Source organism: Falco punctatus, assembly GCF_963210335.1.
Source record: "Falco punctatus genome assembly, chromosome: 7".
In the NCBI taxonomy this organism is placed as follows: Eukaryota; Metazoa; Chordata; class Aves; order Falconiformes; family Falconidae; genus Falco; species Falco punctatus.
The window spans coordinates 39,443,707-39,587,885 of record NC_137587.1 but is presented as its reverse complement, the minus strand read 5'-3'; the positions used below and the strand labels follow the sequence as shown (position 1 = coordinate 39,587,885).

Here is a 144,179-nt window from a genome sequence, read left to right as displayed (position 1 = left end):
GGTGTGGGGAACTACTTACTGAAGCTAACCTGGTATGGGGTGGTAAAAGCCTTGTTGTAGCCAGTTAGTTTTGATAGTGCAGTGACAATTGGTGCCCCGTGTGAGGCTCAAACTCTGGACCTTTAGATTATGGGACTGAGTGTCATGAGCAGTGGCCAGTGGTGATGGCTGTGCCAGGGGATGGTTGAAGCTTTGAATGGTGATGGTGGTGCCCACTGTAGCAGAGACAGGCGAGGATAGCCCGAGATCTGGATCAGACACCGGGAGAGGTGAGCCATTGGGGGTAAAGAGAAGGAAGCCTGACCACTGTAACAAACTGCAACAGCGAGTCATGCAGGTGTTTGGGGCCAGAGTCACGGCAGGTCCCCTGCAATGGTGGCAGGACCTGGAGAAGATGGAGGGAGCAGCATTGCAGGCAGCAGGACTCACTGCAACCGTGACTTGTTGCCGCCATGCCTACTGCCCCTGTGCTTTTTCTCAGCTGGGGGGAGAATCAGCTTTGCTCTGGAGTGGGTTCAAGAACAAAAAGAAACCAATAATCCCTCCACGGCAGGGTACAAGTATCATAAAAGCCAGTGGCTGTAATGCTCACCTGGAGACTGGTGAGATCTGTTGGCCTGAAGGTCCCCTTTCCTCCCTGTATGTGCAGAACTGGGGACGTGCCCACAGCTGCACTTCCACTGACCAGGGGTCACCTGCACAGATGTTAGGCATGGTGTGACCAGTGAGGAGCAGGAGGAAAAAGGCATCTCTGTGCAGATGGTGGCTGGTATTTAAGGCTGGACGAGCCCCTTTTCCAGCCCTTATGCTGCTTTTCACCCCTGTCTGGGACAACCTGGTCTTTCTTTGCTTTGAAGGTCCCATTCCCCATCTCATCTCTGCCTGCACTTGTCCCACCTATTCCTCAACCATCACGTTTCTCTCTGACATGCCACCAAACCTCCCTTTCTCCCCTCCTTTTGTTGCTTTCCCCCCCTTTCTTTTTTTCTTCTTTTCTTTTTTTTTTTTTTTCCCCCTTAAAGAGCGAACAAAACAAGAAAAAGCGGTGCCAAGCCGATCCTCTTAACCCAACGTTCTTACCCTGGGGAGGGCTCCAGCAGCACCAAAGCGTGCGGCAAAAACCCCCAAGCATTTTGTCCTGTTTCTTCATAGCAACTCGAGCAAATTGAAAGCCGCGGAGGGGTGTGCCCCCAGGCACTTGGTAAATCCACTTCCTTTGTCATAACAAGAACAAATCCCACCTTTGAAGTTTTTCCTTCTTGTTACAAGGGGAATGTCTTTTGTTTAATCCATTTTAGCCTTTAATGCCTGACCTGGATCAATCCTGTTGGGTAGATTACACACTACTCACGCCGACTTTAAATTACCCTACAGGGATTTTTGTTCTCCCCCCCCCCCGCGCCACCCCACCACAGTAGTGTGAGAATCTCAGCAATAATCAGCATTATGACTTTAGACCATCACTCACTTTGAAGGAGGAGACTGTCCTCTAACAAAGGGGAGGGAGGGGGAGGACACCCTCAAATATCAAACAGATTTAATCAGCTTTGAGGTCTTTCAATCTCATATTCATACTGGATCTTTATTAGTTATGAAAATCAGTGCTGAACTTGGCTGGGCTCTGTGTCCTCCTCTTCCATTTCATGCTCTGTTCAGGACTGAATTCACTTGCCCTCTCAGCCTTCCCAGCGCTGATCTGGGGGAAAGACTGGGAAATACTTGCCTGGCACTGCTACAGACACATTGTCAAAGTGTCCATCACCCACACCACATCTGAACTGCACTGTCCTCCTCCATCCCATTGCTCACAGGAGTGGAAGAGGTTGAAAACTGCTGCCAGGAGGACTCAGATGGCCCCCCTTGATAACCCAGACACATGTGTTGCTGCACGGAGGATAAATCTATACGCAAACCCATGACCTCCATCTCATTAAACCTTACATTGAGACTTGCTGTAGAAAGAGGTGGCCCTCAGCTCTTGCCACCCTGTTATTTTACAAGAGAACCTGTAGCATGGAGTTCCTTTGCTAGTAACTACCTATAGCAGATATGTCCCTGTCCTGAGGCCTTCTCCTGCTTGCAGCATCTCTGTTCTTCTACAGCATTGAAGCATTTGCTGTGCTATAGGTCTTGTTGGCAGGTTAACTTTGGCTGTGTTGCTCTTTGTTGTGGTTTAAGGCTAATCACCAGCTTTGTTCTCGAAGGGATACAAAGCATCAGGGCTCAGGCACATGCAGGGCTGCAGGGGACCTCCAGAGGTGGTTGCAAGCAGCATTTCCCAGTCCTCCCCAGCTGTGGCACCAGGATGAAGCTAACAAGGCTCCCGTCAGCCTTGCTTTACTCCTGGTGGCCACGAAGTTGGTGCTGGGGAAAGTCTGAATGACCTAGTTCCTTCCCAGGAGCTCCCTATCCTGGAAAGCTCCAAGACAGAGGCTCCACATGTTCCCTTCATCATGTCATTGCTCTTTCAACTCACACCAGTTTTGCACCGAGTGCAGTGGTTGCTGCTTTGACCTTTCTCCAAGGAACAGGAGGGCCAACTCCTGCTCCAGCAGCAGGCTCGTAGCCCATGTCCTCTCACTGGCCATGGCCCAGGATCGGTTCTGTTCCTCCTCTCTGGAGTCTCTCCAAGTTGCTTACAATGTTTTGAAGCTCCAGTTGGGACATGGTGCTTCCCCTCATGCCTGGTAGGGTTACATGAGGCAGAACCACTCCCTGCCAGGGCTCACATGTGACTCTCTTTATAATTAATCCCCAAATTAAATTTTTCTTTCATGTCACATCAGCCTTAGGCTGCACTCAGCTCTGTTTTCACAACCCAGCCCCAATGCCACTGCTTCCCTGTCTCTTCTTCATTTCATACTCCGGTGTCAAATTTTCCCCTCGTATTGGTACCCAAAAGCCCTGGGCCTTGGGGACTTGTATCTGCTCGTTTTGGACCTTAGTTCATCAGGATCATTTTGGATTCCCGTACAAAAGCTGTGGTCCCCAAGCTTCACAGCAGGCCGGTGTACCAGCTTGATGTCTCATCTGACCAAGCACGGGAAGGCAAATGGAAGAGCTTAAATGACCCAGATATGCCAAGGACATCTTGTACTGATGCCCTTGAAACCCCCCAAACCTCTTGAACAGCTGAGACGAGGCCAAGACAGAATTTGGCACTTCCCCATGAGAGGGGATAAAAGGGAGACTTGTCTACCTGCTGGGGTCCCAGTTAAGTAATAAGTTGTAAACAGATTCTGTGTCACTAAGCAGACACCTTTTAGGAGCTGGGAAAACTGGGGACATGAGGTCATTGAGGATGTGGGACTCCTATCAGAGACCAATGAATGCCAAAACAATATTTCACCAAACTTGCGTGACTCAGGGACATCTTCCATCCTCAGCCCTCAAGCAGCTCACAGCAAGCAACCAGCCAAGGTCACCCCAAGTACTCATCCCAAGAGGTGGGAACCATCTGCTCTTACCACCCCCATGGCCTCATTTGAAGACTTTGCAAACAGGAGCCACAAAATGCCCACCAGGATGCTGCTGCATCACGCTGTGGGAAAAAACAAAGAGTAGGACCATTTTACAGCAGAAATACGCTCCCCCCCCCCCCGGCTTAGAGTGGCCATGGGTTAGGGCACAAGACTTTCCATCCCCATTTCTGACAGCATCAGCCTGGGGGATAAAGTGGCTTTTCCTTGGCTTATCGTAGGACCAACCCCCAACGATGGAGGTGGCAGAGTATTTCAGCACGTGGAGCCAACAGCCAGCTCAGGAAGGGGCCGGTTAGCCCCCCGACATCCCTCAGGACAGTCGAGTAAGGAAACATCTTTCTACTTTTTATGAGATTGATATGATTTGAAATTAGTAACCCTCCATTAGCTCTCCAAATAGCTCTGAATCATTAGGGTCAGTACATCTGCACTCCTCAAAATGAGCTTTTACCTGAATTAGCATCTCAAAAAGGCAGGACTCCCTTCCCTGGTTTGAATTCCAGCATCACGCTGCACATCAGGATGGTTTTAGTGGCCAATCCAAGCCCCGCATCCCAAATACATTCAGGGGAACCTGCTGGCTTGTTTAAAATGTTCTTTTTCTTTCCCATTCTTTACTAAACGCCTATTATATTAATGTTTAAAATCCATTTAAGTTCATCATGGGTGGCTTTGTGAAAGGACACCAGCTCCGTCATTGTAATTAGATGATTTATTGCCCTCTCGTGGTGACACACGCTAACTAGAGAAGCTGTGATTTAAATTGGATGATCCTTCCAAGAGTGTTTGAGTGAGAAATAAAGGGAGAATTATTAATACTATTAGAGAGCAGCAGCGTATACGTGCAAGGGATATACTATGCTAGGAGAGGGATTAGCCAAAACTTGCTGTTCTGCAGCTGAGCACTGCTTTCACGGGTGTCTGGCTTGATGCGGGACCGACAAGTCCCATCAGCCAGAGCTGTGAGCAGGGCAAGGTGCTGGCACAGTGATGGGCACATTGTTAAAAACCAAAGTGTTAGCCAAAATCGCTGGGTTTAGAGTGGTAAACCAAGGGGAAACCACTGCCCCAGGATCTGCTGCTCCAGCAGAGCCAGGTGTCCTGGCTCTGCCCCACAAACGGGGCCATCTCTGCTGTCCCTCCTTTTCAAAGGAGGCTGCCAGTCACAGGAATAAGTGAAGGCATTGAATATTTTTTTTTCAGTTGAAATCTTGGTTCCTCTCTTCTCCCCACTGATTAAAACACATTAAGTGCTACCTGGGTTGACAGACCTTCTCTTCGAGCATGCAACCTTCCTCATCCCCACTCTTGGAAAAGCTAGATGACTTCCAAAGTTAGCCCACCGCAAGACAATTCCTCATCAGTGTAAATGAATCTACATTGACATTTTTCACTGATTTAATTGAACTGCAATAATTTGGTATAGAAATCAAGTATAGACCTAGCCTGGAGCTGTTATTCAAATGCTTGGGTTAATACAGTGTAAACCCATGAGCACATCCTCTTACGATGGGGCTTAAATCTTTTAAGAGTGGCTTATATCAATCTAGTTTAAGTCAATTCCTCACTGAGTTAAGCTAAATTGAAAGAAGCACTCAGACCCCAAACACAGAGACCTAATCTTTTTGCACATAGCAATGGCTTCGGCCAGGTGCCTGCTGGCACGGTGGGACGGCGCAGGGTATGGGTGGCCTTGGCCAGACCCCGTGGAGCACCAGGGCAGAAATTTGATCCCTACTGCTCTTTGAAAACACAGCTACCCCCTCTCAAAGGTCTCCTTTGCTGGAGACCATGTCCTGACCATGTCCTTGCAGAGGACGGGGGTCTCCAGTTCACCATGCCTTTGCGATGAGCCGTCATCTCCAAATCATTCACATCTGCTTTTCAAGTTTTGGAGAAAACCTCTAATCTTGGGCTGATCCAAAGCAAAGGGCAAAGCTAAAAACCAGTAAGTAATGGTTTCCTGGCAGGAGGTAACGGGTACAGAAGAAGTGCCAGAGACAGTGGATGGATGTCCCTGTGACCACCAAATGCGTGTGTATGCAGATGGGGACTTCCCAGTGGTAAAAGAAAAATAAAGGAAAAAAAAACTTTCCTCCTACCTGGCCCAAAGCTTTGAGGCCAGACACCGGCTCCGTGCTCAACTGCACAAGCTTCGCCATCAAACTGGGGTCATGCTGGCTAGAAGGGGGCCCAGGAGCTCCCATCGGGAGCATCGTGACCTGTACAGAGGTAAACTTCTTTGTGGTAACTAAGTAAAATCAAACCTTGACTTTTTGGCATAGTCACTATGAAGATCCTTGGTTGGGTCCCATCAGCACATGGGCCATCAGCCCCGGATGCACTGGCACCCTTCATCTCTGCCCTCCGCACCCCCCAGGACCCCCACCCTGGTGCTGAACAGCACCTTTCCAAAAGACAGAGGCAACCCCAGATGTGGTGACCTCCAAATGCTGTGTTTATTTGTGTTCAGCCACGCAGACCTCCTGCCCTCTGTGCTTTTTACCAACCAGCAGGAAGGAAACATAAAGGCACCGCTGGTGAAATCATCAAAATCTCTTGGAAGACCCTCAAGACATTAAACAGGCACCAATTTGAGGGTCTCTTTGGGCAGGACAAGAGCTGGGGTTTAATCCATTTCACATGGATGAAATTCACACTCATTTGGGCGAGTGATAATTGGGAATATGAAGCCATATGGAAAAAAATAACCCTCTGCAGAAATGACACAGAGTAAGGAACCTGCCGCTGAGGACTTCAGTGAGTACGAAATAAATGAAAAGTCATTACAGGCAGCAACACTACTTAAATACAGAGATGAATGAACCCATCAGATCTGACTTTAAAAAACTCCTGGGTCCTTCTGCAGATTTCCCATCCAGCCCATCATCCCAGCAGTCAAAGCAAACAACTCTTCCACCTCTGGGGCAGAAAAACGCTGTGGGGCAGCAGTTTCAGGAGGACCATGGTGAGCTGGAGGGTGGTTTTCCTGCAAGTTTTGGGTGTGCTCAGCCAAAAGGACCAACCTGTAAACTAAAAAGTTTACACCCAGGTCTACCCTGCAGCCCTGCTCGGCTGCTCCCACTATTCACCGTTATCCATAAGGTTCCTTGGGCTGGCGCTTGGGAAAGGAGCATCATTTACCTGCAGAAACAATACCTCTTAAAGAAAGGGGGTTATTCTTTTTCCGTCCTAAAAAGTGTCTTATGTGTTTTGTTTTTTTTTTTTTTTTTCCCGGGTGATGCTCTGCCCTGGGCCGCAGGGTCCGGCCGTGCCGTGCCTGAGCCTCCCTGCGCCAGCCGGGCTTGGGCATTAGATGGCAGCAGCGCCCAGGGATGGAGGGCAGCCCCCGCCGCCCCTCCCCCCCCCCCCCCCAGCCGAGGGCCTGGGACCGGCTTCGGGTCAGTTCTGCAGACCAGAGGGTCTGGTTCGGGTGGTGCATCGCAGGCTGGCAGCGAATATCGGACATGGGCAGAGAAGATGAAAGTATTTCAAAAAGTAGCTTTGGGCTGTCGGCGTTACGCTGGATGCATCGCTGACCGTGGCCTCTGGAGCATCTTTGGGATTCATCCCTAAGCACTCTACCCCCATCCCAGGCTGGAAGAGAAAGGGGTCGCCAGGAGCATGGGATGGTGCTGAGCACACGGGTGGTGGGGGCAGAAAGCTGGGCACGGCTCCCACAGGTTGTATCTCCACCAAGCTGTAAAGAGATGCAAGGTCACCTCCTTGCTCCACCCAAAGAAGTCACTTGCTGGGAAAAAAAACACAGGGAAAATGTCCCTTTTTATAGGACAGATTAGGGCCAGCATTCAGTTTGGGGTGGTGGGGCACAGTGTGGGGGCATTGAGATACTCCACTGTAAGCCCAACTTTTGGAAGCAATTTGCAGGAGGAAAAGCGATGCTCCACCTCCAGACATGATTTCGGGCTAACCAGCCTGGGTCCCACAGCGTTCTGGTGTCACCAGCACTGACACAACACAAGTCCCCTCACCCCCAGATATGCCAAGGCAGCAAAACGGGTAATTCTTTTAAACCAGCTCGGGAAAGAGAGATGCTCTGCAAAGACTCTGGTGTGAGTCCAGGAGTGGTGTTCAGGAGATGCTGGGGGTCCTTTTCCCCTGAGCCAGGTGCACAGCACCAGGACGATGTGCAGCCGCTGCTCTGTCGAAGCACTGGAGCATGGCCTGGCGGCTGAGAGCCAGCAGCAAAACTGCAGTGCAGTCCTCTGCCAACCAGTGCTTCCAGCCCCATGCCTGACCCCACTGGGCAGGAGTCAGAAAGCAGCTGTTTAATGGATATTTTCATAAACAATGATGTTTTTTCAGCCCCAGCTTGCTGGGTTTGTTCCCATCAGGCATAGACCGTTACTTTGCAAAAAAATTGGAGAAGGGAAAAAGGCTTCTTGGCTGTTTCTGCAGCAAATTCCTGGATGCACGAGGGGACTTGTAAGGCACAGTATTTATTTTTTTATCTGACATACCCACTCGCTCGGTTCACATTGTCTTATCTACCATCCTGATAAGAGCCCCAGAGAAAACCCCAGCCGAGAAATTAGCAATCAAGAGCTATTTTATCAGGTCTGTGTGACAAACACAGGGACAGAGAGCAGCATGTCCTTTGGCCCCTCAGAGATAGGGGTGCCTGGAAACCAAAGGGCTTTTTACAAAACAGGTCAGAAAGATGATGTGGCTTTAGAGGTTTATATTCTGGTACCACTTCTGTAAATGCCTGGTGCATCTGTACCCACGCCCCGTGGGTTCAAGGCAGGTTCAAACCCTGGTAACTAGAGGGTGCTTGACCATGGAGTTACTATAGAAAGTCTTTGTTTCAGCAAAAAAAAGGGATTTTTTTTTGTCTGAACCCTCAGCTGGGTTTGCTCCAGAGCCCAAGAAAAGATGCTGATCCCCAACTGCCTACCATATTACCGGCTTGGCAGTACATGGGGCGACCCAGATGCTCCCCGCAGGCAGCATCACCCCAGATCTCTTCTCTGGAAATGCGAAGTCCTCATAGCAAAAAAACCCACCACAACAAACCACAGCAGACTGGACATCCTACAGAGAAAACCGCAGATGAACTAGCCATGGTCTCCAAACCTGAGAAACAGCCCTTTCTCAGGCCAGGTTGGGGTCTGGCATGATGTGCTCCCACCCAATGCTGCACCTTGCAAAGTGAAAAACCAGCAAGCTGCAGATAGGCAAGTTCACCAGATCAATATTGTTATTCAGATTTATATTTTTTAAAAAAGAAAAAGATTGCTTATAACCTTCAGCTGTAACCTTTCTCCGTCCTGCTGATGAGATTCAGCAGCCTGCCTGCCAAGAAGGAGTTGCAGGCCTTGCCAAGCGCTATTGAGCAGCGTGCCCTCATGACTCAGGGGGATTTCGTGCCTTATCACATGTGCGCTGCAGTGATTTCCACCATCAAGGAGGGGAAGCAGGAGGTCACATTCACAAATGTTGTGAAAAAATCCTTAATTACTCCCCCAAGGGCTGTTTCGGAGCTACTGGAGGGCCAAACCCGAGATTGAAAAGGTTCATTAAGGAAGTTGGCAGGCAGATGTGCCCGAATCACAGAGTCGCAGTATGGTCGCTGACCTTAAAACAGGGAACCTGACCACCGTGTAACGAAAGTGGAGGATGGAAGAGCTTTAAACCAGCCCTTCCTGTCAAGCAGCCATAGCAGGGAAGATGCTGTCTGGAAATGCGGATTTTTTTCCAGCTGCGGATTTTGCTCAGTGCAACATGCAGCAATGCCAAGAGAGGGCAGCCCAAGCCGCCACATCACCGCCTGGCTTTTCCCAGATCTGTACACCAAGCTATTAGGATGCTGTGAGCAAGCAGAAATAAAATAAATTAAAAAAAAAAAAAGGGGGGGGGGGGGGGGTGGCGGGGGGGGGGGGGGAAATAAAAGGCATTTCCAGTCCAAATCCTAGATGGATAAATTCTGGGAGAGAAAATACAGGGAGAAACCAGAAAGAGACCCCAACTTTTGAGAGATGGAGAGGCTGAAACCATAAGGTTGGAAACTGCCTGTGCGCAAGAATGTTTTAAAAGGTGCGAGGTTAGTCCATACCCCCCCTAACCAGGGACCATAAGGGGGTCCGTGCGCTGGAGGGAGGTGCCCCAATGCCACAGCTCCGTTTCACCCCCTGTGAGCGACATGAGTTGAGAGCCCAGGGGTTTGAGGTGCTCCCAGGGGTTGAGGTGATCAAATGCTTTGTTTTCCAACTGTTTTAGGAAAAAAAAAAGCATCTGGGGAAGTTTCCTACCCAGGGCATAAATCATGTTCATGTGCCCACAGGAGCAGGTCTCAGCTCTTGGAGCGGGACAGTGATTTTTCATGTGGGGGCTGGGGTTTCTGTCTCCCCCGCACCCGCAGCAGGCCCCTTCCGTGCAGAAAGAGGCAGCTTTGCACATTTCCAGAGTCTTTAATAAATAGTGACAACAAAACCTGCGGAGATAGGGTAATGGACCGTGTCAATGTGCAAACATGTCTTCAGGGCATTTCAACGCAAGGGGCTTTAGCTCAGCAGCCCTAATTGTGGGGCAGAAGCAGGTGGGGTGCATCACACTCCCCAGGCGATTCAAACTGTGGATTATTCCCAGCCCCGACCCAACACTGAGCTCCTTTCTTCCATTTCAATGCAGATTTGGGCAGTCTTAGAAATCAGACATGTGTGGCTCAAGGGAAAAGAATAACACCTCCCAGGCTATTGCTCCCAGAGGGTTTGGGGAAGGGTTTTATCCTTGTTTGTGGCACTGGATATTTTCCTTTCTGAAAGAGAACAAAACCGCAAGACTTTTTTTTTTCTCTTTTCTTTTTCTTTTTCTTTTTTTTTTTTTTCCTTTTGCAGCACCAGCTGAAGCTGGGCTACGTCCAAGTGAATGTTCGGAGATGGCTTAGGTGAAAATCCAGGACAAGATGAGGTTCTGCCCCTGAAGTATCTGAATTTTACATGGACAAAATGAATTAATCAGGAAGAAAAAGAATTACCCAGCAAATTCCCTTGATGTGTTGCACCAATTTAAAGCAATGTTAATGTTGATTTATTGATTTGGAAAGGTACTTACACTTATAAAAGCAGCAAGGGCTTGTCTATAGTGCCAATAACATAACACTGACCTGCTGGCTGTAATCCTGCGAGTCCCTTATCAGCATGTAAAATTCATCATGTGAGAAGGATGCAAAGGGAAATAAAACCAGGAAACTTTATTTTTCCCGGGGAAAAAAAAAAAAAAAAAGAAAAAAAAAAAAGGAGGCTAATTCACATTTCCAGTAAAGGCCACAGTATTGTATAATGAGCCAACTATCCCGCAAAGAGCCAAGGAGTTAACTAGGCTGGAAATCAAAGCAGCAATCGGATGGAACAGCAAGACCACTGACACATCTGAGGCTCAGGGATCAGTTACTTGAACAACACCGTAAATCCCTCAGATATCTCCAGAAGCAAAAGATGGTTCCCCCAGGGATTCAGCTGGAAACAGATAATATTCCCCAGGCATTCCCAGCAGGAAAGGTGGGAGGCAAGGAGCAATTTATAGGGGCAAGAGATGATGCTTTAGGGCTGGCTGAATAAAAGCACAGAGCATCAGTGAATAAACGTGGAACAACCTTCTTTAAATCCAGCGGTTTTATGTGTGTGTTTAATGGCACCATTTGGTTTCTGAAAAGCCCCAAGGCATTAGGTCAGAGTTGCTCAGCGAAAAGACACTTCAGTAAGAAGGCCTTTTCGAGCATGGGTTTACTCAGGGCAGCTCAGCAAAGTGTGATCAAGCGAAAAAGGGTTTCGGGAGGAAAAAGGTTGAGAGATGCTGCTTGCCAAGAGCCTGGAAGTGGCCATGGATGGACATCCCTGGGGACACCAGGGGACAGGGCTGGCCCTAGCTTTTTCCCAGGTCACCTCAGCTCCCTCTGCTTGGTGGCTTGTCCTGGAGATTCATCAATGGGGCAGAGACAGGAGGAAAATCCCCTTACATAGCAAAGGCAAACCCATAATCTGCTCCAGGCTTGCTGTTAGGAGACATGTGGGAATAAAGACATTTTTCAGAATAGAATGCAGAAAATAAATAATTTCTCATGAATCCAGCATGGCCCAGGTCAAATAAGCAGTGCAGAAAGGACTGACTTGTCCAAGAAAATCCATAGAACCTCCTCATCGTTTGCTCAAACTCCCCACCAGTTTTTCAAAGTTAAAGAAGGAATTGAGCTTCTTGCACAGATTCTGCCCCTGGGATTATTCCAGGCTGGACCAACCCAGAGAGGGTAGAAAAGCAAGAAAAAAGTCGGTTTTCTTGACCAGGACATCCCCCTTCTGTGTCCCGTGGAGCTCCTGGATGAAGCCCTCATGTCCTCCCGTGCCCAAATACATCCCTGGAGGATGGGGTACCATGTAGATAGCTGTAGGGGGAAAGAGGGCAGTTGCTCTCTCAGCAGACAAATTATCCGCAAATTGTACAAGCCACAGGGGTTGTTTCAGTAACTAAATGTTTAAAGCATCTAGTCTCTGGAGTGATGAGGATGAATATGGTTTGAAAAAATGGGATATTTGGGGAGGGGAGAGAACTTCTCCAGCATCATTCTGGGGGCTGGGCCATAGGAACCCTCCAAAAGAGCCCCAGATAAGTAAGACATCATTAATAAATCAATGACAGGGAAATGAAAATGGAAGTAGATGTATCAGCGAGCTGATCAGGTCACAGATGAAAAATAGCACATCTGCTGCCGCTTTCAGTGCATTAACAAATAAGGCCACTGGCTCAGACACACTAATGCTTGGAATAATGAAGCTTCAAGACCGATTAGAGCATAAATCACTTTTTTAAAACATAGCCAGCCCCTCCCCAACCATCGGGGGACATATTTGCTGTATCCCACATGCTTCCCGGCAGCTGCCGGCTGATGTTGCAGACAACGCTGCTGCCCTGCTCTGCTCCCGGTTTCCATAGGGTTGGCTCCCAGCAGCTGAATGCACCGAGCCAGGGCTAATCCATACATTCAATCCACACCAGTGACCGCCTGCAACCTCCACACCGACCCACTCACCAGCTGGACAGGACCCAAGCACCTTCCCCTCTTCCTTTTCCCACTTGCATTGATTTGGGTGTTTATTTGGATTGAAAAGGGCAGTGACTGCAGGCTGCAAAATAATCTGCTCACTGTTACCAGCTTGAGTTTTGGGAAGGGAGACAAAGCAACTTTCCCCTTGTTACATAAAAAAGCAGAGTGCTGGGAGTAGCCCCAGCCTGACCCCCCAGGGTTTTCCTGGGACCTTGGGTTTGGGTGCCGGGGCACGAAGGCAAAAGCGCTGCAGGTGGACCCACACCACGTATCGCACATAGCAAACTGACTCTGAACAGCCACAACTGTGTCATTCCTGCATTTTTCAGTCTTCTCCCTGTTCATGGTTCCCCGTCTCCCTGCTATCAATCACAGTGACACAGCCCAGCGCGGCACCCCAAAGGCTCTCACTCATCCATCAGCTCTGCACCAGCCGTCCCACCGAAAACCAGCCTCCAGGCACATTTCGGGGACACAAACCCGGAGGTATCAGCACCATCCAGACACCCACACCACAACCCACAGATGCAGCCAGGGGGTCTCCCATCCCCACTGCTTCCCAGTTTCTCTCTGCACATCCCCACCTCCTCTGTCCCCTTCCCTGGACACCATGGTCACTCGCACGTAAACGAGGAGATCTATAAGCTAATCAAGCTACTTCCCCTGCAGGCTTGATAGAGAGACAGATCATTATTGGTGTTTCTATTTTTAAATATACGAGAAGTGCCTGCATATTATAGCAATAGGGTCATCCGTGTCCCTGGCTTCACTGAGTCATGACCCCCATTACCAACGACCGGGGTGTGTAAAGAGAGATACAGCCTATACATGGAAATTCAGTATCCAAAATATCAATGGGAAGAAGTGGTTCTTCAGCCCCCAAGGACAAGTGGCCTGAACAACTGCTGAGGCTGTAAAAAAAATAAAGGGGGGGGTGGGGGGGGGTGGGGGAAAGAAAAAAAGAAGTCCCAGGCTCCTAGCATGGAGACTATGGCATGGACCACTAAGCTGCATTGCCCTCCATCCCATCTGGGGACATGCTGGGGCTGACCCTGGGGCTCATCCTGACACCGAGCTCCTCCGCTCAGCCCCAGAGCAACATTCCCCAAAGCGATTATTCTGCAACGGTGGCCACACTGCCTGCCTGTTAAAACCAGAGCAATCAGAGCTTGCTCTTCCAGCCTCGTTAAATCACATTTAAACGAGGGCAGTGCTCTGCTCAGGGTCGGGGGGAGCCGCGCTCTGCAGCCGCACTCCGGATTATTGTAGGACAAGATTACAGAGCCATTACGATTGTATACGCCACCGCTATCCAATTACTTAAGTACAAATGCCTCTCCCGCACGCTGAATTGCAACCCCTTGTCCTACCAGCAAATACGATTCTCCAGGCTGATTGCTGCGTGTTGAAAGCAAACTGGAATTATCAGTTTGCAGGGAAGGCTGGAAGGGCCAACGCCGCTGCCAGATGGCGATGGGAGGATGCTGGGCTGGGGGTTTGCAAGGGGATGCTTTAAGATCAGGTGGCAGTGAAGAGCTGCTGGGGAATATCAGGGAGTTTCTGATCCTCAGCAAAGAAGTCTGCTCTTGCTGGGAGATGGTCTATTTATTCTGGTGGCAGCTGCCTCCGTTTGTATTCATATTAAAAGGCAAAGGACCAGCCAGCTACATTCATTCATTAGGAAAAGCAACGCGAAGGAGCCTGCTCAGGCTGTGATTACCTGTTTGCAAGGGATATTAATCACTGAAGCAAAAACTAATTATGTGGTTCGCTAGTTTTCCCTTTCCCTTTGATGACTCTGCCATGAAACTCCCAGACCTGATGGGCAGGGAGACACACTGTGCCATCGCAATGGCACAAAACATCTCCTCCTTCCAAAAAGGAAAGGTCCAAGTAATTTAGGATGAGCCTGGAATTGCTGAGGGAGCATCGTGGGGTTTGTATGTCAAACCCAAACTTCGGCTGTGAGCGACCGGGAGATTTGCACCCAGAGCCCAACAGGGTTTGCACATCACGAGCCTCCTCCAAGTGAAGCCCCACACGTTGGTGTGAGACATGGGGGTTGTGCAAGGGGGGTTGGGAGGGGGGAAGCCCCAGCTGAGCCCTGCACCCCTTTCCCACTGCTGGCTCCCCTTAGGGGGAACCCCTGAAATGTCGATGCATTGTCTGCAGAAATCAAAGGGAGTACAGCTTACACATACCCCAAAGGCAACAGTCCTGGCAGCCCTGCAGCAGCTGGGTGCACGCTCATGTTTTCAGAGGAAAAAAAGTAAAATTAACATTTTTTTTAAAGGTCATTACACACACCCATCCCAGGGTGATGTGACCGCACTTCTGAATTTTTAAAGGATGTACTTTCATGTTGGGAAGTGTTTCAAAATTCACATTTAAACCTAAAAAGAGCACCTTGGCTGTGCTTTCAAAAAATGTCTGTCCTTTGAGTATTCAAGACCCCTCTGCTTGCTTGGTGTGGCAGGGCAGTGTGCTTATGGGGGAGCCGGGGGCTGCTGCAGGGGAGCCTCAGCGAGGAAAGGGAAAGGGAAAAAAGGGAAGAAGGAAAAAGGGAAAGGAGAAAAGGGAAAAGAGAAAAAAAGGGAAACGAGAAAGGGAGGAAAAGGAGAAAATTAAAATTAAAAGGCAAAGAAGGAAAAGAGAAAGGAAAGTTCCAAACATGTCCAAAGAGGGGCAATGCAGCTGATGAAGGTTCTAGAGAACAAGTCTGATGAGGAGCGGCTGAGGGCACTGGTGATGTTTAGCCTGGAGAAGAGGAGGCTCGGGAGGGACCTTACTGCTCTCTACAGCTGCCTAAAAGGAGGTTGTGGTAAGGTGGGTGTCAGTCTCTTGACCCAGGTAACAAGCGATAGGACACGAGGAAATGGCCTCAAGTTGCACCAGGGGAGGTTTAGATTGGATATTGGGAAAAATTTTATCATCAAAAGAGTGGTCAAGCATTGGAACAGGCTGCCCAGGGAGGTGGTGGAATCACTGTTTAAAAGCCGTGTAGATGTGGCACTTAGGGCCAGCGTTTGGTGGTGGGCCTGGCAGGTCGCCCGATGATCTCAGAGGTCTTTTCCAACCTAAACGATTCTATGATTCTATGATTTTGGAATCCTGGAAGCAAGACAAGGATGGGAGCAGCAACAGGGACCGTGGGGGCTGAGCAGGAGCAGCATACCTCAAGTCACCTCTGAGCACTCGCCAAGGAGCAAACCAAGAGTGCCACTGATTAAGTGGGTTAATTTGCATCCCTAAATGATTATTTTATTGCAGCAGCATTCCTTGGCAAGGCACAGGCCCTGCCTCCACCGACTGCTCTCCAACCCGCCCATGACAGCGACAGCCTTCCCCCAAAGAGCTCCCAATCTAGGTCAGAGCCACGTTTTAAACGTCTTTTAATATTAAACAAAACTAAGGCACTGAGAATAACTCGTTGTGGGGGTGGGGAGTGGGGGAGGACACCAGCTTTGTGGGAAAGGCAGCCTTGCAAAAAACATGGATAAAAGGCTCTAGTGCTACTGGGGTCTCAAACCTGGCAGAGCCCACAGCAATAACAATCTGCCTTGCTAATATTTGATGTACTGCTCAACCTCGTGCCGTATGATGGTGGTTTGGTGGCTGGAAAAACCCAAGAGTTTGCTTTCTGCTTGAGCTCCATGGGTTGAACAAGTGGTCTGTGTTTTCCCCAGCAAGGGAGGATGCAGAACCATCTCCCCAGGCGAAACTTAACGCCGCTCCTTTTCCATCAATAGAAGTGCTATGGGTCTGGCACTGCCAAACCTCCAGGCATTGCAGGCGGGATGAATCCCTGTGTCTCCAGAGAGCACATGGGATTTGGGGAGCATTGACCATGGGGAAAAGCAGCTGTGCCCTGCATCCACAAGAAATTGCTCTGAAATTGCCATGGAGGGGCTGCTGGTGAGCATGGTCAGGGTGCCCAAGGCTGGGGTCTCTGAGGCTGGGGTTTGTGAAGGACTTCAGCCGCCTTTGTCTCTGCGTGCCCACTCTCTTCCATTTCAGCTGCGAAAGCACCTGTCGAAAGGGGTTTCAGACCCGATAAATCCAACCTCAATTTAGTGCCTGTTACACTTGCAGGGAGAAGGACGCCCCTGTCCAGAAAAATGCACTTGCTGATTTTCATCCTTTTGATTTATAGAGCTTCTAGTTTAAGAGATGTTCCTCTCCTCTCCAAACGAAGCAGACGCCGACAGCTCCATCCATCACCCAGGCTGTCAGAAGCCCAGTGCTTTAAATAAGCTATTAAATAGAGATCTAGCTGGTTAACAGTCATAACAGACCAGAAATCAGAGAGTTTACTGACTTCAGTGCCCAATGAAATTAATTTCCTTTTAATGACCAGGGACTGAAGGGAGAGATCGCTCTGGTCTGGGAGGTGCAAAGATATTTCCGACCCTGGAGGTGGCTGGAGCATCAGCTCTAAGCACGTGGCTGTGCTTGCTCTGAAGGGGGAATCTGTCTTCGTTACTGATGGTAAAGCCTAATTAACAGCCTGAAACATCCACAGTGCTTGTCTGGCTGAAGGAGGTGGCAGCACTTTCCCTGGCAGCCCTTGGGGACCCCTCCGTGACCCATCGGGGATGTGCTAGGATGAGAAACAGGTATAAATTGAAATGAGATGTGTACAACTTACTGACTTCAAATCACTTTTGTTACGTATGAACATTACCTATTCTGCTTTTTGTCTCCCTAAAATAGATGTTCATTACTTATGAGTGTTGCAACAGATGCTAAAGATGGAAGTTTTCTTGTATAATTAACCCTTGAACTTGTTTCAGTAAGCCTTGAAATCACAGTGCTAAAACAATAAGTGCTGTTATCCAAGTTTATTGCATATGCATGACTAAAGAAAGAAACATGATCTAAGTGTTATTATCTAAAGAAAAGTCCTACAAAGACTGAAATGGAACGTAGTCACTGTAATTATCTAAAAGGAAGTCTATTACTGTATGATAAAACTGTCAAAATAATGATGGGGACTCCTACAAATCATGCAGAAGATCAATAAAGCTAATCCTGTGGTACAGCCTGAGAATTTAAAAGTTGTATTTCGACCTTAATTCACAATGGAGGCATTAAAAACATATTTAATAAATGGGTTATAGTACTTCTCCTTAATTAAAAATTAAAACTATTCCTGTTGGGCTGGGACCATGGTGGGGCCGGGTCCTGCTGCGCTCTGCCCAGCAAAGCCCATCGCATCCCAAAAGCAACCAACATCGTCGGCAATGTAACATATTCCTCAGTGTTTTGTTTTTCTCCCAGCTCCCTGCAGGAAAATCCCAGCACTTTGTCTTTTTTAGTGAGCCTGGCGTCCTTGTCATCTTTTCCCTTTTGATTTCCACCAGCCCATTTCATCCCTTCCCACCCCACCATCTGTCTTGTCCACCTTCGCTCCCTAATCCAATCTCCCTGCTCGTATCACCTTGCCTCCGCGCCGCGGCTGATTTATTTTGGAGCGGCAGGGTTCTGCGCTGGGTGGGTTGGGACACCTGGAAACTGGCTTGGATTTAATTTCCAGACCTGGGAGGGGAGCCAGGGAGATTTTCTGGTCATGTCCAGTAGGAATAGCTCCATAGGCTCCGCTGAGGCAGACCCCAAGGGGGAAATTGGGACCGCAGCCACGTCCCCATGGTTTTGCCCCTGCATAATTAATGGCCACCAATGCCTTCGGGGAAAACCTGCTCTAAACTCCCAGCTTGGCTTTAAGCTGCCCACCAAAACAGGCTGCTTTGCCTTTATGGCATTTTTTTTTCACTCAAGACTGGCCGGTAGGCTTTGGTTCCCAGCCATTAAGACACTGCATTTCAGCAGCAGAGACAGCTCGCTCGCTGCTCAGTGAATATTTCATTTCTGCAGAGCAGTAAAGCCCCACTCAGTCTGGTCCTGTTGGCCACAGCTACATGTGTATTGGGAGAGGGATGCCATCGCCCCACAGCTAAATACACAAGTGGTGCCAAGTCCCCAGCCCACCTACCCTCCCCCCCACCCCGAGGTTGGCTTTCATGGGCATAGATCCACAAAAGGTCTTTATCTCAGCAGAACAATGAGGGTCTGCAGCCTCCGTTCCCAGCCTGGCAGGAGGTGGAGGGCACATGCCGCCTCCCCCGGGGACTACATGTGTGGGAAAGCCCTCGTGTCCCTTCCCCAGGAACCTGCCATGCTGCAGCAGGGATGCAGGAGCACACCAGGCTGCAGAGGTGGTGCCAATACAAATTCATTAAGCTCAGAAGAGGCTGGTTTTGGCAACCAGCAAGGGGCTGCGTCATCTCCCAGTTGCTCCCTTGCACTGCCGTCAGGGCACGGCCACTCTCGGCCACTCCCCACCCTCATGGGGGCAAGGCCACAGTACCACAGGTGAGGCTGGTGGCTGAGCCCCTCTTCAGGAAGGATTTCTGCCTTCAGATGAATTTATGAAGTATCACTGCCGTGAGCAGACACCCTGCAGAAGGACACGGCCAAGGGACCCCTCCTGCATCCGGACCCCATGGGCAAGGTACGGTCGTGCCACAGCCAGGGACCATCTCTCGCTCTCAGAGCAGCCTCCATCCCCATCAAACCAACTGCCTTGAAAGGCTTCCAGGGCTTACACCATCACTTGCACCAAAACCAGAGCCCTGCCAGAGCTGCTTACCTCCAAGAGCTGTCCCTCCATGGAGCAGCAGCTGCTTTGTGATCAGTTTAAATGCATAAATTGTTCCTGGGGATTTTCCCACTTGTGCAGGCAGGAGCAGTCGAGGTTCCTGAAATCCCACCTGCCTGGGCAAAGCTGAACACCGTGATCCCTGCGAAAAGAAGTGGTGAAACTGAGGACCAGGAAAAATTGGGGAGGAAGGAAATTGCCAGGTCCGCAGTGGTAAACTCACCCTCCCTTTGCCCAGTGTTGGGAAACAACATTTGTTAATACGTGAATTGGCTCCCTCTCAGCATTAATTACATCGTTATCTATTGCGTGCTTCCTTGGCGGCTGGTTTTGCAGCGAGCGAGGGAAGTCATGTCCTTGCTGAAATTAAACGAGACACAAGGCCCTCGCTCGTCTTGAAATGAGTTTGCAAACAGGGATTTTGCAGGCATTTGCTCTCATCCAGGTAATGCTTCTGGGCAAAGAGTCAAGCCCAGACCTGCTGTCTCACAGCATCGTTTCAGTCCCTTTAATACCCAAAAAAGTAGTTTTTCTCCCTCTGCTCCCACCACCACTTGTTCCCCTCCTGTACACAACTGACACCATCCTGCAAACACACACAGCCAGAAGTCATGGAGTTTGTTGGGATTAAAACCAGCCTGCAAAGAAAAGAGAAGAGAGTTGGTTTAGTTTGGATGGGTTCCCGGGAAGGTTTGCAGCTGCATGAGGAGGCTGGTGATGGGCAGCGGCACAGGTCAAAGCCAGCTCTGCTGGGCTTAGGTCAAAGGAATTACAGAAATACAGCTGGATTTACCCTAGTGCTAAAGCTCACCCAAGATTAGGAAAAAAATAAGATGTGAGGATAATCCAAGTCTACCAATATTTCTCATTATAACTATGGAAATCTAATTATATAGAGCAGGAGCATCACAGGCACCTGGGCAGCATCCTGCCCTTTCCCATCTCTGTGGGACCTTCTGCCAGAGGAGACATGGAGTAAGCTGTTCTCAGGGGCTCCTCCTTGCTCTGCTGTTTGCTCCATCAAAAAAGGAAAAAAGAAAATAATAATAATAAAAAAATCAAGGTCGCAGCATGAGGGCAAATGGTTCCTTTTGGGCAAGGAGACGAGGCAAAGAGAGGGGTCATGTGCGGTGATGGGGAGCGCACCCGGCACCGAGGGAAGTTCAGCCAGACAGTGATGAATGGGCAGGACGATGAAAAGATACAGCCGTATTTATTACCACCGGTCATTTCTGACAGCAGAATGTTAATAAGAATACTAATAGTCAATATTTCTTCGGGAGAGGCTTCATCCATTTTTAGCAGCCTGCTGGAGCACAGTAGATGAGTTTCTTATGGGCCGTTTCTTGCAGCTGCCGACATGATGTGATGAAATCTGAGCTTCTCGAGCTACGGTACAGTGCAGTGGCACAACTTTATTGGGCTTTCAGAAATCCAATTTTACTGTGTCCAATATTGTGAGTTGATTAAACCTGATTTGAATCGACAAACGTCTGCGAGGGTGGGCGGTAGCTTACTGTGAAAAAAGGGAGAGAGTTTAATAAACAGGCTTGGGAGATAAAAATCTTTTATTCCAATAAAACTCCTGTGTCAGAAAGCTGATGGTAGCATGAAGAGTGAGAGAGAGTGAGAGAGAGAGAGAAAGATGTCTCCAAGCCAGTGAAGACTCAAAGATACTGAGAGTACAAGAGATTAAAATGGAAAAGCAGGCACAAAGGCAGTATCTGGGAGCAGGACTCGTGGGCAGAGTTTGGGGACGAGATGCAGAGCAGGGGGTGCTGCAGGGAAGTCCCCACCAGCACTGACTCAAGCGGCATGCCCGTGTTTCTGTGTGGTCAGGAAAGGTTGGTCCTGGGAGGGAACAGCCTCTTTTGTGCTCAGGACAAGATCAACCTTTCCTTCCACCTGCAAAATCCCCACTGGGCTCAAAAATGGGCTGCTTTTTTGGTTTAAGGTGATGCACCACAACACCCAAGGCACAGCCAATGCTGTGCCTCAGCTCCTGTTCTTCATCCTGCCTCCCTCAAGGTTTGGATGCAGCTCTCGGGGTGCTGGGCATTAAATCCCATCTCCAAAACCCAGCTCATCTCCCACCTCCTTCCCAGTGCAGCTGCGTGGTATCAGAAAATTGTGCACCTCCCCCAGACGTGCCCTCCTTGGTCCCCAGGAGAGGATGGGGTGTGCAGCCACCCCTCACCGCAGCCTCTGTACCCCTGCATCAGCCCTAAAAACCTTCGGTACTGCAGGTTAAACCACCTCAGCTGGGAAGATCCCCAGCCAGCTCCTGCCTCACATTCAAACTCCCCTTCCAATAAACCCAGAAATCCTTCATCACTCAGAGCCTTGCCTGCATATTAACCAGCAGCAGTTGGTGCACTATAAATTCCCCGCATCCCTCTCCGGTAGAGCCATTCAGCGCTGTCAGAGCTGTATATAAAACCTTCCCCCATGATTTAGATGGAGGGGGAGATTAAACACGAACTGAGCGCTCTGCAATTGAGGCTCTTTCAACAGCTGCCTGAAAACTGCGGGGTCCTGGTGAGCCCCTGCTCTGCATCACTCACACCTCGAAAACCTCCCGAGGATGGGAAATCAGGACTGTGCTGTGCCGAGCCATGGCACGGGGCTGAACCCATGAAATGCTGTACCTGGAGGCAAGGAAGGAGCAGATCAGAGCCCTAGCTCCTGCCAAAGCCTGGCAGAGGGCAGGTTTTACTGCCCTGCAAAAATATATTGTCCTGTCCTCTGCAGCCATGGGAGTCCTTATTATTCAGCCTGCGTCTGTGCCGATGGCTCTCTCCCAGGCAGCTAAAGATCACAGCCAGGGCTGCTTGAGACCGTCGCTGTGACTTTTTTCATAAAGAACATGTTGTCAAAAACCTACAGGCTTTTGCAAAAGGTTTGAAAGAATTTTACAGCTGGGGAGCGAAGATACAAGCTGTTATTCCTGATCATCTTAGAGAGACAATGGACAGATACTGACACAATCTCCAAGATGATGCTTGTGGCTGTTCGAACAAAAGCAGAGTGCAAACTTCAACCAGTGTCTCCTATCGGGCCACCAAACATTTGGCTTTCCCCAAATTTCTCTGGTTTGAACAAAGAGGCAGCATTTGGCTGTTCCCCAGGTCTCAATCTCCAGGACTGGGGCATCCCACACAAGTCCCCCTCAGTGTGTTTGCTAAGAAAGCATTTTGTGGGTGCATGGGGGTATGTGGGTGTCCCATCCCCCCAATGCCTGGCAGACAGGTGCATCTGCCCCCACCCAGTAAGCCCAGCACATCTCAGCCCAGCTGCCTGCAATCCCACCTCTGCTCAAATTATAGTTAAATGGGAACATTAAGTACTTTGCACCAACCGCAAACATCCTGGTTGTGTTGGATTTTGGTCTCTTTTGAAAAAGCACATTTTGGTCTCTTTAACACAAGCAGATAAGGCAAAGCTCAGTATTTGCTATAAAACTTGCTTCCCAAGCCGCAGGCATCCCTTGCCATGCGGCTCCCTGCCATGGCTGGCTCCCATCCAGCCCAGCAGCTGCATCTGGGCAGCTACCGAGGAACCCAGGGTAGCATCATGCTGCAGCTTCTCATTTGATAAATGTTACGTTATCACGTGCCCTCTACATAAGACACCCAGACACCCATCGCCTTTCCTTCACTGCCTCCGGCCGATGAACTTATGTGTCGTGTGAGGCACAGGGGCAGCTTTGCTCAGCATCCCTGGTCCCCTGAGCTGTTTTTCATTTGTCCTTGACAGCCAAAGCAAACTAGCACATTGTTCTGGGAGCTGGGGGTCATTTATACAGCCGTGACTCTGAGTCTGGAAAAGGTGATCAGTGCAAGCACTTTTCATCAACCCCTCCCCACCTTTCCCCTTGGCTGGGCGGGAGCAGGGCCACACACCCAAACAGGTGGACCAACCCCTAGGGAAAGAGATTATGGACGCAGGCTCCACCTCAGCCTCACACTTGTTTTATTGCCCTCGTGGCTATCATAACCTAAACATGCAAAAGGGTCAGCCTGTCCCTCCTTTTCCATCCTCCCCCACCCATTTCCCTCAACATCATATTTTCCCTCTATCACTTCCAGCTCTCTCCCCTTCTCCCACAAAATCAGGAGCATTTCCAAAGCCATCAGCCCAGGAGGTTGGCCTCAGCAGGCTTTGATATGCACAGATGCCTAGTTCATTGCAACATGCGCATCCCCTGTGAGTGCATCCACCCGTGTCGGAGCACCCACACCAACATGAAACAGCAGCAGTTACTGCCAGGACCTAAACCCCACAGCTTTGGCAGGGTTAAATGTACATGTGCAAACCCTCCCCGTCGCATTGGCACCGTGGGTGTCCGAGTTATAGCAACAGGGATAACACAGATGAACCACACAAAAATCCCACTTGGGCTTATGCTTCACTGAAGCATCTCGGGATGCAGGCAGGCAGAAGCAAGCAGCACAGGGCTGCCCTGAGCTGCCGGCTAAGGGGATCGCTCCCCCAAAACCCACACAGGTGTTTAACAGCCCCAGGTCTGTGTGTGATTTTTAAGCATTTATAGAATGAATGCATTTTATGCCAGGACAACTCAGAGCAATGACCCGTCTCCAGGGCAAACAGCTGGCAAAAGGCATTTTCAACCTGATTTCTCAAACCAGCTATGCCTTCCTCAGTGGCTGGTAGCTGAGACATAGAAATCTCAAAACTGGATACCCCCTATGCCCCACACCGCCCCCCATTTTCTATAAGATGAGGATTGAGCAAAACCTTTAATTTCTCAGAGATGAAGTTACACATTGGTATTATCATTTTGCTGATTTAAGTGTTGTGTTTCAGAGAGTCTGTACTCAAATTGCTGACAGGGAAGGGAAAATTAAATGAATCTCTAAAAATTTTTACCGCAAGTGCTCCAGGGCTCAGGTTTTTCGCCTCATCTGAGAACCAGCCCCATCCAAACACATCAGGTTTTCCTGGGAAAGCTGCATCTTTCCACACACCAGTGAGCCAGCAGCCCCAGCGCTTTGCAGCAACCCCAGATCCCTGCAGAAAACAGAGATTTTGCCTGCCAGGGAGAATAAAGAGGGAAATGACACAATTAACAGCTCTTCTGGAGAGAAGGAGCTGTCCTTATTTGAGGAACTGAAAGGCATCCCTGGCTCCAGCATGGGTGCGGGATCGTACCGTACCAGACACTGCTCGCCTGTGGCCAAAATCCCTGCCCTGAAAAGCAGCATCCCCCTTCCCTTCAACATCCCCCTCTTTGCTGAGTCCCACCCACACAAGAGGTCACTCGGTTCATTTTTTTTGGTGTTTGTTCCCTTATTCTATTTTCCTGTCCCCAGATCCCTCTGCATTTTAAAGCCAAATCAAAGCCCTGGTTTAGTTTGTGTTTTGTTGGGTCTTTTTTTTTTTTTTAATTAGTCATAATTAAGTGATTCTTGGCAGGGAAAAGCATGGAAACAGTGTTATCCCACAGACAGGAATTCAGCTAGGAATTTCCTCTTAGCCTCCTAGCCCTAAATACATCTGGAAAAATGTATAATCACTTTATTTATTACAGCAAGTATTTCCTTGCAAAATACAGCCCTCTTGCAGCACCCCAGGACCTTTATCGCAACAGCCTCCAGCAGGACCTTGAGCTGTGCCTTTGTTTCACTATTTGTTAAGTTCCACTTTTTCTCCTGCCAAAGTCACCAGGAAAAACCCTATGGATTTTTTGGGGGGAGTCTATTTTTCAGTGCATTGGCTGGTGCCAGACAGTGAGAGCATCACCTACACAGCACTAAATATTGTGGGAGCTGAACATCTGCTGAAAGCTTAGCGGTTGTGGCCACCGTCTGCATCATGCTGATGCTCCTCTGTAAGTTACAGTGTGGCCGTGACAAAGCCTGAGCAGCCCTCACTGTAAAAGCAAAGTGGCTTTGGCAAGGGCAGGAAAACAGTAAATCTCTGATGAAAATAACTAGGTGCATCTCTTCTGTCCGGACAGAAGCTAGGGATGCTCGGATGCTGCATCTGAACTTTGCTTGAGCAGTGCGATGGCTCTGGCTGAGCGATGATGCTTTGACGGCCTTGCAGCATCTCAGATGCTGTGGTGCCGCATCTGGGGCTGTCTGGGAGCCTGGTTTTTCTCTAGGTGGGTGCAATGGAATTTGGTAACGGTGTGGTGGCAGAGTACGTTGGAAAGCCACCACTAGCACGGGCTCCAGGGCACACAGCGCGCGCAGCAACCATGCAATGTAAGGGTGGTCCCCCACAGTGACTTAACCATGCTGTATCCCCGTGTCGCTCACTGAGCAGCTCAAAGCTGCCCTGGTATGAGCTTTGCAAACCAGCAGAGCTTACAGAGAGGGAAGAAGCATGAAATCACCGAGTGTCCCATGCACAAGCCAAGTCTTCATGGACTCCAACAGCCACAAGCCCTCTTGCAGCCTTACACCTACCTGTGACCCCAACATCTGGCCTCTGCAGACACTACAGTCTTCATACACTCATGTTAGTTGTTTAACCTTAAAAAGAAAAAATAAATTTTAAAGTTCACTAGCGATGCTTTTAGCTGTATCTCTACCAGCAGCTTAATTCTGACAAGAGTTTACATGACAAACACCATTTACAGGGATGATACCCACAGCTGCATCCCACACCAGCCCCAGGACATGTGTCAGACACAAAACCTGGTGATACGGAAGGAAACAAGGAAATCAGCCTGATCATCAGCAATCTCCTCTAGCCCTTCCGATTTTGTTAAGGCCTGCCTGCAATCTTGGGTCTCCAAAGCAGCAAACTCACCCTTTGAAAGCAACAGCATCCTTCCCCCATGCTCCAGAGGGGAAATAAACCCCAAGATTGCTCTTTTCTCACATCTCACAGCATTTTAGGAAGACCACCTAGGTCTCCTGGGGCAGGTAAGGATTCAGCCAAGTCTAAAACAGCCCCAGCATCCCCTTTCCAAGCTCAGGACTGTCACCCAGAAATGCTCGAAGGACTGATGGAGCAGGTTTAATAGGATGGCTGCTTCCCAAAACCCTAGTGCATCTCAGGGAAACATCACCCTCTGGCTAAACCCCCAAAACTAAAGAAACTGAGCTCATGTAACTCAAACGTCCTGCCAGGCTGAGTTGCTTTGAGCTCATCACGTTTTCAGCTTTGCACTCGAGTTTAGCTCCACTTTTCCAAATAAGCTCAAGGAAAAGTCTGTATCCAGGACTGTCAGCTCTAAATATTCATAAGTCATGAGACTGGCTTCAAAGTCGGCAGATTTTTTAGAAACTCACTCATACATTGCTATTATTCAAAATTGTCTTAATTTTTTCTTCTTTTTTTTTTTTTCTTAATGTTCTATATTTGGCTTTCTTTTGATGTATCTTCTCTTCGGGTTTGTTTCTCCCTGCAACCATATGGGTTTTAAAAAAGAAAAAGAAAAGATAGCTGCAATTCTGATACATTCACAAAGCTCCAGATGTTAATCCTTAAAACAAAGCAGATAGGGAGAGAGGGGAAAACAAAAAATCAGGATGAAACCACAATAGCTGGTGGGAAGCTCCAGGAATCTGCCTCCACACCCAAAACCCCATCTGGTACCCTTCCCGCCTTGGAGGTCCATGCCCTATGCTCAAGAGCAGTGGTAGGAACAGAGATGGGGTGTGTGTCAGGTACCTTATTGCTTCGCTAGATGTGGATTTGCTAGAAAAGCAGATGGCCATAAATTTGCAGATAAAAACCTAGAAAAAGCTGGTTTAGGTGACTGGGATGTCTGTTCAACGAGTTGGTGCTGTTCCCAGGAGCTAGGGATGGGGCAAATCCTCCTTTCCCGCAGCTCCACCCTATACCCAGGACTAGGCAGAAGGAAAAAGCCACTCTGATTCCTTCTCCTGCTGAGGCAATTAAAGGAAAACCCCATGCAGCAACCCAGAGAGTGCACCAGTGCCCCCCCAGCCCAGCACCCAGCCCTGCCCATGGGCTTCTCCATCCCCAACCAGCACTTTGCAGAGCTCCCCAAATCTGAGCAACGACAGAAATAATCCCAGCCGCCATACCAGGTGTCTGCCTCATCCTGCCATTGCACAGCAAAATGCTTTGCATAATCCGATTAAATAAAATTGATGTGTTGCTTGGTGTGGCGTGGGGCCGGTGGGAGCACCCAGCTAATCACCGGGGAATAAAAGCTACCAGGACTTTGATCACTGCTGTAGTGTTCTTTGAGGAGCAGTTTTACCTTGTAAATCCTGAAATACTGGAGTACGTAGTTTGATGTTATCACTGGTGGGGAGAAAAGAGAAAAATAGGGAAGTAAAAAGCAAATGCCTGGGTGCAGAGTGCTTGGGCGTTAACAGACTGGGTGAAGGAGGACATTTCTTACTGGTACTAATGGAAGCAGTGGTCAGTCAGCCCTGCATGCTGCTGCTCCACTCCTGTAGAAAACAGAGGTGAGAATCTCTCCAGAGCCAAGCAGCAGCTGACACAGTGCTGCCAATAGTATCTAATTAATTGTGGACAGTAAAGAAATTCTAGATAAATAGAAAGATGCTTTAGGGTGGATCCAGGATCAAATAAAGCAAGGGGGATAACCTGAGCTGTTTCCCACCAGATGTCAGTTCCAGGTGGAAAACCGCATGTATTTGTGCAGGATTCAGCTCAGACAACAAAGAAATGCAAAAACAACTGGTTGTGTAGGAAATAAGCATCAGACACACGTGCTCTCGTTCTTAATGAGCTAATGCTCAGGTTTGCTAACAGCCCAGCACGCTGTAGGGATTGCAGAGAGACTTCCAGGAGGCTTTTGACTTTGAACACCCTGACATTTGAAAGCAGGACTGCAAAATATCAATAAACATAGGCTAAGTGGTTTACAGAGTGGTCAATACCAGACTCTGGCTTGGGGGAGCTCCCCGGGGCACAGTGGGGATCAGCGCTGAGCCACTGCCTGGGGACTTTGCTGTTAACGAGCTGGAAATCCATCTGAACATCTCTGCTGAGTGCAGAGTGTCAAGTAACAAGGAGAGCAGGACGGTTATTAGAGCAATCGGGCTTGTCGGGCAGGCTGAGCATAGCCCCGGGAAGGGTAGGGGGCCGCAGCCTGGGGATCCCCCATCCCACCTGCTTTAGCTCAACAAAAGCAGCAGCCCCCATTACTTACCAGCTGCCTGGAGCCTGCAGGTATGAACAGGGTGGTTGCAAAAATGGGATATGATCTGAGAATCATGGAATTGCTCAGATTGGAAAAGACCTTTGAGAACATCAAGCCCAACCGTTAACCCAGCACCACCAAGCCCACCGCTAAACCCTGTCCCCAAGCACCACATCTACGAGTCTTTTAAACACCTCCAGGGATAGTGATTCCACCGCCTCCCTGGGCAGCCTGTGCCAGTGCTTGGCCACCCTTTCAGTGAAGAAATTTTTCCCAATATCCAATCTAAACCTGCCCTCGTGCAACTTGAGGCCGTTTCCTCCTGTCCTGCCACTAGCGATCTGGGAGCAGAGACCGACCCCCACCTCGCTACGCCCTCCTTTCAGGCAGCTGTAGGGAGCAATAAGGTCCCCCCTGAGCCCCTTCCCTCCAGGCTGACCCCCCCAGCTCCCTCAGCCGCCCCCCATCAGCCTTGTGCCCCAGCCCCTGCCCGGCTCTGGACACGCTCCAGCCCCTCGGGGTCTGTCTGGTGCTGAGGGGCCCAACGCTGAGCCCAGGGCTCGAGGTGCAGCCCCCCCAGTGCCCAGGGCAGGGGGACGGTCACTGCCCCGGCCCCGCTGGCCACACAGTTTGTGACACAAGCCAGGACGCCGTTGGCCTCCTTGGTCACCCGGGCACGGTGCTGGCTCATGCCCAGCCGGCCGTCCCAGCCCCCCAGGCCCTTTCCCCCCAGGCCTCTCCCAGCCCCCTGCCCCCAGCGCTGCGGGGCTGGTGTGACCCACGGGCACGGGGCGGGTTGAGCCTCACACCACTGGCCTCAGCCCACGGATCCAGCCTGCCCCGACCCCTCTGCAGAGCCCCCTGCCCTCCGGCAGGTCAAAACTGCCCCCAGCTCAGTGTTGGCTGCAGACTTACATCTCTGTGTCCCACTGAGGAGCTCATGAGGGAAAGACATGCACAGATCTTGTAAAGAAACTTGAAAAAAGCACAAAACCAGAAACCTGTGTGCTGGGCCGGGCTGCCAAAGAGATCCCTGGGCTACAGCATCCATCATATGCTTTGGTTTCCCACTGCAAATTTATTCTTGGCTTCAAAACTAAGATACTCTTTTTTTCAGAGAAACCCATCAGCGTGAGCATGTCTTCAGTTCAGAAGGGCAGGACCTGGCCCTTCTGGTCCTCGCTTGCAGAGCACGGGAGATGCAGGGACACGGACAGGGCTGCTGTACACAGAGTGGCATTAATGGTGCTCTGTCCTCCCGTGCTAAACACAGACATGCTTTGGCCAACTCTGCAAACCTCCCACATCTGTTTCTAAAAACTTCCCTTTCAAAAAGGCAGATGCAGAGAAGTGCAGTGCAGTAGCTCCATCAGCCCCTGCAGCAGGGCAGTGACTTCCATTTGCTGAGACAAGGGGCCAGGGCACTATCTCCTAGCAGGCTCTGTGTTTATTAATTGCAGACCTTGAATACAAAATATGCCAAGTCCTTCAAATCTACAAACAGTGTCTGGGTTCTCTTCCCAGCCAGTCTGGCATCATGAATCACTTGAAAACACTTCGGGCTTTCGAGGAAATTTCTGGTGTATTTGCTGGCACATGCAATGTTTCCAGTAACCAGAACCACAGCAGAGTCATTGGCTTGAACCTCTGCATCTTCCTGGAAATGTCACCTTAAAGATGTTTTCAGTATTTTAATTTATTTTGATGTTTGAGATTTTACATTTAACATGCTGAGGGCTGCTGCAGAACAAACCCCTCCCAGCACTTCTGTTCAGAAGCTGGTGGAGCAATGACAATGCACATTACAGCGTTTACTCAGACCAAACAGGTTGGAGTTTTTCTGAGTGGGGGAAACTTTATCCAGATCAGATGTTTTTCTGTTTAAAATGATTACAGTAGTGGAGCTTTGCATTTGTGAGCAAAGATCAACAAAGACTTACTGTCCCTGGAAACCAGATGAGACAGTGTTTGGAGGATGAAGACAAGCAAGGTGCTCTTTGCCTTAAACACACCACCCTTCTATCCAGGCTATAGATACTGCCTCTTAACTGTAGGGCTATGAATCATTTAAGTTTTAATATAAATCTCTTCTTCCACATGGAAATTCTATCCAAGTGAAAAAAAAAAACAAGCAAACCCCAGCTTGGTTATTTGTGTGCTTTTATATGCTGGAAGTCCCATGCAGATAGCTGCTTGGCACACACCTGACCCATCCACCTGCACCAGGACACACCAGAACTAGTGGTCAAGCACTGGATGAGGCCGACCAGGGAGGTGATGGAATTACCACTCCTGGAGGTGTTTAAAAAAAAGAAAATGTGGTGCTTAGGGACGGGGTTTGGTGGTGGGTTTGGCAGCCCTGGGTTAACAGTTGGACTTGATCTTAAAGGTCTTTTCCAGTCTAACTGATCCTATAACCTACTGCTGCCGAGTGGAACTCCGTGTGGACAGACTGAATCTGAAGTTTCTCAGGTTCTCCGCACGCTCCTTGCCTGTCTGGCCAGGCAGCAGGTCCTGGCTGCTCCACACGTGTCCGAGTCCTTTCTGTATTTGCTGCACACACACCTGTCCCTGCCTGGGAAACCTGCCCTTGGGAAGGGGAGAAGGAGCCCACCTTTGCCACTCGCTGTCCATGCAGCTGGGGAGCCTGTGGGTGGCCACAGTGACCGTGAGGCAGAACATCTGGCCCACATGTGTCTTGGGGAGGAAAGATCTCTCCTTGTATGTCAGGGACTGCCTGTAAAACTTGCTGTTCTCTCTGCTGGAGGCTCCTGGCTGTCTAGATTTGTTTGGTTACATGCACTCAAATCCCCAGCCGCTCCTGATCTAGCTTGAAGTGACCCTCCTGGCTCGCCTCCCAAGGAGGGGCCGCCTTTCCCTGCCAGCACAACTCTCCCCAGCCAAGGGAAAGGCAGGAGGACCTTGATATGCAGGTCCTGGCCAGAGGACTCGGGGATAGGGTGGTGTATCCTCGTGGGAAGGGAGGGGAAGGAGAGAACAGATCTTACCAAAGGGACAACCCTCCTGGGAGCCCACGGGGGGGTGAAGGGAGACCAGCCACAGAGGCAGTGGTTTCTGCAGGGAACATTCCCATTAAAACAAGGGGAGCATTTTCTGCTTGCAGGGAGGGGGGACAAAATCCTTTAGTCAAAAGCCAGATTTCTTTCAGAAAACCCTCAAATTGTTGTTTCAACCCCCCGAGCAGGGCTGGGTGGCCCTGCGGTTCCTATTCTTTAAATGGGAAATGAAAAACTGTGCAGCCCAAGGGCAGAGCAGGGAAAAGCCAGAAGTCAGACCTGCCGGCCCTGTAAACCCGCTGCCTTCCCCCTCTGTTCTTTTTTGGGCTTGAGGTGCCCCCACAGCACAGGGTTCCTATGGCAGCACGCTCAGCACCTTTCTGCAGGGACCTGGAGAACTCTGTGAAGGTCAAGGTTTCCAAACAGAAGACAACAGAGGTGTAACATGGGAGAGAAAAAGCAAAGCAGCTTTCCCAGGTCTACAAAGCAGGAGAGCGGGGAGCCCGGGGCTGGGGCACACACCAGCCTCCTGGTACATGCACAGGCAGGGGTGGCTGAATCGCATCTAACGTGAGAAGCGACACCACTTTGCACAGACACTGCTCTGACAAAGCTCAGCCCCATCCTCGGCTGGACCCTCTCATCAGAACGACCCTGGTCCATTCTCCCTCCCTCCACCCTTTCCCTGGCTCCTCACTTTGATTCAGAGAGGAATAAAGAGGGGAGGGGATGCACCACAGACCTGAGATCAGCCAGATGTTACTCATTGCTCTCCCCAGCCTGCTGAGCTGGATTTGTGGTCTTCACTTGAACAGGCCATTTGGCCCAAATCCCACATCGCCCTCGAGGCCGAGGCCAAGCCCCTGCTCCTCTCCTCGCTACCACACCTGGCTGCGCAGCTGCTCCCAGAGCCACAGCTGGATTCCAGCAGCCTGGGCACACCTCCCTCCCCTTCACAAGGTGATGCACAGCAGGACCACAGGGAAACCATCTGCGAGGAAACCCACCAGCACAGGCAGCAGCAGGAACGACAGGCTGAGGGAGTTGGGGCTGTTCAGCCTGGAGAAGAGAAGGCTCCGGGGAGACCTGACAGCACCTGCCAGTACCCAAAGGGGCTTATAAGAAAGATGGAGACAGACTTTTTAGTAGGGCCTGTAGCCATAGGACAAGGGGGAAAGGTTTTAAACTGAAAGAAATTCAATATTAGGAAGCAGTTCTTTACTGTGAGGGCGGCGAGGCGCTGGCACAGGCTGCCCAGAGCAGCTGTGGATGCCCCATCCCTGGGAGGGCTCAGGGCCAGGCTGGATGGGGCTGGGAGCAACCTGGGCTGGTGGGAGGTGTCCCTGCCTGTGGCAGGGGGTTGGAACTAGATGGTCTTTAAGGTCCCTTCCCACCCAAACCTTTCCATGTTTCTATGATCCCTTTTCTGGGCCCCACCTGCCCCAAGGCCAGCACAGCCCCATCCACATGCTGCCATTTAACCCCAGACCCATGAGGGGACTCCGAGTCACTTCTCTGGGAAGGGCAGCGACAGTCCCCAGTGCCTCACCACAGAGCCAGGGAGCCCGAGGTTAGTTTTAGACTACTTCCCTCTGCTGCTCTTGCAGAGGACAATTTCTACCCTAAGTAGCAAATTTCTGCTCAGTTCAAAGGCCAGGGCCCCTGCCTCTGCACGCTGCTGTAGCTGGAGTTTTAAGAATACAGCATTTAAGGCAAATATTCCACAAAATGTATTTCTTTACATATATAATTATATATATCACATATGTAATTTTAAGCACTGATGTAACTGGGGTTCTACTGAATTCCTTTCTGCTGTGAAGTATTTCCTCATCTTGAGCTCATCTTCAGACTGGAGTTTTCAGCGAGTTTTTAAAAAGAAGTATCAGGCTTAGACTCCTATGTCAAATTTCTGTCTGCCTTAGCTCTACATGAAAGAGATTTCTTAAGTTCTTCCTAACAATATGCATCCATACAGCAACACCTTGAAAGAGAAAGAAAAGCAATCATCACAAATGCTCTGGAAACCTCTCACAAAGGTCATTTCCCAGCAGCACAAGCTACAGTAACTAAGAAATGAAGTTTTACAGCCAGGCAATGCAGAGGCAGGAATACACACTCTCTTCAGCAGAAAGCAGGAAAATAAATAAATTAAAAAAAGACCACAGCATCTTTAATCAGGTAGCTGGAAGAACGAGGAGAAAAGTAGCAAGGGAACTGGGTCATTGGGATGGCATTTGGTCCCGTTTTGCATAAAATGAACTGAGAACAGGCTGAAAGCTGGAAGTTTAAATTAAAAGCAAAACTACTTGGGGTTGTCTGATGGAATTGATACAGAATCCACACAATTCGCATGAAAAGCTCACAAAAGGTTTGCTGAGGGATACTATGGGGTTCCTTTTGGATGTGAGCTGCTCCCCAGGCCTTTGGGGACCACCACTGACCACCTCAGCTCTGAACGCTGCCTGTTCCTCCCTCTGCCCTTGTTCCTGCCTGAAGGCTCATCTCCCCCAAGGATTAGCAGAAACCTCTCCCGCACCGGCATCCGCAGCAGACCTGCTTCTCTTAGGTTGCCTCCAACTGTTTTTAAACAAAATGGGATCCTGCCTACCTCTGGTCAGGTATGAACAGCCGTGCTTCACCCGTGCCCTGCACTTGGAGCACAGAATCCCTGCTCAGAAACCCAGAGACTGGTTCGACCACATCTACCAGCACCCGCCCAGCACCGCCCTGAGTACATCTAAGGTGTCCTGAAACAAAGCCGGTCCCCAGACAGGCAGCAACAGTCCCAGAGGAAAGAGGGCTTACTCTTCCACTGATAGGGGGATATAGTTACACACAAATAACCCAAAGCTTCCCCCCAGCCCTTTGCCTGGGAGCATCTTCCCTGGAAAGTATTTAGAACTCTTCAATTACAAGGAAGACCCGACAGCCAGCCAACAGACAACCACATCTAGAAAAAGTCACAGATATCATTATTTCCCATTCGTATGCTCACAGCAACTTTTTTTTTTTTTTTTTTACTTACCAAAAAAGGCTGACAATTCATTTCAGTTCATTTAAAAAAAAAAAAAAGAGGCTTACGTACTCACAGGGATTGAATACAAAAAGGGATGAATACACAAATGCAAACAAAACACTGAATTACCATTATGGAAATTAATTTTAAGAGTCACAAAGCATGTTATTCCTGGAAATTGCTTTTATTTAGCAATTATGTTAACACTGCAAGGCGGCAGTTGGCACTGAAAACAAACAGTTCAATTTAAAAATCAGGGAAGTGAATTAGCTGAGATTTCAGGGCACTCACACCTGAATATGCTCCACTACCTTGAATACTTACGAATCCTCAAAGGCTTAGCTTTTTGTTTGTTGAGTAGTAGAAAGGGGATAAAAGGGTAGGAAAAACTGTTTAAGTTATTTATATGCTTTTGCAAATCAAAGTTAAACCCTGACAACCAACCAGCAGGGGAAAAAAATTGAAGGAGTCTGCAACAATACTGAGATAATATTTTAATTTTTTTATAGTTTTTTTTTTCCTGTAAAATGGCTTGTACTTCCACAGGTACAACAGCAAAGAAATTATTTCAGTCCATTTCACATGGTGTATAAAAGACCAATTTTACAAATATACCCAGCAGTTCAACAGCTGCTAACACTGTTTAAAGGTAAACATCACTTCTCCATCATACAGGACTCACTGTGTGAGCAAGAATTTTCCTACAGTTGTGTCACACAGAGCCTCCCAGGCCTCTCCATCATGTATTTAATCCAAGAGGAAAGTGATACCCATCCCTAATCACCGTGACAAACAGAAGGGACTTCCAGGTGACTTGAAGACTGGCTTGCCCACCAGGAACGTATAAATATGCCCTGTTAAAAGGAAACCTTGAGAGTCACCAGTTTCATCTGTAGTTTGGTTGTCCAAGCGACTCACAGTTTTGTTCTGCTGCCAATAAATGAAAACTCTAATAGACACAAAAAAGAAAGCCCTAGCTTCACCTCTCAGGGCTGACTCTACTGTTAGCTCAAGACCAAAGTGCCAGCTGCAGTCACTGGGGCACAGAGTTTCCACAGGTCCTGCACAACTACTGCATCTTCATCCTAGAAACTACCCCCTCTCCACCCCCCAAAAAAACGGCCTTACCTTTTTAAGTTTTTCCTTTCAATTCACAACACCAAGCGTGAAGACTTGTGAAGAGTGCTTATAAAAAAATCAAAACATTGAGAAAACCTGCAGAAGATATTTGCAACTCCAATTTATATTTTCCTCAGAGATTAGCAAGCCCGAAGGTATCTTTTTAATTTTCTTCCTTGTTTGTTTTCTTTCCAAGCTTTTTATTTACTTGTTTACCTACAACTACACAGACAAACAGAAAATGAGAGGAGCCAAGAACTCACAAGAGGCTGAAAACTGAACAAATGAGGCTGAAAACTGAGCAAACGAGGAGGAGGAATCCTTGGCCAGAGTACTGCAGAATAGCTGGGCTGTCCACACCTACTCAGCTCAGTCACCTAACAGACTTCTGTTCCTCCCTGTTCCGATTGACAGCTCTACCTGTCTATGCCATTTTGCATCCCACGTGGCACGTTAACAACAGTCTCAGGAAAAACAAGACTTAACCACCCGTGGCAGAGTGTTCCTTCGCAAAGAACAGACAAGCACAGCTCTTTACAACAGCCCAACTCAACTTTAAGCAAAAGTCAAGCCAGGCTGGTTTTCCTACCACTTTAAAAAATGCATTTAAATGCCTCTATCTGCTCTCATGACGATCACTACCAACAGTTCTCTGACCTCAGAAAAGTGTAGACTATGAGCTGGATAAGCAGAAACATGGTCTTGGAGAAGCTTCCTTCCACTTCCAGAAGAATGAAAAAATGGCAAGCAAAGCAATCTGCTACTGCAACACCACCAAAGGGAAAGTCACCACAGCTGAAAGCAACAGTTTCTTTTGGGTAGGGTGCGGAATTAAAAATAAGTAAGTTCTAGTCAGAGACTATTGCAGTTACTCACAATGGCACACTCAGCACCTCTGCTCCTCACTCAGGCTCTGAAGTAGAACCCTCAAATTCCAGGAACTGCCATTAAAACACCAGAGAGTTTGGTTGGGAAGATCACAGCCCTTCCGCACCATCCTGGCACTTGCTAGCAAACTGAGTAGGGTTCTTTTTAGAGCCACAACCAGGTCTGAAAGCAGGAACAGCTCCAATCACATTTCTGATCGGTCCCTGGTATGCCTTTGCTTCAAGGTGGATCTGTCCCCACCAGAACCAGCCTGACAATGGCTTTTGTTTCTTCTAAGTCCCATTCCCACTCTCACAAAGAAAAAAATCCGTAATCCTCCTTTAATTACTCTGCCAGTACAGTACTACCACTGTACCTTGAGGTACAAAGTGACCACATTTGAAAAAATTTGTTATTAAAATGCAGTATCATGCTAACTCTTTTGTACAACTTGGACCATGATTCAAAATAAGAACAACCCTTACCACTCAGTCATCTATTTAGACTTCAGCATTCCATCAAAAAGCTGCCAGGAAGAAGCAAAGTGTTACAGCTCCAGCATGCATGGATGTGACAGTGGGTTTTTTTTGTTTTTGTTTTTGTTAAAGATCAGACTAGAAAAATACTTTTAGCTCAAAGTTACACAGTCAAAGCTGGTTTTGAAGCATTCAAATAGAACGAACAATAACAGGTGAAAAAAAATCCTTACAGAATACATTGCCAGCATTTGAAATGGTATGCAAGAAATATCCTAACACTGAAATCACAAAATAAGCTTTCAAAACAAAGTTTGTGGATTGTTCTCAAGTTTACTCCAAACAGAACCAGTCTTATTTATCCAGAAACTACTTTCTCCTATTGAGTTACCAGACCAGAGAAGGTGTTTGTTTACCAAGACGAGGGAAGGAGAAAAGGGCTAAGCAGCCAAATGGTCCATCATTTACTTAGAGCAGCATGTGTGGCAGTAGCGTTTAAGAAAAACAATGCTACAAACTCTTCTGCCTTCCCAGTAAATCCAGCTCTGCGGGACTCACCCTAGATTTGAATACTGGTTAAGGGCAAAGTACCTGGATTCATGCGAAGGGAACTGTGGAAATTTGTTTCCCAGGTAAGACGAGAGTTTTCCTTCCTGCAGTATTTCTTGCTTTACACAGAATTGCTGACAGCAAAGGAAACAACAACAAAAAATCTCTCAAACACCAGTCTTTCAAACAGACACTTCCCTTGGATACAAATCATTAGCCAGTCTTCCACTTCACGCAAGCCAAACACCACAACCAGAGGTGGCCTAGTCCTTCCAGCGAGGATTCTTCTAACACTGTACGTTCACTTTGCACAGGGTATAGCTATATGAAGCCCTGAAGCAGCAATTAAACGGCAAAGGAAGAAAGTAAAGAAGCTCGATAGTGGAGGTGCCTGGGAACCTGTGCGTTTACAACCTGTTTATGCTCAGAGGGAGACTAGGCATGCGAGTCCTGACCCGCTCAGCAACACAGCTGCCACACCTGACCTGCGAAGATGTTGTACGTGGAGCTCGAGACCTCTGACCACCAGCCTTACCACAAAGCTCATGGCCTTAATTCAACGAGGAACATTTCCTGAAAACCTGCTTTCATAGCAATTCTTGTGAGAAACAAAGTTAAGTATTTCAGAGTCCAGTAAGAAGGAGGTGGAGGTGAGACTGCCTCTCACAGATGAGGTATATGCTAAATAGAAATAATGCTGCAGTATGCATGTGGGACCTGAGGAACTTGTACTGAATATAAACAAAGAAGAGGCACCTTCACGTTTATGACAGAAACCATGACAAGGAATTGAAGGCCAAAGGCATTTCTTCCCAATCTGGTTGGGCTGCCACTCTTGATGAAGATTAGCCACAAGGTTGTCTTGTGGGAGTAAGGACCTGGAATACAGAATCATAAGAGCATCTCATTGAAAAGGCACTAGGAAGAAGCGTATACTTTTAGGTTAACAAAATCGATCCTATTTCCAATCACTGACTGGGACAAAAACTGTACAGTCTGGGATTTTTAGAGAAAATGCTGCAAAATTTCTTTTTTAACAGCAAAAGCATAAAAAGAAAAGTAAAGCTATTTTCAAATTATTAAAATGCTGAAAATCTATACAGCAAAATTATATTAAAAACAGCAGCAGACAAAGTACGTCCCATCACCATTGGCAAGGAACATGTAAAATGTTTATAAGGTTAACTATAAAACAATTTTACAACCAAAATATGAACAGGCCAATTCAAGTATATATACACAATATATTAAAATCATATAAATTATGTATTTATACAAAGGGCACAAATATAGCAAAAAGCTATAGTTGATTAAACAGAACTGAGCTTGAATGATCAATTTCATCTAGAGATATTATAATTTTCTCCCAATTTTTTTTTTTAACCTGGATAGATTGATACCTCAGATACCAAGAGTACAGAAAGCAAAAGAAAAAACCCACAAATCAAAGAGTTATCTTTCTGTAGGAAATGAAACTAACAGTGGGCAGGGTACATCTCATGAAATTCTGATTTAATTATTTCCATAGTAAACATTTATCAGCTCTCTTCAAGTCAGGAATTTCAAGTGATCCACTTCAGATGTACCACCCTGGTGCATATATTTGATTACACTTGCATGTTATTTGATTTGCAAACATTTAAAAAATGGATACAAACACATCTCAATCTGCAAAAAAAGGTGACAGATGGCAGCAAGTTGAAAATTCAACAAAAATACTCAGCTGAATTAGAAACGACTGCTCTCCTTACAGCATTTTGGCTAGTAAGTGAGCTTAAAAAAAAAAAAAAGCATTTTTAATTGCTTTTTTATTTCAAAACATAATAGCATATAACCACAATCCATTGAAGCACTTGAGAATCTAAACAGTCCCATCCGTGGGCTTATATTTAAACACATACTAAGTGCTTTCCTGAATTCAGGTCTAAGTAAGTAAGTTTTGTGTAAGTTACACATACCTAAACCTTCTGTCTTGCTGCAGCACTGCCCCTTCATTAATACAGTTTTTTAAATGCTCGCTACATCTCAATTAACCCAATGGTCCCGGGCATGCAAGGAGCAGTTAGGGCAAGCGAAGTTAAGCAGAAATAAAAAGGCCAGACTACACATATACAGAACATCGGCTTAAAAACCAGAACTAAGTATGTAAAAAAGTAAAGCAGTTTCACCAGATGCAAGTTAAACAGGGGAGAAAAAAAAAAAAAAAAGAAAGAAAAAACCAGCCACATACCATACACAATGAACAGTGGATATCTATTACACTGAAAGGAAATCAATGCCAACAGGATTTCCTCAGTTTCAAGTAATCTTTGATGCCTTTTTGGCCAGCTGTGTTATACCATAATAGATATTTTAATAGCTTTTATACTCTACAATTTAGGCAGCTAATTTTTCTCTTACATATCCAATTACCTCTAGTGAACATTCACCTATGGTTGTCCACACATTCTGTATTAGCTCCTTGAGAAACTATTCAAGTTAAATTATATTGCAAATTAAAGACAGTTACATTCTGTATGTTCCTTCTAGATTTGAAAAATAGGTTTTAAAGGCTTGTCAAAGTTTAGAGGAAAAAACCTTTCCATTAAAAAATCTTAGCTTAAAAAAATCATTAAGACACCTTTTTCTGAGCCAGGGTACTAATAAAAAGATTACAAATATACTACACTTTGACCAAGAAGACTTCATGAATATGCTGCTTTTGAGCATGCAACACCACTGATATCTGTCAAGTTCCAGGTATCAATGTATCCCAATTCCACCACAGTTCCTCACAATTTCCTTGGCAGTTCCCCATCCCCACCCTACCACCCGATTAATAACATTATAAAAAAAGGTAAAATCTAGAGTTAGTGGCAAAATCTTCACAGTAAATTGTTAAAGAAACTGTTATTGTGGTCATTGCAAAGTGAGATCAGTCAATTGGACCCTGAAAAATTAGCTTGATGCAGTTGTGTTCCCCAGACAGTTGTGTTGCACAAAAAGGGCAGGCAGCATGAAATGCATGAGTACCATGAGGCAGTGGGATTTGAGACCAGTATTTTGCAGACTTCTCAGAGCACACATGTCCACAGGGGGTGAAAGCATGAGTTGGAGGACCAGCATCCACATAAAAGCCTGCTTCACAGCCAAGCCAAAGAGGCACATAGGGGCCAATGGTTCTGCACATAGGACACTCCCGCTCATTGGCTTCTGTGTCACTGCGATGTCCCCAGTTGTGATAGCCATGAACATGACCACAGCTGAGGTATGCCCAGGGCTGCTTCTCTTCTACCACATCTTTACGGTTGATGCTGGGAAATGCTAAAGTGTTTAACCCAACAGGACACTGTGGTCTGGCAGCGTTGATCTCCTGTCGCAGAGCTTCAATGTGTTTCTGAGTTGGAGTGTGAAACAGTCCATCTGCCGTTCTCCACAGAAGGGTGGCTCCACACAGGTCAATGAGAGAGCCATCTTGCAGGACATTGGTCTCATTTTCTACCTAGTGGCAGAACACAAGGGTAAGTGGTTAAACCTGAGAGCTTTTACAGACAACTAAGCATTTTGTCTTTCTCATCAAATCATTACCCTCCCTAGCCTGCTGCCTAATTTTGCCTTATTGTTTCCTCGCAGCCCCCCATTTGTCCGAATCCATCTCTTGTCTCTTATCTTGTATTTAAGAGTATAATGAGCATTGGTCTCTTATCCCGTGCTTGTACAGGAGATCCTAAATTTGCAACTGTTACATGCTATGGCAGTACTAATTATTATAGACAGGTCTCCCTGCCTGTAATTCTTTGGGAAAGGTGTTACATTAGTAATTGCTCATGCCTTCATAAATACCCCCTACCTACCTCTGAGCATGCTACTTTTTCCTCTCTATCATTGATTCTCTGTATGTTTTTATCACATTTAAGGTAAGGCATGATGGACTGAAGAGGAAACTTGCCATTCCTTAAGGGCTGTATTAGCAGATTGCTCACCTGGAATTCTCTGCCCACATAGACTGGCAGAGGCTGCTCATGCAGCAGATGATCATTTTTGGACTAAAAAGTGCTACCTGGGACAGACCAGCTGTCCTGCCACTCAGATAAACCCCCCTTTTTTTTAGCTTGTAGCAACTGTAAAGCATTTTGCAGAAGCATGAACTCCCACAGTGCACCTCATCAACAGTGAAACTCTTCCACACATCCATTAGGGATAAATGACAAATGCAAATCTAGCTACATGCACAGGTACATCAGAGTGGATTACAGCAGAGTGAATTACCAGTCAAATTTCTCAAGTGACAGGTTCTCCAACTGAAGCCACACAGGTTCAACTTCTGAACAATTAACCACCCCAACTAGTTAGGCCCTTTATTTAATGAAGCATTCCATGCAAATACAGCCCCAACAAGCACTGCCGAAAGACTCCTCTTATCTGACTAAATGCAGATACTTAAAATATTTTCAAGGGATTATGCCAAACATGCATACTTAAAATAAAGATGATTCAGCCATGTCAAACAATCAGCTTGTGCTATTGCTACCAGTTCAGTAACGATGAATATATATTAAAAAGGTTCTTTATGAAATTAAGGAGAAAACAGACCTACTGCCTGCCTTTATACATAGCAAGTACACAGAAAATACCACTAAAGCAAAACAAATACCCAAACACAAATAAATACATTAAGTAGGTCACATGAAATCATCACATCTGCCAAAAAATACTATGAATAACAACCAATTTGGCATTTACATTTTAGATCAGTTTAAATCTACAGATGAACTGTGGATCATCCTTGTACAAGACACCTAGATGCTACAATACAGACTACAGGTCACCAGTGTCAAGTACTTCTAGCAGAAAAAAAAATGCAGCTGTGGGAGAGAAGCCTTGATGTGATGCACTTTTCGGTTAATTCCTTCACAAACAGTAAAGCAAAAAGCGCTCTCGTATGCAACACGTTCAATTCATTATACAGTGTGCATTTGGTTTTATGAACCCAATCAACGAACACTGATCCCATCAATACCAGTGTGCCATGTAATTTTATTTAAATGAACATTCAAGTAATTTTGGATGCGGGGAAAGGGATTTGTTTTAGTATGCTTTTCTTTAGCAGCACTAAAAAGGTGTTTCGCTAACCACGTACAAAGGGCGCAACTGCAACATCATCTGCCCCAGTCCCCAAGGCGATGTGTCTGCCACCGTTAAAGTGACAAAGCAATTTATGTACTGCAGGCTGTCTGCTCAGACCAGAACAAAATAGTCAGCCCACATTTTCCCAACTCCTTTAAGCAGTTTTCTGCAAAGCCAGTGGTAAAGTTGGAAAGTCAGTTCAGCACGAGTATGTGGGATACCTCTAACACAGTCAAGCTAATGGGAACTCACAGCAGCAGCAGCACAAAAGTAACTTTGGCATGGAAAAAGAGAAGGATATTCTCCCCACCACGCACACTTTCTTATCTTTGAAGTCTAGCAGCTGGGTGGTAAAAGTTGCAAAACAAAAGGGGCATATTCAGGTGCTATGAAGATGCCCCTTGAACATCCTCTCACTTCCTGAACCCTAACAGAAGGGAGAATGGGTTTTTCCAGCTCTGCAGGGAGACAACATTCTAACCTACCCAGAGACAAAGACAACTCCTGGGGAGGCTCATCTGCCCTACTGGAAATATGGAAAACTGTACTTTGCTGGGCTACTTTTATATGGTGGTGTTTGATTTTCCAACCACCCCCTCCCCTGCAATTTGAGGCTGGGGCCAGGGGGGAAGAGATGAGTGATGATAGCTTTTTTTTTTTTGTAGGCCCCACAGGTCTTAGGAAGGGGAAAGAAAGGACTTGCTATAGGAATTTCCTCTCATTTTCTGTGAAGAAGTGGACACATGCTTTCATGGGAACCCTACTCCTGGTTATGTATGCCACAGGTCTCTGGCAGCTAGAATCTCTTCACTTCTGGTAAAGGCAAAGCCCATCCCTCTTCACAGGATAAAATAGGAATACACTTAGCAGGGCATCTCTTACCTTCCTAGTGGCAGGTAAATAAAACAGAGGCTGCATTATCCAAACTTGTTTTGCACACAAGTGGATTCTTCATTTTAAGATAGTACTGCAAAAGACAGCTCCCTGTGCAGTAACTTCCCCATGTCCCAGCAGAACATTTCAAAGATGGAGATTGAAGAGCAAAGTTTATTTAGCTTTTACACTCTATGCTATTTCAGTTGCAAAAGTGACATTAGCAGAAAACTTTAAAGAGTATTCTCCTGTATAAGCAGAACAGAATAGCAGCACAGAATCTACTGTAACACACACCTACTCAGATTCCAGTGCCCACTAGTCAGGGACAGCACTATTACTATGCAGTTACACTGTGACTGTCTCCATGCCAGAAAAAACAGTATCCCTTATTTTAATTACCAGTTACTTTCAACTTACCAGTTTCCCCCTTTGTTGAGCAGATCTGGTTTCCCGGAGAGTGTACACATCACCACAGACTGAGATCTCCCGCCAAACTCCAGGTTTAGACTCCTCTGTGAACCCTCCTTTTGGATGCATGACCAGCACCCCATTAGTTGTCAATCCATCCATGTGGCCATCAGGATTTTTCCACTTTGCTGCTTTTTCCTGCATGTGACAACCACCCAGGAAAGTAAGTTTGTCTAAAAGTTTATGGACTGAAGTTTTACTAGCACTGTCTAAAAAGCAACATTTCCTCACCAGCTGGCAGTGCTGAGACATAGATTTACAAAAGAAGTATTTTTAAGAATACCTTGTGCCAGAGCAGTAACGTCTTTTGCTTATGCATCTTCAATTACTATTCTCCCTTAAATATGATTATTTTAAACCTCGCAGGTCAAGTAAGAGTTAAGGCCTCAAGGGTCAGTAGCATACTCTTAACTACTGTAAATAGATTACCACTGCAATGGGCACATCCTTTTCTGTAATGCAGCTGGTGTGCTCCTTGGTCTTCAGCGTTCAGAACTGCAACAGTGGCTTATTCCCAATGACTATCAAGAATATATCAAACAAACCTAAAGAAAATTCAGTAAGCTACTGAAGTAGAGCTTTGCTGTTAAAGACAATTATGACCATGAGTCCTTGCTGGTAATAAGTCAGGCACATAAAACTGCAGTTTCTACTTAACACTGCAGCTAGCACACTGGAGTAATAAAAGTCTAACGGCACTGTAAGTTATCAACTAGTACAAGGAAGTTCTGGGGCTTGAAAGTAACTGAATAAAACACCCAAGGTATGTTCATAGATAACAATATACTTACACCAAGAAATATATTTTTAGATGAGTCAAATCCAGCTGCAAAAATTCTTGCTGTATATGGCGGGCTTCTGTCACAAACAATCCTGCATGCAAAACGGGATATGGTGCTTTGCGTAATCTGGGTTTCATCATTATTTTGACTTCCAGAAATAGTATCTGTTACTACAAAGTCTATGGGGCTTTCTGTTGACCTCCCAACCTGCAAAAGAATTAAGATAATGGTGTAACTAGAAGAAGCCATAAAAATATCAATCATTAAGGACACAATTTTGCCAAGTTAATGTTGATGACATCAGTAAACTCCTGTCTAGTGAATTTCCGGATGGCAAGATCCAACCAGAGCCTAATCTGTATTTTCACATTTGTCCGAGGCAGAAATACACCACTGACATGGCATGACAAATTTTCACTTACTACAACTGATGTACATGCTTGCCGAACACAGCTGCAATTAATTTGACAAAGTATTGCCAGTAACATGAAAGTATTATCACCTTGCTATTTAATAATCCAACCACAGCAATTTATTTACCACTGTATTCTGTCAATTAAGAAAACACTAGTTTGAAATGACAAGCTTTATTCGTATTTCTAGTTCCAAATTAATTTGCCATGAAAATACAGGACTTATTAGACCAGAACTCTTATTTTGATACATCATAACAAAAATCTACTCACCTTCATGTTTTCATAATTTGTAGTTCCAGAATAGAAGAGTTTTCAGGTAAAACCCACCACATGATTAAATTTATTCCTAATCATGCACATGTATGACTAAAGTAATTTTAAAACTTTCTTCAGCAGAAATAATGCTCATCAGTACACAAGAATATTTTTCTATCTTGCCTTCTATAAGTTTTAATTCTAAAACTGGAAACATCTAGGCACCTAGAACAGAAAACTATTACAAAACCAAGGGAGGGATCTGACTGACAAACACACAGTGAGACTTCACCAATACTTCTACAGGCAAATTAGTGTTACATCAGCTTTGCACACAACTTGCAAAGTGGAGCTGAGGAACAAGGAGTGGAACAGAGTATTCATTTTACGGACAACCTGTGATCAAACAGAAGAAAATTAAGAACATTCTTCACATGAAACTGCCACTGCCTTCAATATCAGGCATCTATGTTCACATAAAATAACTTCCTCACTGAACACTCTCATTCTCCCCCAAGAAACTATTAGCTTCTTGCTTTGCCGGCTATGGGAAGACATGTATGGTTCCATCACTAAAACATTTCTGCAAACTAAATATGCTGTAAAGAAACATTATTCAAGAGTCAAGGAAAGCAGTATTATTAATACTTAACCCTTGTCACAACTGAACTGACAACAACAGTACAGGGATCTCTCCCACACTTCTCTTCTGTCTTCTGTTCTACTTTGCAGCACTGTGCAACTCCAACACATGTTGGAATTCATGTCTTAGGTGACACATCCAGTTACTTTCTCCAGATAAAGTGCCAAGGAAATACTGAAAAAGGCCTAATCAAAAGTGTGCCCTTCGAAAGTACAGCGACTAGTGGAATACCCAAGAGACTGAGTTTAGAAACTGTTTAATACAGGATGTTTCTGATTTATATAACTTGACAAGTTGAAGCTAAAACTTAAAGCTATATTCTTCTGCCTTTTACAGGACTATTTCTAACAGGCTTCTATTTCCCATCCAGTGTAATTCCTGCTAGGAATCAGCACTGACCAGCAGCAGAAGCTTATTCATAACTCCTTACTATACACCGTCTGCATGTGAAGTCTCTTAAAGGATAATCAATAACGAACATGAAATAAATTTGTTCATAACAAGCTTCTGCCTGTTGCAGTCTCTCCAATACATCACTCTTTCAAAGCTTTTCGATACAATTAGAGAAAAAACTTATTTTTCACTAAAGAACAACAAAACACGTGAGTGTTTGCTCCCAGTCTTCCTTATGTCATACTAATACATCTATATAAAACCCAAATATGTTTGGATATAAGCATTATAATCTATATAAAAAACTTTTATGTGGTTTTTAAAATCTGAGATCACACAATCTTTTAGTGTATAAATAAATCACTTTGTTGCTTGTCACAAGTATGTCTATACAACATCAAATATTGTAAATATTTGGTTTTCTTTTGTTGGATTTTTTTTCCTGTTGAAAAAGCCTTCTAGAGGATCAGTCTCATGCATTGTGTTACATTTCAACACCAGAAATTATTTTAAGAAGTGGATTTCAAAACACGGCAGTTTCCTCACACTCCCTATCAAATCAAGATATTGGGTTTGAGATCACCTGAAAAGAAAGCCCCTCAGGAACAAATGAAGAACTTGATGCTATCGACATTTACCCACAAAAAATTTTAACTCATCTGATTTTGCAGTCAGCCTACAGCCACTACAGACCTAACTGCATTATTCAAAGCTACTCTTTTCAGACTTCATTACTCATTTCTTCTATTCTCCTCTATAGCACAGAAGACTTCTTTCTAGGAATTTTAGGTTGTATTTTGCAACTCTTCTTGTTAACTGTGTCATATTACATATTATTTCACTAATTTCCCATAACAAACCATAAATCTTCCAAATGATGCATAAGACAGTTTTTGTTTACACTACAGGTTATTGTTAAAGGCTACGTAAAAGCCAGGCAGTCAGTTTGCTAGTGTGCACCGTCAATCAAGGAAGTGCTGTTGAAAACATTTATTCCTGAGACAAGGCAAAACCAGACAACCTGCCAGCAGATAATTTAACAGCAGCAGATTCTTGGACTTCAACAGAATTTCAGTCTGATAGAGAGAAGTGAACCATGCATCTTCTGAAGGGCTGTTCTTGGGGGGGGTGGTGGTGTAATAAATCAATTCTTCATATTGAATGTACCTGCTTCTTGTATAAACTTGTAGTTATTTAGGGTACAGGCTACACATTTTTGTTCCTTGTAGTGGTGTGAATAGATATAATCAACCAATTCTCATGCAAGCAAGTCATGAAGGAACAGGTTCTACTCAAACCAACGTACGATCAACAGAATGGTTACTAAACTCTGAAGAAAATCTTCATTTTTATCATCATATAGATACTGCAGCATACAGACTTCAGGAGATGCCAGATGGAACACATTAGTACATTCATTTTATTAAATGAAGAAATCCAATTGATATCACTACGACAAAAGTAAATAGTAGAATTTGCACACAAATTTCACTATAGAATTACATTTAAAAAACCCCAAACGAAACCACACACAATACAGTAGAACAATACTTCAGTAAATACAGTAGGAATAAAGAAAAGACGACTATTCCCCAAACCAGTACAGGACATAAGAACAGAATCGTATGAGATGTCCAGGACAACCTTCCAAAGCAGGAAGCTGTGAAGGTTTGGTTTTGGTTTGTTGTTTGGGTTTTTAAGTGATCCAGCAGATGCTTGTCAGTTGACTGACCAAGATATTAGCAAGTAGGAAAGACAAGAGCACCCATTTCTGCATTTTTTCCAGCTTTCAAGAAGCAAGACCATTCCTAGCTAAGACTTTTAAGTAATATTTTCAAACACTCTTAAGAGTACACTTACTTGTAAGTAACTCTTCTTGTTATTTTCAGACAAAAGCTACTAGAAGAACAGGGGTAGGACTACTCCTATATGAAACTTCATCATGCATCTACTGAATATGCATGTAACCTGCATGGTTAACAAATGATGTCTCTCTGCGTGGCAGGGCAGGTAGACTATGTGCATGGTGATTCAAACCACATGCGTGAAAATATGGTCATTTACATTTTATTATGGAAAATGTCAAGAACATTTGGTATTTAGACAGCCTGAACACTGCTCTTCAATGCCTTCTGAATTTCCTTACTGGCCCCTGTATATATATGCCTTACTTCCAACAAGCATCTCCCATGTTTCTTCTTGGTTGTAAGATTGGAAAACATAAAATAAGGAGCTATTCTGGGTTCAAATTTTCGAGACTTTCCTTTTTGTTTCTGGAAAAACTGCAGAATACAAGTCACCAACACTTCTTATTTTCCTTCAAAGAAAAAGGACTGAGAGATTCTGAGTGGAAGAAGGAAAAAGGCGACAGCTTTTTTGTGAACTGTGAATCTCCCTCATTTTCACAGAAAATCAGCTCTAACCCAATAGATTCAGCTCTCACAGGTTAGAAATGGTACCCTGACCAAGAAAACAGACTTCTGCCATCTCTTTTCCTCATTTCAGGTCCCACTGACTCAAGTGTTACTAACAACTGGCATTCTAAGCTTCTCACATTGCTTACTGTGGTTACTTTAGTGAAGTCATGCAGTGCTGCTCTCCCATTTCACAGAGGGCATGACTGAGATTAAAAAAATAACACCTAAGTGATTTGCCCAAGGTATTACATGTTAGCAGCCAAGCAGGGGCCTCATGTCTCAAGATAAGCCTGTAGTCCAGGTGTTAGCCCTTCCCTTTTCAGTTTCCACATCCTTGTTAGCATTCTACAAAAGCCAGGAAAACCTATTTGAAAACAAAACAGCAACCTTCAGGGATTGTCTATCCAAGTGATGCTTGATCAATAGTAAGACTTTACTCCGTGGATCAACAAACACCACTTAATTTGTCATCACGTACCACAGGGCTGCACAAAATGATCCTCAAGTAACTTTGCTCTGCCTACAGTAAGATTACTGAGAATAATTAAAAATCTAGTGGTGTATCTAAATAACAGAAACCTCTTCAGCTGCTCTCTGGCATCACTTGAGCAGCAGCATATTGCCACAGTCTACCAGACTATTCTTTTTTCCCATTCTCACGGCTATCAGCCTCTCCAGGGCAATGCATGGAGTACAATCCTCAGAAAACAGCCACAGAGTGTGGAAAAATGAATGAGGACAGTGCTTGAGGTCAAGCTGAGATCAAGTCACAGCATGACAGTCTGCACATCTCAAGACAGAAGAAACAGACTGCACTGAAAAGAGGAATTTCAACAATATGGAAGCCTTAACCCTGACCCATTACTCATTTCAGAGGGCACCAGAAGGACTGAGATACTCTACAAACACAAGATTCAGCTAGAAAAGCGTTACTAAGATAGAATAGTATGACTTGTTACAAGCCAAACCAGTCATGTAAGTACAAATATATGGTAGGTAATTGCCTGAAATATGTCTCTCACAGGTGAAGTAGTACATGGGCCAAAATTAGCGCTTCGGCAACATTTCACCAGGCGCCTGAGAGCTGCCAAAGGAAGGCAGCATGATCTGTGTTGGAAAAGCAGCAGTAAGAGATGTATGCTCCAGTGCCAGCTGTGGACATACAGTTAGGACTCTGGGTCAGGCAGCGTGGTCCAAGCTGTCTCAGCGTACCACCTTGTGCTGATTCTCTATTGAGCATCAATGGATCTCAAAGGGAAGCAAGGGAAGATAAGTCGTTAGCTGGGCCATGCTATGCTTAACCAGCCCATTCCTCACCGAGCCAAACCCCTGCTTTAGATCCAAAGCATCCTTAATTAGCTCCCTTAACCCACCACCTTAAACAAAGGGTCACTTCAACCTGTGGAGCATTGCTTTGCCTGCACCTCATCTCCTCACCTCAGGCTGCTTGATTTCATTAGAGTTGCAGCTGAGCATCCCAACCTACCTAATCCTTCATCAGTACTCCCCCCAGGTAAAACCTGTAACCACTACTAGGATATTATGCAATCAAGAAAAGAGCTGTCTATACAATATGCCCAGAAAAGCAACTGTTCTGCAACACCTCTTTATTCATGTTTTGGTGTACACAAGAAGTGGAAAAATTCCAACTTTCAGAAATGGCTTTTCAAAACCTATATACAGGAAACTTTCACTGGAGCTACTCAAGGCACAAAAGCATCTTGCAGAGATAAACAAGTATCACACAATAACCCAGAAGATTGGGTTACAATTTTCTTTTACTAGTCAACATAAAAAAAACCCAAACCACTACTTCATTTCACTCTGGCTGTATGATCCTTCATGCAGCAGCAAATGAACAAGACTTTTTAAATCAATCTCTATTTGGACCTAATCATTCTGAAATCACACTAGGAAAATTTTATATAGAGCAAAAAACAGAAGCCATATGAAGCAAAGACATCTTGACAGAGCTATTTCCTCTTCTGTCAACAGGACTCAACTGCTGACCCTTCTAAATATGAAAGACTGAATGAGGAGGGATAACAATTCATGATAAGATGCTCTAATTAGAGGTCACTGACAAGACAGACCTGATTAGTCCAGACTGGAAAAGGTTGTGCGTGTTTGGGTATTTTCCAAGCTTGAAGTCTAAGCTTGTACAGAATTTCTGCTCGCTCATTATATATAATAAAAAAAGTATTGCATAAGAAAATAACTTAGCTTACCAGAATATTAGATGATGCATAAAACCACAAATGCATACAGGAGAGAGCAAAAACATGCTGCACAGGTGGTAGCTTAGAGAAACCGAGCACAGACAGTCCCCTACACCATTTGATATACTTGCAGACCTTTCAGGAACAGTTTTCTTTATCATTCTGTCACTAGTTTGGTCTCCTTTAGTGCACAGCTCCCACATTCCTCTCCCTACCTTTGGCTTTTACCTTCCTCCTTCCCCATCCCATGTTGTACTTCTATCCACTTCCTTTTTACCCCAGATACTTAGTTAACTGGAGGGTGGAGGTTGTACTCTTGTGCTTATTCATGAATCCAAACCGAGCACACATTTCTTTCTAGTACTATTTGTACAGTTGCTACACTGTCCTTGCAGAAAAAACAGAGTCCTGTGAAAGCAGTAAGGATATTAACAGATGCTGGCACTGGCTTGAGAAGAGCAGACAATGCAAAATTTCAAAGTGCTCCCATATTAACGCATCTGGGTTCAACCACGGAAATTCCACAGATCACAAAGACACGCAGAAGAATATAATGCAGAACTGTGATTCTGTATGTTGCTTTTAAAAAACAATGCATGTATTGTATTGAGTCTTACCTGAAACATGTCCGTATCTTTATCATGAGTATATTCCACTACAACAGTCTGGTTTCTGGATAACGTGTAAGAGATACTGTGCTGACCTTTACAGCTGATGGCCTGTTGAATAAAAAAAGATGTCTATTATACACAGCCTCCACAGAAATATAATAATCAAATTCATTTCACTATATAAACACCTTTACTATGATCAGGAAAAGCAGTGTATCGGAACATTTTATTACAAGGGTGGGCAAACACATACCATCGGATTTTTTTTGTTTTTAATGAAAAACCAAGCTACACTTGTTTCTAGTTCAGAAGTAGCCAATACCTTCCATTTTCATAGTTTAGACTCCAAACACATGCGTTTTTTTTCCTGAAATTCTATTAAGTTCTTAACCCTCATAGGAACTTGTACCCCAGCAAAGAGCTGGCTTTTAGGGTTCCTTGGTTTGTTTTTAAAGCAAGTAAGCAGTACAATTGATTTCCAGTTAAAAGCACTAGGATTTCAGGGGTATCATTACAGTTAAGAAGATTCCTAGTTATATCAGAAAGGGCTAAGCAGTTTTACATAAATTGTGACAAAGCGTGAGCACTTTCAACCTGGGTTTCTTCATTGAAGGGTACTTCTTGCTACCCGTCAAAGGAAACTGACCTCTGTAGATACAGATCAGACTAAAGAGTATTTAAAATAAGACTAGAAGAGGACAACTCCTGTTACTCTGCTATATCTGACTGAGACTGCATTCCTTACTTGTTAAGATTTCCCAGGTTTACATCTCTAAGTTGCCTTTTTACTAGTCCAGCAGCTACTTCAGAGAACAAAACAGAGGCATCACCCCCAACACAAGAGCAGTCCCAGTTCAGAGGAAAACAGCAAGAAACAGTTTTTCTTAATAAATAAACACAGAGCAGAGTTCTCACAGCAGAGAACCGTAAGAGCGAGCAGGGCCCAGTACAATCCTTTAAGAACCTCAGAGACTCAGCATACAAAGTTTTGTGACACTGGTGATTGTTTCTCAGGCTTAAAAGACTAACACTCACTTCAAATGATTAAGCAGTGTCTCAAAAGTGTAGCTGCACTAGTTGCACAATGCACATGCACTAGTAAAAGTTTCAGGATTGAGGGAAACAAGCAGAGAAACTAAATCTAACAGGGAATGTAAGGTCCATATAACTGCACGCGTTTATGAAAGGCAATGACTGTTACTGCCCAGCAAACACTTTGCAGACACTTATGTATTGAATTAATAGGTTAATTAAAGCTTTCTCCAGTTTTCTGCTAAGGAGGGTTAATTTTCTAGAAGAGGTTCTCTCACTAGCTCCATCAATGCTGCTCTACACCTACAAAATTCACAGATAGGGATGATTAAACTAAGCAACTAAATATAACCTACTCATCTGTCTGTCATCTCTTCACAAAAGTCTAAATTATTCCGAAGTTACAGATCAATTAAGTCATTAAGCCTTACTGAATGTTGGATGTATTAAACACATCTATGTGCATACTAAAAGCCCACTAAGGGTTAGCAAAACTATTTGACAATTATTGAAAAAACAGAATAAAAGAATTTTTTGTAAACCTCATACATTTACAGCAACAGATTAGAGACTACTTCTACAACATGCCTCTTGCTGAAAACTCTTAGCAGCTCTAACGCTTGCTAAAGGTTAGGATTAGGTGAGAATACCTGGAAGCAAGGGGTTAGGCAAGATGACTTTTCCAGTACCTTCCAGTACCTTTTCTGCAAGGAACCTTTTAACAAAACTTAAAGCCATAAAGTCTAGTCTCCCTGATTTTATTCCAACAGTTATAACAACAGCCAAAAAGTGAGGTAAACATATTTGGTAATCAGCAGTACACCGTTTCTAAACTTCCCAGTTTAAATTTACAGTGTTTCGTAATAACCATTATGATGGTGCAGTATGTTGCAAGGACAAAGAGCATCTTGAGATGCAATTCAAACGAAGTCACTAACACTTTGTGACATGGTAGGACACTGAACTGTAGTAGGTCTGAAGCATGTATAAAGTTTGACAACCACCAAGGGGGTCTCAAGCCCTGAGCAGGTCTCAGGTGTTCCTAGAATATAAATGAAATAGTGATGAACAGGAAACCCTTACACCTTGCATTTTAAGCATAATATGGGAATAATTAATCTATATTCATATTATCATAAATCATAATTTCAAACACCAGAAAGTAATAGCTTTCACACACAAAGTTTTCATGAAATTTCCACAAAATCATGTTGCAGCTGCAGATACAATGGAGCACAGGCCCATCAGCAGCTATTAACAACGGTCCTGGCTTCAGCTCCAGCCAGTCTGTCAGCACTGACCACCAGCAACTGGGTAAAATTCCCAGGCAGGGATACATGCCCTAAGCTTATGCTCTTGTTAGACAAAACACTGGATCAAATGGAAATTTTGGCAAGACCCAAACCTGGAAGTTTTAAGGCCAGATAGAAAAACCAAAGGGGGGAAATTTAAGGACTTCCAGAATTCTTTAGTTAGGTCAAGTCCTATACCTACAGAACTTGGGGCTTAGACATATTAATAATTCCCATGAGGTTGACCAGGGTCAGTATCTCCTCTGAAATACTAGGGTAGGACAATCTTTTTCTTTTCTGTGCGTGTTCCTTTCCCTCTCAACTTTACTTCCACATACTATTTCCCCTCCTCTTTGTTTTCTGCTGTTTAAAACCAGTTACTTTTAGTGTGAAATGCTGCATTTAGTTTCCTGGAATTGTGTAATTATTTTTTGAAAAAGCCAAGAACATTATGAGAAAAGTTTCAACTTGTGTGCTTTCACAGTCTGCTCAGCAACAACAGTTGCTCCAGTTCAAAGACATTATACAGGTATTTTAATTGCTGGTCTCAAAACAATTGGCCACTTTCAAGTCAACAAAATAACAGTATTTGAGGAGCTACACAAAACAGAAGAACTATTCACAATGACTATGACAAGTGAAAGGTAAGTGTCTCAATAAGACAACATTGTAAGTGTTGCCACAGCAAAGTCATGAAGGATTTTGACAGCTTGAGGAGCTACCGAAGCATACTACAAGTACCAAAAAAGTTTGGAGAGTGATTGCCTCAAACCTCTGAAAACTGGTTTGTAGCAGCCAAAATAGCAAGGTTGCCTTTTTACTGCTTTCAGCATTCAAATTTCCAGACTTTTTTTCTACCAGTAAGACTAACACCCCACCCACCCACCAAAAACCTTGATGCTGTCATGTAACTGCACTGCTGTGGTAACTGAAGTTGGGATGAAAAAAGCCTTGACTCCCATGGGACATACAGCAGCATCACATGTTTAACAGATGACTTCAGTTTCAGGCTGGACACCACCACATCCACCTTCCAGACACGAACTAAAACATGAGAGCACAAAAACTAGGCACCGAACCTTACCTCTGTCTCTGCACCTCCACCCCAAGACTGCAAAGACCCACCAGAGCAGTAGTGTGTATTTTCAAAGCTCATACTCAAGAGTCCACCAAACTCTTCAGTGTATTTGAGAGCAGTTCTCTCATATCTTCCAGGTTCTTAAAAGTTTAGTGAAAGTCATCAACAGCACAGGAGAAAAACACTACCCTAAATCAGCTCCCAACAGAAACAAATGCTGGAAAAACCTTCCTAATGTATATAGCCTGAGCCTGCCCAATGAATGTGAAACGTGGCTCCAGACTAGCCATAGCATATGGCACCTCTTGTCCAGCCGGAATGCTGGTGGGGAGGTAGAGGCGAGATGAATTCAGCCGCCTACACAACAGTTTGTTTTATATGGTTAAGAGTCTCAAGCTGCTGAATTCAAGTAATTCCCTTTGGAGGAAACAGATAGCGAAGTACAGACTGACAAAAAACCCATGGTGGAACAGAGTGAACAACCAACAGCAGCAAGATATTTTGTCCAGAATAATTCCACTGTTAGTGGCTTTATGTCCATATTGGGGCTGGGGAATTTTTAAAAGTCCAAGTGCAAGCAACAAGGGAATCCTGAGGTGCCATATCCCTGGCATGAAGGGACAGATCGCCACAGCATCTTTCCAAGACAGAGCTCTTATTTGCACAGTAATCCATCCATCTCCATAGGGCTTTAAAGTTGGAGGACAGCATGCAGCAGCTCCAAGCCTCACTACATATTGAGCCAGTTTACCGTAGCGGGCAGGCTCTTCTCCCCATAACTTGAAGTAAACCCCACAGCTACCCACACTTGCATGGCACTCCCACTGTCCTGAGTGTTCCCATGATTTCGGGTCATCAGAACCACCCTATCTTATCAGAGACTGAAAGGAGCTGCATCTGAGAAGTCCCACTGTCTCACCCCCCATGCTAACAGGGTCTAAACAAATATTAAAAAAACAAAAACAACACAAAACACTTTGCTAGTAGCTTAAGTTTTTAGTTATATCCTTTCTGATGGCTGGAATTACACTTAGCCTTGCTTTTCCCCCTGCCTCCTTACATACACTTTTCATTCTTGCTCTCCTCTGTTTTGAGAGCAAAATCTTGTTCCAGCACTCTGCACTCATCACCAAAGCAGCAGCTAAAGGCTAGAGCTTACAAATCTGTCCGGTCTCAGAGGAACTAAGATCATATAAATACTACTTTCCCAGCAGCAATGTAGCAACTCAGCCAACCCCTGGCACATCCCAGCCCACCTGAGTTCTTTGCTCTCCGCTCACACCCCTGCCCTGGAAAGGTAGCTGCTATCAGTTTTACCACCATTTCAAGAAGTGAGAAAGTAGAATTCCCTCACCCCACATATAAAACCACCTTGCAGATATGGGGAACAAGAATACACAAAGGTTTCATTCAAGAAACAGTTATTTCTTAGTACTTTGCTTTTTTAGCAAAGATAGATAAAAAGGAGGGAACACAAAACTAAAAATAAGTCTTCAGCAGATTGGACGTAGGCCCAGCTGACTGGCAGTGATGCCACTGCCACATTTGCAAACACTGCGTTACCCAGGAGCGTGCACTGTGCTGAATGGCACAGCTCCACTGAGTGCCACCTCTCTCCCAGCCACTGGTCACATTGGTGGCTACTGTCCTGGAAACCAGCAGAAAGGTCAGTACATCTGAAAAATTTTAACTTGTTTCTTGTTGCACAATGACAGATCAGTGTCAAACATCTCCAGAAATGCCTTTATCAACCAACAAGCCACAAGGAGGCAAAACAGCAGCAAACCACCCCTTCTTCAGGAGCACACGAAAAGCCCGTAAAATCATCTGACCTAAGATGGAATTCTTTTTCAAGAGGTTAACTATACCATGTTGGATTTTTCCAAGCACAAGAAAAGCCACATTTTCCTTGCATTCCTTTTTTTAATGGGCTATTCTTTGAGATCTCTGAAAGCTCCTTTTTTTGCACACCATGATGAAGCAATGTATATTCTTAAAATTTGTCTTCTGTAATAAGCATGCCACTGTTTTGACCAATGACAGACATAAGGGTATATAGCAAATATTCTGGCTTAAGGATCAGACCTGAAGAAAGGCTTGCAAAGTACACATTTGTTTTTTCCCCATCCCCCAAAATTATACTAATTGTTTTATGAAGATGTTCTACATTATATACTACACAGATTTTACATCTACCCACAGCCAGAAGCACCTATCTAGAAGCACCTTCTGGTATGCTGCAGCTCTCCTGCACACTGATGAAGTTGCTCATTTCCCTTAGTCATCTTCAGCTCAAGAGTTCAAGAACAGGTCAGGTGCTCACTGCATGACTACATTAACAGAACAATATTAGGTCAAACCTTCCATGTAAAGAGTATGTCAATGAACTAGAAAAGCAGATCCCAAAATTCTCACAGCATTTAGGCTGCTGCTTACAAGCCTTGCAGGAAGCAGGTCTAATCCACTTCTAGAAATGGAGATTTTGCGTTTTTTCTGGTCTGCAAGCAATGTTTCCAAGAAAAGAAAAGAAAAAAAGCTCTGCATTCAGCAATTTAGACTTCACAGTCCACTTGTGCCTAGCTAGCTCCCCAAAGATCAGGGGGGACTTAGCATTATTAGAGTTACCAACTCTTCTGTGCTATAGTAGATGTGAAGGCTAAAATCCATTAAGAAAGAGAGGCAGATGTCTCACAGGAAGGACTGCTCCATTAGAATAAGAGGTTTAGTTTAGTTAATTAGGTTGGATTAGGACAATAAAATGATTTATGGGAACACTTTAGTTTTCTTTGTTGGTAGTCAAGCTGACCGACACCACACTGACGTGTTTAAAATTAATGACAGCAGTGCCTTCATGAGTTAAATGCTTTCTTACTTGGCTGCTGGCCTTCAATTTCTTTTATAAAAAGAGAACACAAGAAACACTCAGGGACGTCAGACAAAAGATCTTGCAACTTAAAAGGAAGCTTTAGCTGGCAAGGAAGGAATCCTTTTAAAGCAAAGAACACATCACATTTCCACTGGATTTCTGGACAGACTGACTGCCAGAGCCAGCAGACATTAGGTTACCGTAAGAAAACACAACAAAAGCTCGTGACCATGACACACTGATATTTTGCCCACATCAGAAAACTGCGTCCACTTAGGAAGTTTCCCAGCAAATTATGACAAATGTCTATTCATATAACATTAACTAAAGACTGTCTGCAATTTTACTCTGTCTCAACTGAAACCCAACAGTAACTGTCCCGAATCACTGCTTCTGTAACACTAGAGCTCAATAACACTGAAAATTTACAGTGACCTCTGGCTATTGATACAGCTATTATATATAATTTTCCTCTAGCCTTTTGCAAAGAAAACAGAAGACATAATCATGGAAACCTTACGGGTTTCATGTGCCTACAGGAGGGGCTGAAATGACTGTACCAACCAGAATCACAGGCCCAGCTGTTTAAGAAGTCTGCATCTGCTCCCTGCACAGTTCCATACAAGCCCATCCTGCCGCATTCTTCCTTCCCTTATAAACAAGTGTCTACATTAGAACTGCACTAACATCCACACGCACATTTTTTGAATACCAATGCTAACACCTTGTCTGTAATTTCAGCTGTCAATATTCTCTTGACAAGTAAATGAGTGTTAGGAAATGGTCAAAAAAAGACCAAGAGTCAGCAAATGTAGGTAAAGTAGAATATGCCACCATAAAGAAATAAAGTTTTGTACACAGCGCAGTGCAAAATTCTGACAATTTTTTAATACATATACTGATGCTGCAACTACCTACAGGCAAATTATTTCTTTTTCCTACATGGTAAATTCAATAGAGCAATGATTGCCTCATGAGAAACACCAATTAACTATGATACCATTACCAGTTCCTCATTGGTGTCAGATAGTTTTGTTTATTTGTTAAATGGTCCAAGCACTAACAAACAGACTGGGTAAAGTTCAAAATACACATGTAACAAGTTATTGGACAACAGATACTTGACATTTAAGAAAACAGTTTAAAACTAGATACATGTGGCACTATTGGCACTCCTGCTCATAATACACCAGTTGATGCATGTAACCTGCAGCCACCCGTCTTCAATCTGCTGAATGCAAGTCACCCCCACAAAACTCACGGTACAGGGGCTCAGTGCCTATGCAGAACCAGTTTCAGCAAATAATCTAGCTTATTTACACTTCAAGATTTTATGGCTTTCAAAGCATTCACAGGTTTGTCCTGTGTACTCTTTCATGCTGATCTTGGAGATTGGCAGGGGAGGGAGGTGGGCAGAAGGGACAACACATTTGTCTCTAGCATACATCAAAGCCATCTGCTACAAGTGCACATGAGGTGGTGTGCTACTAAAGCAATTTACCATTTATCAACTTAACAGACAGATGTTAAATCATTTTCTCCTTGTGCTGAATTTGCATTGCTGTGCAATTATAGACAACTAGCCAATACAGTTGCCTACTGCCTTTCTCCAGAAGAGGCATCAAAATATGCATTCTCGTAATTCTCTATTTTGGGTACTGCAACAAGTAAGGAGGCAATGATCTAGAAGTATTTCTAGATAAGCTACTGTAAAGCTAGGTCAGGCTTGACAGACACTTGACTGCATGCTGTTATTCCAGGGAACAATGTAGAATAGGCTACTTCTTAGACAAAAGCAAGTTTTCAAAGCACATCTTCAAAATGCATAGTGGGTGTTGACTAAGTTGCACAAATTAAAGTCCGGTCATCAAAACCATCACTGCTGCAGGCACTTACTAGACCCAAGTCCTATCTCATACCTAGGAGTCTTGCCCAGCCCTGGTAAAGCAGCCCAAGTTCTTCCACTTAAAGTATCAAAAGCAGCTCAAAATAGGTGCCAGTTTATACTAACAGGCACAGCTATACAATACAGGAGCTGAGGAATTCTTTTGTAAATCACAAACTTCTGGTGGTTGTGAATCAACCCCTTACCTAATCAACCCAAGAATCCTTTTCCTTCCTATCTCATCTTTTCTAACCCTTAAAACCTTTCCTTTCCCCTTCCATTTTCTTCCATCCACACGCAGTAACATTTTACCACAAGTGATCTTTCATCCAGCTTTGAAATAGTCTGTGGCTTTTCTCTTTTAGTCAACTTGGTAAGTTTCCTTCACCAAGCAGACTAGAGCTACAGACCGCTCAGAGGCACAACACAAAGCTGTGGCAGTGTCACATACATCAACTACCCACAGCATAAGTCATTTACCCCAAACTCATGAACGCTCCTCTGGGCAAATTACTGCCTGCATATTGCTGCTACACTTTCTATCGCAACTGCTCTGGAGTTACCTGCTGTAGTCCTGTGCTGAGGACGCATATCACCTGCTTTGGAAACCCAGGAGATGTACGTTTATCACTGTCCTGTTCATCTATTTGGTATGTGACCTTAACTGACTTTGAACAATTATATTTTAATCACACTTCAAAAAAAACCTCAACAAACAACAACCTAAGTCATACTACAACTTCTTATTTACTCCACCAGGTATTCTCTTTTCATTATCTCAGCTGATCACTACAGAGCATATAGAGATCCATCCACTGTGTTACAGGTTAGATTTCCATGTACCTGTGAATACAGATTACAACCGAATGATTTAGATACTTTTCGGAAGACACATCAGTTCCTGTTTCAGCTTCAATCCTCCACGCAGTCATATCGCTATCTACAAGAAAAATGCATATAGGCATGAATTTGCAAAGTGGTTTTGCAAAGTATTTTATTGATATTTGTGAAAAGGAAGCAAAATATCCCCCCAAAATAGGACCAAAACGTTTAACATATTCCTGCCAGGATACTGCTTTGGAACAAGACCTCTTACAATATACTGAGCATTCGAGGCTCTCTATCTACAGCAAGCAGGGAAGAAAATAAGACATAAGTAGCTGCGCTCTGCTGAGAGCTCCTGTTCCTCGTCATGCTGCTAGGACTTTAGTAGCACTAGAGCTGATTACGTTCATATAATGGAGCTGACTCTCCTCATCTCCACAGTAAAGTAGCCTAAGAAACCCTTTGTTGAAAAAGCAAGGGACACTGAAGAGACTAGCAGTCTACTAGAACAGGCTTTGCACAAGAGACAGTTCAGCTACAGCTGTTCCAGGCAGAAACACTAAATTGTTGACTGGAAAAAAGCCTACTATACCTAGAGCTGTGCTGAATATGATGCTTGCTGTGTTTAGATCACATACCAAAGACCAGTAAGACCTTCACTGACATGTGACCTTCCAAAAGCAAGACTTCTGACCCCAAAACTCCTGGCATTAGTTCACTAAGGGTAGGGTCTCTTTCGGGAGACTACAAGCCTATAAATTTAAAAATGAAGGCATAAACTCAATTTTGCCACTGCAGCTGGAGCACATCTCCGAAGACTCTTGATACACCCACAAAAATATCAGTAATTAGAAAAGGATGCAACAGTGTTTGTAGCTGAACATTCTGGTGCCAACAGTCTACAATTCATTTATATAAATCAGGAACAAAAGCAGCAGATGCCTGGCTACATTTATGTATTTTGATATGCCAAGCACACAAAATAGCCACAAATTGGAATCCTTAACTAAAAATCAGACAAAAAAAAATAAACAGTGATAAAGTCCCCTCAAGGGCTTCTATCAATACACAGACTGAAAGATTTGTACACTCGGCGCATCAGCAGTGAATGCTTCTGTGAATCAAAGCACCCATGAGCACCAATCTAAGTCTGCCTGCCAAAGGAAGGCACATAATAACACGATGAGAAGCTGCATATCATTCTGTAGCTTCCAGAAACCATAAATTCAACCTGACACAAATAAATTTTACATTAAGACACCCAAAGACTCTCCAGACAGTTACCTTAACAGACCTGTTAAGCAGCTGCACAAAAAACTCAAGAGAAAAAAAATTAAAATGTGAACTTCCTCTTGCCAAAAAGCCATTTAGTGCTTACAGAAAGCAGTTACATTATATAAAGGCCAACAAGGGACAGAAGCTGCTTGCTAGACTTCACACTATAGCTACAGTCTTGATAGAAAGCACTCTTCAACACAACAAACTCAAAAGCAATCAGATTCTTTTCTATTGGTCTGAGATTTCTACAGAAATTACAAGCCATCACAACAAACTGGACTTTGTAGCATTTTGCTTCATGAAGACTACCAACAAAAAAAATCCTGCAGAATAGTTCAACCTGGTACTTGAACCAAGATGGACAAACACTACTGACAGTAGCTCTCAGGAAATTCAAGTTAAGCCCACCTTCCAAACAGAGCATCCTTACTGCAAGACACTTCAGTGGCAGAAGGCACCAAAGGGTACATCTGTAGGATCTGCCTCCTATAGAGATGAAGGCCATGGGTCTGACCAGCAGGCCCTCAGTATGCTAATACTCAAGAAGAAATAGCATGCATCTCACACATAGGAAATGATCACATTTTTTGAAGTCCTATGAGTCTACAGTAAACAGAAGTATTTCTAATCTTTGCAGTTACTTATACATATCACCAAGCATCCTCCTACGCGAAGGTCAGAACTGATAGTCCTTGTACACAACTTAGTATAGTTAAAAACACACACTCTTTGAACTCTACTTAACTGAGCTACTGAAGTGATTTAAGTCAACAAGATAACACAACAAACAGCAGTCAAAATGCAATCCTGATTTATGTTGCTGCACAGGAGTTGAAAAATCAACTTGCTAACAAGTGGGAAGCAAGGAGATGTGCAATTCCTAAGCTCATTTCAAATCATAACTGACCGCAAGCCCCTCCAAGTGCTGTCTCTGAATCCAGGCAGAACTGAAAACAAGGCTGGCCCTGATGCTGAGACTTTTTAAAAAAAAAATTGAGGGAAAAAAAAACCAAAAAAACCACAGACCATCTCTTCATGCAGATGGCATGGCTCTGGGAGTAACTAGTACTGCCTCCTCACCTTGCAAATTGAGGACAGTGAGAAAGCAGTAAGTACATATCCCACTCTCAGTCACCTACCTGAACTATAACAAAGTGTTAGCAACCAAATTCTGGATTCATTTATCAGAATGTTTTAACCCTGCAAAAATGTTGTAGTCCAAGTTAACAGCTAGGTTCACAAAATATATCCAATACTAGTACAGGGAGGTTCAACTAAAGCCAACTATTTAACTACAGCATCTTTGTCTATTTACTGACTTCAGTGTGGAACACCAGATTGGGGAAATTTTCAGTATTACCGGTTCGCTATGTAAAGCAAGTACAAAAGAACTGTCTGAAAGCACTTAAGCTAAAACATGGGTCATATCTGCCACTAAATAGCTTCGACATCACAGTGAAGCCAAAGAGAACTTGTACATCAGTCCAACACAGTCACTGCTGCAAGTATGCCACATCCTCAGCCTCTGCCCCCCAGAGCAGAATGCTCCATCTACCCGATCATTTAGCTACATTCCAAAACCCAGGGTGTGTAAGGGTGAGCACAGGGCAATTAACACCCAGGAAAATTCAAGCCCATAGACAGACATCTGACAGAGCAGCCACATCTGTTTCACTTCTGTCAGATAAAGACCACCACAGCCCATTACTATTCTGAGTCGGCAGCAAAATCCCTCCCTCTGTAGCTTTGGAACAGAATAAATTTTGCTTAGTCTAGATTGTACTGAAGGATATTCTGCAGCACAATTCCTAGTGTTCAGAGAAAGTAATTAGGGGATTAGTCGCCTCTATTGGTCTCAGTTCCTGTTATTTTCATTGTGTTCTCAAATTCAAATCTTCTGTCATTTTTCAGTAAGATTAATTCAGACAGAGGGGAGGAAGGAAAATTTATGTCCCTTAAATTTAAATCTATCATACCAGCTTAAAGATTCAAGCCACAAAGATTTGGTTTAAAATTTATAATACTGGGGTTTGGTTTTAGCAGGCTGTGCTAGATGCAGTCATATCTGTAAGTTACCACTTATCTCTTCTGCAATTTATTACAATTTACAGCAAGCTTTACAGGCAACTTGCTTTATATTCATATGTTAGATAAGAGAACAGCTCATCAAAAGCTATGCACTTCATACAACATGGTTTTACCACTGATATGACCTGTTTCACCCTCTTCCCCAAACACACATACAGGCGCTCTCAAAAATAAACAAGGCAGAACTCTGTCCTGTGTTAACACTTTTTTCCCCCCGTATGTACATTTAGTAATAAGGCCCAAGTTATCTGAACATATGATCAAAAAGATATTTTTTTAAAAAGGTACAAGACAAGACTAGAGTTGCAGCAGCAAAATTACAGGATAAGTCACTGTTTCTATGAAAAATACAGACTAGTACCTAATGATGTATGGGATTTGGGGGTTTATAGTGAATGAAATAAACACTGAGAAACAATATTACACAATGCACTTCACAGGCCCACAGCATAAATAAGGCATGGTTTTAATTAGTGCTATGGAATATCAAGTGATTCTGAGGGTAAAGCAGCCTGTATTTATGTGGAGAATATAGAAAGCCTATGAAATGACATACAGCAAAAAGCACTTTGAGTACCTTTGTTTTCCCCACCAGCATGCCTAGGCACAAGTTCACATAAAAATTAGTGTTTCCCAGTATTAACTGATTTTAATCAAATTTTTAATTTGGTGTCTTGAACCACTTGATTTCTTAAATCAGCTGTGTAAACCAGGTTTTAACAAGCTGGAAAATAACTGCATTGAACTCCTCTCCTGGCAGAGCTTTGAATCTGTCTTGTGACAGTTAGGGGCATTTGGCACTCGGTACTATTAGGCTGCCCATAATAAAGATAAATGGGTTCTAGATTATTGCTTACATTTAAGAATTCATAAATTTACATCCATTTGAGAGTTTTAATAGCAGTATTTGACATGATTCAACCCACCTCACCATCCACAATTTTACAAGTTTACTGAAAAGCAGAACAAAACCACCCTCCCAGTATTTCCTCTCGAGTCTTTTGCACTGCAGCACAACACACACGCAGCGTGACAAGCCTGCGAGACTCCCTTGTATAACACCACACTAAGTTCAAGTTACAGCTCTGTGAGCTTCCAAAAGACTTTGCCCCGAGTTTAACGCTTTTGACTGCTGTCAAGACATTCCTTGTTTTCCCTTGGAGGCAGCACATGAGCTGCAGATTGCCAGTTAAAAGAGTGTTGGTGCAGACACCTACACATTTTGTGTACCGCTGAAGAGATTACTGCTTACTCACTCTTTGCAGCCCACGACCACAACTGCTGCCAGTGGAACAGCTTGTGTAGATGGTCCTGAACCTGCCCAGGTCCATGAGCTGAGCTGGCCAACACCCACTATTTTTGACCAAGTGGTTTAAAGGACAAACCGCTCTCATCCACACAACCGGGTCTGAAGTTTAGTCTGTTGATTATGCACGTTATACAGGTTTTTAAGCTTATTCGACACATGAAATGAATACATATTAACTGATGTTTATTACAGACCAATGTTCATAAGTTTCAGAGCTTTGACAATTCCAGCATAAAAATGATGCTGCAGATAAGAACAAGAAGACTGTCTTCTGCAAGCACTCTGACAAAAAAGCCCATGACCACTTTCCAGAAAGTTGCTGCATAAAAGCAGTCCCAGAATCATCCAAGTCATTTGCACCATCCCTTCTTTCTGCACCAACCTCCATCTTCCAGACTTACCTACCCTTTATGTCCTCTTGACCAAATAGCTAACGACTGTTGTTCCATGATTCGGAAAACATATATTGTATTATATCTATATAGTATATCATTTAAAACATTGAAATCACATGGCTTGGGTAAAGTGTTAGTCAAATTCCAGTACACTTCTGGAATATCTGGATGGTATCCATAGGAATCCTCAGGACGCCGAATGTACAAATGGCAAGTTAAGTCAAATGAATATGACTGAATTAGGAAGCAGCTATAGCGACTCCCTAGAGCAAACGCTATCTACAAATACATGATCAGATTATCTAATGCAGGTAGCAGAAGAAAAATCATGAATAGACTGTTTTAATATAAAATAAACAGCTGTGACTGTGAAGATCAAATTGCTAGAACTGAACAGCCACCACTCTGCTGAGCTAAAAAAGTAATTTAAGAACAGTTAATGTGGGAAACTGCACTGAAACAAATTGATTCTTTCACAAGGTATGAACTGTGAAGCTACAAAACCCAGTAGGAAACCTAATTAATGACAACAGATGAAAATGGCAATCCAGATCAAATGCCAGATAAAAAAATAATTAAGAAATTACATATTTTTAGAGCAAATACAATAAAAGGAAATGCAAAGAAAATTATAATCTCTTCAAAGTCAATATAACTAAAGAATGTATTCAAATTCACATGTACCATAAATTGTAACGAAAAAAAGCTTACCGGTATTTGTAACACCAGTGCAGACTCACTGATCCTTAAAAACAATAACTAAATAACATAGTATTGTTGGAGAAATGCAGACCACAGAGTGCAATGCCAATAAATTTTTTTTTATGTACAGATTGTACACAAATAGGTAGCTTTACTTAAAGCATTACTTTCAGAAAACAGTAGCAGAACCCTTATTCAGTTCTTCAAGAAACATGTATGGAAGGGTTTGAGTGGCTCAATAACTGAATGCACTCCCCACCTGCAACATGACTTTGAACAGCTTACTGTCTCAGCACATCTTGTCCTATCAAAACATTAATTTTTGCATTGAGTCTCCAATGCTTTAATAAATTTCTGGGATAATGACATTCATTCAGTAACAGAAAGCCTAGTAAATGAGGTAATATGTAGAAAACATTTCACAACTAAAAGGTTTTTTTCCCCCAGCTACATCAATCTATCCTGCTAGATCAACCTTTATTATTATAGCTATTATATGTAAAAAGTAATTTAGAACATCTTTAAGTGTCTCATTTTGGCCTTTTAGTTTCTGTACACTGCAACTGATGTGAAATTATTTTCACTCAAGAGATTCACCCTCTGACAGTTGTTAGGCCAGTGAGTACACATCAAACAGGGATTTAAAGTGACAGCAGAAGCTATAAACCAAAATTTCTGTTTGATTATAAGCCATTTTACACTACATACAGCATCATTCCAAATTTACAATTCCGCAGATTAAGTACAAGCTTCTGTCTGAGGATTTTTTTGGTATTGGATTTTGTTATCAAGCCTCTGTAAGAGCGGCAAGTCTCCTAAATCTCTGCTCCATTCAAGGTGGACAGCAACTGCTTTGTCCAATGCAGCACCAGAAGCCCCAAGAGCTGAGCGGGTTCCTCCGCAGTCCCGCAGGCATGGGGCTTTCACCTCCTTCCCTGCAACAGGATGCCTCTGCAGACAGAGCTGAAGCTACAAATCACATAGGGGCAATAAAGCTGGTAGCTTCCTTTAGTCTTCCAAGACTAATGCTTCCCAGGTTTTCTATCCACATTGTATACACAAATATTACTCTAAAAAGTACTATCACTTTCTACATATAAAGAAGTGAGTCTCAATTTTGGCATTTACTCCCCCAAAGGCCCTAATTTTTATTTTTTTATTTATTTTTTTACAACATCCAGTTTCACACATTGCAAACAGTGGCTACTATACATACAAGGACATTTTCATCATTCTCAAAACACCGTAGTTACTGCAGCACAACTTACCTCACCCCCACCCCAGCTTTAAAGCAAGCAGTGAGCATCTGCTTCAGAATAACCAAATACCTCCGTGCACTTCGTATTGTCTGTCTCCAGAAGAACACTAAGTAATTCAGAGTTTAAAATCCTAATGAGCATTTCTTTATCGGCTCTAATTTTCCCCATACCAGATCTCTTCCGATTTCATCAGTTGTCCCCATGTTGCAGTTGGGTTTTTTGTTTTTGTTTTGGGGATTTCTTTTGGTGGTGGTTGGTTGTGGTTTGTTTAAGTACACTGTGTTTGGCAGATCTTTCAATCTGCTCCACACTAAATTGATTTCATCAAGATATTAAAAGTCATCGTTCTTACTAGCTTTCTCCAATAGTTAACTATTCTCCTAAACAGCTTCCCATTTGAGTTGGTTTGGCTTCAACTTCTAGCTCTCGTTATTGATTCTCCTGCTAGAACAGACTGCCTTTTAGTACCCCGTATTTTCATGGCTGCAGGATGCACACTAGCAGAGCTCAATAGTCTCTGAGAAGCAAAACAGACTGTTCTTCAAGGAGCTTCAGCTTTCACACAGCAGCAAGTTAAAATTGCTAGGCAGTTGCTGCAGTTCAGAAGCAAATTTGTGAGCCACTTTCTGCCATGGAAATGGCAGCTTCTTCAGTAGCTGTGGTAACTTGTAGAAAAGCTAGTTTAAGCTGCCAGTTTTCATTTGATGCTATACAAGTCAGACTCTCTCTATACCCTCCTTCAAACCACTTTCGCAACTCCTGTTTGCATCCTCTCCAATTTTTCAAAATCCTTCTGAAAACTTGACAGCAGAGCTGCACATAGTATTTGATTACGCAGCCTCATCGACTATACAATGCCACCATTCCCTTACTCCCCCTACTGCTCTTTTCATCCAAGCCAAGAAATCTACTACTCCTTTTTACTGCTTGTAGAAAACTCTGGTTTCCAAGATACAATCCCTGTTGCAATAGCTATAGGCCCTATTGAAACACTCCAAATATTTAGCTTTGCTAGTATTTTGGCTATAGTTAGATTACACCTTTTTTAAAAGCTTGTTATCACCAAGCCATCTAGACCACTGTACACAGCCACCTTTATTTACTCTTCTGACAGTTAAATTGCTATGAGTTTTGTCAAAGGAAACTTGCGGGTTTTGTTATCTGGGGTTTTCTTTGGGTTTGGGTTTTTGTTTTGGGTTGTTTTTTTTTTTTTTAATTTTCTTTCACATGATGCATTTAACACTGCAAAATGCTTACCACTATGGAACCCCATTAGTCATCAGCTGAGGGATTTGTTTCACAAATAATTTATTGGGATTTAAATTAATAGCCAGCTGTTAACAGCTAAGATATCACCAAGAGCTCCTTCCCACTTCCCTCTTCTTGACTTTTCATACCACAGTATCTTTTAAAAAAAATATCTTAAAGAACAAGGAAAATGCAACACACAAGTTATCATAAATCAGCTGTTCTACTGTCCTCATACACAATTCTCACATCACAGCATCCCACAATACTGTGGGGCACCAGCAGTTATTTAATCCCTCAGTTAAAAACAAGTAAGCTTCCTCATATTCACCATAGTAACAGCCCAGTTAGACTTATCACCGGGCAGCTGAACCACAATAGCTTGTTTAGGATTATATGCAACAGGGTATTGATACAGTTAAATCAGACAAGTTGCATGCTGAGGTCCCATATAAGTCAGCAGATTATTGACTGAAGCACATCATCCACAGAACTGTGTTCACTACCACCTATTCCCATCCTGTACATGGAGCTATAAAATTCAACCCCATTCCCTAATCATCCAGTTTACCTTTTCACACTCTTAGTGGCCCATTAAAACTCTTCAGGAATTCCCCCACTGCTCTAATATCAGTAATCAATTACCAAGCCAGCGTGTGCTCTCGCTCTCTTTGGCCACTTTAAGGTTCTCAGAAACACACTCATTTAGAAGTGTTTCTTCTAGTACTTAGTAAGCCAAGACTCACCTTATAATTCTCCAGTGAACTGACACACACCGTTCTGCTTTTCCCTCCAAACACAGGCAACAAATGAAAAGGCACTGAAAAGGTGTTGTGTGAGCTTTATCCTGCCCACCCACCGTTGGGAAGCAGAGAGCCAGGCTCTCTCATGTTCCTAACAAACGTAAAGAATGCCTCATTACTTCAACTATAGAAAGGATACCACAAGGGGCCCAACCTAACAGAAATGGATATGGAACTAGATCATGGTGTTCATGCTATGCTCCTGCCCCTTCCTCAGTGAATGGGAGGGTAATACTTTAGAATACCACATTTGCTGTTCCTACTTCCCCATACACTTTCTCAAAGTGTCTTTTATTATATCAGCATTTCATTAATGCAACTCCTCAGCAAGTTACAGAAATGTCAAAGGAAGTTTCTTCTCAAATGATGACTTACACAGATTCTTTGCATTACTATGTAGGCAAGCAAGGAATTTTTTCGGACTAGAGCCTGCTGAATGAGTTTCTCGCATATGCTGCTCAGCACACCATAGACTGTTCTCCCGGGTGCTCTCAATTATCTTCAACCCAGATGACAATTCCACTTGCAAAAAATTAGGGTCATCCTTCATATAGTCCTGTCTTCCATTGAAATGGAACAATATAATGCATAACACCAGAACACTGAATTCTCACTGGTCATGGCACATTTTTTCCCCCGCCTCCTCTTTGCTGAGGGGGTCTGAGAAAGCCAGGATTTGCATCATGCCAAATCTACGTATTGACATATTCTCTTTTAAGAAAAATATTTTGGCTAGACCTGCCCATACCACCTCTGTTTCTAGAAATAAATACTGAACAACAGTAAACATTCATTTTCCAGGCATAGACAGAGGACCGTGAATTGCAGATAGCTACTTAAATACATTCTTTTGAAAAGATTATAGACTTTCCCTTAACAAGGAGCTATAAAAGCATGTATAAAGCATTCGTTTCCCCAACGTACACTCAACACCTAAATGCTGGCAAAAATATCACTATATACACTATGGAAAAAGAACTATGCCCCACTAAAATACATAAGCAAAAAAAGAAAGATGCATGTAATTTAAAAAAGTATTCTAATATGAATTATATGGAGTTTAATCTTTTAAAGGGTCTTGAAATATTAGGTGCCCAACTGACACATTCTTATGCAGTGGGAAGCATAAGCATAAGACAGTTTTTGTGTACATAACCCAACACATCTTTATCAGTCTTGTGCTGAGGCTCAAACTTAGATTTAATTGCTAAAACTGTCGAATGGAGGTTTAAGTGTTATGAAGAGACAAAGCACTGCCTGAAGAGGACGATGTTACCACGATACATAACTAACAGCCTGGAAGGTCGGAATTATTAAATACTTGCCCTCAGGGTTGATTAGCAAACCTAAAACTTCAGGAAAGCCTGCTTAAATACACTATCCCATCATGAAATTGCTGTTATAGCATAAGAGTTAAAGTATTATGTGCCTGTCAAACTGCATTAAGCAATATTAGAAATACACTAGTTTAAAGCCATTTCAGAGATGCAATTGTCCCTGTTTTTAGCTGAGAGCAGTGAATGAGCTGATGCAGCAGAACAGTCGATATTTTTGCTACATCACTATCAAACAAGTAGGTTTAAATACTAAAAGGTCTGTCAGAATTCACACAGATTCTCCTGTTGCTATAAGAACAGCAAAAAAAAAAAAAAAAGGCAGTTACATGTTCCATCTGCAAGTATGAAATACTACACACAAAAATATTTGTTGTCTCTGCTGAATCCTGAACTTCACCATGCTGCGAAACAGAAGCAGCTGAAGAGCAGCCACTTTAATGAAGCCCCACGGGAGGACAAAGATAGAGATAACTGCAGCTTTGTATCACTGCACATCAACCTGACTAACTTCTGTTAGCAAGTTCAAATGCATTTTCACAAATTAAAGAATTTTTTATTTTTCTTTTGTTTTTAGTTAAAAACAAACAAAAACCCCACACAGCACTTATGGAAAAGGCATTCAGAAAAGAACAATGCGCTTAAATTGTAGGAACAAAAGACAGACATTCCTCCTAGAGGAAAAAAGCTGAGTTGTTATTATGAAGCCTCTCCAGCACAAACCCTACAGGAAAAATGAGCTGAAATTCTGTCCAGATCTAGAAAGACTCATTTTTATTTGTGACACCAGGAGATCACAAATCAGTGTTCTGCCGCTAGACACGCAGAAAGATGACTGACTTTCAGCTCAGACTAGCTTCCAAGCAAAATAATAGTACTGAGGAAACGACAGCTATGAAAGAACAGCATGTATCCTACATTTTTCCCTTCAGCAGTGAAAGGCTTCAGTACCAAGGAAAATATAAAAACAGCAGAAGAGTATGAAGTCAACTGTAACATGTAATTTTTGATGCTTGCCTCTGTGCATCTTACTTAGCAAAGCACATGAAGTACTGATTTTGAGTATGATATAGTAAAGCAAAGACATAATCTAGTGTAACTAATATTCTAATTATAGAAGCATGTGTATTACTCCAGGATTCACCTTCACCCTTCACAGAAACGTGAACAAACAGCAATGCAATAAAATCCTACAATTTCCAGCTGTACAAAGTCAAGACCTATTTATTCATGAAGATTCAAAACCAGGGTTCAGTGAAGATTTTAGGATTTCAGCCAGAACCAGTAGCGTTCTGAACTACTTTCACGAACACCAGCATTGAAAACAAATTATTAAGAGAACAATCTGTAGTTCTAACATTTTAGATTATTAAAATATCTTTTCCAGATCTAATGTTACATGTGAATATTCTGTCAACACACCTCCCCCCTTTCTGTTGCTACACTGCCATAATTTGTGTTCAGAGACAAGGGATGAAATCTCTATGGCAAAAACAAGTTTCTCATTTTGCCAGCTCAAGAGGAAAAAATTAAAAATCAAATGCTACGAACACATTTGGTTGGTATTGTGGATTGATATATGGTTTGACAGGGTGCAAGTGTTAGTGGTATGAATGAAAAAACCTGGGACACATCAAGTCTCACAATTCCTATTTTTACTTTGTACGTATTCTAGTAGGAACAAGGCTCTACAACAAGTAGTGGGTGCTAAGCACAGTGCATATATGTTTTATATATTAAATGCAAAATGAGAAAGAAAGTTCTCTTTAAAAAACCCACGAGTACAGTTTTTGAAAAGAAAAATGTTAAAAGAAAATGTTCAGCAATGTTTTTTCAAAGAGCTCAGCCAAGGCATCTCACTGATAGCTGTCATAGGCCAGCTAGAAAAAAGAAAAACCTAAACCAGCCTCAAGACTCAAGTAGTAAGGTGTCCCTTACTTCTCAGTGACACAAGAGCACTGAGCAGAGGAGCAGCCCAAGATAGGTAACTGGCAGTGGATGGGAAAGGGGAGGTGCGTTGGGAAGGACCGTAACTGCAGAAGAGCTTTAACCCATCCTTTCAAACCATTTTGTTAAATCAAAGCCCACTTCTTTAAGCTATGTATTACATCCACTTTTGTAAGATGTGCAGGAGATTAGGCATAAGGGAATAAACCCAAACCTGATATTAAGGCTTCATTATCAGCTTGTTTCCAAATTATATGACATTTTCTCATAAAAAGTTATTAGAATACATTCTTCCAAAACTATGTCACAGCCCAATCCTATATATTATTTAAGAGTTTAATGCAACCTCCTCAGCCCCAGTTTTTAAAGCTTTAAAGTCTCAGCAGAGTTGGGAACTATCTCTCAACCCAAATCACCAGAAAGCAACCCTTCACTTTTTACACATACAACCAACCAAACTGCATACTGGACGAGAAAACAACCTGCCCCAGAACAGTGTAAATACTTAGTTTTTGCCAAAAGCACTTTAATATAACTACAATCCCTATTTCAGAGGTGTGGTGGTTTCCTCCAACCTGAAGCAAAGCATACACTCAGTGTAACATGTTATTAATAAAGAACTACTACAGCAAAGCATAATAATAAATTGAATTAATACAGCACTGACAATGCCAAGACATTTAGTACATTTTTTGCTTTTCTGCTCTGCCTGCAATTGCTTGCTGTTGACAAAATTACGTCAGCAAATTCCATCAAAGGTGAATCTTACTCCACTCCAAGTCTTCCACTAGTCTCCATGAAAGAGCATTCAAACATCTTACCAGCTATAGTTAATAGGCACTAAACACACACATTTAAATGTATCTGAGATGCTTCACGAAAAAGGGTTGCAACTGTAAATCGCATGCCCCCCCACCCCCCAGATTTAAGTTTCCCTTATCAATAGTTGTGTATTTTAGTGACAAGAGTATGGTATCTAGACCAATGCATAAACAGAAAACCAACCAAACCCAAAAATAAAGTGCATAAGCAGCAAACCATCATGTCCAATTCACGTGAAGATTTTTCATTTTAATGAAAACCTACATTTTATTGTAATTGTCTATTAAATACATATTGATGCACAACAGGAAGAGTTACACTAATCATACAAGAGACATTATGTACCTGTAACATGCATTTCAAGTGCTCTCTCCTTCCTGTTAATCAAGCCTGAGAAACACGAGACTGAGACAATCCTGGAACACTAAACAGGCTGATTAGATAAGAATCTAGGTATCTGTGATTTATGAACTTTTACTAGCACTAACAACTCAATTCACAAGTTGGCAAGTGAAAGCCAAGAAAGAACTGCCTTTAAGACAGACCATTCAGGGCTAAAAAAGCCAGCCTTAAATATCAGCAGAGCTATGCACCATTAGCAAATGATTCTGGGTATGACATTTCCTTGAAGGAGACTTCCTTGACTTCAAAACAAAGAGAATTGGAATCTTGGCAAGAGGACAGAACAAAATGACCCTACAAACACTCCTTGGGTGTTTGGCAGAAAAATTACTAGAGGACAACAAATTACACAAGGCTCCAAAAATGTTAAACGGTCACTGTACCCAAACTTGCTAGGGTTCCTTCTGGAGTCATCTTTAAGCTAGGACTAAAACAGCAATTAAGACACCTAAATAAGTATGACCTACCATACATATCAGATGGCTAAGCCACTACTGAGTCACCACAGCCTTGATCAAAAGAGGCACATGCTGCTCAGCTGAGCCACCTTCTAGACTCTGCTGACGTACAGACTAAACCTGCACAGACAAGGCTTCAACATCTTCACACCTATAGCAAGTGTGTCAAACACTGGTGTTGGTCTCAGACTCAAGCCCAGCCTTAACGGCCCTGACACTCCTTTCAGCGACCTCCACAAGCAAGAGCTGCTGAAACAGCTAGGCTGCCAAAGTGATGGACTAGTTCTACTGTATCGACCTTTGAGCGCTGTTGTGGTGTTTTGTTTTTATCTACTGCAAAGTGGCTTATTCAGAGCAATTTTAGGCAGGACTGTTTCACCTACTCAAATAGGGTTGCTCCCAGATGTATCGGAGATCATCTAATTCGCACTAATGCTCTGCTATCAACGCTGCAGCTAAGCATTATGTGGCACACACTAGAACAAAAAGGATTACTGCTTCATGAAAGCTGTAATATTTGCTTGTTGAGACAGAACCATCATCTCCCAGCATTTGCATAGCCTGCAATCCTACCTGAGGCAGAGGTATTGTTTTTTACATTCCAAAATCATCTCCTTTTCAGAAATTTGTTTGAAGCCAACCGACCCTTTGACCTAGGAGGGTGCCTCTACACTCCTGTTCCAAAATGGTTTAGTGCTTTTAAAGTTACACGTGTTTACCTTCACTGACACCACGTAAAAACACTGTTTCAGTCTGAAAAAAGCTCAGCACATTCATACTGCCACACAACATGATGGTATTCCCTCGTCATCAGTATTTGGTATGAATATATATATTTTTATCGTTATCGCTAAAGTTTAATCAGAGTATTTTCTACATAGAATTCCTGTGCAGTCACAGGAAAATCAGGGCTCTACTTTTTCACCTTAGCAAATACATCATCTAAAGATAGACAGAGACTGCAGGAAGGGAAATCCCTCCTGAAGGTGATGGAATCAAGCAATGCAATGCCACTGCCTCACCTCCACCATCACACAAATGTCAACTTTCCAAAGCATTAAACAATGTTCCACATCAAGAGTTTAAAAAATGAGGAAGACTGAACTAAAGCAATAGCAGACAGGACAGCAGCAAGTACGCAGATACTGGTATAGAGAGAGATTAATTCTAGAGCACTAAGGATTTGAAATAAACTTAGATGTTACAGAGGTTTGCAGGGTAGGTGCAGGCTAATCTATCAGGATTTGGGGATGTTCTTCCCACCCACTCCCCAGGAAAAAGCCTTCTGAACTTGAAGGTCTGGAATTAATCCCCACAGCAAACAGGAAGAAAAAGATTCTGCCAAAGAGTTTTAATAATAGATTTATAAGAAGTAACTGTTGTCCAACATCCAATATTGGAACAAAGTACAAGGTATAGAACACAAATTCCTGTTCAGACTTACTGAATGAACTCCATACTCAAATTTTACTGTAAAAATTTTATATCCATTGATCTAAAGCTACTAATTCTTTAAATAACGATTGGAATGCTTTTTTCCCCAAATCCCTGAAATATTTTCATGGCAAAAGCCATAAAACCAGTTTAGAAAAATATCTGTAAAGCACACAATGCATCATCCAAATATGTACATTTCATAGTGTTCGACAAAAACACTTCTAGAAGAGTTTTGAATTAGACTAATGAATGGGGCTACTACCTTAACTTGATAGCCTGATCTTTTCACAATCTACTCAAAACCTTGGATAAATTCATACATCCAAAGAAAATTAAAAGATATGCAACATCTTTCCTTTATGAAATCTTGTTCTATTATTTCCAGAAAAGAAAAGGTCCTTAGGAAAATTCTGTTTCTATATGAATCACATAATGACACAGCAATACTCTAACTCCAGTGCTATCTGCTACTATAATACAAAGACACTAAGACACAACATTAAATAACCAAAATATTTTTGAGCAGGGTAACTAGAGTTAGACCTTCCCATTAACAGTCAAGATAACAGAGTGATATTTTAAGATATTCTACATGGGTTGACTCTCGCACAAAAATGCAAACATGTTGTTTTGACTCACAGTTTATTTATTCCACTCAAGCAGCAATAAGTCAATTTTTGTGACAAAACACCAAACAGTAAGATTTGAGAAAGCTTTGAGGGGGAGGGGTGATTTAGGAAGAACACTTTATGAGCCATTAGAAGTTTCATAATCCAGCTTTCCAAGGCCAGCTTTTCATTTGGAACAAAGTAAGAGCAGCTGCCCATGCTGAAGCGAGGTCAGCTTTCTTCCTGCCTGCCTCCCACCTGGACCACCAAGGCACTGCCTTATTGCTGACCTTCAGCAGTGGAAGATTCCTTGGTGGGCTGAAGCAGAGAGAAAATGGTGTGGAAAACCAAATGCCAGCATAAGAAAACAGGGAGGAGGAAAATATTTCTGCATGTCTTACACATTAGTCTATTGTCTAAAGTTTATAATAGCAAATGTCATTATATGAAGGCTAGCAGTCAAAAGTAATCCATAAAGCCCCCCTGAAGTTCCTTTCAGTCTTCCTTCCAGTTTTTGTGGGTTTGCAGTCCCTATCCTATTCAAGATTTCCTCCAAACCTGCTTGGTAGAAAATTCAAAACTAGTAAGGTTTGGATATATAAAGTACAGTGTGATCAAATGTGCAAACCAGAAAAACCAGCCTATAATTGCTGAAGATCTTTTTTGACCATTCATGCACTCTTTTTGCATTCATGCAGTACAGATACGAAGTTTTGCTTTAATAACAAAACCTCAAGCACAAAACCCCCACACCTCTCCACCACAGGATCTCCTTAATTACCTTTTCTGGAATTCTGGAGTCAGGAGGAGACTGCATGTTAAACAGATGCATAGTCAAAATACCGTGAGGGAAAGAGCTTTTAAGAGAGAGGTTGGTTATCTGTGTCATCACAGCTTAAATCCATCCATCCATACAGTGAGGGACTCCAAGCAGAACTACTCAAGACTCAGTTGTGCAAAAACAGTCTCCCAAAGTCCACACTTAAGCCAAGGACTGCAGGACAGCTTTTCCCACATACAGCATCTGGGTATTTCGGCAGTAGCGTTACACTGGTGACACGTAACTAAGGCCAATCTCAGGAACTGAACCATTCTTTTAGAAAGACAGCACAACTCGTTCAAGAATGCACATACCTTATAAAAAGCAAGGAGAGAAAAAGATGGAATGAGTAATCTCATTCAGCTAAGATTAAGCTTCAGCAACAGCAGCTGCTTAGGAAGAGCACTGTCTGGGGAAGGGAACAGAAGCTCTAATCCTCAGAGGCCGTAACCCCTACCCAAAGAACAGCTTCTCTGAGGATTCCCCAAAGAGCTGGAGAACAAGCAAGCTGCTACAGGTTCAGAAATAGTAGGATCATCCAGAATATAGATGTGTATGCTCTGGTCCCACAAAGTCTTGATTTCCAGGAGGAGTCTGATCCTACAAAAGGAAATATCCTTTCAGCTGAACTTAACTGAGATTTGAGATAAAGGAGCAATAAAAACCAGCAGTTTGCCTTGCTGCAGAGCAAGTATTTAAATGTGGTTTGTATCACCAGGAAAGTTCCAGGTTTTTTTCAGATTCCCCTTCTCGAAAACAATATCCCTCACTGAAGCTGTTCAGACACAAGAGCTCTCCAAGCTGCAAACTGGGAGTGCTTTGTCATCTAAGCCTCTCACCAGTTGAAAAGTCTGGGAGGAGAAACAGAATTGGGCAGCTACAGGTAACTACATGCAGACCCTGGAACTGAAGTTTTGTTGGTCACAGGGGAGCCATGAAACAAAGTTAAACAAGTAAAAATCAAGCCTGCTGTTTGCTTCCCCTTTCCTTACCCTGCGTTAGGGCAAAGGAGAAAGAAAAAGTATGTCTCAGTATCTTAAACCTAGAAAACAGGAATTGTTCCCAGGGAAATCTCTGGAACCACAAAAGTGGTAGTTGTCAACATCGAAGGCTGAGCACACAACACTTCTGGATGATCCCAGTCCAAGACAGGTCGCTGTTAAGGCACTGGTTTCATGCTCACGAGCAACTAGTCAAGTGCCAGGCCAGTAGCCACTGGAGAGAGAGTTTCAGGAGAAATACGTGAATCTGACTTCAGCGTACACCAAATCAGTTTTTTTCAGCCAGACAGGGACCAATACCCTTCCTTGGTTGCCAACACTAGAAAGCAGAGGAGAAGGCATCCATCATTCCCTGACTGTAGTGAGCTCAGTGTAGGAGACATCCCTCTGAGCTCAGACCGATAGGAGCTGGAGGAAAACAGAGTACTGTACAACCAAGCAAGCTGGCAGTGCAGGGCTTTTAATGAGCTTCCTCAAGTCACAGCGATAGGTATCTGCTGTTACTGAAATTAGAAGGCCAAAGTATGTATTACCACACACATTATCCATACCAGGCATCTGCAGAGTCCAGAACTTCCTGAAGTACTGGCAGAATCACTATGGACAAGAGACATATCCAGAATTTCAAGACAAGTCTGTACATAACACATGCAGTCTTGAATCGAGGTCATGTAAGTACAAGCTCTGATGCAGACCCAATGGCTAGACAAGCTTGCTTCCATGGAAGGACAGCTCATGAGATGATAAAAATAAAAAAGATAATGATCTTGTAGAAGAAAACCCATAGTGCTGAAGAATTCTGAATTGCTCTTATGACTGCCAAACACAGGTAACAATTTCTGCGCACAGCGCTAAAGAGCTTGGAGCATTCAGTGAATGAACCATCACCACAAGCACTTTGCTGGGGATACAGCCCCTCAAGAGTACTCCCTGTTTTTTCCTAAAATCTTTGTAAGTTCTTCGGTGTTGAGTAGGAGCAAAACAGCAGGATCCCAGAACAAAGTAGTCCTGCATCTAAAAAAGTATAAACACACCTAAGACAAGAGACCTATAGTGGAAAGAGGAATCTTGTAGTCTCACAAGTCAGTCATCCCTCTAGTACTTCACTCAGTGCAAATATAAAATTACTCATTTTACGGATGTAGTCATAAAAGACTCCCAAACAGAGAAATATTTAGACTGTTATTTCAGTCAACAAAAATCTCAAGGCACTCTGGAAAAGAAGTATTTTCTATTTTCTAAAAAAGGGATATCAGCTGTGCGTTTCTTTGAAAAGTTACTGTTGGCCCATGAGGCTTGAACTGCTGTGTTTTCAAAATAACTGCCTCTCTCAACAAGGCCTTAGAGCATAGGAGTCACATCTACTCTTTGATGCAGTTCCAGCTCCTCTGTTCCAGGAGAGCTGTTCCACACTGCTATCACTGAGTATACGCTACCTTATTCTTCCAACACACAATTCATCCATTTAACACAATTTCATTTGGACATTACAGTTTGAGGTAACAGGAAAAGCACATATATCATTAGCTGCATGTTCCTCTTGGCACCGCATTTTCTTTTGGGAATGAAAATATATACATAACATTAGCAACAAATACTCCAGGAGCCTTCAATTTTATCAAAACAGGGTAACACAAAAATAACGTGCACACTGCCTTACACCTCCCTCATAGCACCAGAGCTCTGTCTTCAGTTCTGTGGTACAAGTCTCAGTCAAGTCCAGACACTGTGTCATACATGCTATGAAACTACATTCTATACAGCTCAGGATCCAACTGTCTCTCTCTACAGGGGCTTTGCAGTTCAAAGCTAATGTGAAAGTTGCACTTCAGACCTGTGTGAAGTCCCCCCATGACAGAGGTAATGAAGCATGTGTCCAAAACAGTAGCTAGGAATTCCTACTTTACAGATGCCTCAGACTCTTCTAACAGTTGTATACAAGCCCCTGTAGCCATCAGGCTGTTCACAATTGTGCTGCAGCACAGCCCACCTACACACCTGGAATGCAACAGCAGGTCACCACTTTTTAAAATTCTAGTGAAGTTCTCATTCAGTAATGCCAGCTTGCAACGTGTTACCCCTGACAGCAAGTTCCAAGTTCAAAAGGCAGTACATTGTGCTCAGTCCATGTGGCTTCATTCAATCCAAAACCAGTTTCAGGTTTTCTCCTAACTTTTATGAAGCTCAGACCAGCCCAGCTCTCAGGAGACATGCCCTTCTAAGACCAGATCCATTCCAGCCAATTAAGAGTCTGAATAGAACATGTGTAACAGCACAGACCTTTACCGCTACAGTAGGTGGTCCAAAATTTCCACTTTAAATCCTGAGGAATGGTAAGGGTAAGCATGCAGAAACCAGTCAAACTGGAACAAGATAGTTTTAAACAAGTTGTGCTATACAAAGCTAAAGCAGTGAAATTGTTTCTTTCAGTGAAACGAGCGTCTCTGCTGCCTGCAGTAGAAATCCCCCTTGTAGCTTTTCCAGTGGCACAAACAATTGAGGACATTCCCTGATGGGCAAAGGCATCCAGCATCTGACCTTACACTACAGCATTTTAAACTCAGCTGAGGTAGTCTCTACTTTACCTAGCTCTGCATTACCACAGGACCAAACTCCCCCACGTTATTTCTGACAAGGTTAAGGAAGCTGCAAACTGATAGGAATTGCACAGCAGTGGGTTACACAGCCCGGCTCCCAGAGGGAAGGGAAGTGGAAGCATACGGGGAAATGCAATGCTCCCAAGTTTAACACTAGCCCTGGTGATCACTGCACCTTCCTTTGCTTTCAAAGGGCACCCAACTTCATATAGAATCTGCTCCAAATACTGATTTAAAACAGATGTAGTTTAAACAGAGTTTACAAGAAAAGCATTTTTTGATCTTCTGTCTACCCTCTGAAGGGAGAGCATGAAAACAAAAAACAACATTAAGTCATAAAAAAAATAATTGTTGTAGTCCTCAGCAATTTTTAATTCCTTTTCCTTCACTAAACATCTGTTTTTTGTTAGAAAACACTGTAAAATGATTTTCCAAAACCTTTGACATGCATTCTGCTCAATAGGTCCCAAAACTTCAGGAAGGAGAGCTTCAAACCAACCAACAGTTGTTATTTATTAAGCCCTACTAATGAAATTTCTCTAACCATTTTCTTCTGTCTAGCCATTCCCTGCTATGTGCAAGGACAAGGGCATAGGAACTTAGCATGTTAAGATGATGCTCATTTCATAGAAGAAAAGGGCATTACACCAAGGAAACTATCGTTCAAGCAGACTCAGTCCAATGAGCCAAGAAAAAGCTTCCTCTGCACAACTCAGGACTCTCAGGATACCTGTGTGATTAAGTTACTTCAGAACAAATTAGTGCTCCATGAACTGATTACACCATAAATAAGACCAGTAAGAAAGAGAAGCCACTGACAGACACAGTATCCTCCTGACAGCAGCTAAGCTCTACAGCTTTCATCCAGAATGAACACCAAAAAGCTGTCAGTACTAGAAGGATTTCTGGGGGTTTTTTTCCCCCTCAAAATTCACAAAGTACGTCAAAGCAAATGCAATATCTACAGCAGATAACTAATCACGAGAATCCTATACTTTCATTTTGTCTCATCACTCAAAGCACAAATTGCAGCTCTCTCCCCAACCTAATAATTATTCGTATGGCTGCATTTTGTTCTTCTCCAGTAGCAGCATGAAACTTGATTTGAGCTGCAGGAACCCAGCCAGTGACTATACAAGCTGCTGTTGTGATAGCACAAAGCAGAAGCCAACACGGCAGGTAATTGGACTTGAAGTAGGAAAGATCTTCCCCAGTCAGCTTGAAACAGTAATTTCATAGGGGAGAAAATAGGTCGTCTTTATCTACCACAGGTTACCAAAGGAAAACTTTGATCCCAAGACAGACAGACATAATAAATACCAAGACATGGCAGCATAAAAAGGTATTAAAAGGTGGGAAGTTTTGTAGTCTATAGAAGATTGCAAATGTCTTTTGAATTGCTATCAAATTATTATTTGCTATATAATTGCTATCAAATTGCTATCAAAGTATTAAGAATGAAATGCTTAGGTATCAAAACGCAACATTCACTTGTTAGAACGGAGTACTTTTAGTGCTTGCTAGTTATAATCTCTTGCCTACTGACTCACCACTTCGGAAAGTTTCAAATGCTGTACATGCTATTACAATAGAATTCATTCATGCTTCCAGAATAATCCTAAGGAATCCTGGAGGGCTAACGTCAACAATTCATGCTTCCATACTTTAAGTAACTCAAACACACACGAAGCTCCTTCTTCATTTTTCTAAACTTCACACCCGTGGATATAATTCCAAAGCATTAGAAAACAATAATGAAATCTAAATGCATGCATACCTAAAGTCATGGAGTATTACATGACTTGAGTGTTCAGTATCACCAGCAACCTCACTGTTAATGCCAGCTGCCAGCACCCCCCTCATATGGAACTGGGGGAGTTCCCAGTGTTATACAAAAATAACTTCTCCAACAACATCCAACAAGGAGTTAGTGATGGCTATGAAGAGGAGGAAACAGGAGTGAAGATCTACCTGTGTTTGCACAGGGAGAAAGTGTTAACCTAATAGCCCAGTGAACAGATTGGATGTGTACAGGAACATGAACGTCTTTGCTTAGCAGAAATTGGGATCATACAGTTTTATTTAGACAGAGCTTATAATTCACCTATTTAAGATCTGTAAGAAAGATATACTGTCCTCAAATGTTACTGATTCTACAACATCATTAAGCTGGTTTTGTTTTCAGTTACAGACACCTCTTTCCCTGTCAGACATATATACCCTCAGACCATAAACCCCCCCGACAAATCTCCAAAATACAAAAAAAATCCCTTCAAAATCCTCCCATGCCCACCTACCCCCCAACCCCCTGCCAAACTAGTAAACAAACTCCAGTTTAGCATCTTAGTATCCCATCATTCCCAGGTGATTATTTTGAAAACTTACATCTCCCTCTCACCTGCAGCTCAGCACTCACTGGAAAATTTCTGCACAAGAAAACCATGTAACCATTTCACACACCTAGACTTGAGTCCCACAGCATTAACTATCACGTGTGAAAGCAATAGTTAAGACAACTCAACCAAAATAAACATTACAACTAACTTTTCATTTTGTTAAAAAGCCCTACTAGCTTGAAGATCAAAATCAGCAATCCTAGCTATGTCATGATGAACTAGTAGCAAACTTAAACCTAAGAGTTTGATAGTCACAGGAAGGTTTTCACAGATCATACGATCATGACTGATGACAGTCTTCCTCTTCATCATCACTGCAAAACAGTGCGGCCAGCAGGACCAGGGCAGTGACCGTCCCCCTGCACTCTGCACTGCTGAGGCCGCACCTTGAGTAGTGTGTTCAGTTTTGGGCCCCTCACTGCAAGACAGGCACTGAGGTGCTGGGCCATGTCCAGAGACAGGCAGCGGGGCTGGGGAAGGGTCTAGAGAACAAGTCTGATGAGGAGCAGCTGAGGGAACTGGGGGGGTTTAATCTGGAGAAGAGAAGGCTCGGGAGGACCTTACCGCTCTCTACAACTACCTGAAAGGACAGTGTAGGCAGGTGGGGGTCGGTCTCTTCTCCCAGTTAACAAGCAACAGCAGAAGAGGAAATGGCCTCAATTTATACCAGGGGAGGTTTAGATTGGCTACTAGGAAAAATTTCATCAAAAGGGTGGTTTTCCTAATTGACTACTAGGAAAAATTTCATCAAAAGCATTGGAACAGGCTGCCCAGGGAGGTGGTGCAATCACCACCCCTGGAGGTATTTAAAAGCAGTGTAGATGTGGTGCTCAGGAACAGGGTTTAGCAATAGGCTTGGCAGTCCTGGGTTAACAGTTGGACTTTATTATCTTAAAGGTCTTCCCCAACCTAAGTTATTCTATGATTCTATGAGACCCAAGTCAATCGAAAAAATGGCTTTCATGTGACTTGATTTCAAAACAAACTCTCTGGTCTAGCGAAGTGGATTACTACAATCTTGAGTAAGATTCATACACAGTTAACGAAAAGTCTCACAGTCCCCCTCCCCTTCCCCCCAGCCATGTACACAGACACAAACAAGAGACAGCATAAGAGTTTTAAGATTCCTTCCTTACAGTAATACTGATTTTTACAATGCTGGAAAAAGTCTATCTTAAACTGTCTGGATTCTGTAAAATAGGGGACAGTAGAAAGTTTCCTGAATGGTGCCTAAGCACAGAGTTAATAAAAAGGCTTTTAAGTCAAATGCATAATTTTGTAGAGATGCATGCATATTTTAACAATACTCTGCTCGAGACTTATTACCCCATGCATTTGGCTTTCCCCCCAATATACCCATATACACTCAGAAGGTCAAACAATTCTAAATTTTCTTCAGCACCTCCAGAAGGCAGAGTGGCAAAACCCAAGCACTCCAGTGGAAAAAAACAAAAAGGCACTGATTCATATGCAATTAGCTCAGCTAAATTTACTACTGAAACCATTGCTACTCCAGCTGTCCTTGACACCTGCATAGCAGGGACAATAGAACATGACAAGCATCCTCTTACCATCTATTGCAGTCTTCAGGCTAACACACTAACTTAAAATTGGTGACAGCTACAGTTCTTGAGCTGCTGCATTAATGCAATTAGCACAAAACCAGCCACTCACTGGAGACAGTCAATGCTTTACCCACCCCTGCTAAATCAACCACCCAAAAAGCATCAGTACTCTAAAAAAAACATGTTTCTTTCTACTCAAAAGATTCAGTTTAAACAGTGACAGGCAAGCAAAGCAAAACAGAGAACTGGTATCTGAAAGGTCTGAAGGAAGGATGTAAGGGGAGGAAACTTGTTAATATCCTGTGCAGCACAAGTTCCCACTGTTTTATCTTCCTTAAATAAGAGTTAGGCTGAAAGACTGAGAGCAGAACACAACTTTAAAGGTCAAGTTGCACGTTGTTTTCTAAAGACAAAGGCAGCTTACTATTTATTTATACATTAGTCTACATTTCTGCAATCATTTACAGGATTTGTATGCAGAAACCATTCCTAGTAAAACAGACTTAGGCTCCGGTATCGAAGATGTCAGAAAAGCCTACTAAAGCATCTTAAAATGTAAGTGTCCTTTCTGTGCATCAAAAGAGCACTCACTGAAATCCACTGCATCACTGTTCTGGCGCACATCCACCAGCCTTGCCCCAGATAAAAGCTCATTTATAAGGGTTCAGAGAAAGTGCAAAATACATTCAACCTGACATTATCTACCTGAATCCAAATCCTCAGAGGAGGGGCTTTAATGCCTCAGACCCTATTCTATCTTTTTAAGGGCACTAATTTGTACAGCACACATTTTACCTGCACTACAATAACAATGCAGATGAACATTAACCAGATACCTTGTGGTGTTTAAGTATTTCACAACTAAAATGCCAAAATACCATCTGCAGTCCAAATGCTTAAGGCTATCCAGTGAGAACATGCGTGTATTTCCATCAGCTATGTAACACTTTTTTCTTTTGTTACATTTTAAGCAAGAGACCAGAGCTACCAACACACAAACATATACTACAGGCCCATTTTGAAGGTTGATTTCGTCAGGAAGATGTCACTCGCAGATGCTTTAATTTTGAGAACACTGAAAAGTACTTATAGAAACTGTTAATCCTAAAAGGCTACACATTTATCTGCACTAAGCAGGCCCTATACAATCTCAAAAACAACAAGCTCTGATATGGTGTGTTTTGAAAATTTTAGGTGTATACTGTGTATGGTATGCATTCTCAAAACATAATCCTGTACTACAGATTAAACAATTCTTTTCTTGGTGAAAACAGTGTAGGTTCTCTCCCTCCCCCAGTACGTATTTCGGTAAAAGTGATGTGCACCTCTTACAAACCATCCACTTTTGTGAGTGTCACCACAGAACTGCTCCTGCAGTTTGGCCCAAACTCTAATCACTTTTTGCTTCTAGGAAAAAGGTTTTGAGAGAAGAGATGGCATAACTTCCGGCAGCTTGAAATATTTTCCACCACAAGAACTCTATCCTGAACAGTTCTACAGGTTAATAATACATTACTATGTTAATATATTTACTTTACTGCTTTTCCTCCTTCACCAACACTAAACTCCAGGTAAGAACATACACAATATCATTATTAGCAACAAAAATTAAAGGCCAGAGGGATCATGACTTTTTTTATACCATGACAGTTATTTTCCTGAAGAGGAAAAAGACATACCAAACTTACAATCCAGTGAGAAAGAAATAAAAGTACTTTTTGTATTTGCATCACCCGACTACTCTATAGCTCAAATAAAACTGTTAGCACTGGCAAAGTCATCTTTCTGAACAAAGACAGAAGGGTCAGATTATCTCATACCTGAGGTTAAAGACTGTTTTGAACAGTTAAATGGACTAAAATTAAAGATATACCCCCAGAAAGAAAATCCACTGCAGACTTCTTTAAAACAAATATATCTGTCACAGAATGAACCAGGAGCCAGGTAAATCAGTAGTAACATACAAGTTGTTCTCCAGCCCGGATCATCAGCAGAACAGAATTCGCCCCACTGCCCCATACCTTTGATGCTTGAGGAGTAGAAATCACGTGAACAGTGCTGGGCTTAACTCCATTTGCCTTCGGTCGCTTATAAAGGGCAAATCTGCTTTTCCTGCGTCCTCTGTCACCATTAGGGAGGGATCCATTATACCTAGAAATAAACAAAAATGTTTGGCATAGGCCACCACCAGTCTGGAATACAGAAAAGGAGAGCAGCAATTTGGTCACAATATCCTGATGTCATCAAACACATGCACAAAACCAAGAAAGGTAACCACCATGGTCAGGTTTGTTGCTTGAATTACAAACATTCAAACATTCTCTACCTACCAACGGCTGAAATTTTATTGATCATTAACAAGGTAATAAACTACAAATGAAACAGAGTTATTCAGAGCCATAAATACTTAACTCTACAATCCAAGGAATTTGGTATAACTAATCCTAAATCTTCTCTGTAAATTCAGAACATGGAGTTTTAAAAATGTTTTTACCCTGTCATCCCCTCCCCACATCTCATGCAGGAATGGAGAAGAGGAAGAACAGGGGAGACTTCGAAAAATGAAGTCATTTAGGGGCAAGTAAAACTAAGTGATAAGGAATTTTACTCATAGAAGGTTTTTTTAGTTGTTTTCCCCCCTTTTTTTTAAACTCTAATCCTAAAGGCTTCATCTATTGTTAAAGAGGATGCAAGTGTTTTTAATTCATGTGACTATATCTGAAGACTCGCTAATGACTTCCTTTATCAGGTGTAACACTGTAGCCTTCGATAGTTCTTTCATCTTTCTCTGAGGACAGAGACCCAACAGATTAATTATTCAGAGAAGTCTGAAGCCTCAAGGGGACACAGCTCCTTCCCCGGGGAAGGCATCCACTGGAAATCTCTTTGCAACACATAAGCACAGAATTCACCACCACCCCACCCCGAGGATTTTGGACAAGTAGATGCTTTGCATCATAGCACTGTCACCTGTAATATTCTTACTAACTCTCAGCTAGTCTATGAAGATCTCCAGGCTTTACTGTATAGATGCCTCTTGCATTCCTGATCCTCAGAGATTTCAGACTTTTGCCCGAAGAACTACAGAAGTTATTCCATTTATAAAATCTCATTTGTCTTACTGGTGAGTTCTGTTCCGTACTGATCACATATATCCCTCTCCTACAGTCCTTATGATTAAAAGCTAACGTTGCAGTCAGGAAAAGAATATGAAAAGGAGAAGAAAGAGGAAGATTTAAAGGTGACTAACTCCCTGCAAAGCAAAAGAGGTTAAAAAAAAGTTAGAAGAAATCATTATCTGCTTACAGATACACCCAGAGGTAGTTCAGCTCTACCATCTGCCACACTATCTGCAGATTAAAATCATTTGTTTGTAGCCCTGCAGAGGGCTAATAGTTACTCACTGTTGGGCTGTAAGAACAGTTCTATAATAATCACTGACTAGGAAAAACAATGCAGTAGCCCAGAACCTTTTTTTATTGTTATTTGTAACTAGCTCGTGTAACAAGAGAATGCACTTGGAGAGCCTTGTGTCCTTTTGCAAACAAACGAGAACAGTGGTTGAACGCAAGCTGTCTCAGAGTTGAGGCTGTGGAGCAGCCCTGCGCAGAAGGCTTACTGCTCACTTCAGCAAGGTTCACCCGCTGTCACACAGGAAAACAGGCTAAAACTTCATACGCACAATGTCTAAACACCAGTGATCTGAATTGCAGGACTGCTGAACATTTGTGAGCACAAAAAATGAACCGATTTAAGACTGAAATAATCTCAAATTTAAGTACCCTAGAACATCAAAACAGACTTTTTTTATATACATTTAATACACGATGCTAGAGACTTACAATAAGTTAAGAGCTTTTCAGCTGGGCTACAATTAAACTTTATCTCCCACTACCATTTTCATAGAGAGAAATACTGTATCTTTCTGGAACATTAAGAGATTCCCAGCAGTGAAAAAACACAGGAGCAAACCACTATTATTTCAAGCCAGGCCCACCCACATCTTGGAAACTTGTTATTAACCCTATGCAAGAGAAAAGTAGCACTCAGTTAACACAGCAGATCCTTGTCACAAGAGAGAAACTCCTAAAAGATACATCAATACAATCCACAGGCAACTTAAATACTAGCCCTTAAAATAGGAATTACTTGATTCTCCAGCTTGCATCTTTCTAGATACATACACGTGCTTTCTTTCAAAGACATTATTACTGTGAATATGCCAGCAAGTTTTAACTTGCCTGAAGACAACATTCTTTATACAAGTATTTTTATCTGAAAACCTGAGAAAGCAGTAACTCCTTCAGAAATAATATTTAACTAGTATCATCACTAGCTTTATATTCTGTAAGTAAAATTTTTGTATTTGTGTAATTGTTAAGCAGTACTGAACTAAAGTGGCTCCACTGAAAGTTAAAACCAGGCTAGTGGGGTTATTTTGTTTGTTTTTTCTCATGTTCACAAAACAACTGTAACTGAGAAAGGCTACTTGATTTCATTTCAGGTCTCTGTGGGATTTAATTACCTGTTTTTAAAAGAGAGAGAAACCACTCAAGGTTAAAAGGCCTTTTGGAAACTTTAAATAGGAAGAAAATACAAGCAAACTGAAAGTTTAATTCATTCATCCTGATTAGCACTGACAAGTTTGCATGAAGGTTCTCCTTGTGCCAATTTCTAAATTTCATTTGCACAAAAGGGCAGGAAGAATTGAGTGGCAGATTTACTATTCGTTATGCTTTAATTACAGACCTGCAAGTTTTATTTTGATCTGACATTGGCAAAAAGAGCTAGGACAATTACTAGGCATACATGTGTGTGTTGTGTTGTTTTGTTGTTGGTTTTTTTGGGGGTGTGGCTTTTTTTTTTGGGGGGGGGGGGGGGGGGGGGGGCAGGGATCACTGTTGGAGAACTCTCCTCTCCACAGCTAGCAGACACCTTCATTTTTTCTAGGCCAGGACTCTCAGCTTGTCCACTACAAATCAACACCCCCCATGGCACTCTTGGCCACACCTTTCCTTGCCACTACCTAAGCAATCTTCATACCAAACAAACAAACCTTGGGATCTTGTCAGCCACAACAGGACTCGCACCCACTTACCCACCCACTCAGGGTTTCTGTCCTGGTAAGGGTGCAAATAAGGTTGCTCTTGAGGCAGCAGACCCACGGTCACTTCTTGGCAAGTCCCTGCCTTTCTGAACCAAACTGTCCCACAGGACACAGTGAGTTTCAGCATTCAGGAGGGAGAATTCAAGGCATGTCCACCCACACCTTGCCAAGTCAGCTCTTCTAAGCACAGGCACAAGGAACTACAGCAAGAGAAAAAGCCCTCTCAATTTTTCTCAGCTGTTCTACTGAGCAATGCCTGGTGAGGAACAACTGCCTCCTCCCGGGCAGCAGCAGGATGGAACCGCACAGCAAGAGGAGGGACATGGACAAAAGGCCACCAGTTCCCCATCACTGAACACCGCAAGACTCCAAGCTTCCCTATAACCAACAGCAGCTTCATAACCAAAACAGAAGCTCCTTGCTGAATCCCCTCCCGACTCCTCTCCACAAACATCTGGCCGTTTCCCTTTCCCCACACCCTTCCGATAGCTCTAGAAGCCTGATGCAGCTTAGGAACGAGCACATTAGCATGCCAGTATTTTGCTTCACAAGACAGCTAGCACTACCAAAAGATAACCTGCAGCTAGAACTCTACTCCACCTCACCCAATGAATAAAACAAACTAAGAAAAACCCACCAGATTTCATAGAGACAGAATGACCATTTCTGAGACAGTCCTGCTCACACACTGATCTATGGGGCACTTCAGGAGTTCTCCAGACGTTCCAAAGCAGATCAATGCATATGGTAAGAGCAGTCCTATACTTCCAAGTGCTTCTCAGTTAACAGCAATACTGGGACAACTAGCATTATGAAACCTTGTGGGGATAATTATCTCTGTTAATAGCACTATTCCTTGCAAATAAGGGAGTGGTGCTGGCATAGGCTATGGGCACCATAATTATCAAAGCCAGTTTCCTACAGATTTGCATCAAACAGTTGAGGACTTTAGTATATAATGAACTGCAAACTCCAATTAAGTTTTTCCCATGGTTGGGATATGTAATGCAAGTCTCTCCTCTGCATGGATTCATGGCTGTAGAGCAAGACCACACACGCTCTATTCCATAGTTCAAGCACTGTGGCAAGTTCCTATTTTCTACAAGTCTTGTAGGAACCTATTTTACTACTTCAGAGATCATCAAAAACTTTTGAACCATTTGTCAGACAGCTTGTTTTGTTTTTTTAAAAAGAATCAGGCTTAGCCAGTGGCAAAGAGTAAACAAGACCTCAGTTATTTATGACAAGAGCTCTAAAAAAATCTTGACTTGCACCTTGACAAGACTTCAACTCAGGGAAGTCATCCTCAAAATTAAGCAGAATATCTACTAGCTATCAGACACAGAAGCTGCTGCATATAACAGATTTTTTAAAAATTTCTTTAACAATGCTATGAGAATACAAACTATCATTAAACTTAAATACTTCTCCATACCTATGCAACCTACCTCATAAAAGACTACAAACTGGAAAAGTAGTAATTTCCACAGATAAAAAAGAAAAAAAAAGCAGTAATTTCACTCTACTTTCCTCACCTACTACTAGTAGTCTACCGCACACTTCATTTTTAGATGCAAACCATCCCATTTCACAGACTTAGCTATGAACAGATGACATACTACAGTTCAGTTACTACCATAGTTCTAAAAATGAGTAAGAGAAAGCATATCCTTGCTGTGCTAAACAATAAAGCTACAGAAGTAAAGCCAGACTTGAGGGAATTTTTCCTTTTAAGTATGTTCCGATCCCATGTTTGGCATTATCCAGTAGTATATACTCCACACAAAAAAAATTCATTGTATGCTTACACTGTCTTTTTACCATCACTGAACTAGCACGGGCCAACACTGCTGCCAAAAGCAGCAGTCCTACCTTTCATTTGCTAGTTTGTTCCTGCTACTTCTCTCCCTGGTTCACATGAAGGGGAAACAAAACCCGATTTATGCTTTAAATTTAGTTTTAAACCACAAATTCCTTGCTCTCCAGTTCACTGCAAAGCCACAGAAGCACTTATGTCAGCAACAAGGGAAAAATGGCATAGAGGGATAGGGGAGATTCCCTTGGAAGTGCTGCGAGTCCAAAGTTATCACGACATCTACAACATTGGAAGTCTAAAGATACATTATTCAACTCCACAACATCCAGCCACAGAGTATTTCACAACTGTATGCTCAAGTCTTGACTAACTGGAAAGTCCTCTCCTGCTGAAGCATCTAACATTTACTCCCTTGAATGTAGATTAAAAGGGAAAGTCGCATGCTACTTTATATCAAAACACAAACAGAAAGCTTCAACATATACAATGTTGACATAAAATTAAGTGAACTTGCATCTCCTTTGATGTAATACCACCGCCAGCACTCACTCTTTACACCACCACCCATTGCATCATACTGAACTGTTCATTCTGTATCTAGAACCAACAGCAAAATAACTTGAATGGTTTTGGATATTTTTTTTTAAAGACAACATTTATTACAGATACATTCTTCTGTAGCAGAACTTCATAGAACAAGCAGTTGCTGTCTGCCAATTATCTGAGAATTTCAGTGAAACAGAACAGTGAAGTTATTCTCAAACTTAATCTCATTGGGAAGTGCTGCCAATTAGGAAAAGCAAAGGTAGGTAGTACTTCTCTACCAACAGGATAGTACTGGTTTATTTTCTCCTTTGAACTCTGTTCTCGGGTACTGTGTATCAGTATTACAGATATTAACTCATTATGAATTTAAGTCTAAGCTTGTCTCCTGCTGATTATTACATGTATCAATTTCTGTCTCAGAAGCAGCCTCCACTACCAGAGGTACTGTTAATTGTCAGCCTGTTCCTGTAAGTGAAGTTTTGGCAGTGAATGCAAGACTGCTTATTGAACAGTGCAGTGCTTCATAGCTGACTACAACAGACTACAACAAAAATCTTTAACGTTGTAGTTTCTTGGAGGCTGGAAGGAGAACACTGTTGTCCTCATTATCATCACCCCCCGGCACTCAACAAGCAGCTCAACAAGTCTAGACTGACCAGAAGGTTCCCTTCTGTCTCCCAAAGATGCACCTTCCCAACTGCTTTGCATGTACCTTTGGCACAATGCACAGCTGCTTCCTGATCAGAATGATAGAAAACAGAGTTAGAACTCCAAGGAATCCCCTAATCCATACCACAAGGCTTGATCCAGTCCATCTATGACATTTGTTCTGGTTCGTCTGGAAAATCCAGGCCTCACCACCTCGTTTCAACATTTTCAGTTAACACTCTCCCCATGCACACAGCAAGGGAGATTCAGGTCAAAGTCAGTCTCCTGGACTCCTGCCAAATCTACCAAAGAACCTAAACAACCTAGTTCCTTTTCCTTTCCACAGCAGGCGCATGTGCTACAAGATTTGATTCCCATCTGATCTATCTTTCTTTCTGAAAACATTTTAAGAAGTTACAGCAGCAAACTGAAATACCTTGCAGAAGAGTTTTTGTTACTATAATAACTATAGCAATGAGTAACTCTGAGTAAGCAAAGGGCTTCCATCCTTTGGGTAGCAGAAGGCACTGATCCAAGACCTTTGGTTTATGCAACCTTGGAGGAAGTCCTGAATGAAAGACAGTTCCACCTCAAACTCTGCTGGCTAAGACATCTCTATAGGCATAAATGCTTCCTAATCTCTACCAGCGGCACAGCTTAATAAAGCTGTCTGCCTGCAGAGAAAAAAAATCCAAACCACTCAGTTCCAAAGTCCCAATAATCTCATGTCTTTCCCCAACTAAGAGCAATGTTTTTGCATCTGTGAACTTGATTATCCCTGAAAAAGGTATGGTAGTTAACTGTGGCTATAATCAGCTGCTGCCTTTTTTTTTTTTAAGAGATAAGTGTGTGTTCTTACAACTTGCATCTGTGAGACCATTTTACTCTCATAAAACACTTCAGGAAGTACTCCCTTCTCCAGTACTTCTGGAATACTCATTGGCACAGTGATCAATGCTGTGCATTCACCACAAGCATCCTCTTCCCCAGCACCAAATTTCAGCACTGCCTACCTAGTTTACTGCTACGTGTACAGTTCTAGAGCTTTCATAAGAGGTTGCAGTGCTTCACTGAAATGCAGTCTGATCTGATAATCCTTATAGTTATTAGGCACATTTTTCAAAGGAGGCCGATTTACATCACTGGGTAGTGAGTAAGGGTTTGTTGGATTTTTTTAGCTACCCTTGAAAAGTTGCTCCTAATAGCTCCTGCTACCACTAGGAACCTAGCAGTCAGCTTGACCTAGACACCATGGAAAAACAACTTCAGAGGCACCTACAATAGATTAGATAAGCTAGAACCTACTTCCCTCCTTCACTAGGTATACAAATTAACTAGAACCTTATCTAATGAAAACACCACAAGAAATCATATGTGAAGCAGCTGGAGTTCTCCAGGGTAACCTTACTTCTCCCTTGGTGTTCTGAACAGAACTGGTTGCTCTTCTGGTTCACAGGGAGAAAGACTATTTCTGGCTGCTATACCCCCCCTCAGCAATGTAAGGATCTGGTACACTACAGTACAGATTAGAATAGTTCAAAAAGTGGCCTGTGAATTACTCTGCACACTCCCCCCACTGTCAGCAGGACTAGCCCACTAGTATAAGAACTGTAACATAATAGTTAAAGAAATAAATAGGTTTTTTTAGGGAGAATATTTATAGAAAATACAGCTGACTAATCCTCATGCATGCTTATCCTGCATAATATAGGCAATTCAAGAATATACACCTGCTCTATATTAACTCCATCCTATACAAAAAGTTAAAGCATGGTATTGGCTGGCAAATACCAAATCTGTTGTGCCAGAATTGCTTTTAGTCAGCTTTATTTACACTACACATCCAGTTTCATTCAAAATTCCCAAACCTCTCTGCTATTTTGATACTCCCCTCCTCACTGATGTAGAGGGAAAAAAAATATAGAGCAAGAAAATACAGAAGTAGCAAAAGCAACCAGTCTCAAAGTGAGGGGCAAGAGAAGCTGGGGCTTTATGACTAACTACTTGTAACAAAGATGACAGAGGTCCAATCAGGAACAGTTTTGGCACTCGTGTAAACTAGCAGATATTACTTTTGGGGTGGGAGAAACTTATCACAGAGGCTTCTTGTAACTCTTTGACCATATTTTTCTTAGCAAGCACTTTGCTACTTGCCCCAGATTATTCTGGAAATTAATTTGTAACTTCTGCTTTTGTGAAATCAAAGACAGCAGACCCTTGCCACCACTTTCGAAAGTTTCTGTAGAAGGTTCAACTGGCATTGCAATATCATTTTAATTAAAGAAATCAAAGATCTTCAATTGCACATGTTAATGACAATGTGGAAATAGGTATTTCACAAGGCAGTAATACAGGGCATTTGCTGTACAGGCTTCTGCAAGACCACTATATAAGGAGCACAAGTGTTTGATTAAAAGCCAACACTCTGGAAGAGCCTAAAGGAGCATGCTGATGCAGATTACTAGAGCATCATGGTAAGTATCAATTAAAGTAGTCAAATAACCTGACAGTTCCAAACAACTTCATAGCTGAAAACCTATATAGGCAGCCCAGTTAAGCACTACAGCCAGAAAAAGGATATCATCTCACTTAAAACACAGATTTCTTAGAAGCTATCCATAACCATGATACTACTGGGGGGAAAAGGAAAAAAAAAAAAAAAAAAAGCAGCTACCTTTAACAGGAAAAACCCCACCAAAACCTCATATTTAGCTTACTGTTATACCAACTCCAATACAAGTAAAATGCCAGAAGAGCATTAGAATGCAAGGGGTTTTCCTTTTAGAGAGCCATGGGTAAGGGATGCTGTTCTTTCACATAATGATTTCTTTAAGAATCCTTATATCCAACATTCTGCTGCTCCCCCCAGCATTCATTTAACAAGGAGGCAATTTTATTCAGTGCTTTGAGCCCATCTCCAAAGCTGTCAACTAAAAACTATTCACCACTGCGTAAAACCAACAATGATAGTGCACAGCAAAATACAGGGTATAAACTAATCAACTTCATTTCAAAGGATGCTTTTTATCCTAGCTAAAAAAGCATAAGAGGTGGGCAAAGCACCATGTCTAGAGAATCCGCTTTCCAGCCCTAAATCTCTCATGCCATAGAGGAAATGCTATTCCTCTGAGAACTATCTATAAGCTAGCCAAATGCCACTGAAATTGTTAGATATGGCATTTTGTTAAACTAAATACAAACACGATAGAAAGTGAGATCTAGCTTTTACTGCATTCAAAACAAGTCAGAAAAACACAAAATCCCTTTCAAAGGGAAGTACTATGCACAGCTGGGTTTTGATGCAAGAGAGAAAGAAATGAAGGAGAAAGGCTGTTTATCCAAAACACCATAGACTTAGGATCCACACACTCTGGAAACAATTTACAATCCCCGATCAAAAAAAGGCTGCTAGTTTCAAAACGAAGATAAACTAGACTTCACATAATGCAGGGGGACAAGAGCTCAAAACACACCTGCCCTGACATCCCAAACATGCTCCCAACCTATTTGTGCTTCACACATACTTGAAGATGCACAAGCAAGCTGTTCAAATTTTAGTCTGAGGCATGAACAGTAAGAACACCGTATTTCATCCAAGACTTCATTACATTAAACATTACGGAGAAACTACATTTGAGTCAAAGGACCATTTGGCCCATTTAAAAAAAAAAAAAGAAAAAGCACAATCCAGACAATTCATTTTCTAAGCAATCAAATGCTTCCCCTAAAACACTATTCAAGGACTATTTGACAGTTCACATTTTTGTAAGAAAAAGTGACAGCTTTCTTATAACTTCAGTTATCCTCCAAATACAAGTAGTTGTAATATCATTTTTGTGATTCCACATACAGGAAGTTCCAGGATGTCTGTTACTTATAGTTTTTTCAAACCCTCAGGCATGACAAGATTCTTCTTAGGTTAGCTCCTGTATCATTTAGCACAGAAGAGAGAAAATTTGCATCCATTTTGTGAATATAGGTGATCTCACAGGCAGTGTACTGAATAGAAAGCGAAGCACTCAACTACTGTATCTGACCTGCAACGTGTCAAATCCTATCAATTTTAACATTCCTCTTAGTTACCCAGATGCCCTTACAAACACCCTGTTCAATCCCAACTGCTTAACAGAATCCCAAATGTTTGCCTTGGAAACAGAAAATAAAGAATTGGCTTTCCTTCTTCATAGCACTTGCAAGCATTACTGGCTTTCTTAATGCAGCAGCTTCCTTAATATCACTGGTGCTGCTGCATCATCATCAACGGCTACAGCAGCGCAAGCAGTCCGAGGCAAGACAATCAACCACACAGCCTGCTCCAAGCAGATTTAGAGCAGGTAAGTGAAGAGAAAACCTAAAGAATTACCTTTCTACCTTCTGCTGCCCAGCAAGTTCTAGAGGTTGAAGTTTCCAGATGGAGGTTATTTTAGAGGGCAGCTGCACTACAACCCAGAAGATGCACCAATCTAGCTGAGCATAATTCTGTGGTTACATTTAGCATGTAGTATTCAGCTTGAGTTCCTTAAAAGCGTTCCTGTTTTTAATTCTTACTCTCCAAACAATGTAAAAAAGAATGAGCATTCTGAGGTAGATATAGAAATAAAACCAGTGGGACATAAAGAACACACAGACAAGCCTGGAAGAACTGCACAGCTCTGGAAGTCTGGAGAGCACCATGAAGCAACACAGCATAACACCTAGAACAGCTAGCAAGGAAGCTAAGCAGTACCTGTTCTTTGGTAACAAGCATGTTATGTGCCCCAAAAACCCATACAGGCTAAGTTATTCTTCACACCCAGTTTTAAAGAGCTACCTGAAACCTACCAGATCAGGGTGTTTAAGTACACAAGTATCACAGCACAGCTGAAGCTGTGGGTTTGTTGTTGTTGGTTGTTTGTTTTTTTTTAAAAAAAAAAGTCTTAATAAACCAGAAATTAACAGTGCAGCAATGCAGAGAACTAGACTTCAATATATCTTCTTCAGACTTAAACCACACTGACAACTCACTAATTCACAGCAACCTTGGGTGTTTGCTTTTATCACAATCTATAATGAAGTTAATCAGACACCTCTAGCCAGCAAAAGAACTTGCAAGGTTATGAAATGTTTACTGCTGATCAGCAAAACCAATTCTGATGTATATAGCTTTATGAAAAAATGTTTCAGTTTCACACTTCGACCCACAGAATTTTGAGATTTTTCTTCCCTTAAGAGGGCTTCCCAAAACATTACATCAAATACACATTGACACTTCACACGTCTCAGAACACCAACACAAATATTCAAGAATTATAAGGTATCTGCATGCACCTACTAAGAATGAATCAGTCACAGAAGTGGTGCATTCCTAATGCTTTTCATGTCTGAATTCTCAGAAATTCTGATCTCTAGAAGAATCTAATAGGCAGCTTCTTGCAGCAACTGCTGGAACAAGAGCTTTTGCACTACTGCTGTCTCTAGATGGGAAGGCACATTACTTTCACTGATGCAGAAAGACATGGTTTTATGCAAAATAACTATCCAAGACTGTTTATATACAGATGTAGCCACTGAAACCCTAAAGCCACGCGGAAGGCTCTTACAGTGGCTAAGTTTCTTAAACGACAAAAAAATTTCACTTTGCTTATTTGCAGTACTAATGCAGCCTGCCTACTTCTGATTAAATACTCTAAAAATTAAAGTTTCATAGAATTTGCATTTATACATTCCAACAGATATTAAGTAATGCACACAAGTGGCACAATGGTTTGTAGAAGAGAAAACAAGTTTAAAACCACATGCAGTTATCCCTCAAATTTTTTCCCTTGAAAATCCAACTCTTTTTTCTTAGCCAAAACCCACAAAGACAGTCAGTATACTATTACTATTTTTGTTCACCAACTTTCAAAACACAAGCCATCCTATATGTTTCTCTATTTATCTAGATTTCTTTGATTTTAAAGGATGCCCTATGGAGCAAACCAGACCAAGAAAACAGAGGATCTGTTCAAATCAATGTTTCCAAAAGTACAGGCTATAATTCCGAACAGTATTACAGGACTCAGAAGTAGCACTTGCAAGCCAAATGGAAATTCAGCTGTAGAAATAAAGCTCATGAGCCCAAGAGTGAAATTGGAAGTGGATTCCCCAGCAAAGCACGTCCGAAAAAACTAGTTCAGAGACACAGAAATCAAATAATTGGTTACAGCTGGCTGCCTGAAGAGATTCTCTTTTGCCCTCAAGTTTTTATACCTGACATCACTTTCTATAAGGGCATCTTGGCCATGATACACTGTTTTTAACTGAATAGGGGAGCAGTACAATGCCAAGGAATTCTGCATCCCACTCCATTGCCAGTGCATGAGGATACGCAAGTACAGACATTAACTTATTTTTATGAGGGTTTTGCAGATACCCAAATTCTTACCTCTCTTCCCTCACTCAGCTAAAGATACTGCATATGCATTTTAGAAAATAAAGACCACATTCCCTCACTACTCTGCCAATACTCTGGCATTATACCTATATCTGTAAGTCTCCCACAACTGTTTTACTTTCATCTTACAGCCCTATAAAAAACAGAAGAAAGAGCTATAGCATTTGCTTCTACTATGTAGAAATCTTTCAGGCAAGAGATGCCATTGCTCTACCACCAACAGAGGATAAGATCAATGTACAGAAACACTCATACCCCATCAGCCTGTTTCAGTATCTTTGCCTGTAAAACTCCAAAGTAAATCTTATGGAACTGCCCGTTGTAACAGAACGAGCCTGAAGTCCACTAGAGAGGCATTCACATCTGGACAAATCCCAAACTTCTCCTTTCAGAGTTTTGGCCAAGGACAAAAATCCTCTACTAGGCTATTTTACAACCATGTGGAAAGGGAAGCTTTTCACATCCAGAAAATTTAACATTTATATGAAGTAACACAGAATAGTCATCTTAGTTCTGAACTGAGCTTGTACATGAGAGGCAAAAGTGTGAGGCTGCTGAACTACACAGGACATTATTTGCAATTCCCCAAACAAAAGTTTCAGGCTGTGTTCAAACTGCCTCCAAAAAGCTGGTTGTCCAAGAAAAGCAGACAGTTGGGGTTATTCTTCAGGGACACCTTTTTCTACTGAAGAATCAGAGATGAACTGATACAAAGCAGAAGTACGTACCACCACAAGACCTATGTTCTATACTGAGTGCCTCATGAAGTACACTTACTTAAGGCTCTTCTAGTACCCCAATAAACAACCAGAAAATTTTTGATCCCAAGGCACTGTCCTGACTTGTATACACAACACAACGAACATTTACTATACTGAAGTTTTCTTCAAACACACCTGTGACAGACCTTACGGTGTGGCCCAGGCTGCCCTAGGGATTACAACACTTCTACAGCCAAACCCCTTCCCATTGTTACCTGCAGTGCCAGAACATGTGTCCATTCCCATTCCAAGTCAACATCCCACCATTACTGCAGGCAGTAGAGGTGAAGCAATAGTAGTGACATAGAAAAGAACCGAAACCCAAGGAGTTTCATAAGTCAGAGAACCAAAGCATGATTTCCCCTGGGTATGTCTTGCAGTTGGATTCCTTCTTTGTCTACTGAGGTGACAGCTCCAATTGAAGGTTTTCTTCAGAGGTGAGAATTGTAGTCACATGGATTCCCTGATGTCTAACAAGGCGGGGGTGTGTGGGGCTCATTCATCTTACAGGCTCTTCTCAATAGAACTCAAACAGCATTGGGAGGCTTTGGAATAAAAATCAGTGACATACTTCATTGCTAGTTACAGACTACAACCTCACCTGTCACTACACCTTTCAGGAAATCACAGCATACTCATCAGAGGCAGATGGAAAATTACTGGAATAGGGACCCAACAGTGCCAACAGAATTGAGGATGCAGTGTCCTCCTGCAAGAAGGTTGCCTAGACAGCCAGGAGTAGTAACTACCTCAGACATCTGCCCCTACCCAATGTCTGCCCTTTACAGCTTCAAAGAGGCATCAGATCTTTAAACAGTTTATCCCACATCACTTAAATACAAGCAGTTCTAGAGGTTACAAGGAGTTACCATGACTGGTTTGAAACAGGTTTTATGCCAAGACAAACTACACATCTGAACAGTCATTACCCAGACTTTTGTTCTTCAAAAGCAAAGAAAGATAAAACCAGCAACAAATAATAGGAAGCTAAAAGGTCCTGTCAAATTCTGTTTGCTATACCACCTTCTGTATTTTGACAACAGCTGTCACACTCTGCATAGGTCTGTACATCAAATAAAGCTCCTCTTCCTTCAAAAATGGGCAACAACACATGTAAAACCTAGGAGCGGAAGGAGGAAGAAAATTAAAAGTTTAGAATAACCCTAGCCAGACCAATCTTTAGACTTAGAAATGAATATAGGTGGGAAGTTACCTTCACCGAATAAACAAGACTCACATCAGCTTCACTTAGTTCATGCACAAGAAAATGGTGCAGGTGGGAGAGAACATCACTTCACACATCTGGTTTTAATGAACAAGTTGTCTTCACAAATTAATACACTTATTTTCTGTACATTAAAGGGCACCAATTATCCACAAATGTTTCTTTCAGTTTAATTCAACTAAGCATTTTGCTCTAGACTTATGCATGACAAACTCATCTTTAATGCACTTCTCTAACTCTACATAGCACAAAATATCACACTTTTACCACCTGACAGTCTTAACAAATTTCATCAGTTCACAAAACTGAGACAGCTGTTTTTTCTCAACTGCCATCTCTGCCCAAAACTTACAAATCAGCCCATACTCCTGCTTTGGGTCTGAATAGAGTCTGCAACTGGAATGCAGCCAACCCCAAATCCAGTTCCTTCCTTCCTGCCTGCACTGGCTACAAAATGCCCAGAGGAGAAAGAGTAAATCACTTTTGCCACAGAAAGATCTGCTTACCCTTTAACAAAGTATTATTTTACAATTGCTCTCTCTACACTGAGAGTTTTGCAGTAGGTAAAGCTTTAACATAAACCAGTCTCCTCCAAGGTGTTTAAGGTGCAAACTAGTAATATATGATCAGAGGCCAATTCCTGAATTCAGTTGGAAGTCACATTGCACATGATAAACTAGGAGAGTACACTGAGCTTGACTTAGACCCTGTTACTCACTTAGACCCTAGCTTTGCTTACAGAGGGAATTGTAATTTATATTTTGTATTCTTTCTGCATCCTTACATGGAAAGGTATTTGCTATATTATACTAGCCTTTGCATGTTGGAAACAAAACTTGAGTGCTATATATCTAGTTTTATTGCAAGTACTGCAGCTGGAAGTGTGATTGTGCAACCATAGAGATAAGGCACAGCTGAGCCAGCAACATAACAGTAGTATTTTGTGCTCAAACATTGGAAGTAAGGCACAAAACAAAAGTCAGAAGTTAAGGCTCTTTTGCCCTTAAGCAAGCAGACTGTGAAAATACAGGGGGTGAGGGGGGTGGGGACAGGACAGGGGACAGAGCAGAAGAAAAGGCTTATTTATCTTTCAAAGGCAAAAGGAGGGACATATTTAGAGCTTTTGGGAAAACTCCGTTAAAGTCTGTAAATGGATGCAGAGGGTCACAACCAAAAAGGGTTATTTAAGAAATGCTTTTGCCATTGTGAAAAACATTGCAGTGCACATCCCTAAAAATAAATGAGTAGCTTGCAGACTCTCTACCCTTGCACCTTCAGCAAGACATCTTATCTAAGGAAAAAAATCTCAGCACAGTCAGTAAGACTAAAGCATTGCAGCTTCCACAGACCCTGCCCACAGAGACAGTTCCTGTAACCTCTAGGACCACCAGTACCATCCCAATGGCAGCTGGCATGCCAGTGGTGTTTAAAGGAGTCTCTCATGTTTCAGACTTTTCATTAGTCCAGTAAACACCAGTTAAAGACAAAAGAGGGGTAAAAAACAATGCAAGACTGATCCATTTGGCTATTGCCAAACTTCCTTCTCCAGATTTTGCTCTGATGGAAGAGGTTACTCAGCTGCTCATGTCAACCAAAGCTTGCCTCCTGACAGACCTGCCCTAAGACCATTTTTTTTCCATTTGCCTAACTTGCTGCTAGTTTTTTGGAAAAACCCAGAGGTACTAAGAGCCCATTTAACTAAATCTTCTGGCAGAATCAGATTAGGGAACAGTCTTCCAAAGAAATCTTATCTCCACTGCTATTCTGCCAGAGGGAGTAGGGACCTGCAGCAATACACTAACTTCTTCCCATCACACACACGGCTCTTGAATAGGACCTCTGCCCACAGCTTACGACAAATGGCCACCCACACACATGAATTCAAAACTCACTCCCTGATGCACTGGGAAACTATTCCAGAAAATTTTAAGATTCAGAAAGTAATTCAATGTAGGCTTTACACATCTGTTAACAGAAAGATTAGGACAACTACATGGTAATGATGCCTATCTGGTCTGAAAGATACCTCTCCAATACCAAAATGATTTTTGAATCTAAGCACTGAACTGAATCTAAGCACAGCTGTCTGCTCTCAGAGGTCAAGCATGGAATAGGAGGAAGGCAAACTGGAAGTACAGCAACGTTTTGGTTTATTAGTCAGCATTCCACAGAACACAGCCATCTGTGAGACCGAGACCTTGTCACAGGATGTGCAGGGAAGCAGGAACCGTGCAGCTCTTCCTATCTTTCAGCAGCTCAGTGTTTCCTGTGAAAGAAGGACATACACACTACTCCCATTTCAAAGGCTATGACTCCACCATTACTAAATCAGACCTCAACAATCAAAATAAAGCCACCCTGTTGCACACGAAGAAATACAGCTGTGCTTATATCTAAGTTTCAGCCCATTAACTTCTGTGTCTAGACTAAACAGTTTTTTTCACTCTTCCTAAAGGCACGTGCCAGACAGTTTGCACATTTGGTCTCCAGTTTATATGCAATACACAAGAGGAGAGTTAAGCTTTTATATGCTTCAATTTGTTCAGTTTACTTTCATACAGTAATTAATTGTCTTCACACTCAGTACCACTTTGTCTTCATCCATGACATTCACATGCCTTAAGAGGATACACCTCAGATTTGAAGCCTATCTGTTTGCAGTTTGAAGAATAAAACTGTTTCATGACAGTTTGAGCTTACTGGATTCAGAAATAAAGACAGCAAACACATTTGAGGGCAAAGAGTAACTTAAAAGCCTACTAAACGCATCACTACAGTTGATTATGAAGATTGCCTTCCAAAAGCGCTTATCAGTTAGAGAGAAAGATTATGCCAACATCTCTCCTTTGTCCTCAATTCCTTGAATGTAAAGAGGAAAAATGAAAAGTTTACAACAATGGGGATCAGTTAACATTGCAATACTCAAGAAGACCATAATGCTTCCTGACCTTCTCCTTTTTAACTTACTATGCGCCAGCTCTATAGAAATTTTCTTGCCTGTCCCCATTCCTTTGGGGAGGCAGCGTAGTAACTGACATTTCAAGTTAGTATTTGTCTCACAGTGCAACTCGCTGCTTTCATCTAATACAAGTAGTTGCTACACTGTAATGTAGCTATATCATAGTTAGCATAAGCAATATGACAGCTAAACATTAGGTCTTTATTGCCAAACACTTCATAAGGGCACGTGTGGCCTTCACACCATTCCCTAGCATAGCAAGCTTTCCAGGCTTCGGAATAGATTAGGAACAGTCCCATATCTAGTTCATCCCCAGTGAAGCACACTAGTTTTACCTACAGTGAGGTCAGGATATGCCTAACTCAAGTACAGAAGATGATATTGTCAAGTTTACCTAAAGTAAATCACTTCCCAAAGCAGAAAACAGAGCTTGCTTACTTTCCCTCCCTACAAAGGAAATAAATTGCTATTGACAGAAGCATGCCTAATAGGTCCTTCAGCAATCGGCACCTTCATATCATGCCTAATCAAATTGAGTTCTTCTTAAAACCACTTAGCTTTTAATACAACAAGCTCTTCAGCATTGTAGATTATGTCTGTACCCATTTTCACAACTGCTGTTCATAATTTCTTTCATCTATATGACATGTCTGTTGTGACATAGAGAAAAGCTTTTAGCTGAATTACTCTCTTCACCATGAGCTAATAACTGCTGCTACCATGAAGCTGCACGCACACTTCTGACTGACCTCACAGGACTTCATATCCTGGCCTTGGAAGAGTTGAACAAAACTTCACTGCAAAACAGCTGATGCCTGCTATTCTTCGGAACAGAAGTTATACTAATCAGAACAAAAGAAAGCTACATCTAGACAATGCAAGTCCAGTGTCACCTTGATCACGTATCATTTATAACTCAATCATACTAAACCACCACATCCTCCTGCCACACAGCACCTCAGTAAAAAGTTTTCACAGAGTGCATGTTTATATTGAAATTGTTGAAGCTTTGCTGTGCGAAGATTTCCTGCGCGAAGATTTCCTGCAAGGACTGGCTTCTTGCATCTTAAGCTCTATTAACTCTACCCGAGAAGTGCCGTTCGTGGGAAGGGCAGTCAGTCAAACCCAAAGACTGGTTGCCTTTACTACTGAACTCCCAGCACCATGCTGCCTACTCAGATGCTAAGAAAACCCCACAAACAGCTTACTGCCTGCTACTCTTTCCCTCCCCCAATCTTTGTCTTAAATCGTATAGCCAGAAGTGCATCCATTATACAGGCATCCACAATACACAGAGACCCAGCGAGAGACTACTTGCACAGCACCTCATATTACAAGGTTAAATGTAGAAGCTGCCACAGAAGAGGCACACCTGGTCATCCAGAGAGGATGCACAATGGTGCACCACAGCTGAAGAGCTTGGACAGCACTGCTCCAGCTATTCTCCAGCCTTCAGAGCACACTAATCTGCTGCATTGGAAGCCCCTGCTGCTCTTGCCTGTACTATTTGCTTACTATGAGGACCAAGACCTACTCCAGGCCACTGAGTAACAGGACTAAAACAGTCTAATCCCAGATGTTACTTACAGTTTGCCAGAGAAGTTACAAATTGGTCCCCCAAAGTACACAAACAATGCTCTGATCTCAAGATTCTGTACTAACCTGCATAAAGCTACATCAGTAGACGTCAAAAGAACGAGGGAAAGGTAAGGGAGGCACAAAATTCTGAACTGCATCTTGTCAAGAAGGAAACAAGTCATCTAAAAGGAAAGTGGGACCCTTCAACATGGTATTAGCATATGCAGGTGACAAAAGTGAAAAATGCAAGGACACCATTTAGTGATGTATTTATGAAACAAACAAAATGAGAAGCTTTGCCTTGCAAGTCTGGAAGCAGGCACGTTCTCTGTGCCAGCAAACCCATTCCTGTCCCTCAACGTTTCAGCTTGTGACAAGTCACATGCAAGCTTTTCAGTGGTGACCTTGGGACAGAGTGAGAATAAACATAAGGATATTTGTTGATAAAAGGAAAAGCACCCTCAACACAAATGAGATTTAGGGTATCAAACGGTGCAAGCGGAACAGGATTTGACAGCACAAAGTATCCAAAGAAACCAACTAGTGTTTCTGCTTCAAGCTGGGAGCTCAGACCGAATCCTCCTCTACTTCACTTGCCTTGCAGACCACAGGACAAATAAGCCACAAGTATGACAGTGCAGAATAACAACTCTAGATGACATCATGAAACATGCCTTTTTGTGCACTAAGACTGCAACTATACAACATGCTAGAGGAGACATCCTTGGAAAGTTTCATACGCATACTAGTCACAGATACTAAAGACAAATTCAGAACCAAAGCATGTTGCAGACAATACCAACAAGAAAAACACCACAAGATAAAGGCTGGTTCAGCCTACCTGAACAGGTGTTGCCTATAGACACATCTATAGTATTTTGCCAACAGTTGTAAAACTTCTTTGCCAGCACACTGAACTAATAAACCCTACCACCAGCAAGGCACAATGGCTCAGGCTGAGTGTCATACTACACTCACACAGCTTCTCATTAACTTAGAGTACAGGAAAAGAAGGTTTGCATCTTCCCAAAGTATCAAGTTCATACGTGCTACCACTACTGAGGAATAAGGACTAAGCAATTTAGAGAGTAGCATTAGCTCCATAATAAATGAATACAAAACAGCCATAATTTAGTTTGAACTGGATAATAAAAAGTTCCTGGCTTCTTAGGAAAAAATCTGTTCTCAAGCAACCTTGTAATCACAGTTGAAAAACAGCCTGCTGTTAAGATGGAGCATGAAATAGCTTAAGCAAGATGCTGCTTTCAGCAACAAAAACCAAATCTTAATAGCCTAGAAAGTAATTTCTAAGTTTGCACACATATTTTAAAGTAGAACCAAGTGGACTTTCATGGTATCTACTCATTTATAAATTTCAGCTACAAATGGAAAACTATGCATCCCTGATTCTGCCAAGACAGGAAAGGAGCAATGGGAAAGAAGCAGCTATTTGGTTCTACATGAGAAGTGCACCAGTGAACAGCAACGAAGTCTTACGTCTGTCAGACTTGTTTACTCAGAGTAAACACTTATTTCCATCTTAAAAAATAATAAGATTTTTATTAATAAAAAAATTAATAAGCGGGGGAAAAAAATAATAAGTCTTCCACTTTGACATGTGTGACCTACTGCCTGTACATGCCAAGGGGATTACAGTTTAACTTCCAGAATGCACTCAGTTTCCTTTTTATAACAACCATTAGACACACAGATGTTTGATGGTCTAATTTGCTTCAACAAATACAAATTTTAGCTTCTAGAGTTTGAAGTTTCTGCTCTCTGATTTTACATCAGTATCGAGATGCTGTGAATAAAGCCTACAGCTGGATACAAACCTGCACTCTGAGAAAGTCAAAAGTACTCCAAGGAATAGGATAGTCACAGAGAAGAGACTCTAGTATGTTTTCTCTGTTAGCTTAAGCAGAGCAAAACCTTTGCTCTATCCAGCTATACACAGGCTTCCACTGAAAAATCCACGAATCTTTCCTCAAATATAATCCCTTCTACTACTTTTTTTCCTCCATTGCAGTTAATGTTCTATTGAGACACAATACTTCTGGTGTATGATTAATCTAGTTGCAAGCTCTCAACTGGCACTGATCACATTCTTAATATGCGGCATGTAAGATCCATCATTAACTAAACACAAAACATAAAGGTCTCCAAGAAGCCACTGTCAAAATCAAATAAAAAAATAAATCAGTTTCTCCAGAACAGCAGCCTTCCAGCTATGACTGTTGAAGCAAATTATTCTCTCTGAGAATCATGACCTTGAACATATTTAACGGGTGGCTACCATTATTTGCTATGAACACTCCTTTAAATGAAGCCTAAAGTACATTTATAAATAAGGCTCAAAAGTAGAACACAAGTCACCTAAGCAGTTTCACCGATTTATCTAAACCCTATAGTGCAAAAAATTACAGAATCATGAAACAAAGCTTCAGCTTGATATCAAACAGCAAATCCATGTAAATTCAGCACTAAGTCCCCAGTTTAATGCCATAGCCAGGATGAGCCTCCCTCTGCCTTCAGTCCATAAACAGCAGCAAACAGCTACCAGAGGCAAGCAGAGATACCATATTGTGCATGCATTTGTCAACACCACTGGAAAACTGCATCAGCTTCTTCCTGAACTGCACAGCAAAAGATTAACAAAAGAGTTCCGTGAAAAGCCAAACAGGTGGAGTTAAAAACCAGAAGGGTGCTTAAAAGTAGGAAACACTTCAGGAACTTTCTTTAGCTTGTCAAGGAGGTAGTGGCTAAGAAGCAACTTTCATCAGTCACTAAAAGCCTGTATGAGAAACAGGAGTATAAATGGAGGTCCTTTCAGATTAACACAAAAAGACATGTTCCAAATCTAAATTTGATCCAAGTACAAATCAATCCATCAATCACAACAACTTCCCCAAAATTACCATAGAATTTATCACACTGTAAACAACGATGAGAAATTTATACTATTTTTTAAAAGAAGTTAAATTTAAGCAGACCTACAGCCAGCCTGTTTATTCAAGGATGCCCAATAGTCCACATTAAACAAAGTTTACGTAACAATGTATAGTGGCTCCTTCGGGCACTGTAGTTAACTTGAAGTTAACCAATTCATTTATTTTAATTGTTAACTAGGGAAAACATATATAAAATGTTGAGAGCGATTTCATAATGACCACTATAACAACACTGAGCAATAGCCCTTAAGAGTTTTGTCTAGATTGGGAAAAAAAAAATAGATTTTGCAGAACCCATTAAGTCTGTAACACAAGTCTTTCCCAGCTGAGGATGCGCCAGGCTGCACCTCCTTGCTAACAAGTAGCTAACAGAACTCTTTGGTTAGTAAGAAATATGACGCTTACATGCACATATCCATTGAACACCCCATCTGAAACTCCCCAGAATCGGTTGCCATACATCACACTGAAAGTATTTAATGCCAGGTACAAAATCCTCTCCCTCCTATAAAACTCAGCCATTGACTAAAATGTAACGCTACTTCAGTATTTGTGCTTGAACTTACACAATTTTAATCAAGAGACTTTTCTGCAAAGTTAAAACTGCCCATTGATACCATACAGTCCCAAAGGATGTTAATTTCTGCCCCCAACCAAGAGTTTACTTTAAATTACATAACATATTTAAATGTTCAAAAAACCCAGTGTCACATTTTATGGTGTTCCATATGAACACATCTAACCGGATTTGTTTTCTCACAAAAGCCACATTTATGTATTGATGATTACTGCAGGCTTGAACTACATATAAATCAAGACATAAGAGAAGCTTCCATTAATGTACAATTCCACGGTATAACATTGGCTGGACTTTATGATCTTTAAGGTCTCTTTGTAGAATCATTTAGGTTGGAAGAAAGATTTAACAGCACCAGCCTTCAGTGAAGGCTGCCCCATGCAGCCAGGGACCAAGCACCCAAAATAAAGCCACGCTGGCCTGAATACCATTACACCAGAATGAATTCTTCAGAGCACACTTCAAAGTTGGGGGGAAAGGGGGTACTGGGAGGAAGGGGACAGGACATAGACCTCAAGATGCTAACCAGATACCAGACAAGTCAAGCAAAGGTTACTGACAAACAACGTACTAATACCATGACACCCTATTCAGGTACTCATACTGTATTCTGTATCTCCTTGAAAACTCCCTCCAGCCCCACTTTCCAAGAAATACATAATGGGCCATTACTTTGACGGGACTTAAAAAAAACCTTTTTGTTTCGCCTCAAAAAAAAATTAGAATATGAATGTTTCTGCTTCACCAAAGAAATCCATAGCCTTTTGTGAACAGATGATGCTAGGAGCAGATGTACGCAAGCAGATTCACAATCAAGCAGATGATCTCTTCTTTACCAGCCATCTTGACCTGGCTGGCTTGATTTACATAAACTGTTTTTATTCACAACAATATTGATTATGTAAACCTTGACAAAATCTTAACCAAACACACACTGCCATACCACTGACGGAAAATATGTAACAGTACTGGGAGAAGGTTATTAGAAATAAATTTGCTGCAATGACTGACTTCAATTGCCTTAGGCTTTACCCTCTGATCACATTCATGCGCAGACAAGCAGTCACAACTACTGCAGGACAAAACAGGAACATGTTCTAGTGTGGTAGAACACCTTCAACCCTACTTTAAGGCAGAATAAGTGCAAAAGATAACGTTTTGTCATCTCAAAACCAGGACTCTCAGCAGTTTGCCAGGTATGCCAATCCCTTTGTTTATCATTCTTTTCACCACCTAATTTAAAGTCTCACAGCTCAAGACAGAAGTTGTTCATCAACATCACAATCAATGTGGTGTTTTTTTTCTAAACCATGCAGTGTCTCAAGACAACTTTTTTAAAAAAAAATATCTAGCCATGAGGTCACTATCAATTTTAATCAGGCAGTTGTAACAAGAGCTGTGACACTACACATCTGCTGATCCACAGGTCTGTGTCACTATGGAGAGAAGAGCAGATTTACATTGTCTAATTTAAATGGAACTCCAGATTACAAGATTTTAATACAAAAGAGGTATTAAGAATTTTTTTTTAGAATACTGAACAGATGCTTAAGCTGTTCCAAGAGTTCCTAGTCACAAATGTTGAGTCATCAAAGAGAGAGATGTTTGTATTATTTATGGCACTACATAAAACATTTAACATATCTCTGATAGAAAATGCAGTGATCAACTCCTAAAGTGTCAAATGGATCTTAAAACTCCAACCTTCAGTCCCAAAATGGAAAGTGTAGCTACTGAAGTCATGACATTTCCTGGACTGCTTCCATCATATCTACCTATTTCTACATTACATCTACCCAGCACGTTGTGTTGGTAAACTGTGACATGCCCTATTGTTCCAGTGCAGCTTAGAGAGACATCCTGACCAGCGAGATTCAGCTGCCCGCTTGCAGACTTGTTCATAGCTGTATTACAAGGGCAAGAGGGTTTGTTTGCTTTTTTAGTACATGTAGCACCCAGAAGATACAACTTTAGTAGTTTAAGGGAACAGCTGATACTCAAAAAATAAACTCAGTCATGTAAAGTTTACTTAAGTTTTATTGGCATGTTTCAACACACAGCAGTGAAGATCAAGACCTCTGGCAGAACCGATAAGCTGAGATCAATGCATTTCCATATTAAAGGGAAAGCACACCAGACTTTGCTAGGTTAAGATCAGAGCCAAAACATTTCATACTTCTGTACTTTCAACTGCTGCTAAAAATAGTGAAGCAACAGAAAGGAAAATGCTTCCAGCTGTGCGCAAAAAGCCTCTGCAGCACAACATCAATTTATGCTCTCTAATTTAATTAAAGATTCAACATTATACTATGACTTTATTGCCAGAGACAGTGTGGCACAGCTGAGGTTACCCTCCATTTCCACAACTGAAACAGTAAGAACATTTCTTTATTAAATCTAGTTTGATATGGATATTTCTCCCGAATCAAGTTAGTCCACTTAAATTCAAATCTTTCAAGTGCCAGCTATGCCACCTTCATGGCAATAGCTGTATTTTATTCCACAGTAACTGTATCTTGACCTAATCTTATGATAAAAAATATTTAGCATCCCTTAAGGAAAAAAGATACACCACTGGACACATGAGTACCCAGTGTTGACTGCTCTTTTTATCTACTCCCTGAGATTAAAACAGTTATTCTGCAGAGGTAAACACATGCCCTACGAAATTACTTCACCAGAACAAAAATAAAATCCCTAAAAAACCAGAGTAAGGTTGTCTACGACCTTGCAGCAAATACGTAACAGATTCTGGGGGAGGCTGAATAACGCAGCAAGGCTGTAACTGTTCCGCTTCACGGCTGGCTCAAAACCTTCCTATTGTATTTGTTACTAAAAATTATTCCATTAACCATATGTTTCTACATACTAAACTATCAAAATTAAGCATCTCTTCCAAGGTTCACAAGGGCTCTCAGCAAGCACGGCTTCAATGCTTCTCCCTCATCTGCTTCGACGGTGCTCAGCAGAAAGGCTTCAAGCTTTAACAGCAGGGCAAGAACATAATACCAAGCGGATTACTTTAAGATCCGTATCAAGCTGAGAAAATAAATATTTCCACTACGAATCTGAATACAAGTGCTTCACCCTCCTCCCCCCGCCCCCCCCCCCTCCCCCCCAAAGTCATCTCCCCTGCAGTCTGCCAGGAGGACGCCGGCTCTCGCAGCGAGGGGAGAAGCCGCCAGGGAGAGCTCAGCGAGCGGCTGCGCCCAGGGACGGCGGCTCCCGGCACCTGCGAGCGGCACCGCCGCGGAGGGAGGTGTGCTGGGGGGCCGGGGCTCCCCCGCGGCCTCGCCCGGCAGCTCCGCGCCCCTCCCTGCTCCCGCACAAAGTTTCTTCCCAGCGCGCCGCGCCGTCCCCTCGGTCCCGGTGCCCGACAGCCCGCCGCCGGCCCTCCCTCTGCCCCCGGAGCCGTGGCGGCGGGGCCGAGCCGCGCTCGTACCGCAGGGAAGAGCTGCTGGCGGCGGCGGCGGGCGGCCGCCCCCCGGTCGCGGGGTGGGGGGCGACGCGACACTAAGGCCGCCCCGTGCGCTCGGCCCGGGGAAAGGCGGGAAGCAGCGCCCCCCGCCCCCCTCCGGGGGTCTCGCCCCTCCGAGCGTTACCTCAGCGGGGAGCCGCGGCCGGCGCTGAGGGGACGGGCCCCCCCCGCCGCTTCCCCCCGCCCCAGGACGGGCCCCGCTGCTGCCGCGCTCCCCTCCGGCGCCCCTCCACAGCGCTCACCCCAGCACCACCAGCTCCCCGTACTTGACGGGCTCCTTGTTAGGCGCGCAGTGCTCCTCCTGGCTGGGGGAAAACATGGGGCCGCCGCGAGGTCTCCCGCCGCTGCAGTCCCACCCGCCGCGGGGGCGAGTGCCGAGCGGGCTCCGCGCTGCGACCCGCACTGAGCCGGCGGCCGCCCGACAACGGCCACTACACCGGGGGGGCGGGGGGAGGAGTGCCGAGGGGGACGTACCAACCCGCCGCGGCAGGGGGTGGGAGGAGCAAAGCGGCGCCTTCCTACCCACCCTCCCGCTCCCATTCACCGCCTTTGGAGGGGGCGCGCCGGCGCTCCGCCCCCTTCTTCTCACCCTTCCCCCCCCCCACCGCCGGCAAGTGGTACGGCCTAGCTGTGTTATGTAAACATAGAGTAAAGGGGACGGGGCTGCTCTTAAAGGGGCCGCGCTCCGGCGGGCGCAGCGGCGGGGGGAGCGGGGGGGCGGGCGCAGCGGCGGGGGCTCCAGGCCGCTGCCTGACCGCGGGATAGGGGGGGTTTCTAGATTACCTGACCGCGTGGGGGTGTCCTGGATTCCAGATCACCTAGGGGACTGGATCACTGTGTGGGGCTTTAGCTCGCCTCTCTTTAGACCCACACCTGCCTGGAGGCCTGAGGTTCTAGATCACCTGGGGGTCTGGGTCACTGCCTGTCTAGGGCAGGGGTTCCAGATCACCTCACGGTTCTGGGTCATCTCCAGGGGCTGCAGGCCACTTCCTGCCCAGGAGGGCACTTCCCTGTGAGATCACCTCCCTGTGGCTCTGGATAGCTGCGGTACTCCGGGTGTCCCCCCGCGGCAGCTCCTAAGTCAGCTCCTGCCCCAGCAGGAACAGGGCTCCAGACCCACCACCCGCCTCCTGCACCTTCCCCGCCATCTCCAGCACGTCGATGTCCAGCCATGGGGCCGCCATCAGCTTCTGCGCTTGTGGCTGAGGAATGGCTGCTCTCCCAGCTCTCATCCCTCGGTGAGGAAGGAGCTACGAGCCCATCATCCAGCCTCTTCTTTGGTGTCTTCTGAGGGTACAGGAACACCCCCACCCCCACCAGCCTTTGCTCTTCAGGCAGAGCTTTGCAAACCCAGCGCTTGTCAATGCTCTGACTTATCTCTCCAGGCACGACCACCATCCCCAGCATCTCCGATCTGCTTCAAAGCTGGGCCGGGCTGCCTTTATTCCTTAAAAACCTTCTTTTCCAAACAAAAAATCCCCACATTGTAAGTCATTCTGTCAAAAAACTGGTGGGCAGGCAGGCGTCTGGGACACATGCGTATCCACCAAGACCTTGTGCAATCCAAAACGGGGCTAAAAAGGCATAGGTTTAGCATAGGCTAAAGCCCCAAACACCAAACTTTCTGCAGTGACTTCCAAAGACTTTCCCCCCGCCCCAGCCCACCACTGCCCCAGCATCTCCCCACCATGCCCTTTGCTCAGAGCTTAATTCCCTTTCTCCTCAGCACCCAACGTAAGCAGAAAAACCTAACAAAGATTAGCTCGACATCGATTCACGTTGAGGATGGAAATTCTCATTAGCTGCTCTTTGAAGTCTCCAGCCTGGGAGCCTGTTAACGAAGACAAAAGTAATTGCAGTGGCTGCCACGCTGCTCCTGGCCTTCAGCAAAAAGCTTCCCCCGGGCCAGCACGTTCAGGCTCAGGATCGAGTTCTTCTTCTGCCGAAAGCTTTCCCTCTGCCTGAAATTGTATTTAGCTATTAATTTTCCCGGTAATGTTATTTTTCTGTCGTTTCTGGTGAAGAGGTGAAATGGAAAAACCCAGCCAATCTCATAGGGCTGCAAAAAGGAGATCTTCCCAGGGGCTGTGTGAAGAAGACAAGATTTTATTAAAGACAGAGAGCTGAATTATTACAGATTTATCTTCTTTATTGCCCTAACAAAATAGAAAAGAAAGCCGGGCTGTAAGTCACTGTCAAAGAAAACAAATACAGCCCCAAAAACAGTGTGAAAAAACAAACCTCCTGGCTGCATCCTCTTCAACTTCTCCCATTTCTCCCCCTGAAAGCAAGACCTTCGCAGTAGATTGGCTTTTGCACGGCATAAACAAACTGCAATACTCTTCCAAAAAATGCTCCCAAACCACTCTGCTCAGCTGGGCTTCCCATAAGCAAAACCTCCTGTTAACGTGGCTGGATTTACAGCATCTTCTGCTGCTCCTCCAGCCCCACGTGGGGATGGAGGGATGAGGAAGGACCCTGAAGATCTGATTTTGCCCCTTTTTCCCACTTTCTCGTTTTTCAACGGTATGTCTTTTGGAGAACAGGAAAAAGTTGTGCATGAGGTTCATAACTCACCCTTTGCCAAGCCTGAGCATTTATTTTCAGCATGCAAACCAGCACATTTGCTGTGTTTAAATACAGAAATACTGAAATTTTTAACTACAGAAAATGCATTAGTTTGTATTGCTGAAAAAAAAATCTTAAATACAGAAAATGCACTTGTTTGCATTGCTGAAAAATAAACGTGCAGGCCTGGAACAAAGAGCTCGGCTCGTTTCAGGGGGGAATATTTGCACCTGATGCATTTGTAGGAGGCAAATGAGCTGTGCTGGGGTGGGGAGGCACTCACCCGCCACATACCTGTGCTGGGAGACAGCAAGATAACCTCTGCCACTTGGGTTGACGCATTATTTTTTTCCTTGGAAATGTGCTTCATTTGTACATGCACAATCTCTTCATTCTGCATCTCCCTACAGGGTATTTTGGGCTGGCAAGTGAAGAGGGAAGCTCAGCCACAGCCCCACAAGGTGTTTAAGGGCTTCTGGGTCTTTTCTTCCCAAATCATAGGTTTTCTCATTGCCATTTCTAAGGTCCTGTTGCTCCCAGCACTGGAAACCTGCTTTTCACTTTTTAATTTTTTAATTTCTGTCTACTGAAGTGGAGGCAGGAGGAGGGAGCAGCTTTGCTGTATGTCACCCTGCTCCCCATCCCACACAGATCGCAGCCCCAAATCCCAGCACCGCTATTTCCTCCAGCTCCAAAAATTCTTTTTGCAACCTGGCATTTTTCCCCAAATCCATTGAAAAAATTGACAAACGTAGCCATGGCTGCATTCTGCTATTTTTCAGCTCAAAATGCCTCATGGTCTTGGATCTGGGATGGCTCAGCATGGCTCTTCAGGGTGGTGAAGGGAGGTTTGGTTCTTTACCCCCTGGAAATGAGAATCACAGATAATGTGGAGCTCTTTCCCAGCGACACCAGCACTGCAAGAGGGAATTTGCTCCCAGGTTTAGCACGAGCAGCTGCTTGGCTGGCTGGAGGGATATCCAGCCAAGCCAGAAGAGCATTAAAATCAATGTTCGAAAAAATCCCAAACATGAAGAAATAGTACATGCCCATTTATTTTTAAAATGTAATAAAAAGTTATTTTAAATGCAGGAAGATTAATAAGGCTCTAATTCAGCAAAGTACTTACAGATGTGCTGGACTCTGAGTAAGTACTTCAGCGCTTTTATGAATCGGGGCTAAGGGACCAGGCTAAAAATACAGAGAAAGTATTGAAAGACATACATAGCTCTTGTATCTTACCTGTGGCTTACACTACACATGAAACTCATGGTACATGGGATGGGCACATAAATAGGGATAAATCTTTCCATTCCCAGCTCTATACTATTGCTGTTAATAAAAAGGTTTCCAGGAGCAGGATCAGGTTTATGTCCAGCCATTAGTGCAGATGGTTGGGGCTGGGAAAGTTGATCTCCGGGGTAGCAGCAGCCTAGCTTTGGTGCTCCAGGGTGGGGAATAAACCCCAGGAAAGGAGAAAAACTCCAGCTCCAAGGTAAGGATTATCCAGGTGTCGCCTGTGTGGTTGCAAACCTCTCAAGATGGAAAGTTCCAGGCTCACAGGTGACAGAGTCTCTCGAGCAGCCAGCAAGTGGAAACAGCAGAAGTAAGAGTTGTAGAGGTTTTAACATCAGGCTTGATAAATATACTACAGAAAAAATATTATGTGAATGCTCATAATGGCGCAGTACTGAGTTTAGCATATTTTGGGGACCCTTTCAGTCCCATTTTTCAGGGGTTCAGTGCCTAACATGATAGATTTGCTTTTCTCTACAACATTTGGGAAGCTATGTGCTTCGAACCTGCTATTGTCTTAATTTTCCACCATGCCATGTAATGTCCTTGATTCACAGTAACACCTAAAACTTAGAAAGGTGAATTACATTAAAAAATAAATGGAAGAGCTAAAAGGATAAAATACTTTTAAGTATCATGGCAGCAGCTTAAAGATAGGTTACTGGCTCCAGCTTAACATGTAACACTCCTTCGTAAAGGCGCTAGCGGATTTTTTAAAAGCAGACAATACAAGTAACAGAGTGAAGAGGGCTATTAGGAACAAGAAAGATAGCCATCAAAAAGCTACATTTAAAACCACAATAAGGCAAGTGAGAAAGAAACTGCAGAACAATTTGCCTGAGGCATAAAAATGCACGTAAAAACATAGCAGAGACAGAAAGTCTACCAGGGACTCACTGAAGCCAACAAGCAGTGGAAGTGTGAAAGAAGTCTTGGGTGAAATAAAACCCTAGAGGGTTGGGTAAATGAGCCCCCCAGGTGTCTGCGCTGGGAGACGGGGCTGGAGACTCCCACAGCCAAAGTCTCTTCATCTGGAATGGGTTTGACAAGCATCTAAAATACAAGTGTCACCAACACAGATTTTGGAATAAATGGGTCAATTGAAAGAGGAGCAAATTGCCAGGGTGACATGTCACTGGCCCAAGACTTGTAAAGAGATTCAAATATAACTACATGAATAATTAACAGTATTTGTCCACAGCAGATAAGAAATAGCAAACTTGACACTGGTTTCTGAAGAGGCAAGTTAAAGAGCTGTGGTCCAATTGGTCTGACCTGCGCTAGGCAAATGACCAGAAAATACAATCAAGTGTAGGTAAATAGGGATATGTAGGGATGCATTTGGCAGATGTGATACACCATGGAAAGGGCAGTGGGGAGCTTTTGCGGAAAGACATCAAAGTTATAACACATTCACATCCTTTGAAGCAATGAACATGATGGAGAAGGTGACCGAATGTGTATCACACACCTAGGCTTCATGAATGCTTTGCCATTGTAAAGGCTGTCAAAGCAATAAAAGTAGCATGAGATACAGAAAGGTCTCCATGGATTAGCAGCTGATTACAAGGGGAACCAAAGGATAGAAAAAGGTTCTCATTTTCACAGTGGGGAGAGGCTGTTGCTGGGATTTTGTGGTATTGTGGGGCCCTGGCCAGGCGGCTGACTTGTAATGGAAAAGTTTGCTGAGAAGCCAAAAATTTTAAGCTGACTGCAAAGAGTCGTAGAAGGACCCAGCAAGAAAACGTCCAAGTACATAAGAGAAGATGACCTTAGCCATAGCGGTCTAATGACTGGCTCTAATTGAGCCATTATCATTCAAGAAAGACATCCTGAGGTTTTACAGTCACTATAGGTCCTCCTCTTGGAAGATCAGCTCAGAGATGAACCTAAGTCTAAAATGCAGAATGTGCCACAAAGCTTCTTTATGTCTTTTCCAGTGACATGGGTTATTCTGGGTGGATGGTCTGTATCCGTTTCCCTATGGGGCAGAGCCAGTGCTGTGCCCTGTGCCCCATAGTTCACGCATCTTCCCTGGAGCACCAGCACTGTGCACTCTATTCGCAGCATCTTTCCTGAAGGGCTTGTCATAGCTACGGGGGAAAAAACATCTTTTGTATGTGTCTGCCAAAATCAGAAGCACTGACAACCCGAATCTCAGCATTGCCTTTCTTGCCACTTCCCCTGGAGGATCTGGATCCATCTGCAGCTCCAACCCCTGCCGGGGATCTGCAGCCCAGAGCCAAGTCCCCTCTCAAATCCCCACATCCCTCTTTGCAGGAAGCTCTCTCCTGCCTCAGTTGCTCATCTGGGGATGGACTTTCTCTCTCCAAGATGTTGAGCCTTTTTCCTTTTAAATTTTGCCCCCATTTGAAAGTTAGCACTAACACAGTAGTAGGAGGTAGAGGGTGGGGACAGTTTCCCTATAATGTAATTATATCTAATTTAGGGGAAATTCTGCTACTCTGACCTTCATCCCAGCAGGCAAAATTGGGGAGGCTGGTTCCCTGGACTCGGACCACATTATCCTACTATGGGAAAAATCCCTGGCAATGATGTTCCCCATCCCCCAGGAGAGCAGCTTCGAGAGCAGATGGCTGGGTCCCCATCCACAAAGAGGTACTCAGCCAGCCCATAAATCAACCAGACTTCTCCCATCGAACACAATGGAAACACCCAAATCACTGCAGGACATCAGGTAGGAGCAGAGCCCTGCTTTTCAAGTGCTGAAGCTCTGGTAAAGCTTGGCTGCACGGTCTCGGCCTGGCTCTGGTTTACCTTACACCAGCTTGTGTATGAAAGGCTCCTGTTGGGACGGCTTGTCAGCTAATTGCACTGATCCCTGCATGTGCTGAAAGCCTCATCTAGCTGCTGGTATCACACCACCATTTTTTATTAACCAAAGAATCTGCTTTTCAGGGGATGCTCGAGGAGTGCCGGGATGATGGGAGCTCTACTGTGTCAGCACCGTGAACCTCAGACCCAGAACTTTCCTCAACTTGTAGGCACCAACGTATTTCACACACCAGCAAAGCATGAACACCCACAAAGTCACTTAAAATCAAACATAATTTTCACATATTTCCACTACAGAGAATGAAATGCTTTTTAGAAATTATTGCATGTTAGAAACAGGAGACGGTCCCCGGGCTCCCATTCAGCCAGCGGGTTACAGAAACATCCTCCCCATCTCCCGTGCGATCCAGCCCGTGCTGTTCCCAAGCAGGATTCAGCTCCGCAGCCAAAAGCACTGAGCCAGCGGGGGCCCATCGGCTTGTCTCCCCAATCTCCTCAGCACTGCCTTTTGCAATCTTTACAGCACTGATACATGCATATGATTCTAGAAGAGGACAAACCCACCATGTTTCTAAGGACTGTAAGATCTGCGGTTAATAACTACTTAGGAGTTCAGACTTCACCAGCAGTCAGACCTAGCAATTAATCAGTTTGCTCCTCTACATCTTGTTAGGGTAAAGAGGTTCCAGGTCATATCTGAATATGGTAAAAGTAGCATTTGGCCTTCAAAGTATATACATCAGTAAAGCCTTTTAACTACCTCCTAGCATTTGACATTCTTTTCATTACTATAATTTACCAAGTGCATTGCCAGGTGCTCCTGGCAGGCTTCCAGGATGCCTTCAGCTAGCCTATGGATAAACTCAGAAAAAAAAAAAAAAGGCTGTTGTTGCCCCTGAAACCTTGAAATCTAAGCGGGGGGGGGGGGGGGGGGGGGGGGCGGGGCAGGGAAGAAAAAACCCTAAACAACAAACACCCCATTAAAAAAAAAAAAAGAAAAGAAAAAAAAAAAAGACCACCAGCCAGGCACAGATGTCAGGAAGATGTAGCAAAAGGAACAACATCCTGCGACATTCTATTAAGTAGACATGCTCCTGAAACCCTGAGCGCTGCCTTCCTCCTGGTCATGGGAGCTTTTGCTGTATGAATGGTTATAGATGGTCACTCCTCCTATCCTCCTACACCTGATCGGTGTGGGTAATTAGTAAGTCGTTAGCTTTGTAAGCTGAAAGGCTTGCTAACGTCAGGATGGGCTGAGATGCTGGTCAGGTTGTCATTATTATGGGCTCTTTAGCAGATGGACAGCTGAAACTATATTTCGCGGCAATAAGTTAATGGCTGTGAAATGCAATTCTGGTAGGTCCCCAACTGCTATGGGCTTTTGCTGGAATCGTCAGGAGATGAAGATGCCTTGCACCTCATCAGATAATGTCTTTCCTTAACAAGGAGCCTAGTTATCTTGGAAGAGGTTGAGAGCTCCTCGTCTTTCGGACAGGGAAAAAGCACTGTTATGTGTTGCTGAGATTTACTAGTCATGTTAAATTAGGGAAGATTTTGTATGGAAACACTAGAAGAAGCTATGAAAAGATTGTGATACAGTCCTTGGTACAAAAAGATCACACACATACCTGCTGTTGCCATTAAGAAACAGAAGATGAATGAAAAAAGCCTTTGAGCTGAAAGAAAACCAACATGAATTCATTGCTAAGTGTTAGCAATCATGTATATAACATACATCCAACTACAGCAACAGAAAATACGTTATTGAAGGAACAGAAAGGAATAAAAAGAATGGGAAACGTTTTGCTAATAAAAATCGCCATCTGCCTTCTAGAATGAAGGACTCCTCGATTCAGAAGTTTTAGTCAAATCAAAGCATCCAGGAAAGCAAAAGCAACCTTATAAATCCACATCTGGATAGTAAGGAGCCGTACAGCTGGTGGTGAAATCTCATTGACTTAATAGGTAAAGGATAGGGTCTTGTAACTCTGGTACTCCAAAGGGTGGAAGCAGTGCAAGGTGGCCCTGCGGCCACATTTACATCCCCTGCCAAGCTGATTACACGACAAACATCCCAAACCTGCTCTGAGAAAAAGACACACATTGCATTTTCTTCTCTGTGGGCTGTTAAACACACTGCTTTCAAGGCACGTGATGAAGCCAATGGTAGGAACACGCTGAGATCTTTACGAGGAAGGACAGGCCGTGACAGCCCAATGTGAGAGCGGGGAGTTATGTAGTGTTTTGTTAGCCTGATTTTTGGGAGCAGATGGGCACAGAGCCATAGGAAGCCTCCTTGTTCAAGAACTAGCCCAACTTGCAACTCATTAGCGAGGCCCTACACAGCTAAACCCTCTGCTTGTCCCATCTGCAGCAGCCAAAACCTTGGAGACCTGCAAACCCACCACCTGGGAGCCCCAAGCCCATGCTTATAAATCTTTTCATTTGAGACGCACAGGCAATCGATAATTTCAGGATGCAAATGGAGCATATGGAGACTATAGCAAGGAAAACAAAGGTAGAAGCCACGGGCCATTTCCATGATCACAAAGAGAAAGAGTTTCTAATTATGCAAAGGTCATTGACTCAGTATAGTGCTACATTTAAATATTTTAGTGTGTCTTTGCCTGGATCCTCCCAGAAATGTTTGTGTGCGTGTGGGTAAATGCTCCTCTGTGTTTTTGGTCAGATAAGGCAACACAGAAAAAGTGCAGATGTCTCTGTTTCATGCCACGTGAGAACTTTAAAGCAGACACAAGCATCTCAGAGGCTTTGGGTTTCTTTTTTCCCCCCTGTAGTTATTTATTCATGCTTTGACTCCTGGTTACTTCATGCAGTTTCCAGCATGAAGTCGTGATAAACATTTCTACCTCCCAAAATTCAGATCAGCTTTGTGCAGCACTGTGTGCAGCACTGATGGATGCAGCGACAGCAGCTCAGTGCTGCAGGGTGTCACCTCCACCCCAGCCACCCCATCACCTCCCTTGGGCCCATGGGACATGGCGGGCATGGTGAGGGCAAAGGAGACAAAGTCTGACGGTTTTTCTCCCCTCCTCCTCTTTACAAATGTGTAACAGTGAGAAGGCACATTGTCCACAGGTCCGTGGGAAGCACAAAGCGATGGCTGTGCTGACCTCCTTATAAAAATTCAAGGCTGCCCTCATTTCTCCTGGAGGTTTTGGTGGTTTGCACACACGTATCTTTGTTGTCCCCCCTCAGCCCCAGCGCTGGCCCGTCCAAAAGCCTCCAGTGCCAGCCCAGACCTACTGCCCACACAGAAACCAGGAAATTCTGACATACACAGTCAAAACTTTGACAATTAAGGACAAATTTTGAAAATTTCTTATTGGAGAAAATCCCTGCTTTTGTTTCCAAGGATGCTGCCAGTTCAATTCAGTGAAGCTCAGTTGCTAGTGCTGACAATTCGACTTTTCCCAAACTCAAGCCCTAGAAGCGTCTCTGGCCGGTTCCTCATTGCTGCAAGCACAGGGAAGGGTGGGATGCTGGATTTACCAGGAAACTAGTTTACCTGTATGATTTGGAGATTTTAATTTAAATATATTCTCCACAGCCACTGAGGTCCCTGGCTGGAGTCTGAGATTTTTTAAAAGAATTAGTGCTGTGGGAGCCTTCATCAAGATGCCCCCCAAAGAGGTTTTGACCTGGTTACATGTTGAGTACTTTGCCCTCCTAAACCTACTGCTTCAAATCTCTTTCGCTTTTCTATTTCCAGCCCTATTTTTTTTTCTCTCTCCTTTCAAGCATTTAAATGCTGAGGTCAATACAGGTGTAAACAAATTTTTAAAGAGCTCTTAATTTAACAGCCTGAGGGCTTATATTGTACTTTTTTAGGAGGATCGGTGCCCTCAGTCATGCAGGGGAATCCATCCTCATGGGGAAGCCTGGGCTCAGCAGCTGGAATGTGAATGAATGGTCCTCGCCTCTTCCTACTGCCCAGCAGCATTTTTGGATTGATGCAGGGTCGTTCTACTCTGCTCATCTCTGAAAATTTGTGATTTAAGTGATATTTGGGAGTGAAGAGTTATGCTGTTGGTAAATACAGGGGGGGTGTTGGGTTTCTTCCCTTAGCCACAAGCAGGATTAAGGCCAAAGAGCTCCTTCCTGCCAAAAACAGGGAGAATAATCCTGTCATAAGCTATTAATATGGAGCTGCATTGGCACTTGGCAGCAAACCACCAAACCCACAAAGTTGTGTTTAATTTGCTGTTAGAGGACAGACTGAGTCTTCTTCACTCAATTATAACAAGAAGATATTTCAGCACCGAACCCTGGAAAAACGCCACTGCTCAGCTCTTAATGTCCCCACATCCGCATCCCAGGGTCACCAGCATTGCCCATCCACTGCTACTCGAAAGGAAATTTCAGGAGCTCCTGTTTGCCAAGATGGCCCATGTGCAATAACTCAGGGGGGTTGCCCCACACGCCAGGGCTGCTGTGGGAAGCAGAAGGTGCTTTGTCCCCCACCTCCACCCCACCAGCCCTGAAAGCCAGCCTGAGTCCTGGCACCCATCTCACTTTGGCCCCACGCGCATGACAGAGTAGCAAGAACAAGCAGAAACAACCCCATGTTTCCCCCAGAAAAAGGGCCAGGTTGGATTTTTTACTCCCCCCAGGGTTTCTTCGCCCCCCTCCCACCCCAGCCTGCAGTTTCCTATGTAAGCTGGGCTCCCCGCTGGTGCTGGGCTTTGCCTGGTGCCTTCCTGCCTTCCCCAGCTCCCCACCGGACGCGAAGCCTTCCCTCGTCATCCAGGATGTCGTTTTCTATTTTTACTCAAATCTCTTTAACTTCTTGACATTTTTAAAGCAGCAGCCTGAAGGAAATAGATTATCCCGCCGGTGGTACTGCGTGGCTCCAGTCCTTGGTTAAGAAGATAAAACTTCTTGTTCTCAGGGTTCATCACATTCCTGAATTGGCTGCAACTCCTAACTCACAAAACAGGGAATACAATGCCCATAAGCCTTTGTTCCATAAAATCTTATGAGTAGTTATTGTATCCTTCATGTAGATGGGGAACAACAAGAAAATAATGTCTCCCATTTTAATATATACAGCCTGGGAGACAGCTCTAGCCTTTTATCTCAGCTCGTTGAATATCACTTGGCTTGCTCAAGTCCCATGAGAGTTAGGAAACTGGTTAGCCACCCTGATAGACAGCTTCTGTTGTGTGGTGACATGAAAAACAGGATGCAAGGATGCACTGAGGTCTTTTACAAACTGCAATGACTGAAGTAGGGACTGCAAAATGTTTTTTTTTTTAATTTTGTACACTGGATCTGCCTGTCGGGCTGCACAGCCTCACCATGCACAAGCAAATAATACCAAATAAATGTTGGTATTAATTTTGTCCTACACTCACTGTGCAGAATATGAGCTTGATATTTCCTTCTTTTTGTTCTGCCACTGCTTTTTTTTTTTCCCCCTGTTTCAAACAAAATTGCTGTTAGGTCCCACTTTTCCTTTGTTTCCAGCACACAGAGATGTGCAGAACAATCACTGCCTTAGGAGTATTTCAAGGCAGCAAGAGGAGAAACTCCAGAGCAGCTCTGGGGAGAACGCTCCCACGTTCCTGAGATTCCTCTTCCAACGCTCCACAGACAGACTCACAGTTTTATTTGCAAAAACTGGGAAAGCTTCCAAATCCCAGCCTGTAAAGCCTTCCATACACACACACGCAAAAAAAACCAACAAAAAAACCCCAAACAAAAAAAAAAAAAACCCACACCAAAAATACCCCCCAAACTACCACCAAAAAAACTCCAAGAAAATCACATTTTCCCCTGCTGTGGAGCAAGAGACCCTTTCAAGCAGCGAAGCCCCTGCAGATATGCCCCCATGGAGCCCAGCGTACTGCGAGCATCCACAGCCAATGCACCACTTCCCAGCAAGTGTGCGGGGACCAAGATTTCAATTTGCAAGCCCAGCTCTGGGTTCTGTCTCCACGGATAATGTGCTCTTCATCTGCAGGAAAATTCAAGACGGGAATAAACAGCACTTGCTGGGAGCCCTGGCGTAACAGGGTCCCTTGGCTGAGCTCTTGCACTGGTTATTCTTGTGTTGGTGCCGCCAATGCAGAGCAGCAGCTGAATTCCATGTACCTGGATGACAGACTCTTGCATTTGCCCTCATTTTCCCAGCAAGCGGGGAAAAAAAGAGAAAAAAAGGGGTGTTTCTGCTTGGCAAGTGTAGGACGCATGTAACCCCTCACACCTGCAGCCAAGCCAACGTGGGCAACCACATCCCTGCAAGGTCTGATGCCTTGATGTCAACACTTGGACTGATGTGAGCAGTGGTGGAGGAACCCCTGCTAGGGGCATGATTTCACGCCGTAGGCTCAGGGCTTTGTAGCAGAGATATGACTTTTGCTCCTTCATGTTTTATTATCCTGCTGGAGCTCAGAAAAATCATTGACCTTGAAAGCAGAGTTACCCTTCTCTCCAAGTACTCCACTTTGTCTTGGTCAGTTACCGTTAGTGACACCAACAGAAGAGAAATAAAAAGCTGAACCAATGGCTATTACATTGTTTTAACCTAATTTCGCACATCCTGGGCACTTGTTCTGCTGGCCAGGGAGACGGGTGCACTCTATCTTTCCAGATCTGATCTACTCCAACTCGCTGTAGCCTTTCCTGGAGCCACACACTCTCAGACCCAGAGGTGACAACTCCCCAACCAAAGTAAGGCAGACAGGTTGCACCAATGGATGACCTGTCTTTGAAAGACAGGGTTGTCACAGAGGAGCTGGGCGAGGGCCAGGGTGGTCACAGAGGAGCTGGGTGAGGGCCAGAGTCATCCAGGTCTGCCTGTCGGGCTGCACAGCCTCACTGTGCACAAACAATTAGTGTTCATGCAGAGACATCTGACAGATCCTGGTTTGCAAATACTGAAGTGTTGACACTTCACACCAAGGTGCGTCTTGTGTTATTGGCAAAGGTGAGGTGCAGGTTTCCCTGGTAGACCTTCCCACTGCTCTAACTCAGAAATGGCCCAGCGCTGATGTCCATGCTCACATCTGCAATGGAGCACATTCATTTCATTGTCGATACAGCTACAGCCTGCTTGCAGATAATCTAAGTCAGCAATGGAAAAGGTGGACAGGCCTGGCAGAGGTGAGCTGGGTGAAGCTGGACTCAGTGGGGCATGGGAAAGGCCAGTGTCCAGACTTGGCTCTGGCAGCACCAACACCTGACATATCTCAGGTCCAAATGCAGGTATTGTTAGAGGACTCTATGAGCAACCCAGATCCACAACACAGTCAGGAAGCAAGATGAAAAAAATCCATTTTCCTACCCTCTGTCTCTTCCCCAGCCCTCTCCATGCCCAAAAGTTTGTTGTGTCTGGAGCTGGTACCCATGCACCATCCTGCTAAGAACTGAAATGCTCCCATCACCTCTTAGTTATAAACTTCATTGTTTGGATGCAGACTGTGTAGAAAGGCTGAAGGCAGGTGCTTAAAGGTCCCCCAGCCACCGACGTGCCTGTCTCCCATGGGAAAACCTCAGTGCCTTTGAAAGCCTCCCCTCCTGGGTGCACACTTTGGTTTTGCTTTGAATTTGAGCTGTCTGACGAACAGCGCACTGGGTGCCCCCCCCCCTTCAGAGCAAAATCCATGCCGTTGCACTTGCACGTTGCAGCCAAGCCTGCTGAAGATGTTATCAGGAAAGGGAATTATTTGCTACTGGAGAATGTACTTGTGCCTCACAGCTATTTGGCTGCACAAATATGTGCAGTGTTGCCGATAACTCACCAAGGGAAGTCTGGAAAATGGATCTGCAGCAAGATAATTCTGCTTGTAGACTCTTATTTTATGTATTTCTGTTTCCTTCCTTCTTCTCCATCCCCCACATTTTCCATTTACATCTAAATGGGATCTTTGTTTTTTCTGAGTCAATATTTAGTCACTTGTTTCTTGTTCAAGCCTCTCAGCTCAGTTTCTCAGAGCAGAGGCATTTCCAGGATAGAGTCAGGTCCCAGCGAGAGGTGGATCTGGTGCCGCACAGCTCCTCCAGGTATTCACAGTCCACACTGGGAATGACCTTTACATATGTATTTGTAATTGAGTGATGCAAACTTTCTTATTGCAAGCATCCAGAAATAAATACCACATCCTATATACCAATATCCGTGCCATTTGGTATGACAAAAATCCAGGATTGGGTCCACTCTAGAGGTGGTTTCCATCAATGTCACCGGCAAACTGAAAATTCCCATAACTTTAGATAAAGAGACACTTCCCGAAGACCCTTCTCAAACAAGGATGTATTTCCAACTAATTGTTTTAGAGCCTCTGTCTTGCAGAGACTTGCATTAACTTTAGGAACAGACAAGGAAACCTGTCCGTTAATGGATTGATTTCCACTGAGGTATCAGTCACTCTTTGTTCAGCTATTGTCAGAGCAGCCGATGGTGCTTAGTTGATTTACAAAGCTCCAGCACTCATGGTCATTGCTTTTTCTTGCTTTTTGCACCGAAGCTGTAAGTATATATATGTTTGCTTCTAGGCTTGCCTATATGCAAAAGTATTATGGTCTTACCTGCAAGCTGAGCTACACCAGCCAGACCACAATGTTTGCCACTATTCCAATACAAGACCCTGTTAAGTCATATGCTCTAAACTAGATTTAATTTATGTTTGTAAACGAGCATTTACATTAAGCAGAAAAAAAAGAGAAAAAAAAGATCTGCTTAAGCTTACATGAAGCATGGGCACAGACCTACACTGAAATAAATACAAGTTGGGTTACAACCTATAAACACTGTAGTTTTTCTAACCAGAGACCCAATCATAGTTTTTCAGTTCCATCATGTGGAGAAGCCTGTAGGCTGAGACCTCAGACTGAATTCACGCAAGTGCATGGACTTTCGGGGTTGGTTTTGTTTGCTGCAATGCTGTTCTGCCTTTGCTCAAGTCAGCTGGAGACGGCACTTGGCTGTATGGCAGGAACCGACTTCTTGGGGAGTAGCAATGGCTGAAAACCCAGGGATGCAGAGTTGGGTGCAGATCCTGGGTGAAGACAAGAAGGTTTCAGCCACCATCTTATTGCCTTGCCTGCATTGCTTGGCAGAAGTGTTCTCACCTTATGAACTGCCAGGAAAGATAGAAATACCGGAATGGCTATGCAGAAAAATAGATTCATCTTCGGTGTGAGAACAGCAAGAGTTGTCTAGGCCACAGATGGTCCCAAATTAGCAGCCCACACAACCACCAGGGTGGAGGTAGGCTTCTCTGTGACCAGAAAAAAGCAGGGGAGAGCTTGTGGGGAGAAAGGGGGAGGAAGTGCTGCCAGACACACACAAAAAGCCGTTAGGTACAGGCTGTGTGTGATGGTGGCCAAGTTGCTCAGGAGGATTTGGGAGTTTTTAGAATCAGAGAATTGTTTGGATTGGGAGGGACCTTTAAAGGTCGTCTAGTTCCAACCCACCTGCCATGGCTGGCCTTACTGAACTTGATGAGATTCACATGGGCCCACTCCTCAAGCCTGTCAAGGTCAGGCTGAATAGCATCCCTCCCCTGAAGTGTATCAACTGCACCACTCAGCTTGGTGCCATCTGCAAATCTGCTGAGGGTGCACTGAAACCCATCGTCTATGTCACTCATAAAGATATTGAACAACACTGGTCCCAGTACAGTCCCTTGAGGGACACCACCAAATGGTCTCCATTTCAACATGGAGCTGTTGACTGCAACACTTTGCATGCAGTCATCCAGCTAATTCCTTCTCCCAGGGAACAGCCAAATTTGTTGTGGTAGATGACTGTTGGAGGCAAGATGTGAGCAAACGGGAGGGATCCATGTCCTGAGGCCTCTTGCTTAAACAGCTGGTGGAAAGGGGACTTCTCAGATGTGTTCTGCACCAGCGTGCTAGCCCCCTCCCCAGCCAGTCCAGGGAGGGGAAGGGGCACAGAGGCACAGACACCCACCCCCTGCCTGGCTCCCCTTCTGCAGGCCCCTTCTCCGATGGCCAATGCCATTGGCAAGCAAAGATTAATTCCGTTTCCACATATGACTCCTGGGCCTTCTTGCGTGCCATCTGGAGATACTTCACCAGTTCTTCCCAGTTTCCACTGGCACTGGCAGCTTGAACAACTTCCATGTATGAGGAAGGATCATCTGCTTTAACATACAAGTCGATTCCTTTACCATTCCCTTCTGAAGCTGTGCTTCAGAAGCAATGCTGCCTTCTCCCTCTTTTCAGCACGGCCACCTTTCCTTGGGCCATCAGCATTTTTCAAAGTGAAATACATCCCTACACCCTCTTCCCATGGGGAGATTTATAGCAGCCCAGAGTGAGATGCACGCATTTCCTTCAGCTGAGCGCTCCCAAGCATACACACACAGCTTTATAGACACATATTTAATTCTGACCAAAAGTAACTTGAATCCAAGCGATGCAATTTAAAAACATTAGGTTGGCACTTGGCTCCAAACCCCTTCTGCCTCCTCAGCCATTGACCACAGCAGGATGATTTTGCAGCCAGGCTCAGTGTAATTCTTCTGCCTGCTGTCTTGAAATCACGCAGAGATTGAATTATATAACAATACTGTTTAAGCACTAGCAAAATGCACAATTTGATTAATCTCAGCAATGCGCCGACTCCGAGATCTAAAAAGACAGCCATGTGCATTTTAACGAAGTTAAAGCCCAAAGCTTTTCATTTCACCCTAATGGATAGCAAAGGTCATTCTCCATTTGATAAATGACGACAGCACTGCTGCATTTGTCTTCTGGCTGGCGGTGCTGGATTCCTCTGAAGTTCGTGTTAATGAGATTCCTCCTACCACAGAAATTAAATCCTCCAGTGAGGCACTGGCACTGGATTTATCATGAAGATACCTGTTCTGCATGCACACAACAGAATAAATGCAGCTTCCTATCCTGCTGGCAAGCTGCCCGCAGCAGCCACGTCCTGGTGGAATGGCATTGTCCATCACATAAATCCCAAGCGGTGGGAACTGACTTCGCAACTAGACATACTTCCCCCCATGACTCAGTTGAGCAACATTTTTCAGAAGGAACAAGTATCAGCAAAGAATTAAAGGGTAGATTCTATATTTTCCCCTTAGGAAAAATGCCTAAAAAAAAGCTATCACCCTGAATCCTGGAGGGATGGTATTTATTTTGCTTGCAAAACCACTCAGCAACATCCAGAAGCCACGGAGTTCCCGAGCTGGACTGTAAATCAGCAGAGATGCATGCATGTGCTTAACACTGTTCTTGTGTCTTACACCATGAGAGATGGATGAATTAAAGCTGTAGGAGGTGTAGGACCTTTCCTTCAAGACTGGGATAGGAGCCATGAGGGAAGAATGAGACCAGACAGCAGCACAGAGAGTGAGATCCTTCTGCAGAGGAGAAGGCCATGGTAGGAAGCTCAGGGAGCCGGCACAGGTGCTGTAAAAGCCTCAGAAGAGCAAGCACTGTGTGACAGCCCACCTCCTTCTCCTCCTGCTGCTCAAGGAGCACAGCAGACCATCAGGGAAGCAGTAGGAGGAAAATCTCAGGAGGCAATAACTCCAGAGAAGAAATCCTAGCTGGAGCATCAGCTGCCAAACTGGGCATGACCAGTTTGGTTCCTTGTCCCAGCCCTTTACCCTAACACCATGGGTTTTGAGGGCTGTTCCAGCAAGGAGGCAGACTTCCCCAAAAACATGCTGAGTCCTCACAAGCATGCACAGATCCCTGATTGCTTGGGCACTCAAACATGCACATACCTAACCTTTTCTTTGAGTTGGGGGCATCCACCTGTAGTTTGGCTCTGGAGACCTTTTTCCAGTTGCCTCCTCCTGCAAAGGCAGGACAGCCATTAGCACTGATGAGTGACTTGAAGTGATTAGGAATGCTTCAAACACAGGGGGTTGTCCTTAAATTATACAGCCCATTAACAATCCCAAATTAAAACAAGACTATTAGCAGGAGATCTGAGGGAGTAGGTGGCTTCGATTTTTGCAAGAATGACACATAACTGAATACCAGACATTTAATATACAAATAATAGTCCTTCCAATCCAGTCTTACCAACTGCAGTTGTTCAGGTATAACCAAGCCCCCCAAAACCTTGAGACTGACACTGGAAAAAAATCAGCAGATTACAGATAGCACTCCCTTTCTTTAATTTGGCATTGGGGTTTTGAGTTTTCATATTTTGAAACTGTTCAGTACCCACAAAAAAACCCCTCTTTACCTTTAAATAGCCCATGCAGGGCAGTTTTGCATGTAGCAGCAGAACTGCGTTAGGTAAGAAGCTCTGGGCAACCTGTTGCCCAGGCACCCAAAAAGCTTTTTATATTTTAATGTATCAGATAACACCTGTGTTATTCTTCCCAATCAGGACAGCTCATGGGCAGTGAGAGGTGCCAAGGAGTTACCCAGCTGCTGGACAAGCAACACATCTCATGCGTGCCCATCATCTCTGGGGGCAGTCCCTTGCAGCATAGGACTTATATGAGACAGGCATGACACAACCAGCACGTGCAAGTCACCTAGTAGCAGGAATGGTTTTAAAATGGCTCACCTGTGGCTATCGTCTTATCCTGCTTTCTTTGCATCTGTTTTTTCCCCATCTGCATCACCACCAGCCTATTTCTAAACCCTTTGTGCAGAGAGAGGACCACAACAAAGGCCTTGCACTGCCTTGAATGATCACACACTTCTGCAAAACCCCATGACTTCAAAGCCTGAAGCATCCCTGTATGACGACCAACACAGGGCTGAGCATTACCCCAGGGGACCAAACAAACCCCTCAGTTCCAAAATCAAAGGGCAACAGCTGTGCTCAGAGCTGGCACATGATAAGCCCAGCTGACACATGACCACCAAGCCCTTCCCATGTCGGGCAGCAGACTGGGGCACACAACGGCTTCTTTCATTCTGACCCCCAAAAGCCATCTCCTTTTGGGCAGCCCTCTCAGTCCGTGTGACTTTACTGCTGGTCTTTGCCTCCAGAAAGGCAAAGAAATCACCATAGTAAAGTTTAAAGAGCTGCCGGCACCCAAAATTCCTACTTATTAGACATAATCATAATCCTATAATGACAACATAGTACATTATAATTTGCAAGGGGGGGAGGGCATTCTTGACATAAATTGCTTGCCTCTCTGATTCACCAACCTGAGTGCAATTACGGCACATCCGTTATGTGGTACGGATACTTCATGTGCGAGTCTGAAAAGCGTAGGGCTTCGCAGGAGTTCCATTACCCTTGCCCACAGTGCAGGGCACTGGGGAAATCAGGCTACCCTCACCCACAGGGGAGATGTCAGCACCCACTGGACTCAGCCCATCGTGATCGAGATCATTATTTGCAGCCCAGAACCACAAAACATCCCACTCACGGGTCAGGACTTACCTCTCGAAGCCATTGTACAAATAAAAGGAGGCAGAAACATGGTGCTTAGGAACATGGTTTAGTGATGGACTTGGCAGTGTTAGGATCGTGGTTGGACTCTGTGATCTTAAGGGTCTTTTCCAACCTAAAAAATTCTATGAGTCCATGAAAGCAACCTGTTCTGCAAAAAGCCCACAGCCTAGGAAAATCGAGGGGCCAGTTTTGAGTCAGAAATGTGCATTTTGGTCCCCAGTCTCTGACTGAATTGTTGCAGCTGCTGGGTTGCTCTGGGGACAGGCTGCAGCCAGGCATCCCCTTCCCGGCACAGCCACGGCACTGCAAAGATCCGCTCAGCAAAGGCTCACTCCAGGTGCTGCAACGCTGCGGCAAGGGCTCTCAGAGCTGCTGGAGCTTTTAAGCATTAAAACACAAATAAGATTTACTGGAAGTTGCTGCAATTTCAGAAGGCTGAGTTACGGGGCTGCCTCCCCACCAAATGCAGACGCTGCTATAGGAACTAGCTGCATTTCTTGGGAGGGTCTCCTCTGAACCCCCCGCAGACACCTCCACATTTCCTACACTGCCACTTTCTCTCCATCCTGGGCTCTGCTAATAAAACACAAGGCTGCATTTAAATATGAAGCTGTGACAGTCCCCGGGACTCGTTAAAGGTTATCACAGTTGAATTACTCATCCTGGAGGGGAAGGCGGAGGGAAGCAGCTGACTCACATCACAGCAACATGGAGAGGGGCTGGTGAGACCTGATTTTCCCCCTGCATGGGGCTGCGCTATGAGCACGGGCCACGATTTTCCTCCATAACTGCTTTTTCCTGACTGCTTACCCCAAATGAAGCTCTGACAAGCACAAGAGAGGCTTGATTTCCCATATATGCATGTGTGTGCATGTACCTGCATGGGGATACGCCTGCTTTCCCACCTGAATATATAACATCTCTGGCAACCTCCACATGCCTCAAGTAGCCTAGAGGTCTAAACCTCTTTCCAAAACTTCCCCCACAAGCTGCACATCCCATCCTTACTCGTTTCCTGCTCTTTACTAAGGGAAAAACCAGCTGACAGGCATGTACATAAATTACCCCAAAGCCTTATCTCAGCTAGAAAAAGCTGGTGACCCTAAAGGATGTGCTAGAGCCCTCTCTCTGCCACAGGCATGCTCAGCACCACTGCTGGCATGGTCCAGGGGAGCCTTGGCTCTGCTGCACAATGGGAAAGGCAGGCTGCAGGCAGGCATGTTGCAAAAAGGTCATTTCTTGGGGTGGCACTGAGTCAGAGCTGTATTTTCTGCCTTGTGACAGCCTTAGCCAGAGCTTTCAGATGTCCAAGGTATCTCTGGATGAACAGATTCATAAAGTCAAACAATTCTTTCATTGTTTAGGGCATGGCCAGGGGGTAAAAGCAGGCTCCTGGGAGCTGCTTTCACCCAAGCCTGACCTTTCAACTTTGATTACTTTATAGCAGATATTTAAAAACATCCACCATGTTCATGGAAACACCATGGGTAGCACCTCCCGGGAATGACATGGCTGATGGAGAGCTGGGAAAGGGCTGCAGAAAAGATGCTTCTTTCTTTCCCCATGAAACACAGCAAACCCATCTCCCAGCAGCCGTTCCTTTTTTTTTTTTTTCCAGCCGTCTGTGTTATTTTTGTGTCATGTTGCTAGTTAAAAATACCCCTTGCCAGTGAGAACGGAGTTATTTGGGGCACTCTTGTTTATCTTTGTTTGGAAAGAGTGCATGTTGCCATCAGCTGCCTCCTTCCTCCTAAAAATCTTCTTCTGCAGAAAACATTGTTTCTGTGCCTGGTCCATGGCCCTGGAGAGATGCTCATGGCCATGATGGGCTTTCATCCAGGCCCGATACCACCAATGAAAAGGGAGAAGGACACAAGTGCCTGTCAGATGTAGGGAATGGGGGACATCTCCCTGGTCTCTTCCCTGGACATCAAAGTTTGTGGCTTTTGAAGGGGTTCCTGCAAGCACATCCCTGGCTACAGGAAAAATGAGAAAATATGGGTCTGGACATGAAGGGGAGCACGTTGGGAGGTTTATGCCTGCTGAGCATCTCAGTGGTACCAGGTGCCCCAAGGACTCCAGGAGCTGGCTGCAGGGGGAAGCCAGTAATGACCATAATTAATCTGTGACTGAAGCTGGAGCTAGTCATGGAGTGACCACATCCCCATAGCCCCCCTGCCCTCCCACAGTCACCACTTCAGAGCGATAAACAAGGTGGGAAGGGTCCTCCCAACCCCTCGCCATGGGCATGCTGGGAAGGGGGTACCCAGGAAACCCAAAGTCCCTTCAGGATGCTGAACAAAACTAATCTGATGGTGCCAAAAGCTTAGACTGTTCATTAGTAACCACAACTGATTGCTAATTGTGGCCAGGGAGCACCCCCTAAACACCACTCGCCCAAATGGCATCCTGTAACTCGTTAGGTTGGACAGAATTATCTCCCCTGCTCCTTGGCAATCTTTGGTTGATTGTATTTACTACAGGGAGTTTTGAGACCCAAAGGAATTCCTGGGGAAACTGTAGCCCCCTGTGTTCAGGAGTGCCGCGCCTTCATCAATGAATCAGGCCTTTCTTTTCGCCTTCCAACGTATGGCTTTTTTTTCCAGGCTAAGGTAATCAGGGAGTAAAAGCTGGGAATCTAACCACAGGGAACATGAAAATATTTAAACAAACTGGTTTAAATCAAGGCTTTGACTTGCTTTTGTAATGGCCTCTTTGGAGTAGAAAGCAGAGGATGTGTTTGCTCCATCCGCTCTTGGGGTGAGCGTGAAGGCAGAGGTACAGCTGCAGTCTCTGGTATTCCAGAGAGAGAAAGGAATGCCTTTAATCTTCCTTTTTTAGATTTTTTTTATTGTTATCAACCTACACAGCAGCAGTTTTGATCCAGTCTGTTGTCATCTGGGCTCCCACTGCTCATCCCTTTCCATCCCATGGCCGCCACTGCACATGGGACAGCGCAGAGGAAAGCCCAGAGCACCAGAGGCAGCACCAACCCTCCCAGTGGCTCCTATTTCATAATTTCTGGGTTTTTCTCTGTCTCCAGGCACCCAAAGGAACTATGTGCCTCCATTTCCCACCCATCCTCCCTCTCAGCATCCTCAGAAAGCATGTCAAAGCCAAGCCCCGCACCTAGCGAGGGCTGGAGCAGCCCAGTCTCCCTGCTTTCCAAGGTAAATAATGACTTTAATTAGGAACCATGCCTAATTAACCATGAGAAGTTGATGACTCAGCTGACTGTCAAAAGCCTTTTTGCTCTGGTTTTGCGTTTTCGCAGCTTGACCCCGCATCTGCCCCTGTATGCATTAGTGCGGACTTTGAAGCTCAGGGAAACACGACTTACATCAGGTCCTTCAGGCTGCCCTCAAGCTGTGACATCTTTTTGAAAGAGGTGGGTAAAATCTCTCCTGCAAGGGACTGCCAGCCTCCTGGATAGGAGATTATTGTCATCCTCATTTGAATTTTAAAAAGCAAACAGGCTCAGTTGATTCAGACATTACAGTTGGACTCGGGGTGGTAAATAATGCAAAGTTTGCTCTTTTTATCAGCTTGCTTGGCAAATCAATGGGAGGACTCAAAACCGTATTGTCATCATAAACGAATGAATTCATTAATGCCCGTTGTTTGCCTTCGTGTTTTAATTGAATGCAAAGCAAATACATCTGAAGAGTGTTCACTGAGACAGTCAGCCCAAGTCAGGCAGGACTGAGATCTCCTGCCAGTTTTAATTTGCCTGGAAGAAGGAGGAGATGGAGAGCAAGAGGTGTCAGGACCTTGCCGGAGATGACTGGCAGCTTGGGACTTGCATCTCCCCTCCTGTGCGTATCCCAAGGGAAAGAAATTCATCTTTTGGACATGCTATCCAACACCCCTGCTCCTAGGGAGCGGAGGGATGTGTCTGGCTGAACTCCCACCCCTCGCAAAGCCCATTATCTCACCAGTGGGAGAGATTTTGTCTCATTTAAAGCCTCTGGACAAAGCACTACATGTGAAAACTATATTTCTTTAAATATTCTGAGCATCCTCTGACAGCCCTTGCTGTATTCCCTTTCTGTGACTCACCAAGACTCAGCCGGAGCAGCTGTACTGGTGGTTACATGTGTTCAGCAAATACAGGTTTTGGCACTGAGCGGTTTCCTTGTAGCACTTTGGATGTCGGAGAGGGGAAAGATTCAGACCGTCAGCTCCCTCGCCATCACAGCATTTCAGGAGCAATAATCCACGGTCCCATCCAGCCCCACGAGCCTGCGAGGGCAGCGACCAGGCTGGCAGGAGTATGGGGCATGCCAAGAGGTTTGTGTCCCCCCCTCCTCATGCAAACCCTCCTTTCAGATCTGGACACCATGTAGGATCCACCTCTTGTGCCCTTCCCTGGGTCCCATAGGTCCTCCCAGGACTTTGGCAGTGGGAACAGGGGATATTCATGGCATTTGCCAAATATCTGGGTATCCATGACCACGACTGGCTGGAAGGCATTGCAGATACTGCTCTTAATAGATTTAAAATCTGACAAAATTGCTTTTGCCCAACTTGCTTGGCAGCAGAAATGACCCTTCTGCCATCCCTATGGTAAGTCATCTTGGCATGGCCTCTGCGCGGTTACATAGGGATTAATCTGGCCCCATATAGCGCCTGCCTCAAACAGAACTGCCGCCAAAAACAAGCTCATTTGCACATATTTATCATCAGAAAAAAATAGCCGCTCACTGATCCAGAACATTCATCTCTAAATATTTACAAAGCATTATTTATCTGAACGAAAGAGACATTTTTCCACTCAACAAACCAGGCATATGGTAGCGGCGTGCAATAGGAGATAAATTGCACTGAGTAATTCTAAACAGATTTAACGCCAGCAATAATTATTTTTAATCAGACAGAAAGTTCCCTGGGTGATAACCGAACATCTAGCATTTGAAAGTAATTGTGTCGGCCCACATTGTTGGAGACTGTTTGTTCAAATACGCTTGTTGTGCCTTTTGATACTTCAGTGCAACTTCAACCCCCCCTTTGCATCTCCCTTGGGGATAAAAAAAAAAAAGGAGAAAAAACCCAAACCCCAAGCTCTCCGTCATTTATTTCAAGCATGTCTTTAATTACAGAACTGCATTTAGAGAGTGTACAAAATATTCCGGGCTGGATGTCTATTTAACAGACTCCCGGGTTGCTGCTTGGAGCTGCTTGGAAGAACACTGTGAATCATTATAAAATCTCCCACTTCAGTACGCGCTGAGGAAAACAGAGAACCGAATGTACTGACAGAAAACATTTAAGAATGACACAGGAGGAGGGATTTTGCCAGGCTTTAGTTTTTCAGAAGAGTTTGATAGATTTTACAGATGAACCCAGCAGGTTCCCGGCCCCGAATTGCTCCCCGCTGTGCTGTAGGTCAAGGTGTTTCATGTCACCCACCTGTCCTCATGTTGACATGCTGCAGAGATCACAGATACCCTTCCAGGGGCTCTGGGTTCCCAGGTTTTTTATAATGTTAGGAGAGCACACCTGGAGAAGATACAGAAAATGTTGGCATCTCTAGCAGTCAAACCATAGAATCAGAGGATGGTTTGGGTGGGAAGGGACCTTTACAGGCCCTCTAGTCCAACCCCCCTGCAATGAGCAGGGACATCTGCAACTCGATCAGGTCACTCAGAGCCCTGTCCAACCTCCTGGAATGTTTCCAGGGATGGTGCATCTACCACCTCTCTGGGCAACGTAGTTAATTCATTTTTAATGATGGTGTTATGCTCTCTGCTTGTCAGCTCCTGATTTTGGCTGCAGGGAAGTGAGGAGGAGGTGTTTGTCCCTGGAGCCTGTGTCCCTACTGGTGCAGAGTCCTTCTCACCCTGTGGCACATCACCCAGGGCTGCTCACACCCACACCCAGGGAGGGAACGGCAGAGCCATGCTTTTGCACTGGGACCAATGTCTGTCCCCATAGCCTTGGGACTGGGACATTCGGGACCTCTCTTGAGCCCCAAGCAAACTGGCATAGCCACGGCCAGGGGGCCCAAGCTTCCTCGCCACTTGTTTTTGGCTGGGGAGGTGAGGAGCACCGGCAATGCGATGCCAAGGACAGGCTGAGCTGGAAACACAAGCTCTCCACCAGACGATGATACAGCCAGAGGTGAGCAGGGCACACAAATAAGGCTAATGGCATATTAATGAAAAATAAGATCTACCTGGGAACAACTCGTCCATCTGGTGAATAAGCCTCTGTAACAAGCTTACATGCTGCCCTTACCTGGGCACCTCGTTACATGCCAGGAGAATCCAGCAAACCCTGGATGCTCCCCGCCGACGCTGGGCTCGGGGTTGGTCCCCACCACAATGAGAAGAGCAAATCCCCATGCTCAGCTCCCCAAAGCAGCATCTCAGAAAAGATTAAGTTATGTTTCTGGCAGGGCTCAGGGTTTCCAAGTCCCCTACAATTACTGTGACAATTACAGCGACAATTACAGCGCTGCTAACTGCCGTAGTCAGTCAGGAAAGCAGCGTAGGATCTGCTGCAGTTTGGGGGTTTACTCGTGTACTTTCCAGTTTAAGAGAATTTCGATTTCTGCTGAGGGGTGTAGCCAACACCAGGACCTCATTGCCTAAACCCACACTGACACACTGCAAGGGGTAGTCCTGGCCCTGACAAACCCACAGCTAAAGATCAAGGGTGCAGGAGAGATGAGGAAAAACAGCATGCAGAGTGCATGGGACACCTTTTCATTTCTGGTCCTGAAGAATATGAGTCCAAAAGGAAAATGCTTTGGGTTTGATATACTCACAGATGCTCAGGGCATCAGTCTCCATGTCACCGAGAAAACTTATCCAGAAGAATCGTGAACATACACATCACCTGGGGATGTTTGGCTGGAGAGGTGTCTCAGAGCCTAGCACCTCTTTCAGGAGAGCAGAGGAGTTCAGGAAACTCTGCAGCCTCAGCTGGGAGATCCAGCACAGATCCCATAAAGACAGGTCCACTCTGTTACCCGCCAAGGCTTTCCCTGTGCCTGTTAGCTTATCTCTGAAAAACTAAAGGAGGTGACCACCAAAATCAGGAATACAGCTGATGAGAAGCAGGCTTTTCATCTTCAGTTGCAGGAATAGTAACAAACCTGGTCTTATTCAGCAAAATCTATACCCTGCACATGAAAATTGCTCTAACCTGCTTCTAAATGTGAGGGACATCTCTGATACTCCAACTGCTGGCATTCAGAAAAGATAAATGGGATTTTGCTTACATCCCCAGAGCCTCTGCTCTTGGCCAGGCTGGAGCACGCAGCCTGCACGCACGGGCTGAGCTGAAACATAGGTTGTTCCAGCAAGTAGAAAGCTCAAAAGAAATCACCTTATGCCTCTGAAGTGATATCATCAGGCTAGTAGTAGTCAAGATTATTTTAGGCAGGTAAAAACCAGTGCTGTTTCATCCCAAGGACTTATCCATGTGCAGGGAGATGACTCTTGACTTGTTCTCCATCATGGCTGGTGGCAGCCCTGGGCTCTGGGGTGCTCCTGGGGAGAATTTTGGGAGATGCTGGAAGGAACTTTCCATGCAACTTTTGGTTTGACCATAAATACACCCAGGGGAGACTCACCCACTCATACCAGCCCCAGCAGGACATGGGACCTGCCAAAAACCTCCACCAATGCTGACCTTGACTTTCAGATGTACTTCAGCCCCTCAGGGCCTGACAGTGGTTTCACCATGTTCCCGAGCAGCTGCGCTAAACTCGGTGGTGATGCACAGATTTACTGCTGCTGGGCTCAGAGATGAAATGATCACTCTTTATTGCCAGCATCAAAGCTGTGCTCTTCCAAGGCAGCATTATCAGCAGTTCATTATCCTTCCCACCACCCAGCCTCCTTGTCCTGCCGTAATAAGACGAGCGGCAGAAGTCAAAGGCATCATTCTGGGGAAAGCTCTCAGGAACTGTTCATCAAACTTGCCCTTTTATAATGAGAGCCATCTAATTTACATGTTCATTTAACACTATATCCTACATCTGAAAGCACATTCCAGGTACCTTCTTCCTTTACAGCCCATGTACAAAACCAGCGTTTCCCTTAGATTGTTAATTAGGTCACTGTGACCCTGCATAAGCTTTAGCAGACCCCTTTGTGTCCAAACAGCCAGCCTCCCAAACGCTTTATCCAAACAGCCTCATCACGAGGTTAAGCATATTCCAGTCCAACGAATTAACAGATCTGCAAGCTTCGTCTGATTAACAAAACTGAAATGCCTAGGGAAAAAAAAATAGGGAAATCACTCCGAGGTCTGTTCCTGCTGCGAAACAAACACCCTTTCGCCCCAAGGAAGCCTCTCCCACTTCCCTTGCATGACCCTTTCCAAAATCCCAAGCGTGGCTGGCAGCCCACAGACCTCCCTGTGAGGGCCTATGCCAAAAAGCACCGGGAGGACTTTACAATTCATCTGCCTGGAGGCTCTCAGCTTGCAGGAGATATTCAGACCAACTGGGGAAAAAAAGGTCAATTTTGCCCATTTCTGGGCTTCTGCTTTATAAAGCACTAATGCAATATTGTGGTTCCCATAACAGGAGCAGTACACAGCAGCTCAGAGCAGTTTTGCTGTGCCCCCACTCCCCCACGCATCCTTCTCTCAGGCAGAGCTGAGCATTCCCCACCACGAGCATCCTTCATCCCGGTCCCTCCAAGCTCCCGCTGTCTCCCCTCTCCCTGGGGCATAGCAGCCTGCAGCACTGCTTGCCCCACTTCTGCAGTGTCCAAACCCAACCAAATGCTCCAGTCTGTGCCTGCCTCACCAGCCAAAGCTGTGCTGGTTTTACCACCCTCTGCAGGCTCCTAAAAACAGCCCCAGGACCTCCTGGCATTGCCAGGGCATGGCTCAGCTACCCAGCCCAGCTGAGAGGACCTGGCTCAGGCAGAGCATGAACCCAACCCACGCACAAGCTTGTTAACTCTCCTGAGTGCCTGGGGACTAATAACAGCATTTCTGCCATTGCTCTGTTCATCAGCACAGGACCCTTGCAAGCTCATTTACGGGTGGCTTTACATTGCTGCCCCTCCTCTGTACCTATAGCAGGGACCTTGCCAAGAAGCCCCCATGCTAATCCTGATATCACAGAATCACAGAATCATTGAGGTTGGAAAAACACCTTAAGATCATTGAGTCCAACCACTAACCCAGCACTGTCGAGCCCACCACTAAACCCTGTCCCTAAGCACCACATCTACACAGCTTTTAAATACCTTCAGGGATGATGCCTCAACCATGTCCCTGGGCAGCCTGTGCCTGTGCTTGACAACCCTTTTGGTGATGACATTTTTCCTAATATCCAATCTAAACCTCCCATCCAGCCTGGTGTGAGGAGGTATTTTCAGATACCTCCAATATTTTTTTACAAGTAGCATGAGATAGGCATTGAAAAAAAAAAAAAACATCATATGGTGCTATTAATAGTCACTGCTAATACTACCAATAAGCTAAGGGTCACGGGATGCTGTGGATGCAAGTCAGGGAGCTCACACTAACACGCACCCAAAGGGATTTCCCAGCTCAGCCCCCAGTTTGCTGCTGGCAGAAACGGCCCTGTCAGATCTTTCATCAATTTAACAAGCTCTCCCTCAAAATTGGCTTTGAGGTCTTTCACCCCCAACAATCCTATTAGCCCTCGTCATCGCAGGTCCTATAGCCGTGTGCGGGTCTCCTCTTAGATTTATGCCCGCCCAGTTCAGAGCAATTTGTTTTTCTGCTGACATTGCCCTTCGAGTTAAATCGGTTTGCTTCCCTCCCTGTTGTTTACATTCCCGCTGTATTTATAGACAGGCATCATGTCCTCTCCCAACCTCCTTGGCCAAACGCAGATGATATTTTTCATCTCTTTGCCTAAAATAGGCCCCTTTCCCCCTGCCCTTCCCAGCGAGCCTTTGCTGCACCTGCTGCCTTTTTGGGGCAAAGACCAGAACTCTATGGCACATTCCCAAAGAGATTTCCCCAATGTTTCACAGGACACTTAAGTATTGCCTCATCTCTATTTTGCTTACTACATTTTAGGGTCACATTTTCCTTTTCCCCAGCAATATCACATATAAGTTGCACATAGCGAATGCACCAAGGTTTTTCTCTTCCTTGTAATTTGTACTCATTAGCTCTCATTTAGCAGAAAATCTGCTTCATCGCTCAGATTCAGGAGCTCACCCTTTGCAATATGGCTTTTTGACCTATTTTATATCACCTCTCACCCACCCCCTTGTTTTCGCAGCCCTCCCCCAGCCCACAACAGCAACACTGACCCTTAAACTCCTGCTGTAATCTCCCCTGGGCACACGGCCGGTGCTTTCGGGCAGACAGGCAGACCGCAGCCGCTCTCTGTTCCTTGCCTGCAAACTCTGCTCTGCTGGCAGCGGGCTGGCCTGGCATCATCTATGGCAAAACCCATGCCACTGTGCATTCCGTTTTCTACTACCTGCTAACAGCCAGCGAGAAAAATATACAAGGGAGAGCAACTTCATACAGGGTTCTCAGGCCAGGGATTTAATTTTCATATAGCTCATTAACTCACCCAGCAGCAAGCTTGCTGCCCACATTTATAACTCCAATTATTCCCTCCGTCCCTTTTCATCCCACAGCCTCCCAGCCTTGCAGACTCAAGAAAACAAAATCATCTCAATGACTAGCTCTTTTTTTTCCCCTTTTCAAGTATTTTCTGTTCTCCAGTCAGATGATACCACCTCCGACTTCTCTGTCCACAAAGGGCTACCTTAAGTATTTGATGTAAATGCTGCAGGGAGAAATACTCACTCCATTTTGGGTTATTATCTCACCAGAATACCATATATTATCTAGCAATCTCCAGCTGAGCAGGGGGTTCACTGTATCATCACATTATCTTGTTTGGAGCACACAGGTTGCTCACTACATGATTCTGCCTACAGAGGATACATTAAAAAGGGGCGGGGGGGCGGGGGGGGAAGAAAGCATCCACTTAGGCTGGTAATATTCTAGTGGGGGGGAAAAAAAAAAAAAAAAGAATCCATTGCTAACAGCCTGGGTTTCATCACAAACTCATAGAGTCCCCCAAAACCTGGCTTGAAACTGTAGTGCTTGGTGCCTGTAATACT

General features: G+C 44.0%; 1 protein-coding gene across 3 annotated transcripts; it reads right to left on the bottom strand.

Annotated features, from left to right (window-relative positions):
* Positions 1-34,834: 34,834 nt before the first annotated feature.
* PELI2 (pellino E3 ubiquitin protein ligase family member 2) lies at positions 34,835-113,619 on the bottom strand. 3 transcript variants are annotated; one of them, XM_080394504.1, is made up of 7 exons: positions 113,300-113,619; positions 87,021-87,150; positions 51,559-51,660; positions 44,608-44,805; positions 43,766-43,954; positions 40,379-40,847; positions 34,835-38,244 (listed from the first exon to the last, which is right to left on the bottom strand). In XM_080394504.1, the coding sequence occupies exons 1-7, from the start codon at positions 113,374-113,376 to the stop codon at positions 38,048-38,050; spliced, it is 1,362 nt and encodes a 453-aa protein (XP_080250630.1). In that variant the 5' UTR covers positions 113,377-113,619; the 3' UTR covers positions 34,835-38,047. The 3 variants fall into 3 exon arrangements, with proteins under 3 accessions (XP_080250630.1, XP_080250629.1, XP_080250631.1); XM_080394503.1 differs by having other exon boundaries at positions 113,324-113,499; XM_080394505.1 differs by having other exon boundaries at positions 38,101-40,847; positions 113,300-113,600.
* Between the last annotated feature and the right edge of the window lie 30,560 nt (positions 113,620-144,179).

Bases quoted from the DNA above. Each gene is read 5' to 3' on its own strand.
- PELI2 (XM_080394504.1), bottom strand. From the start codon at position 113,376: ATGTTTTCCCCCAGCCAGGAGGAGCACTGCGCGCCTAACAAGGAGCCC. The intron at 43,955-44,607 runs GTAAGTATATTG...TGTCACATGCAG, and splicing joins CTAAAAATATATTTCTTGGT to GAAAAAGCAGCAAAGTGGAA. The intron at 40,848-43,765 runs GTAAGTTGAAAG...TTCTGCCACTAG, and splicing joins CTCAACAAAGGGGGAAACTG to GTAGAAAATGAGACCAATGT.